The sequence below is a fragment of the Oncorhynchus mykiss genome, chromosome 13 (assembly GCF_057628025.1).
Source record: "Oncorhynchus mykiss isolate SJ-2025 chromosome 13, ASM5762802v1, whole genome shotgun sequence".
Taxonomy (NCBI): Eukaryota; Metazoa; Chordata; class Actinopteri; order Salmoniformes; family Salmonidae; genus Oncorhynchus; species Oncorhynchus mykiss.
The window spans coordinates 43,007,844-43,152,022 of NC_143034.1; positions in this window are offsets into that span (position 1 = coordinate 43,007,844).

Sequence of the window (144,179 nt, forward strand, 5' to 3'; positions counted from 1 at the left end):
CCAAGAATTCCTTTTCCCTTTGTCTACATCTTCTACCGTGTTGATATTCCTATTATCTTCATCGTTCCCCCCTCTCCCCCGTTCGAGCTCCTCTCTCTCGCTCTCTCACACACACATTTACAAAGAGGAGGCTGCAGAGAGAGCGAGAGAGAGGGCTTTCTCTCTCTTTTTCAACAGGAAGTGTGGGCTCTGACCTCTGTGTGAACCCTGGTGGTGAGGTGAAACAGAAGGCAGCAGGGGCCCCCAGGGGCCGAGGAGGAGGGGAGGGGGCTGAGCTGTGGGAGACAGAGAGTGAGTGTGGCTGCCATGGCTGCCGCCCGCCACTGCTGCTCATTAGGGGACATAAGATCCGCCTGATGGGGCCCCCGGCCTGCACACTACACCCCCCCCCCCCCCCCCTGCTACACTGACACATTTCTCCTCATTACGGCAATGTGGAGACTACTGTCACACACACACACACAGCACTGCACAACACAGAGAGGAAGAGGAGTAAGAAAGGGAGAGAGTGATCAAATGATGGAGAGTGTTAGAGGGAGAGGGAGAGAAAAAGGAGTGGGAGTATAGAGAAAAGTGAGTAAATGAGGGGAGTCAGACATAGGGAGAGGGAGCACAGAAGAAAAACAGCATGAAGGTGGGTATGGATAAAGAAAGAGGGAGAATGAGAAAATGAGCAAAAAGAGAGGTAGGCGGGGTTAAAGCAATGCACAAATGTAGATGTATTAGTTTGCAAGAGAAACAGAGGGCCGATCGATCCCTACTCCTGCCTCTCCATCCCTCCCACTCCTCCATCCATTCCTACCAGTCTTCCCTGTAAGTTGATTGTGTTTTAATGGAGGAAGAGAGATGGCCAAACCTAGTGGCGGGCACATGGCCCCAGGGCTAACTGAAGGGAGAGAGTAAGGCTACATCCTAATACTATAGGGCTCTCTGCTCTGTTACTGTACTTCTTAGCGCCATGATGCCAGCTACACAGTAAAATCACCCGTGTTAAATTCACTATGTCTAAAAAAATAAGATTTATTTTTAGCAACTGGCAGTGCCAAATGACCCCGAGCGTCAGTGCTGTTAACTGGTGTTAATTGCTAAGGTGGAACATCTTACTCTGTTAGTGTAGACTTTTACTCAGTAAGTGTAAACATCACCACAACTCCGCCCATAAATTCAGTTTCGGTGTTCAAATGTCCTCTTTTCCCGGCGCCATTGTCGGATCAACAAAATCCTAATTTGTCCCACACAAAGGTGAGTTTTAAACAATTATTTCACTGATATTATTTAGCTGTTTTAATTTAAATTCTTGATACATGGTTGTCAGACTGCAGTATAACATAAAGTCTTACAGTTTTGATTGTGTGTGTGTGTGTGTGTGTGTGCAGCTAATGTTTCACTTTTTGCAAGTCTTTGCTAGATAACTAGCCTTCTAGCACACCCCTGTCCTGTGCAGTTAGTCTGCTCCACGTGGTGGTTCCATGGGCGCGTGTCTCATTTCAGCACCAAGCTTTTTTTTTGCCACATGCTAATTTGTTCTCTTTATTTCAGCTGCTTACTATATATTGAATGCTCATCTGATTTAAGGTGAGTTGTTTATTTAGCCAAATTATAACTGCATTTTCGACATGTGCGTGATGCTTATAAATATTGTGGCCATTGCATCGGCAGCTAGCTAGTCTAGCTAACTGCGTTTCACACTCGCTTCATAACCAGTTCAGTTTTTTCAGATGTTAAAGGTATGTGCTGGTTTTCAAGTCTTGGTTACTTCTGGCATCACTTTCAATATAACCATACATTTTACATGCCTGTACTGTCATCTTTGAAAATTTCAGAATCTTCCCTGATGAGCCATGTCTCTGCCAGTTCTATGATGGGTGGTTCAGACCATGAGTCGGTTGATACAATCATTTTGAGCGAGGATGGAAGCCCCTCACGAAAGCGTCAAAGATCTGATGACAAAGCAAAAAAATGTAGGTTTGTAATTCATTCTTCAATTCTCTTGGCATAAAATTGATTTTTCAATGCTGTTTTTTTGTTTGTTGTTACAGCTAATAGAGAGCATACTGAAGAAAAAGCCACGTGGAGAGGTTGTCATCAAGGAGTACTCCAAAACTAACAGCCTGACTGTACCAGATGAAAGACGATCAACATTCTTGTTTTGTCGATGACAGAGACTCATGGGTAAGTTTAAGGGAAAGATTCATAATGACAATTGTTGAGCGTTACTTGCTCCCATATCTGCTGAATGTTAAAAATGACTTCTGTATCAGTATCTCAGTCACATAATTGGTTGGGCTACTGCTGACCGTCCACTGCTATTGGTAGAAGATTTCTCTTGTATCAAACTCGATGGGCATGATACTGATTCAAAAATCACTCCTGATATTTAGCTGACTGGGGACCAACGCTGCTTGTGGAGATTCTGATTGCCGCCGAAACATAACATTATATTCTTGACAGGACATCGCCACCGTGCAGTGTGAGAGAAACTTTTTCACAAGGCATCGTCTCCTTGTTCCCATACCTGAAGGATCCCTACACACTGCAAATGGATATGTAAGTATACATTACAACTGATAAAGGGCATCTGTGTTTAATTAGTCTGGTATGGTATCTAAGCAAATGGGACTTGGTTATTTGTTTTTTCTTTCAAGATTAGTAACCATGTTCATTTTCTTAAGGAACATTATTACGACCCTAGTAGTGGAGAAGGGTACCTCTCGTATAGAATCAAAACCATTCGGAGGAATTTCGCTTCATCAGAGAAACAGCCCACACAACTATACTCTGGAGGGCCAACTGCTGAGAGGGAGTCCAGTCCATCCACTTTGGCTACCCTGAGGGAAGACCAGTGCCGTGAGGCCATTCCTCTTATGAAGCATTCTTCTGATGAAGAAACAGTCAAACAAGATGAGATTGACCTTTGAGTACAGGAAGGAGATGACCCACAATCCGAGTAAATGCTCCACCATCCTAATCAAATTTCCACACTTTCTGGATGTGAAGGGCTTGGTAAGGCATTTTTTTAAGCGTTTTAAGTTGTATAAATTGCATTTAATCTCTAGATGCCAATTCAGGTTGGCCAGTAATAGTAGTTCAATTAATGTGTAGGCTGGTGAATCTGCAGTTGATGAGAGAGCTGACACGAATGCTGACGGTTAGATGATCATAATTTATCATTTATATTTCAAATAACTCTGAAATGTTAAATGTTAATGTCACTGATGATGGATTTTCCCATTTTAGTCAGGATCTCTTTGTTTAGAATGGGACGGTGATCTTTACTCCATCCTTCTCCTGCTCCATTTGATTCTGTAACGATCGTTGTCCTCCTCGGATGAGGAAAAGGAAGGATCAGACCAAAATGCAGCGTGGTAAGTGTCCATGTTAATTTTAATAAATTAACTGAACACTGCAATAACCACTAAAACAACAAATAATCCCCCAAAGGTACGGACTCCGGCCGCAAAACCTGAACCTATAGGGGTGGGTATGGGTGGGCATTTCACCGCGGTGGCGGCTCTGGTGCGGGACGTAGACCCCACTCCACCTTAGTCTTGGCCCACTTATGTGGCGCCTCTGGAGTGGCGACCCTCGCCACCGACCTCGGACTGGGGACCCTTACCGCAGGCCCCGAATAGGAGGGAGACTCTGGCGGCGCCGGACAGACGGGAGACTCTGGCAGCGCCGGACAGGCGGGAGACTATGGCGGCGCCGGACAGGCGGGAGACTCTGGCGGCTCCGGAGTGAAGGGCGGCTCTGGCGCCTCTGGACTGGCGGGCGGCTCTGATGCCTCTGGACTGACGGGCGGCTCTGGCAACTCCGGACTGACGGGCGGCTCTGGCAGCTGCCGACTGACGGGCGGCTCTGGCAGCTCCGGACAGACGGGCGGCTCTGGCAGCTCCGGACAGACGGGCGGCTCTGGCAGCTCCGGAAAGACGGGCGGCTCTGGCAGTTCTGGACAGGCGGGCGGCTCTGGCAGCGCCGGACAGGCAGGAGGCTCTGGCAGCCCCGGACAGGCGGGAGAACCTGGAGGGAGGAGATAGCCTGGTGCGTAGGGCTGCCACAGGAACCACCAGGCTGGGGAAACCTACAGGAGGCCTGGTGCGTGGAGGAGGCACCGGATGGACCGGGCTGTGGAGGAGCACTGGAGCGCAGCCTTGGCACCACTCCTCCAGGCTGGATGACCACTTTAGCCCGGACCCTCCAGAGTGCAGGCACAGGTTGAACCGAGCTGTGGGGGAGCACTGGAGATCTGGTGCATACCACTCGCACCTCTCCCTTAAGCTCAATGCCCACATTCACCCGGCACGGGTGGCTACACAGAGAGGAGGAATCGTCCACCTGCACTCAAATTGGATGATGGGAGCAATGATTTGTGTCTAAATGCTATTAAGTGTTGGTGTCACCATAATTTGACATTGATATTTGGTGACCTGGTACAGAAAGATGGTAAATACTGGCAGCTGCTTCTGTTACTTCTACGAATTTTAAATATTGTGTTTTCTCTTATAGAGGGCATGACTATCTATCTGAAGCACTTAATTGCTGAACATCATAGCCTTTTCAAGTATTTGTTTCCTGATAGAAATCCGTTACTGAAACACCACTTTATGATACATTATCCTCGTTGTATAAGGAATATTGGGCCCATTCTTCAGTCGTGGTGTACGAGGCAAAACAATGTCTTTAAAAAGCAACTGAAGAGTTTTAAGAATGTAAGTGAGTAAGTATTTCACTGTAAGGTCTACTAGACCTGTTGTATTCGGCGCACGTGACAAATAAACGTTGATTTTGATTTGATCAAGATGATATTCTGTACCATGGTGCTTTACCCATTTAACTGACAAAACATTTGTGCGCCTGAGACATTCCACTTGGCAGCAATCTCATGGCTTTCTTTCAGGTCATTGAGCCTTGACATCTTTCCTGGACCTATAGCTAGTCTATCCTGGCTGAAAGTTCCCCAATTATATTCCATGCCATTTTGGTGTTTCCTGGCTAAGGTCATTGTGACCTAACCAACAGTGCCATTTCTAAAAAATAAAATAAAAAGTTATTAGGTGAACAATAGGTAAGTAAAGAAATAAAAACGACAGTGAGGTAGTATGTACAGTGCCTTGCGAAAGTATTCGGCCCCCTTGAACTTTGCGACCTTTTGCCACATTTCAGGCTTCAAACATAAAGATATAAAACTGTATTTTTTTTTGAAGAATCAACAACAAGTGGGACACAATCATGAAGTGGAACGACATTTATTGGATATTTCAAACTTTTTTAACAAATCAAAAACTGAAAAATTGGGCGTGCAAAATTATTCAGCCCCTTTACTTTCAGTGCATCAAACTCTCTCCAGAAGTTCAGTGAGGATCTCTGAATGATCCAATGTTGACCTAAATGACTAATGATGATAAATACACTCCACCTGTGTGTAATCAAGTCTCCGTATAAATGCAACTGCACTGTGATAGTCTCAGAGGTCCGTTAAAAGCGCAGAGAGCATCATGAAGAACAAGGAACACACCAGGCAGGTCCGAGATACTGTTGTGAAGAAGTTTAAAGCCGGATTTGGATACAAAAAGATTTCCCAAGCTTTAAACATCCCAAGGAGCACTGTGCAAGCGATAATATTGAAATGGAAGGAGTATCAGACCACTGCAAATCTACCAAGACCTGGCTGTCCCTCTAAACGTTCAGCTCATACAAGGAGAAGACTGATCCGAGATGCAGCCAAGAGGCCCATGATCACTCTGGATGAACTGCAGAGATCTACAGCTGAGGTGGGAGACTCTGTCCATAGGACAACAATCAGTTGTATATTGCACAAATCTGGCCTTTATGGAAGAGTGGCAAGAAGAAAGCCATTTCTTAAAGATATCCATAAAAAGTGTCGTTTAAAGTTTGCCACAAGCCACCTGTGAGACACACCAAACATGTGGAAGAAGGTGCTCTGGTCAGATGAAACCAAAATTTAACTTTTTGGCAACAATGCAAAATGTTATGTTTGGTGTAAAAGCAACACAGCTCATCACCCTGAACACACCATCCCCACTGTCAAACATGGTGGTGGCAGCATTATGGTTTGGGCCTGCTTTTCTTCAGCAGGGACAGGGAAGATGGTTAAAATTGATGGGAAGATGGATGGAGCCAAATATAGGACCATTCTGGAAGAAAACCTGATGGAGTCTGCAAAAGACCTGAGACTGGGACGGAGATTTGTCTTCCAACAAGACAATGATCCAAAACATCCACTTCATGATTGTGTCCCACTTGTTGTTGATTCTTCACAAAAAAATACAGTTTTATGTCTTTATGTTTGAAGCCTGAAATGTGGCAAAAGGTCGCAAAGTTCAAGGGGGCCGGATACTTTCGCAAGGCACTGTACATGTAGATATGGTTAAAGTGACTATGCATATATGATAAACAGAGAGTAGCAGTAGCGTAAAAGAGGGGTTGGTGGGTGATGGGACACAATGCAGATAGCTCGGTTAGCCAATGTGTGGGGGCACTGGTTGGTTGGGCTAATTGAGGTAGTATGTACATGAATGTATAGTTAAAGTGACTATGCATATATGATAAACAGAGAGTAGCAGCAGTGTAAAAGAGGGGTTGGGGGTGGGGGCACAATGCAAATAGTCCATGTAGCCATTTGATGAGCTTTTCAGGAGTCTTATGGCTGGGGGTAAAAACTGTTGAGAAGCCTTTTTGTCCTAGACTTGGCACTCTGGTACAGCTTGCCATGCGGTAGTAGAGAGAACAATCTATGACTAGGGTGGCTGGAGTCTTAGACAATTTTTAGGGCCTTCCTCTGACACCGCCTGGGATAGAGGTCCTGGATGGCAGGCAGCTAAGTCCCAGTGATGTACTGGGCCATAAGCACTACCCTCTGTAGTGCCTTGCGGTCGGAGGCCAAGCAGTTGCCATACCAGGCAGTGATGCAACCAGTCTCGATGTTTAAGCTGTAGAATCTTTTGAGGACCCATGCCAAATCTTTTCAGTTTCCTTAGGGGGAATAGGCTTTGTCGTGCCCTCTTCACGACTTTCTTGGTGTGTTTGGACCATTCTAGTTTGTTGGTGATGTGGACACCAAGGAACTTGAAGCTCTCATCCTGCTCCACTACAGCCCCGTCGATGAGAATGGGGGAGTGCTCGGTCCTCCTTTTCCTGTAGTCCACAATCATCTCCTTAGTCTTGGTTATGTTGAGGGATAGGTTGTTATTCTAGCACCACCTGGCCAGGTCTCTGACCTCCTCCTTATAGGCTGTCTTGTCATTTTTCGGGATCAGGCCTACCACTGTTGTGTGGTCTGCAAACGTAATGATGGTATTGGAGTCGTGCCTGACCATGCAGTCGTGGGTTAACAGGGAGTACAGGAGGGGACTGAGCATGCACCCCTGAGGGGTTCCAGTGTTGAGGATCAGCGTGGCAGATGTGTTGCTACCTACCCTCACCACCTGGGTGTGGCCCATCAGGAAGTCCAGGATCCAGTTGCGGAGAGAGGTGTTCAGTCCCAAGATCTTTAGCTTAGTGATGAGCTTAGAGGTTACTATGGTGTTGAACGCTGAGTTGTAGTCAATGAATAGCATTCTCATGTAGGTGTTCCTTTTGTCCAGGTGGGAAAGGGCAGTGTGGAGTGCAATAGAGATTGCATCATCTGTGGATCTGTTTGAGTGGTATGCAAATTGGAGTGGGTCTAGGGTTTCTGGGATAATGGTTTTGATGTGAGACATTACCAGCCTTTCAAAGCACTTCATGGCTATGGACGTGAGTGCTACGGGTCTGTAGTCATTTAGGCAGGTTGCCTTGGTGTTCTTGGGCACAGGGACTATGGTGGTCTGCTTGAAACATGTTGGTATTGCAGACTCAATCAGGGACATGTTGAAAATGTCAGTGAAGACACCTGCCAGTTGGTCAGCACATGCCCAGAGCACACCTCCGGGTAATCCGTCTGGCCCTGCAGCCTTGTGAATGTTGACCTGCTTAAAGGTCTTACTCACGTCGGCTACGGAGAGCGCGATCACACAGTCGCCCGGAACAGCTGATGCTCTCATGCATGCCTGAGTGTTGCTTGCCTCGAAGCGAGCATAGAAGTGATTTAGCTCGTCTGGTAGGCTCGTGTCACTGGGAAGCTCGCAACTGTGCTTCCCTTTGTAGTCTGTAATAGATGATGACTTGGTCATAAGTGGTGAAGTGGTCATTGAAATGCCAGTATTTTACCAAATTAAGGCTATTGTTCTGAAAGAGGAAAATGTTTTTTTTGGTTGGGTCAGCTCTTGAAACATATGTTTTGATGATCATGCATTCAAAGTTGTTTTGAAGCAAAGTCTACCATGCAAGGTATTTCATGTAAATGTCAGCATTTTCCAACAAACCTACTGATTTGCTCATGACATATGGAGCAAGGGATTTCTTTGACTACATTCTACTGTCACTTGATAACAGTTTAAGCCAGGGCTGAGAGTTATGGTTTGGTCATAATAAACATATTTGAATGTTGAAACAGCTTTGCTTGAGTTTATTGTGAAATTCCAAGTGCTTTTACAAAATATAATTTCCATGTACATGGTGGAAGAGTAAATTAATACTGAATAGAGTAAACAAATTTTTACTCTAATAGGAGTCCCCCTAGATCAACTATCACTATAACACTCAAAGTGTTGATTACCTCTTAGTGTTCAATTTTATCAACACCGGCCAGTGTATTGCAGTGTTAACTTTTTGCACTCCTCAGTGTTAAATCAACACTAGAAATGTAACACTCAGTGTACTTTTTTACTCTGTGTAGAGTCGGACCATATGTACTCACTGACAGTGTTAAATTTAACACTTAAAGTGTCGATTTAACACTTTTAAATTTACTCTGCAGGCAAAACACTACACTCAGTCTATGAACATGTTTCATGACAGTGTAACAAAGTACACTAACCAGCCTCTATGGATTTACACCTTTAGCTAAAAGAGACAATACATGCTGTAATAATTGAAAACATATAGGAGATAAGTATTTTCTTTCAGGGTACTTCCTGCTCATACGACCACATTTGACAAATTAGTGTCTGCATACGACTCAGGGTAATTTGGGGCTGCAGGAAGCAGAATTGAATTTATGAGGAAACCAAGAGAGAGAGAGAGAAGTTCAGAGAGAGAGAAGTTGGTGTGTTGGTTTAAATTAACCAACCTCAGATTGATACAGTAAGGAACTATAGGGCGCTAGCTAGTACACAAAGCTATAGAGTTCCGTAGAGGTGGAGCTATAGTGCACTATTTAGGGGAAAGGGTGCAATTTGGGATGCAAACAGAGTGAGCTATTAAGATTAAAGTGACTCCTGTAATGTGAGTGAGAGTGTGATTGACATGGCAATATTATGAGGTTAGTTTCATTATATAATCACGCAGTGCAATGGAGTGTAAAAGAAAGTGGCAAGGGGCAATAGTAGACTATATGAGAGAGAGAGAGAGAGAGAGTGAGAGTGAGAGAGATGTAGAGAGCATCACACCGCAGAGAGCAATAGACAGCTACAGTGGAGGCTAAAGCTGTCTCTAATGCTCTTCTACAGCATAATGTGATTATTATTACCTGTGATGACATGGAGGTGTTATTTTGTCTCTTTCTTGTTAGTGACTGTTTTTTTTTTACGTCTGCATCCTCACTGTATTCACATTTTAACACAGGCGTTTCATTCAATTGTATTTTTTGATACAATACATTTTTTTTCTCCAACATTTCTCCCGAGTGGCACAGCGGTCTAAGGCACTGCATCTCAGTGCTAGAGGCGTCACTACAGACCCTGGTTTGATTCCGGGCTGTATAACAACCGGCTGTGATCGAGGGTCCCATAGGGCAGCGCACAATTTGTTCTTAACTGTCTTGCTCAGTTAAATAATTCCAAACTATTTTCTTATATCTTTCTACTAACATGTTATACAGTGCATTTCATGTGCAGGCATTGCATTGGGGGAAAAAATCTTAACAGGAGTGACAAACACTTTCTCTGAGATTTGTGTGTGAAAAACAGTGAGAGAAATAGCCCGAGAGAGAGCGAGAGAGAGAAAGATATAGACCCAAGCAGCCCAGCCAGTTCTCTGAGAGGGAGGGAAGCCTTGATTCCTTTGATCCAGGGCCCAGCCGGGGAGGAATTTACAGCCTGTCATTGCCCTGCGCTGAAGAGAAAAGGCTCCCCTCAGACAGCACTAGGCACTGTCTGGAGCTCCCTAAATCTCCCAAGTGGATTTACAGCAGCCCATTCACATGTGTAACTACGCACACAATCACTGTGGCACAGTAGAGCACAGCCGCCCCACATCTATAAGATGGGCCAGATGACACAGAGCTCCTCTCAGCTGAATCAACAAAAAAAAAGAGATTTAAGAAGAAGCGACTCCTTGGGGGGGGCTGGAAGAGACAATAGAAAAGAGAGGAAAAAATAAGTAGAAAAACGGTTTACAGTACAGAAAAAGCTGAGAAAGAGCATAAATGCGCTAAACACATTGGCTTTATCATGACAAAATATCAGGGAAGAGGCTGGAAGGCCAGAACAAATGGACAGATGGAGACAGCTCAATAACCCTCCCTTCACAGGTGTGTTTTCTGTCAGTGAAGATTGGCCTGCTGTATCTCTGGTGTGACAGAGTCGCAGCACAGTACCCCCTCCAGAGCCCAGACGACCCCATGAGAGGTCAAAGGTCAGAAGCTCCACTTCCTCTGTGACCTCCTCCCCCCTTCCACAGCTACCCATCATCCAATCCAATATGTGGAAACTGAAAGACCACAGTCCCCTGCTGGTTAGGGGGGAAGGAGAGGGTAGAATTGTGTGTGTGTGTGGGGGGGGGGGGGTTCCTTTCTCCACTCCAGCCTCCATATCCTTCCCCTCCACCCTGTTACCTCCTGCTGTGTTCCCTGCTATAAAACTCGGCCCAGCGTATCCATGGTAAACACCCGACTGGGGCCTGGGGCCTGGGGCCTGCTCCTCCAGGCTGAGCTCGAAAACAGGGTGTCGAACAGGGTGTCGTAAACAACGTCCAACCGCCAACTGCTCTGCTCGCCATCAACCAACCTCCCCCTACTCACTCACCCACCCACTCACTCCACTCTACTCCACTCTCCATCCCAATGTCCTCTCCTTTCCTGAGATCTGTTCGCTCGTAAATTCCTCTCAATCTGGTCAGTTAGCTCTTTTGCTCGGTTGCTGTCCTCCTGTCCTGCTGGGCTGCTGTCAAAGCACAAAAAGGTTCAAATGGAAAGAAGGAGAAGAGGAGGGAAGAAAGCAATGGCTTCAGCATTTTTCCTTTTAGAGGGTCTTTTCGCTCATTTTGCTCAGGAGGGAGATAAAGGTGTCGCTCGGCAGCTGCGGCGCTGCTGCGCTTCTGTGACTTTGTTTCCCGTCTTCCAAAGAATGCCCATGTGGGAGGAGGAACAAAAACGCAGGGGCCCTTCGGCGAGAGTGTGCTTTGAAGGGAAGGGTGTAAATCTGTCCCCCTAAAGGGTATACATCTGGGTGTAAATATGTCTCGCCCAGAGGTGTTCTGATGCTTCATAGACATTGATGGGGATGGGGGATTGTGGGGCTGCCAACAACCCTCACCACCTTTCACGAGATTACCCCTCTGGTGTAGTGAGAGGACACAACCTCGCCCTGCCCCCTCCCCTCCTAGGCCCAATGCCACACACACACACTCTTTCATTCTTTTGTTCATGCACGATATCCTCCTCCCCAAAGTCACGCAACTCCTGAGCGTGCGATTCTCCAACCCACCCCTGTACCTGACCTGACTGTCCACTCCCAGTACACAGCTGGCAGTGAATGATACCCTCAGCTGCCATCTAAACTGTTGTTATATAAAAAATAACAGCCACACTAATGCAGTAGCTATACAGTAGCTATACTGCTCGTATACCGCGTCTCTTGTTGATGGGACACCATCTGAGATCAAGAGCTGAGAACGTGTCTTCCATCTGGATACAGTATATTAGAGTACACCGTAGATACACAATGTGGCATCCATTTTACTTTACAGGTACATCTAATTTCCCCTATGCTGTAGGGATACCCTTTTTTTAGAGGAAATTCAAGAACTGACGATTTTACAAGATGACAGATATGTAACTACCGCTGTACTACATTCACTGTTGACGAGCATCATTCATGACTCTGAAATGAAAACGTGTTTGTCTTCTAGGTATGTTTCCTTTCTGTGACAATTTCTACAGGCTTTCAAATCAATTCAAATCCTTCATGGCTGTGTTTCACAGTATTTTCAGTGTGTGTGTGTGTGTGTGTGTGTGTGTGTGTGTGTGTGTGTGTGTTTGATGGGGAGCCGAGAGTAGTGTTAAACTGCCTGCGATTTATAACCTTCCTATTTCACTGTACTGTTCCAAATTCTGACTACTGTAATCCTATGTTTAGATGATTTTAAATGCTGTGCTAACATCCATGATAGGATACATTGACTCACAGGAACAGTAAATTGAGATCGATCTTAATGGGAGAGACTACATTTTATGCATAGTAATGAATCACATGATTCTTCTGAAGGCGTCCTATTTTACTCCTTCAAGGTTTAAAAAGCAAGTCTTTGTTAATAGCAAGGCACTGTTAAATTACTCAAGTGGGAAAAAGTCAGTTTTCCAGAGCAAAATAAACACACAAAAATCTACCTCAGACTAAATCACGGTCGGGGAGAGTCATTTTTAGAGAGAAAACCTGGCAGAGGGACGGTATAATGACACGAGTGGAAACTTCTTTGAGCGCTAGCTAGAGAACCATAACCATAATTAGTGGACCAAACCCTCTCAGACACAAACATGATCTCACACTCTCTTTCTCCATACAGTCACACATGCATAGATACTCGACAAAGAAAAACACACAGACAAACTATACACGTGTCGGTCTCATACACAGAGACTCATTCAGATTCACACAGTAGAAACTAGCACATAGTTACTTAATAGCATAATACCAACTCGGTTCTTGGTATGTGACACTATGGAAATATGAAAAATAAATCACATCATCACACACGTGTGTGTGTGCACGCGCATGTATGCGAGCGTGTATGTGTTCTGGGGGGCACAGTAAGTGCGAGCTGTGAGCTATGTCAGCCGTGTGTCTGTGTTTTACTTGGCTCAGAGAGTGGCACCCATCTGAGCAGGCTGCAGCAGAGAGAGAGGAAGAGAGAGAGACCTGCAGACATGTCTGTTATTGCATTCGTCTGCTCTGGGTGAGCCTGGGGTGAGGCGGATGTCGCTAAAGGTGAATCAATTCTGACTGACTGAATGCCATTGTGGAGGAGTTTAGGGATGATGTGTAAGAAGGAGTAGCATTGGTGTGTGTGAGAGAAAAAAAATAGGGACTGTGAAGAGTGAGAGTCTCAGGTTTAATAGGTTTACTCATATCTTACAGTGCATCCATTGGAGGCCCCCTTCAGTTCTGGAATTGCTGGTCTGAACTAGATGAATGTGTGTCACACCTTCAACAAAAGCACTCATCCGGATACACTTCCAGTCTTACACTCTCCCCCCGAAAACACACTTTCTTCCTGTTACCACTGTGACTGTACTCCCATACCTATTGGGGACAGGGATGAATCATCTCCATGATTTGTTAGTATTTCAGTGAAGTGAGAAAGGCACGAAAAAGCTAAATCTCATAGAATCCCCCACTTCTCACAAGGACAGGATCCAAACCAATACCTGATTAGAAAGTGCTGAAAGATACTGTATAAGCTACAACAAAAGTAAAACGTTTAAAAAGGGAAAAAAGAGAAAAAAAAATGTGAAGCCAGAACGATGGCGAGGGCTCAAAAACAAAAGCTTGTAAATGTCGGTGTGTGCACGACCGTAAAGTGGCAAGATGTCGAGGTTCTTGGCGAGGCAGTAACTCACCCTGTCCCTGGCCCAGACTGCACAGATGTTGACCTTTCCATCATTGGCGGCTAATTAAGCCCAAATCACCGGCTCTCAGGTGGGAGTGCGCCAGAGCAGGAGAGGGGGAACTCTGGATCTCATCGCTCTCTCTTTTATTCTCTCTATCTATCTTTCTCTCTCACTATCGCTCCCCCTCTGTCTCGTACTATACGTCTCTCTATCTCCCTCTCTTTTCCTCTCTCTCCAGTTCTCTGTTTTATTTAGTTATATTGGAAATGTGGTGCTTGCTCATTTTTTTCTCTCTCCTTTTTTCAGATTAGTATTGGTGTGTATGGAGTGCTGTTAAAAAGACAAGATGACTGCATTCATGGCTGACCCTAAAAATCAAAGAGCCTCTTTAAAATTATATTGCATGGGAAAGTGAGTGGTTGTACAGGTTGAGAGAGATGAATTTTATTGGTTTTAATTTCCTGGATTTTCCTGGATTTTGAGGAACCCTGTCAGAGCTGGTTTTAGTCCAAAAGGATTTAGATTAATTTTCACATACATACACGCGCGCGCACACACACACACACACACACACACACACATACACACACGCGTGCACACACACACACACACACACACACACACACACACACACACACACAAACACACACTATTATACAGAGAGAAAGTTTTTTTCTTCAACTATTTTTTAAAAGACAACTGTGAAATGAACACGCCCAATAAACAATGACGTAAGTAGGCATATGAATACAAAGCTCCCTTATTAGCAGCCTTTGACCTATGCATGCTTGTAAAACTCAAAATGTAACAGATTCAAGTACAGCCCTAAAGTGTATACTATAGAGGAGTACCCATAGGAGAACCTACAGTACATAATGGGTCAACAAGTAGTGCAGTACAGCGGGTGTGTTCAGTAGTAACACATATTAGTCTAGTCCAGCAGCACAGGGTTTCTGAAACTAGAACAAAAGAGAGCCAGTACAGTACATAATAAGTGCAAGGCTATTTTAGAGTCCCTCAGATATCCCCATACAAATGTTAAAAACGTATGAAGGTGAAATTGCCTGAAATAAATGAGGTGGCTGCATACTCTCATTTCTCTCTGAAACATTGTGGAAGCTATTTCTGGACGTTTACAATAACATGTATTCTTAGCTAAGTATTTTAATATTTAACATAAAACATTGCATACACTTATAAAAGTAAGCCTGATGACAAATATCTGAATTTCAATCTATTCTTGTCTTGATTCAGTAACTAGTACAACTATTTTTCTATTACTGACAAAAGGCATAAGGCTTGATTAAATCTTGCTTTTATCTCAGTCTGAATAAGCACTATTGGCAATCTTATGGGCCTAGTTTATTCTCCATGTAATGTTGATGGAGAGGAAAAGAAGACTCAAACTAATTGTACCATCAACATCGATTCTACATTTTGCTCTTATCACAGCCGCTGCTATAAGATAAATTCAAGCCTGGTCAGGCCCATGGGTCCATACTTGTCTATAATGTTGTTGAATACCTCTGTATTATATCTATGTTATCTATGTTATTGAATACCTCTGTTTGGGACTTTAAACTCAAAATGTTCATCAAAATCAAGGTTATTCCATGGTAGCAACAAAACCCCAAAACAAGAAAAAATTCAATAAAATCGCAATTCAGATTGCCAATGGATGGATGATTGCACTGAAATGTAAGTAAAATCATGACTTCAATTACTTTGTTTCTCATTTAACCATGTTGGCTAATCAAATTTGAATGACATTTTTGTTTATTTTTCTTTCAAATGTATATCTTATAGTCTAATAACAACTGGAATGTTGTTTTGGAACCATAATCAACCATTACATTTTAACATTTAGGATTTAAACACTGTGGATATTACTTTTAAGTTCAACAGCTTTTTAACAATAATAATGTGATAATTTCAGTTATCTGCCTTAGGAAACATTAAAATAAAACATAAAAAACTAATTTGGCAAGGTCTCTTATTTAAACTTCAAAAAGACTGGAGCAGTGGACACAGCAGTAACAACTGAAAGTGAAATTACAACAATAAAAAAATGCACGATACATCAAACACCTTTTTAGTGCTTATTATTTGTTGAACAAAAACGAGAAAAAATTCTAAGGAGTACAATTCTAAACGGCTGAAATGAATGTCCAAATTAAAAGACAGAAATGTTTTTGTGGCCAGGTTATCTGGCCCTGTGTGTTTAGTAACGAATAACAAGCACTTTTTAAATATTTTAAGATTCTCCAAAAACGAATATAGGCTATAGTATGGCACTAAATACCAACATAACCAAAAATAACCACATAAGCTATAAAAACCCTCTCTTCTGCTTGACAATTTTGCTTGATCACATCTTATACTGTGGCATATAGTTGCCAAACTCTAAAGACACACACAAAAAAAACTTACCAAACAAAAGCACTTAACTTTTTACCGAAATATGACCCCTGGAATACGACCTGAGAAAGCAGGGCATGACTTTCGCTTAGCCTATTCGTTTTCAGCTGAGGTAACCAAGAGGTCACGCGCGACCTGTAGCCAGCGCCTTGGCAAGAGACAACATTGGGCACGAGCTACTTACTGACTGCCAACGGCGGGGAGAGTGAGTAGCGGTGTGGCTTTGCTATCCCTGCCGGTCCTAAAAGCGCCTGTTTACTGGGATACCTTGACCCTCCACCCGCGGTCATTCAGCGACTTGAACAAATCTGTCGTTCTGCCTTTGAACAAGGCACTGTCCCTAGGCCGTCATTGAAAATAAGAATTTGTTCTTAACTGACTTGCCTAGCTAAATAAAGGTTCAATTTTAAAAAATAGACAGACACTTTATTAACAACTGTTTTTTTCCCCCATTTTTTTCCTTTATTATAATAATTGTGAACATTTCGATATTATGAGGTCTATTGCGTTAGATTCTCATGTGACCAATGCTTGGCTAAAGTTCGTGTCAATGTAGCCGATGCTTATCCTTTTCGAAATGTTGGCTTGAAAAAAATCGAATGGCTGCCATTTACGGAGTTATAATACGCATAGAATCAGTAAACCTGTAAAGTACTGTAGGTGACATTGGCTTTCCGCCTAATTATTTTACACGACCAGTTTTATTAAAATCACACATTTACATAGTAAAGCCCAATAAATCGTTAAGCTTGTTTCCCATTTCAATTTAGGCCTACATTCATGAATCGAAAAATGGAGCAAATTGTCGTCCACAGGAAGTGCTCTTCAAGCTAAATTGTGGTTAAGTTATTCATTTTAAACACGTACCTGACACAATGTCATTCATGCCCGTCTACAATACGATCCCCAGAAATATCACTGCAATTTCAGTTTCTGATAATTGTCATTGTTTTCTGTAGGCATATATGTCCCAGTAGTAATGATCAAGGGTATAGGTTATTTGCATTTATGACAACTTAGGGGTTCGTGCTTGCATGAGAATTCAAAGACATCGTGAAACTGTGTGAACATTATCACATATGTACAGCAGCAACATCAACAACGAATCCCAACCTAGATTGTGTAACATTGTAATATTTACTTCCGCAATTGTAAGATTACTGCGTCCGCAATAAAGATGTTTACGCAATAAAGATGTTTATTTTAGCGAAGCAATTTTTTTATGAACATTTTGAATGATTTGTTATAGTGACAAAATCAAACAAAAAATCATTACGGGAGTCATTTTCTCAAAGAACGACTTAAGTGTGGCATTGGCATTTTGCTAGACAATAATTGCATTACATTCGTTTAATTACTATGTTGTAACTCTGCATTTTTCAGACATTACTTAGGCCTATAGGCTACAGTCTCACATAAAAAAATACACATTTTAGAGAAAAGGTAGTATGCAATATACTGGAGATATGATTAACAACTAGCTATTGTGAATATTAAGAAATTATAGCCTAATAGGTTATATTATCAGCTAAAAATCAATCAAAAAGCATAACATAATTGAATTGAGGGCCGAGAACCATTTTTGCCATGTGGAGGGAGGGCATTTTGGGCTATTGTCTCTAAATACTGAGAACTAAAGTCTTTCACACGTAAACACCCAATAACATGATTTCAGGTGTATATTTTTTTTAATCATTTTGAGGTCACTCATTGGTGTTCTAATCATTCCTAAATTAAAACAACCGGAGGGTGAAATCAAGGAAGCAGCAGCTAGGTGGCACTCATGGTTCCTGTATCAACTTTTTCCTTAAAGTAGCTTACTCCACCCCCTAAAATGGAGCGATTGTTCCAAATAAATTATTTGCATATTCAAATAACAATTGCACGTGAAGAATTGTAGCCTAATATTTTCTAGGCCTAAACAAATATATTAAGATCATCAATAATGAAAAAACATCCGTGTGTAGGCTTGTGTGTGTGTGTGTGTGTGTGTGTGTGTGTGTGTGTTTGTGTGTGAATGAAGAATATATTTATATATTTGAAAATACAAATAATACCATAAGCCTATAGGCATAAATATTACACACGCTGTATCGTAACATCGTTCCTAAAATGCCCATATTGAACTACTTTAACAATAACGAACAGTCATAAACACCACTGATACCTCCAAACTGATATATATATAAAAATATCACACCCATACATGAGTAATGCAAACCGCACATAAATTAACCTATATATAGGCCTTTCCGTTAACACGGATTTGTGGGGAAATTCGGCAGCAGTCTCTCTTGCACTTATTCACGAAGTGAGACCATTTCACGTGCAATTGGTTGAACAAACAGACAGTAGTGGCTTACTGTAATTCATAAAGATGCCTATTTATGGCCTCGTAAATCAACGAGGAAAGTGTTCCGGACATGTGTGGTTTGACCGAAAATATACATCTCAGTCACTTTGAAGAGATAATTAAGGGATATTAAAAAGAAGGACTTGGAGTGGCCGGAGATTCCTGATGAATTGACATACCAGATCTCTAAGAATCCGATGAGTTTGAAATATTTATGGCTTTGTAATGCATCCGCGGGGTAAATAATGTTTTGGAGAGTGTCATAGTTACACAGCAACTTTGATAATAATGGGGCTGGGAAAAGTTTGGATTGTGTTTCAAGGGCTGGGATACAGGCATTCGCTTATCTTAAATCAGTGATGTGGTTTATGGACGAGTTTCACATACCTCATGTTAAAAATGTGGTTCATTATTGGTGAGCCTAAAATAAAAATGACAGGGGAATATTTCGCCCACAAAACGGCAGGTGGCGCTAAACTGGGTTTTGGATATGCATCTTGAGTCGAGGCCATGTGCTTGGAGATTTGACAGAATTCAGATGCGTCTGCAGTAAAGAGCTTATTGTACATTCATTGCCGTTTGAGTCTTTATTGTAAACGTGCATGGGTGAAGTGAAATTGTCATTTGTCTAGAGTCATGTCTAACAAAGGTGCTTATCGCAATGATGGAGTTCAATATGAATATAGCCTACTCTGGACGACAATGATGATTAAAATATCCAGATATGAATAATCATACAATACCCCCTAAAATAGGCTACGGAATTTACAGCAGTGCAGTACATTGACCACGAAATGAGCATGAGCAAATATGAATTTCAGATATCTAGGCTAATTTCAGTTAATATGACAACTTCTGATATCTCTGAACTCAAATGAAGTTAGGCTAAATATTGTGGTAGAATTGTAATATAAGACTGCTATCGAGGATCATCTTTTTAGACTCTTAGAAATGTAAAATTAGGCCTAACATGTCTAATCAAGTGTCAGAAGGAAACGAATGTGTCTATAGCCTGGAGTAAACTACCAGCTGTCATCCGAAGACAAAAAAAAAGAAATAAAAAATTGAACAAAAGACAAGACCTCATTTGACAAGAAATATCTGTTTTGATCTTCATCAAATTATCAATAGACTTTGAACAAGCGTGAGAAAAAAAAGGCTGCGTAAAACTATAGGCATACATACTGTGTATTCGCAAGTCCACCATCACAGGGCATGCAATAGGCCTACAAACGTGTCAAAATTAAACGTAGGAATAGGCCTAATACATATTTTTACAAATCTATTATTTATAATTATAATTCATTATTTTACTATTAAATATACATGTATTATGGTTATTTACAATCATTCATTCACACATATGTGAAATCTACCATCAATTGAATGTTTTCAGAGTAATTATTGACAAATGGAATTATTCGGAAAAGCTCAGCCGAAATAGGAAGAGGTAAAAGTTAAGTTTAAAAAAATGAAATATTACAGTATTTATATACCAATTTTGAGTTTTATATTTTCCATATCATTTCAATGTGTGTTTTAAATCTACTTCACTTTATTGATGTTTATTTTCTTCCATACGTTTAGAAAATAGATATATCAGAATAATTTGTCCCTTAGCTACAACACACACACATGATTACCTCCAGTGGCCTGGTCTTCTCCTGGGCCACTCTGTCTGCTTTTTCATGGTTATCTGATTCAGATACATTTCTCTTCGCCCACTGATTGTTCCAGTTAATTGGTTAAGTGCAGTGCTTCAGCACAGAATACAGCAGCCCACTAATGCCTATGGCTCTCCTCTTCCTCTTCCTCCACCTCCCTCATCTTCCTCATTCACTCTCAATTCCCTCCTCCTCTCCCTCATCGTCCTCCTCCTCTCTCTTCCCTCCCCCTCTCCCTACTCCCAGGAAACCGTAAGACAGTGGAAGAAGTTGCCCCTAACCACTGATACAGAGTCAGATACTTTTTCACCCACCTAATGGTCCAGATTAGTATTGGGATGTAAAGTAATCTGATCCCAGTTCTGTTGCTACGAGCGACTTCTTCCTCATGTAAACGAGTGGGGAAGGAGCCTATGTGTGGCACACTGAAATTAACCAGAAAGAGAGAGGGATCGGCTGGCACTAAGTATGGAACGCTGTGTGTGTGACATGGAGAAGACATAGGCTCCTGTTTGTCTGGAATCAGAGCCGTCTACAGGGTGTGTTTGATCCGGATGGGTTAGCCTAGTGGGTGCTTCTCAACCTGTTCAACACACACACACACACACACACACACACACACACACACACACACACACACACACACACACACACACACACACACACACACACACACACACACACACACACACACACACACACACACACACACACACACACACACACACACACACACACACGTGTGCATTCTTACACATATCTAAACACATGTGAGCGCATGTACATTCACACTCGATCAAATACTTAATGCCTGTATGTCCACACTCACAGACGGAGTGAGACCTCTTACCCCAGGAGGAGTATGTAAGAGGTCTACATGGAAATGCCAAAAAAACGTTATTTGTACAGTGAAGCACATACAGTAGGTGCTTGGAGACACACACCTGACCAAATAAAACCTGACAGTTTGCTTTAGAGCCCCAGGTTTGCGTAACCTGGTCCTCTGGTCCAGCCTTCACATGTCTTTTGGACCACAGCAAGGCTGATTGATTTTAGTGTATGTACAATATGTTGGTTAGAATCGTCTGACTGCATGAGTATGGGGGTGGTCTATCCGCGTGGGTACTTATTTGTTTCTATCAATCCTGGAGAACTACATGTGTACTGTATGTGTGTACAGATGTGTTTGGGTGCGCGAGTGTACAGTATTTGAGACCCTGTATGTGTGTTTGAAGTGTGTGTGTGTGTGTGGATGTATATATCAAATGAAATTGAATCGAATTGTATTGGTCACATACACATATTTAGAAGATGTTATTGCGGGTGTAGCGAAATGCTTGTGTTCCTAGTTCCAACAGTGCAGTAGTATCTAATCTGTATACATCTGCGTGTGTAAGTGATAGATGCCCCAGTGCACGTTTTCCCGGTACAGGCCTAGAGAGCAGCGCAGAATAACAAACAGCCAGTTGAGTGATGATGAGGACGGTGGAGCCTACACTCCAGACCACGTCGTCCTCCTTCCTCTCCTCCTTTTCTCCCTCCATCTCTGGGCTTTACTGCCTACCATTTAGATTCCAGATAGGGCTGGATACTGTATATCGATAAACAGAAAGAGAGATACAAAGAGAAATACAAAGAAGCAAGCACACACACACACACACACACACACAGACACACACACACACACACACGAAAGCCATCTATTACAGCCCCGGAGTAGGAGACAGGGAGGAGTAAACACAATCAGAGGAGCCCGTACTGGACTCTCTCCCTCTCTGTTTCGCTCCCTCTCCCCTCTCTCTCTCTTTCCGCTTCAAAGCCCTCCAGACATAGTCTCCTGGCTCTCATGTTATATTATATGACCCCCTCCAGCCTAGAGACTACTTAAGGCCGTCATTGATAGGAATGACACGATGCTACAAACTGTCGTAGCAAAACTCAGTTTTCAAAGGTAAAAAAGGATCTATTACTTTCAATTACTTTTTTCAATTAAATTCCCATTCACTTCATGAATTGACTGAATTGAAATTAATGGACCCCAATTTGCTTCTATTACAGACAAAAGTACAGATGTTTTATTTGGCAAGACGACATCAACCTCTGATTTGTGGACTACAAGAGAGGAGGAAGGAGGGAGGGAAGGAGGGAGAGAGGGAGAAAAGCCGGACACAGGTCAAAAGGATGGCCTCATTTTTTATCCATTTGGGCGCGGGGTGAGATTATGGGTCGTGTCGAGGCCCCTGGAGGACAGTGGGAGCCTTCTGGTGGGTGCCATCCTGAGCGAGAGAAGGAGTAGAGGAGAGGAGGAGGAGAAAAGGGCGAGGCTTTGTGCATTCATGGGGGCTAGAGAGCCAAAGAAACAGCCATTGTGTGTTTTTACAGAGACCTGGGGGCACCCAACTGTATCGGTGAACAGGCAGGAGTCAACACAAACACAAATACACACACTGTGGTATTCACTCCTTTGCTGCCTCAAACTAAAAATAGCCCCCAGCCAGTTTTGTGTTTGAGGGAAGGGTGTGTGTGTGTGTGTGTGTGTGTGTCTGTGTGTGTGTGTGTGTGTGTGTGTGTGTGTGTATGTGTGTGTGTGTGTGTGCCTATGCCTGTGTAGAGGAAACAGAGTAGTGGAGAGGAGGAACGCAGGGGTCACTAGAGAGAGGCACAGGGGTGAGAAGGGTTTTGGATTTGACCGTTGGCTGACCTCCCTTGGGCGCCCCTTCACCTCCCCTTCACCTCCTTCCTCATCCTTCACCCTCTCCCCACCCCTCCATCCAGAACAGACGGATGGGCCTCCTCTACACACCCCAACATTCTTCTGCTAGAGACCAACACACATTCACTCCCACATGTTCCCTATACAGTACACAAACACAAAAACACACTTACAAAAAATGTTGAAGATTGTATGCAAACAGACACACAATATGAATATACAGGTTTACACAAACATGTTCACACCAGAAATATTATACACATGCATTAGTATTCATTTTACAGGGACATAACACACACACATACACACACCACAACCTCTGACCACTCACTGACCCCCTTAACCCAGCCGTGACCCTGCCTCAGTGCGGCTGGAATGCTACAGGAGGTTGAGTGACGGGAGGTTGAGTGAGCAGACTGCCCCGTTTCAGGGTACAGGCAGACCCCCCCACACCCAATATTATACAGACAAGAGAGGAACTGTATGCTGAGGGAAACTATCAGAGATTTTCTTGTCTTATAGGCACCTAATAAAGTGTATCACAAAAGCACATAGACACAAGCTCTAATAAAATCTAAGGAGATGAGATAACTACCAGTGATACCAGCTGCATGGTACAAGTATATCGTAGATCCTGTGTTTGTTATGTAGCTTACTGTACATCTTTTGTGAACCATAATGTGAGTGGTTATCTGGTTTTTATGCGTAGGCCTACTGTACGGCCATCTTCCATCTTCTTGCGTTCCCCTTCTAATAAACTGTAACCATAAAAAAGAGAGCAGGGTCTCACCATCCTGTCAGCATGTTGTCTTCAGTGGAATTCCAGCCGAAGTCCTGGCATATTTCTGGAGATGTATAGTTGTGTAGCGTGCGCCGGGGGGGTTAGGGGGAGAGCACACAGACACCATGAGGAGGCCATCTATTGGTTCTGTCTGTCGCACTCAACACTCATCTTACCTTCGTACACACACACACGCACGCACGCACACACGCACACACACACACACACACACAACATACAAGCGCACACACAAGCGCACACACATGCACACACTAACATACACACACAAACGCACACAAACACACACACAGGCACACAAACACACACAAAGCGAACCCCAATCCGTTCAGATTGTGGTGTGTCAGTCCCTTTCTTTCGTGTAGAAGAGGTATATAATATATGGGGGGATAATCAAAAGCAAGACTTCAGGTTTTTCCTCCTTTGGTATGCGCCAAACGGACGGTCTAATGAATATGAATCGGCCCTCGCCAGAGATCCTGGCCTACACGCCACTGTTTATGTAGTGCAGATGTGTAAGAGGAAATTGGATGACTTCAGCTGCAAAAATAGCCATTTGTCTCCTGTAGTTATCCCTGGTAAGAGGTTGCATATACTGGATGTATTTGTTTTCCCTTTCAGTTTCTTTGTTAAGCAAACTGTCTGCGGTGGTGGTGTCTTCCAGGTTATTTCCTATGCTGCTGGGTGAATTTGTGTAGGAGATACATTACAGTAGATAACGGGGCAATCTGCATGTGTAGTTGGACACAAGGAGGAGGGTCGTTTCAGCAAGCCTTGACACCCTCCATCTCAGATTGCTCTGAAATCATTTATGTAGTTAGAAACAGATAAGATTAGCATTCCTGCAACATTGTTTTGTTGAAAAATTATTTGATCTCCGAGAAATTAAAAACATCTTCAGGCTAGGGTCTATTTTTCTCCACTTCCTGTCTGACTGACGTGCCCAAAGTAAACTGCCTGTTACAGAAGCCAGGATATGCATATTTTTTGAGAGAGCCCATGCTCTTACAATGAATGCATACGGGCATATGCAATTCCAGCTCCCAGATTGCAATTCCTATGGCTTCCACTAGATGTCAACAGTTTTTGTTCAAGGTTTCAGGCTTGTTTCTTCCCAAACGAGGAAGAATTCAGAGTTTTAGTACTTGGAGTCAGAGTTGGAAATCAGTCAGTTGGAAATCAGTCTTTTAACACATGAAAAACTTTCACATGTGAAATTTGAATTTGCTCTTTCACATATGAAACCATTTTACGTGAAAATCTAACTCTCTCATGTGGAATTGCATTTTCACATGTGAAAAGATTTCACATGTGGAAATTGAATTTGCACTTTCACATACGAAACCCTTTCCCATGAAAATCTAACTCTCACATGTGGAATTGCATTTTCACATGTGAAAATGTTCCCATGTGAAAATCTAATTTGCACGTTCACATATTTGACCCATTTCAATAAGCTAGGCATATGTCACCCCTCACCACTTCACAGGAGAGGCATTTGAATTCATTAAAAAAAAATCTAAAGGTGTTTTTTGGCAGAAATGCCTTCTGGAACATATGAACTTTCATGTGCCTTAATAACAAACTTGTATTCCATCTGTAATTCTGAATAAAATTGTTAAACGATGAGCCTAGGTGGTTTAGCCACAGAAAAGGACAGGAACATTCCTGCTAGCCATGATTGGCCGAGATAATGGGTGGGCTGGACAGGCCGGGAGATGAGTGTGGATTGGTCTGCCATGTAGCATGCTTCTGTCTGTAACATGAGCTGCTCAGTATGTGTTGATATTCCTTTCTACTGCAGCTTTTTTGAAAGATATAACAGTAGCCACCGAGAACTACAAAAGTTTTGCTACTTTTCTCAACAACATTGATGCTCTGAATGTAGCAGGCGCTATCGACAGATCTGTTCGAAAAAGTTGTGTTGGGCTACTTTCTTCACACACCACAGTCAGTGACTTGACATAACGCTGCCCAAACAATATGTAGCTACAAACAAAACTGAGTTAAATGGTTCCAGTCTGCCATGAAGCATTTATCCATGTATACAGGTAAGAGTCTAGCTACATTTTCAGATATGATAAGTTTTATATTTTGTCAGAAAGTCATTTTCATTGTTAAGTTAAAGCGTACTGTTAGCTAGCTGTCGAGCGTTAGCTTGCTGGCTCGCTAACTAACGTTACTTGTATGATCTGTGTAGTAATATTATTTGAATCAGAAATCCATTTGCATTGCTAGCTATAGCCTAAGGTTAGCAAGCTAGCTAACATTGAACCCAGTTGGTTAGCTTAGCTACCTTTATATTTATACTACAGCTATGACAATCAGTTTGTATTGGTAGTAGTATGAGTTGAGATTATGCCGGTTCATTGTTTAGCTAGCTATTTAGCTAGCTGCATGTCTAAACAAAAGACTCCACTTCACCAGATGATTACATGACCCATCAAGTTAGCCAGGTGTGTCTGGGGGGTGATTTCGGCCATCTATTGTATTTCATGAACATGTGTACATGTCTAGACAATAGTGACCCATCCACTTAGACCATGTGTCTGTTGGGTGGTGGTAGCATCTCTTTCACATGACCCATCAGTTTAGACAAGTGTGTCTAGGTAAACATAATCTAATAATTATCTGGACACTTTGTTATTTATACTGCTACTATGCAAATATGCATGTAACCATTTCACTGTACTGTTTACATCTTCTGTGTCCTGTGCATGTGACAATTTTATTTGTTTACCAGAGACGGTAATGTGAAGAACAACATGACCTGCACCAAAGTCAGATTAGGATATAGGCCAAGGACTAGATAAAGTATATTTTTACCTGGAGTTTTTCCTTGTTGTAGGCTAGTACTTTTACCACTTTTAGTCTTGAAGCCATTGGTTGTTTCCTACACTACTCACTCTGTTTAGCAAATGGCCTCACATGAGAATCCTTAAAGAGGTGGGTGGGGCTAAGGCTTAAGAGGCTGTGAACGATGCTAAATGGGTGTAGGCAAAGAAGAGCTCTCCAGTAGGTGTGTCATTTAGGCGGGACATTTTCTCAAAAGTGGGGTAACAAGTTTATTAACTTTCAAAGCAGAATTACTTTCCCATTGTTCCTCAACTAAAGTGTATTATATAACATTTTCTAGCTCTGAGTCTCTACTTTTATCCAATGTAAAAAAACATAATTTCAAATTTTGTTACATGGGACCGAATCCAGGTGGAAAAACTTTCACGTGAAAATCTAACTCTCACATGTGGAATTCTATTTTCACATGTGAAAAACATTCACTTTGTCACGTGATACCATGAAACTACACATGTTGAAATTTTACATCCCCATGTTGTCACATTTATTTCACCAGATCATCTTTTCATATGTGGCCAAATGTTTTCACATGTAGTTTCATGCTGTCACATTAACTTCACGTATGACCACATAACTTTACATACGTGTTTTTCCTATAAGGATGAGAATGAGTATAAAGTATCAGTTGAAATCAAATCTGTCACATTTTTAACCTTCGTTTAACTAGGCCAATCATTTAAGAACAAACTCTTATTTACAATGACAGACTACCGGGGAACAGTGGGTTAACTGCCTGTGTTGACCTTACAGTGAATTGCTTACTTACAAAGCCCTTAACCAACAATGCAGTTTTAGGAAAAAACAAGTGTTAAGTAAAAAATAAACATAAATGTAACAAATAATTAAAGAAGCAGCAGTAAAATAACAATAGCGAGGCTATAAACAAGGGGTACCGGTACATAGTCATGTCTCTATGGAGCTGCAGCAAGGAATGTTGTTTATAATGTATTCTCAGTGAATGTAGTGATGTTTTTTTTTCTTTTTAAGATAGTTGTTATGTTTATGTACCATCTTACATCCTGATATTACCAGGTTCTGACCACTAGATGGTGCTAATTGACAAAGTGCAAGAAGGAAACGTACATATTACAAATATTCCAAAACATGCATTCTGTTTGCAAACACGCAATGAAGTAATATTGCAAAAAATGTGGCAAAGCAATTCACTTTTTGTCCTGAATACAAAGTGTTATGTTTGGAGCAAATCCAATACAACACATTACTGAGTACCAGTCTCTGTATTTTTAATCACAGTGGTGGATGTTATGGGTATGCTTGTAAACATTAAGGACTGTGGAGCTTTTCAGGATAAAAAATACATGGAATGGAGCTAAGCACAGGCAAAATCCTGGAGGAAAACCTGGTTCAGTCTGCTTTCCACCAGACACTGGAAGATGAATTCAACTTCCAGCCGGACAATAACCTAAAACACAAGGCCAAATTTACATTGGAGTTGCTTACCAAGAAGACAGTGAATGTTCCTGAGTGGCCGAGTTACAGTTTTGACTTACATCTGCTTGAAAATCTATGGCAAGACTTGAAAATGTTTGTTTAGCAATGATCAACAACCAATTTGACAGAGCTTGAAGAGTTTTGAAAATAATAATTGGCAAATATTGCACAGTCCAGGTGTGCAACGCTCTTGAGACTTACCCAGAAAGACTCGCAGCTGTGATTAATGTCAAAGGTGATTGATGTATTGACTCAGGGGTGTGGATACTAAATTAGATATTTCTGTAGTTTATTTTCACTAAATGTGCAAACATTTCTAAAAACATATTTTTACTTTGTCATTGTGGGGTATTGTGTGTAGACGGATGAGAAATGTTTTTTTAATCAATGTAAAACATTTAGTTTTCAGGCTGTAACACAACAAAATGTGGAATAAACTAGTTCAATGTCGCTCACGATTATAAAGCCGACAGAATGATAATAAAAACAACATATTATTGACCTAAAAGGTTAGATGTGTTGACCCAGTCGCTAGCTTATCTAGGGTCAATGATACGTAGAGCAACCATGTACTGTCTATCTATGGGAACAACTGATATAATTTTGCCAGCAGCATTGCTAAAATGAATTCAATAAAATTAACCTCATAAAATGTCACCTGTAATGCTCGTCTCCTGTAGCCTAAATGTTACCTGTAATGCTCATCTCCTGTAGCCTAAAAGTTACCTGTAATGCTCATCTCCTGTAGCCTAAATGTTACCTGTATTGCTCATCTCCAGTAGCCTAAATGTTACCTGTAATGCTAATCTCATGTAGCCTAAATGTTACCTGTAATGCTAATCTCATGTAGCCTAAATGTTACCTGTAATGCTAATCTCATGTAGCCTAAATATTACCTGTAATGCTCATCTTAAAGTGAGAACATATAGCTCAACATGTAAACAATGTGTGAGTTTAGCTATCCTCCGCTTTAGATGACAGATGTGCATGAGGCCAGTAATGCCATCATACTGTGGGCCTATGGCTGAATTGGCAATGCCTGCCATATGATAAGTTTCCAAATGGATTCACATAGCTGATATACTGAAAGAGAGTGACAATCAAATAAAACAGATTAGAGATCTTAAACCTAAACACATGAAATGTCCATTTGAGAGTACAACACATAAACACAGACACAGAGACAGAACACATTCCTCTAATTATTGCAGGATTGTTATATGTGACTAATCAACATTAACACTTGTTCATTTTGAATAATAGTTGACCAATTGAAACAAGTTTAAACACTTCAATGAATCAACACTTCGTCACTTCAAAAGGTAGAAATAATGTAGCTCATATGTAAAGATGAGACGTTTTAGTCTGAACAACAATACATAATTGAGAAGTATCAAGTATACTATTATCACTAAAGCATCATTTCAGGTGAACAGATAAAACTCCATACCAGCCTTGCTTCACTAATCCCTGATCAAGTGGGTGAGCAGACTTTTATTCCAGCCCAGCAATGGCACACTTTATTAACAACTTATTAGATTTGATCAGTAGAATCAGGTGTGTTATTGCTGGGCTGAAACAGAACCCTGCACATCTAGCAGACCTCCAGCATGGTGTTCCTGTTCCAATTGTATTAGGTTCATACATTGTGTGTGAGGTTTAACTGTATTTTTGGGTAAAACATTTGCTAACATAGGTACAGTATGCCTACACATACAGTATAACCCATGGCATATAGGATATAACCTTAGTCTCTTGGGATATTCATTGGGACCTCTCTCTTCATCTTCAATCAGGCTTTCACAGCTTTCCATATCTGAAGACCAAAAACATCACAAAGAAACCAGCTTCATTATACTCAAATATCAGGCAGCACTGAATATTTTGTTGCTATTATCTCTCTGTCCTCAAAGTTTTTCTCTATAGGGACTGGAACTGGAAAATATTTTCCTCCCACAAAATGACCTGCCTTATCCAGTAGATACTTCAGCCTAGGCAGCCGAGTGTGCCGATTGGCTGCCTCGGCTATCCAGAACACTCTCTCTTTACTGACAGCTGGAGCTGCAATTTCACCCTAGTAAATTTTCACCCGCTGTTATCTATGCATTTGTAGACTGTGGTTTTAAATTTAAATTTACAATGATTACATCAAGTTAGCAAGCTAATAGTAAGTTCGCTAGCTTGCAAGTGACAATTCACTTAGATAGACAGTGTGTAAAGTTAGCTAAGGTAAACTCACCCCATTCCGTACAAATGTGCGCAACCGCAACATTCAAACGAGGCTACAAAGAAAACAAATGGGACTGTAGTGACTGTGTTGACTTCAAAATCTGGGGTGTGAACTAGGTTTCTATTCAAGCGTTGATCAACATGGTAATGGCTCTATAGTATTGTAGAAAAGTTGAAAAAAACTGACCCTACGTTACAATGTGACGTGTCATGCCGTAACGTACAGCACGCATAAAGAAACTATTTCTGTCTTACAATCTCTCTGCACCAGGTGTGGCAGTTCTCTCATCCTTTAAAAACAAGAAATGGACAGTGACGGGGGTAAGGGGGGATACCTAGTCATTTTTTGCATCCTCATTGCATGAGATCATCATTCTCAAAGCGCTGTTTTCTTCTAAGATCACTTTAGCACCCCCCTAAAACCCGATTCAAATTCGACACAAACCTTCAAATAGGTATGTAATCACACATTATATATTCTCTTTATAGTGTTTTATTTACATTTTAGAGGCGATAAGGTGATAAGTTGGACAGATCGAGTGAAAATAAGCAATTTTCCCACACCCACTATCACGCATTACTTTCGCTTCCCCACCCGCCATTTTTAAAAAGACCAGACGGGGCTCATTGCCTTCTTGAATCATGCAGAAACGGGCAGCGTGGGGGTCATGTAATTGATTCTGTTGGAAAGGGGAGAAATTGTGCTTTACAATGGGATTGACATTACAGTTGATCTGGAAGTATTATGTTTTTGGGGCGCTAAAATAAGGTCAATTGCACGGACCAAGGCGATGTACAAAAGTGAGTGAGTTTACGTTAGCTAGATAATTAAGCAGCTCAGTTGAGATAGCCTACAAGGTGACCTACTGTAATTATACATTCTTTTTTAACATTAGAACAAGTATTTACTTACTTGAATATGTTCTCCCATTGCCTCAGTTTTTTGAGGCTCTTACAAAAACAAAAGAAATGGACAATCGTCACAATGTTTTTGGTGGTAGCAAAGCGCAGCCAGTAGGATGAATGGAGACAAGGAAAAAAGTGTGTTTGTCACCAGAGAAGTGTTGTGTTGTGAAGTTTGACTCTAGCAGCGTAATCCACTTTCAAGTTCAATTTCAATAAATCGCAGACCGTTGGCCACACTTGATAACTAGCCCTCGAAACTAGCATAGGCAACCATCTGGATGGAAAACAGTGACGCACATAACACCCAGCAACCGTTCTACGGGTGTGTGTGTGTGTGTGTGGGGGGGGGGAGTTATTAAAATTGAACATCCAATCAAATATTGCCGCTAGGAGCCATTTAAACCGTTTTTATTTTGCAATACAAATAATCTCCAGACCTCCAAGCGGACGTGACTACAGCGTGATTTTTGATGTATGGCAACGTGAGACTAGAGGAATGCTAATCTTATCTGTTTCTGACACAATTTCATAATAACCTGATATGGTGGGTGTGGAAATCCATCTTTCTGTTGCTTTTCGAGGTGGAACGACCTAGGAGTAACATTCGGTATGTGCTGGGCACACATCTATTGTATTCTTTCTCCATCCCCACTTACTAGAGTAGGAGGCAGTTGCTCCCAACAACTGCTACAAGGTCAGCTATTTCTTCATTAACATCAGTATTGGTGGTAACATCATCTAGTTCTAGATCAGTAGTTAAGAACAACCTACACTGCTCCTTTGCCAGGGGTCATGTGCAGGATAAAGGGTAGGTAGAGGTTACCACTGACACCAATAGAGGGTTAATGAGCCCCAACCCCTACCCATTCTGTCCCCCCTGTCCCCCCTGTCCCCCAGTCCCCCACACTGGGTAGGAGCTGTCACAGTGCCAACAGCACAGTATGCTCTCCATTGTCCCCCTTACTGTCTTCATGTCCAGAAGGGACACAAAGGAGCTTCCTGGAATACAGGGGGTTTGACTGGCTGGCTGGCTGTAACTGTAACCCACCTAAAGACCCCCATTTGGGAATGGCTGGGTTAACGCATGGTGCCAACTATGAGTCCCACTTTAAATAATACAAATGATTTCCAACAACCTAATATCAAGTACTACAGTCAATATACAGAACTTACTACAAAGTTTTGTTTTGCCAGTTACACAATTATTCCTCGATTCTATCAAAGACGTTCCCCCCACATACAGTCACAAAGCATTCCTAACTGCAGCACCAATGAGCTGTCAGAGGAATGGTTCAGTACACCTGTCCCTCTCCTCCTCATCTTAGTGAAGCTCCTACCCTCTTCCTCTTAGCACCGCTCCTCTTCTTCGCCTCTTAGTGAACCTCCTATCCTCCTCCTCTTAGCGAAGCTCCTATCCTCTTCTTAGTGAACCTCCTATCCTCCTCCTCTTAGCGAAGCTCGTTTCCTCCTCCTCTTAGTGAACCTCCTATCTTCCTCCTCTTAGCGAAGCTCCTGTCCTCCTCTTAGTGAACCTCCTATCTTCCTCCTCTTAGTGAAGCTCCTGTCCTCCTCTTAGTGAACCTCCTATCCTCCTCCTCTTAGTGAAGCACCTATTCCTCTGAGCCTTGTAGGAACCTATGGCCAACACACAGAACAGCATAACCTCTAGCTCATTCTGCATGTTTCCATGGAAACATTAGCACTCCTCTTGGTGAAGCGCCTATCCTCCTCCTCCTATTAGTGAACCTCCTATCCTCCTCCTCTTAGTGAACCTCCTATCCTCCTCCTCTTAGTGAAACTCCTGTCCTCCTCTTAGTGAACCTCCTATCTTCCTCCTCTTAGTGAAGCTCCTGTCCTCCTCTTAGTGAACCTCCTATCCTCCTCCCCTTAGTGAACCTCCTATCCTCCTCCTCTTAGTGAAGCACCAATCTCCCTCCTCTTGGTGAAGCGCCTATCCTCCTCCTCTTAGTGAAGCTCCTATCCTCCTCCTCTTAGTGAAGATCCTATCCTCCTCCTCTTAGTGAAGATCCTATCCTCCTCCTCTTAGTGAAGATCCTATCCTCCTCTTAGTGAAACGCCTATCCTCCTCTTAGTGAAGTGCCTATCCTCCTCTTAGTGAAGTACCTATCCTCCTCTTAGTGAAGCGCCTAGCCTCCTCCTCTTAGTGAAACTCCTGTCCTCCTCTTAGCGAAGCGCCTATCCTCCTCCTCTTAGTGAAGCTCCTATCCTCCTCCTCTTAGTGAAGATCCTATCCTCCTCCTCTTAGTGAAGATCCTATCCTCCTCTTAGTGAAACGCCTATCCTCCTCTTAGTGAAGTGCCTATCCTCCTCTTAGTGAAGTACCTATCCTCCTCTTAGTGAAGCGCCTAGCCTCCTCCTCTTAGTGAAACTCCTGTCCTCCTCTTAGCGAAGCGCCTATCCTCCTCCTCTTAGTGAAACGCCTATCCTCCTCTTAGTGAAGTACCTATCCTCCTCTTAGTGAAGCGCCTAGCCTCCTCCTCTTAGTGAAACTCCTGTCCTCCTCTTAGCGAAGCGCCTATCCGCCTCCTCTTAGTGAAACGCCTATCCTCCTCTTAGTGAAGTGCCTATCCTCCTCTTAGTGAAGTACCTATCCTCCTCTTAGTGAAGCGCCTAGCCTCCTCCTCTTAGTGAAACTCCTGTCCTCCTCTTAGTGAAGCACCTATCCTCTTAGTGAAGATCCTCCTCTCAGTGAAGATCCTATCCTCCTCTTAGTGAAGCACCTATCCTCCTCTTAGTGAAAATCCTATTATTCTCCTCTTAGTGAAACACATATCCCCCTCCTCTTAGTGAATCTCCTATCTCCCTCCTCTTAGTGAAGCTCCAATTCACAGCATAACCTCTAGCTCATTCTGCATGTTTCCATGGAAACATTAGCACTCCTCTTGGTGAAGCGCCTATCCTCCTCCTCCTATTAGTGAACCTCCTATCCTCCTCCTCTTAGTGAACCTCCTATCCTCCTCCTCTTAGTGAAACTCCTGTCCTCCTCTTAGTGAACCTCCTATCTTCCTCCTCTTAGTGAAGCTCCTGTCCTCCTCTTAGTGAACCTCCTATCCTCCTCCCCTTAGTGAACCTCCTATCCTCCTCCTCTTAGTGAAGCACCAATCTCCCTCCTCTTGGTGAAGCGCCTATCCTCCTCCTCTTAGTGAAGCTCCTATCCTCCTCCTCTTAGTGAAGATCCTATCCTCCTCCTCTTAGTGAAGATCCTATCCTCCTCCTCTTAGTGAAGATCCTATCCTCCTCTTAGTGAAACGCCTACCCTCCTCTTAGTGAAGTGCCTATCCTCCTCTTAGTGAAGTACCTATCCTCCTCTTAGTGAAGCGCCTAGCCTCCTCCTCTTAGTGAAACTCCTGTCCTCCTCTTAGCGAAGCGCCTATCCTCCTCCTCTTAGTGAAGCTCCTATCCTCCTCCTCTTAGTGAAGATCCTATCCTCCTCCTCTTAGTGAAGATCCTATCCTCCTCTTAGTGAAACGCCTATCCTCCTCAGTGAAGTGCCTATCCTCCTCTTAGTGAAGTACCTATCCTCCTCTTAGTGAAGCGCCTAGCCTCCTCCTCTTAGTGAAACTCCTGTCCTCCTCTTAGCGAAGCGCCTATCCTCCTCCTCTTAGTGAAACGCCTATCCTCCTCTTAGTGAAGTACCTATCCTCCTCTTAGTGAAGCGCCTAGCCTCCTCCTCTTAGTGAAACTCCTGTCCTCCTCTTAGCGAAGCGCCTATCCGCCTCCTCTTAGTGAAACGCCTATCCTCCTCTTAGTGAAGTGCCTATCCTCCTCTTAGTGAAGTACCTATCCTCCTCTTAGTGAAGCGCCTAGCCTCCTCCTCTTAGTGAAACTCCTGTCCTCCTCTTAGTGAAGCACCTATCCTCTTAGTGAAGATCCTCCTCTCAGTGAAGATCCTATCCTCCTCTTAGTGAAGCACCTATCCTCTTAGTGAAGATCCTCCTCTCAGTGAAGATCCTATCCTCCTCTTAGTGAAGCACCTATCCTCCTCTTAGTGAAAATCCTATTATTCTCCTCTTAGTGAAACACATATCCCCCTCCTCTTAGTGAATCTCCTATCTCCCTCCTCTTAGTGAAGCTCCAATTCTCCTCCTCTTAGCGAAGCTCCTATCCTCCTCCTCTTAGTGAAGCTCCTATCCCCCTCCTCTTAGTGAAGCTCCAATCCTCCTCCTCTTAGTGAAGCTCCAATCCTCCTCCTCTTAGCGAAGCTACCATTCCTCCTCCTCTTAGTGAATCTCCTATCCCCATCCTCTAAGTGAAGCTCCAATCCTCCTCCTCTTAGCGAAGCTCCTATCCTCCTCCCCTTAGTGAAGCTCCAATCCTCCTCCTCTTAGTGAAGCTCCTATCCTCCTCCTCTTAGTGAAGGTGAACGGAGATAAGAATGACTTTTAGTCATCCAGGTTAAAGGGCCAAGGGTGGTTAGTTTAACACTGGCCGTGTGAGAACACACTCTCCACTCCATGTGCAATGTCAAAATAGGGGGTTGGGGAGACTAGACTCATTTTTACATGTATCTCTTTTTTTCACTTCTTTTCCTCTTCCCTCTCTGTTTGATTTATGTCCAGGCCCACAGATGCAGCCTGGCGGCGGTGCTGCTTTTGAACCCCAGCCAAAGTCCAGAAGAGAGTGTGTGTGTGTTTGCGTGCGAGTGCGTGCGAGTGCGTGCGTGCGTGCGTGAGATATGGTGAGAATAGATGAGAATGAATAGAGCTTACACATACATACAGGCACAGTGTTCAGTCTGTTCTGGAGATGAGAGGAGTTCATCTGGTCCACAGATGATGCGACATGCATACACAATTGCCTCATCCACTTTGTACCATGAAGTAATAATAATAATAATAATAACTTTAGGGCCTCCCGAGTGGCACAGTGGTCTGAGACACTGCATCGTAGTGCTAGCTGTGCCACCAAAGAACCTGGCTCTGTCGCAGCCGGCCGCGACCGGGAGATCAAATGGGGCGATGCACAATTGGACCAGCGTTGTCCGGGTTAGGGGAGGGTTTGGCCGGCAGGGATGTTCCTGTCCCATCACACACTAGCGACTCCTGTGGCTGGCCGGGCGCAACGCACGCTGACACGTTCGCCAGATGTACAGTGTTTCCTCTGACACATTGGTGCGTCTGGCTTCCGTGTTAAGGGGACGTTGTATCAAGAAGCAGTGTGGCTTGGCTGGGTTGTGTTTCAGAGGTTCTCGACCTTCGTCTCTCTTCTGAGTCCGTACGGGAGTTGCAGCGATGGGACAGGACTGTAACTACCAATTGGGGAGAAAAAGGGGTAAAAAATAATACAATAATTATTTGTATACCCCCATATATTTGTGGGGTATATTTGTATACCCATATAAAGCACTTTTCATACATTGCACTCGAAGTCCTAAATGACCATTTTATAAAAAAAGTTGCTAAGTTTACATGCGTGAATGTGAATGCTACAACAGAAGTTTTATTAAATCGAGTCCTTTGGTTACAAAAATGACAGTGTCACTAATAGACACACTCCCTCCCTCACACTCTTAAACACACTTTGCAGCAGACCTGACGGGCAACTTTGAATAGTGAAAGGTGTTCCATTGCGTTCTCATCAGTGTTGCGATTTAGGGGAGGCGCTGGTGTTCAGTCATCGCTTGTCAGCATGCAGCGCCCTGATTGGCTGATTCAGGGTTTGTCTGTTCCCATGCCAAAGGGGCAGGTTTCACACAGATTTGGGAATGGAGAAGAGGAGAGAAGTGTTACCCCCCCTCCGCCTCCCTTCATCCGTTCCTCCCTCTCCTCTCCATATGCTTTCCAAGCCCATTGAAGCCCATTGAGTGCCCCATATGGATCCTCTACAATGAGAAAAGGGCTGTGAGGATGGCAAGCCCATCAAAGGGGTGCGGATGTTGGAAACATGCACTCGTACACAGATGCGCTCTCTTACAGTCCCTTAATATACAGTGTACTCGCTGAGACGTACACACACATACACAAACGCTTTTGCTCCATATGCAAACATGCTAGAGGTCATGCACAAAGCTCAAAGATGTACAATGCAATATATACTTTCACAAGCAAGCACACACACACACACACACACACACACACACACACACACACACACACACACACACACGCACACACACACACACACACTCCACCCGTCTTTGCTCATACACTTGTATACCGCGACTATATGTAAATAAGGAAACACACACAAACACACTCCACTTTGTCATTTATCTCTGTATTGTATGGGTGCCATCCACTCTCCCTGGCTGATGGTAGCTGGGTTAATTAGATGTGAGTGATATTAAGGTCCTGGTGAAGGTGCTCCAGCAGCCAAATGAATTAATAAAGATCTATATTATTCAGCATGGGCCTAACCACTGACTCCAGATCAGCCAGGGGGAGGGGTCTACATACATTGGCATGGGACTCCATCTGGCACAAACTGACTCCAGTACTGGGATACAATGAGGGCACACCATTGGGGGTTTTAATGTCCCAAATTACCTATTTAAAACCATTCCCTCTGTAATGGAGCAGCAAAAGTGGGAGGGAGAGGCAGAGAGGGAGAGGAAGAGAGGGAGAGGGAGAGAAGGAGAGATATATAGGAAAGCTGGGGAGGGGTTCAAAACAATGATTCACCCATTCTTTTCACACTGCTATCGCTGGCGCACTCCGGCTGTCAAACAGTCCGATTAGGAAGAGAAAGAGAGACAGAGACAGAGACGAAGAAAGAAAAAGTGTGAGTAGAAATGACAAATCCCTCTTTATCTCCACTGTGTGTCCGAACAGGAGCTGAACTAGTAAGGACCCAGCTCAAAAGGGCGAGGCCTCTGCCCCTGGTTATATACACACACACATCTCAGACTGAGATAGCATTGAGTGGAGGTTATAAATATATATATATTAGAATTGGGTCCCCGACTGGGCCACATTCTATCAGTTCTCCCTCACGACACTGATGATATGCAAAACCTGTTTCATTACAGTACTGTAGAGTAAATCGTTTGGGATGAATCGTTGGGAAGATCTTGATTTATGCGAGACTGTGGACGTCCTGGAAACACAGCTGGATTTGTGTATTCGTTCAGGTATTCAGGATATTTTCATTTGTATACTGGAATTAAGTGACCCACAGGGCAATGGGATATAAATAAACAGGTGTCTGTCACAATAGTGTTCACTCTCTTGTTTTTTAGATACAATTTCAAATGATAGACTAAAGTTGAAGCAAGTTAATATTTGTTTTCCATTCTAATTACATACCGGTACTTGTTGTTTGTCTTTTGACGCGTATTTCAAAAAAATAAATCAAATGATTATATTCAAAGATCTCATTTTGTTTGTTTTACTTATTGGTACTAAGAAAATACCGTCTCCGTGTTCATTTGTATAAATCATAAAAGGAAAGATATCAAATCGGTAAATAAACAACAATGGAACAGTAAAATACTTTTAAGTGCCCTCTTATCTATAAATTGCCGTTAACGACGCAGGGATCATCTTTGTACTCCAAGCATACTTGAACTTTCCGACCCCAGGAATTTGGTGGCATTTTCCCCTTGCATATTTCCATTCCCACAGTGGTGCTGACAGCAGTGAATGGGAGCTAAGGTAGAGACGACCACATTTAAGCCGTTTTCACAAATCGGGTGAACAATCTCCATCAGGAGAGGTCAATACAAATATCATCTAAATATATGTATTCCTTACATGAACACAGGGAAAGTGATTGGTTGTTTTTCCAGTATGCACTGTACAACTCAATACAGTACTGCAGCAATTGTCATGTTCTCCGTTGGTTATTAGCAAAGCATTGTGAAAAACTAATAATGTAAAATGATAAAAAACTATTATTTGGTTAAAAAAAAATATATGGATCATTATGTATTGTATAATTTGCGCAAACATTTATTATGGTATTATTTGCTTTTCAAAATACATGGAAAGAACACAGAGAAAAAACACAATTGCATGAAAAATATTTTTCAATGGAATCTATTCATGTTAAACGATCTGTCATGTTTTAACTATTCAGGTACCAAATATTTAATTTACAGCTCAAATGTACATTTTAATTGATGACCGCAATTTAAAAAATAGGAAGTTATTATTTGGCTTAACATTCTTATTATAATAAAAAATGTAATAGAAAATAATAGACCACTATGATTAGTTTTATTTCATTCAATCCAGTAGTCAATATGTACCTCTAGCTACATACTGTAGATCACATTCAAAATGGATTTATTAGCTAATAAAATCTAGTTTAGAGCATTTAGTCCATTACTTCAGTAAGTACAATTAACTACTAAGCAAATTCTAGTCATGGAAATGAAGTGCTGTCATAATTTAGTAGTACAAATCTATTGAAAACAAATGTAATGAGAGTATTTTGTAAAACTATACACATTTGTATGCATGCAAATATGTGTGTTCCCGAGGTCAGTTTGGACCAGAAGCACACAGTGGTTGCCAGGACAACCAAACAGTTGAAGAAAGCCAAAATAGTTATAATGACCTTGGAAATACCATGTATATATATTTTTTTAAATCTTTTCAACAATTCTCAAGTTAAATAAATCAAATACAGGATGGTTGTGCTGTATCTCTAACACATGACATGTATTTCCCAGGTGATAGGGATGATTTGTTCATGGTAAAGGCACACTGACAAAGTATACTGCATGAATCTGTATGGCAATAAATCTGTACTGTACGTATGCAACTGCATGCATTTCACTTGTTAATGAGAACAGGAGCACAGTCATGAAAGCTGTACAAGGTTACACATGTGCAGCATGTACACGTTCGTGTACGAGTGTGCTTTTGCACGTTTATGAACATAAGTCACTCGTGAGTATAGGCACAGGCTCACGAGCTGGCCGAGAAAACAAATGTATCCCTCCACCTCCCCCGCACTGCATTCATGCTCACCCTGTGATACCGTGACCAGCCCTTTACCTCAATGGCCCCTTCCACATTCTTTCTCCCTCTCTCCTTTACTCTCTTCTATCTTTCTACCTCCGTCTCTTTCCCCTCATCAACTCCTCCTCTCAGTCAGCATCTCCATCTTCCTCTCTCCTCATGTCGCCCATCTTCTCTCTCTCTCTCTCTCTCTCTCTCTCTCATGTGATGCAGAGCACATCTGTGGGAGCCATGTTTGAATAAGAAGGGCATAGGCAGGGCATGACCGGGTCAGAGGAGAAAGAACCATCCCTCACTCTCAGCTCTTAAACCTGAACCTGGCCGGGTAGGCACAGCACCAGACCAGTGTGGTGGGATTGGGATTGACGGAGAGGGAACGGAAAACAGGAGAAACACACACACATACATTACATCTGGTACACCCATGCAAAAATACACACACACGCACACAGACACGTAGATGTCTGTGTCTCTTCTCTGTATCCCCCATTGTCCCGCCTGCTCTTGTGTGCGTGGCTCTCTCTCTCTCTAAGCCACTTCCTGCTGTTTGCGAGCCGGGACAGGAAGTCAATTTTTCACCAGGTTGACAGTCTGAAGCCATCCCCATTGTTAGTGAGAGAGAGGGGGAGATCCCATACCTCCAACACCCTCCCTAACCCCCACCCCAACCACCTCCCTCCCAGCCCTCCGCCCTAACCTCCCCCTCTTTGTGAACTTCCCTGTTGGGCTGAGACACGACAGGCTACACACATATCCTGATTCTAGCATCCTGGCCATTCAGAGGCAACATTATGTATAGAACAGGCGATATATTTGAAGTTTGACCATAGTGAACGATGACTCAACATCCAGATTGATGCAGACAACAGTACACTGTGTACTGTAGGATTTTAATTTGCGTTACTGTACAGAATGGATGTTAGACTTCAAGTACATATTTTTATTTTATTTGACTAGGCAAGTCAGTTAAGAGCAAATTCTTATTTTTCAATGACGGCCTAGGAACAGTGAGTTAACTGCCTTGTTCAGGGGCAGAACAACATATTTTTTCCTTGCCAGCTCGGAGATTCGATCTTGCAACTTTTCAGTTACTAGTCCAGTGCTCTAACCACTAGGCTACCTGCCGCCCAGGCCTATGAATGCCTGTTGCTTGAAACAGGATATGATTGATTCCTTTGCTTTCTTTTCTTTCACCTTTTTCTTTATTATCCTCCCCTCGGCTCTCCTCCCTGCCCCTCTCTCCCTCTCTTCTCAGAGCAGACGTGTAAGCCGTGTACCTCTCACATTTTTATACTCCAATAATAGGTTCGTAAAATAGTAATTGCTGTAATAAAGTGCAGCCCCAAATGGGCAGCAAACCACACAAAGGGACGAGTACAGTAACTTTAGCACCTGTGTGTGTGTGTGTGTGTGTGTGTGTGTGTGTGTGTGTGTGTGTGTGTGTGTGTGTGTGTGTGTGTGTGTGTGTGTGTGTGTGTGTGTGTGTGTGTGTGTGTGTGTGTGTGTGTCCAGAAAACCGGGAACATTCCCAGAACATTAGCTAAGATTCCCATTAAGTTCTACTTGTGGTTTAATCTAAAAGTAGGATGATAACATCCCAAAAGCTTTCAAAGAATGTTTTTGATAACAAAATATTTTTCTTTAAAATGTTTTTTTATTTGATTAAATACCATTGGAATGTTCTCCTAACATTCCCCAAAATCTGTAACAACCTCCACAGAACATTCCCCCGAAAGTTGTCATTAGGATTCCAGATAATATAGTAACACAATGTACCAGTAATGTTTACCCAGCAAATCATCTTCATTTAACCAGGTAGGCCAGTTGAGAACAAGTTCTCATTTACAACTGCGACCTGGCCAAGATAAGGCAAAGCAGTGCGACACAAACAACAACACAGAGTTACACATGGAATAAACAAACGTACAGTCAATAACACAATAGAAAAAGTCTATATACAGTGTGTGCAAATGGCGTGAGGAAGTAAGGCAATAAATAGGCCACAGTAGCAAATAATTATAATTTAGCAAATTAACACTGGAGTGATAGATGTGGAGATGATGATGAGCAAGTAGAAATACTGGTGTGCAAAAGAACAAAAAAGTAAATAAAAACAATATGGGGATGAGGTAGGTAGATTGAATGGGCTATTTACAGATGGGCTGTTTACAGCTGCAGCGATCAGTAAGCTGCTCAGATAGCTAATGCTTAAAGTTAGTGAAGGAGATATAAGTCTCCAACTTCAGCAATTTTTGCAATTCGTTCCAGTCATTGGCAGCAGAGAACTGGAAGGAAAGGAAACCAAAGGAGATGTTGGCTTTGGGGATGACCAGTGAGATATACCTGCTGGAGCGCGTACTACAGGTGGGTGTTGTTATGGTGACCAGCGAGCTGAGATAAGGTGGAGCTTTACCTAGCAAAGGCCAGCCGCCGAGAGCATACAGGTTGCAGTGGTGGGTGGTATATGAGGCTTTGGTGACAAAACAGATGACACTGTGATAGACTACATCCAGCTTGCTGAGTAGAGTGTTGGAGGCTATTTTGTAAATGACATCGCCAAAGTAGAGGATCGGTAGGATTGTCAGTTTTACGAGGGTATGTTTGGCAGCGTGAATGAAGGAGGCTTTGTTGCGAAATAGGAAGCCGATTCTAGATTTACTTTTGGATTGGAGATGTTTAATATGAGTCTGGAAGGAGAGTTTACAGTCTAGCCAGACACCTAGGTATTTGTAGTTGTCCTCATATTCTAAGTCAGAACTGTCCAGAGTAGTGATGCTAGTCGGGCAGGCGGGTGCAGGCAGCCATCGGTTGAGGAGCATGCACTTAGTTTTAGTAGCGTTTAAAAGCAGTTGGTGGCAACGGAAGGAGTGTTGTATGGCATTGACGCTTGTTTGGAGGTTTGTTAACACAGTGTCCAAAGAAGGGCCAGATGTATACAGAATGGTGTCATGTGCGTAGAGGTGGATCAGGGAATCACCCGCAGCAAGAGCGACATCGTTGATATATACAGAGAAAAGAGTGGGCCCGAGAATTGAACCCTGTGGTACCCCCATAGAGACTGCCAGAAGTCCGGACAACAGGCCATCCGATTTGACACAATGAACTCAATCTGAGAAGTAGTTGGTGAACCAGGTGAGGCAGTCATTTGAGAAACCAAGGCTGTCGAGTCTGCCAATAAGAAGGCGGTGATTGACAGATTCGAAAGCCTTGGCCAGGTCGATGAAGACGGGTGCACAGTACTGTCTTTTATTGATGGCGGTTATGATATCGTTTAGTACCTTGAGCGTGGCTGAGGTGCACCCGTGACCAGTTCGGAAACCGGATTGCAAAGCGGAGAAGGTACGGTGGGATTCGAAATGGTCAGTGATCTGTTTGTTAACTTGGCTTTTGAAGACTTTAGAAAGGCAGGGCAGGATGGATATAGGTCTGTAACAGTTTGGGTCTAGAGTGTCACCCCCTTTGAAGAGGGGGATGACCGCTGCAGCTTTCCATTCTTTAGGGATCTCAGGCCATTCAAAAGAGAGGTTGAACAGACTGGTAATAGGGGTTGCAACAATGGCGGCAGATAATTTTAGAAAGAGAGGGTCCAGATTGTCTAGCCCAGCTGATTTGTACGGGTCCATGTTTTGCAGCTCTTTCCGAACATTTGCTATCTGGATTTGGGTGAAGGAGAAGCTGGGGAGGCTTGGGAAAGTAGCTGCGGGGGTTGCTGAGCTGTTTGCCGGGGTTGGGGTAGCCAGGAGGAAAGCATGGCCAGCAGTAGAGAAATTCTTATCGAAATTCTCCATTATCGTGGATTTATCGTGGTGACAGTGTTTCCTAGCCTCAGTGCAGTGGGCAGATGGGAGGAGGTGTTCTTATTCTCCATGGACTTTACAGTGTCCCAGAACTTTTGGGAGTTTGTGGTACAGGATGCAAATTTCTGTTTGAAAAAGCTAGCCTTTGCTTTCCTAACTGCTTGTGTGTATTGGTTCCTGACTTCCCTGAAAAGTTGCATATTGCAGGGACTATTCGATGCTAGTGAAGTCCGCCACGGAATGTTGTTGTGCTGGTTGAGGGCAGACAGGTCTGGAGTGAACCAAGGGCTATATCTGTTCTTAGTTCTACATTTTTTGAAAGGGGCATGCTTATTTAAGATGGTGAGGAAATGGCTTTTAAAGAACGACCAGATATCCTCTACTGACGGTATGAGGTCAATATCCTTCCAGGATACCCGGGCCAGGTTAATTAGAAAGGCCTGCTCGCAGAAGTGTTTTAGGGAGCATTTGACAGTGATGAGGGGTGGTCGTTTGACCGCACACCCATAGCGGATGTAGGCAATGAGGCAGTGATCGCTGAGATCCTGATTGAAAACAGCAGAGGTGTATTTGGAGGGCAAGTTGGTCAGGATAATATCTATGAGGGTGCCCATGTTTACAGATTTAGGGTTATACCTGGTGGGTTCCTTGATAATTTGTGTGAGATTGACGGCATCTAGTGTTAAGCATATCCCAGTTCAGGCCAGCGAACAACGAACTCTGATAGATGGGATAGACGGGGGACAATCTCTGCAGTAGATTGCAACTTGTCCTATCTTGACGGAAAATGTTGTAGTTGGGGTTGGAAATCTCAGAATTTTTGGTGGCCCTCCTAAGTCACGATTCAGACACGGCAAGGACATCAGGGTTGGCAGAGTGTGCTAAAGCAGTGAGTAAAACAAACTTAGGGAGGAGGCTTCTGATGTTAACATGCATGAAACCAAGGCTTTTATGGTTACAGAAGTCAACAAATGAGAGCGCCTGGGGACACGCAGGGCTTGTGTTAACCTCCACATCACCCGAGGAACAGAGGAGGAGTAGGATGAGGGTACGGGTAAAGGCTATCAACTGGTGGTCTAGTGCGTTGGGGACAGAGAATAAAAGGAGCAGATTTCTGGGCATGCTAGGATAGATTCAGGACATAATGCACAAACAGGGGTATTTTAAGGTGCGGGTACAGTGGAGGTAAACCTAGGCATTGAGTGATAAGAGAGGTTCCAACTCTGGACGCACTAGTTATGCTGGGTGAGGTCACCGCATGTGTAGGAGGTGGGACAAAAGAGGCATCTGAGGCATGTTGAGTGGGACTAGGGGCTCCGCCGTGAACTAAAACAATGATAACTATCCCAAACAACAGTATACAAGGCATATTGACATTAGAGAGAGACATAAAGCGAGGCCTAAAGCAATCACAGGTGTTGATTGGGAGAGCTAGCTAAGTCAACAACAGGTAAGAAACCTACAGCTAATCAGCTAAGACAACAACAACAGGTAAAATGGCGATGAATGGGCAGAGAGGGTCAGTTAACTACACACAGGGCCTGAGTTCGATGCTGGGGCCGACAGATAAACAAAATAAACAAAATGGAGTACTGTGATTAATGAACATTGTGGGGACATCATAAAAGACATGTTCCCAAAACATGAAAAACTGTTCAGTTGTACGGATGTTTATACAATGTTCATACAATGTGGTGTGGTCTGCACAAGCCATCACCGGGGACAAACTACCTGCCCGCCAGGACTCCTACAGCACCCGATGTCACAGTACGGCCAAAAAGATCATCAAGGACAACAACCACGAGAGCCACCGCCTGTTCACCCCTCTGCCATCCAGAAGGCGAGGTCAGTACAGGTGCATTAAAGCTGGGACCGAGAGACTGAAAAACAGCTTCTATCTCAAGACCATCAGACTGTTAAACAGCCATCACTAACACAGAGAGGCTGCTGCCTACACACAGACTTGAAGTCATTGGCCACTTTAATATATGGATCACTAGTCACTTTAATAATGCCACTTTAATAATGTTTACATATCTTGCATTACTCATCTCAATTGTATATACTGTATTTTATACCATCCATTGCATCTTGCCTCTGCCAGTGCTCATCCATGTATTTATATGTACATATTCTTATTCCATTCCTTTACTTAGATTTATGTGTATTAGGTAGTTGTTGTGGAATTGTTTGAATACATGTTAGATATTGCTGCACTGTTGGAACTAGAAGCACAAGCATTTCGCTACACTCGCAATAACATCTGCTAGCCATGCGTATGTGACCAATACAATTTGATTTGATTTGATTTTGTTTATTTTAGGATGCAAAAAAAAAAATCATCTGATGTTACAAGAAAATACCCCGAACACATTTTGTCGGTTATTTAAACCTTCGCAGAATGTTTCTTTAGGTTGTGGGAACATTGTTGACAAGAGATAAAGTAGGTTCCCTAAACACTAAAACTGTCCAGCTGTGCTGACATTCAGATAATGGTTGTATTAGGGTGCAAATCATTTGTTCTAGGAACCCATTTTGGTTCGCTGGTTGTGTGTCTGTCTGTATTTGCATTTCAGAGGGTCCTACTAATTTCCTATTTAATTAACCACTTGGGGCTCGGATGAAATAAAGTTCCATTTTTTTTAAAGCCAATATAACAGGACCACAATATTATTATTTGCGTATTTTTGCTCACGTTTTTCCACTACAAAAAGACAGCAAAACGAAATACAAAGACATTTCATGTCCAATAAAACAGACATTTATTTCCCTCTTTCTGTCTCCTGTCTTTACTCCCTCATGTTAAACTGCCAATGGCAATGTAGCCCTTGAGGACTTGAGTAGTGCAGCCCTGGTGTACAGTATGACCAAACTGATTAGAGAATGTGAGCTATCTGTACTGTTCTTTATTAGCAGAACCGATGGTACTTTAATACAGTACCCGGGAGATGACTGTGTGTTTCTGACATGCGCTGTACACTTCTCGTAGCTCTACAGTGTATGAACACACATGTGAATGATCACAAGTGTGACTGTTTCTTTTGTATGTGCATGTACATGCAAGTGTGTGTGTGTGTGTGTGTGTGTGTGTGTGTGTGTGTGTGTGTGTGTGTGTGTGTGTGTGCCTGCCTACCAGCCTGGGTGGGGTTATTAGATCAGCGCGGGATAGAGGCCACTTCCACAGATACTGTAAATCATTTATAATTAAGAAAAATCCCATTGATTCTGCCCTCCCCACCCCTTTTTACACAGACACACACATAATGCACACACACTTTACACACACCAGCGCACTCAAACTGGAGGAGAAGGGAGGAAAACGAAAGAGGGAAAAAGAATCAATGTGGTTAGAGTCCCTTTTCTCTGGCAGGGCCGAGATGTATACACCTTCCCTGGCTGTCTGTGCGCAGGCTGTCATGCCTATGGAAGCACCATTTATTCCCCCAGCAAAGCAGCAGGGGCACCTGGCCGAGCATCGACATTTCATAAATCTCAAATGGGGAGAAAAATCTCATTCTCATTTGCAAAGGGAGGCAGGAGGGAGGGAGGAGGACTGGTGTGTTTGTGTGTGCGTGGGGGACGGACGGTTGAACTCTGTGTGTGTGACTGTGTGTATGTGTGTGTGTGTGTGTGTGCGTGCGTGCGTGCATATACTGAGAGCAGGAGATACCTGGGAAGGATGACCTCCTGGTGAACCGGCCTCCGTACACTGTTTCTCCATCCATCTGAGGAGCAGACAGCCAGCAGCCAGATTGGAAACCGCTGGGCTGATATTTTTTACCCTGCCTTCACACACTGCAGATGGAGCTTTCGGTGTGTGTGTGTGTGTGTGTGTGTGTGTGTGTGTGTGTGTGTGTGTGTGTGTGTGTGACTGAGTTTGTGCGTGTGTGTGTGTGTGTGTGACTGAGTTTGTGCGTGTGTGTGTGTGTGTGTGTGTGTGTGTGTGACTGAGTTTGTGTGCGTGTGTGTGCGTGTGTGCGTGCGCGTGTGCGTGCGTGCGCGTGTGTGTGTGTGTGTGTGTGTGTGTCTGGACTCTCTCTCTCTCCCTTTTTCTATTTTTTTCCATTTGTTCCCTTTCCCCCTCCCTGAACAGAGGGTCTTCTGGTTTCTTCTGCTCTTTCACAAAGTCCAGAAGGCTGCATGCATGTTAAGTGTTTTTCCTCCTTCTGTTCAGGCAGAAAAGACAGCTAACTAGGACCTGGCATGTCTGCTCATTATCTACCCAGAGGGAGAATTCAAACAAACTTTATTAATTACACACCTGCTAAAACTAAACTAACTAGCTAAAACTAACAAACACGAAATAGGTCAGGCTCTTCCCTCCATACTCTAAGTGGATGCCACTTTGATAAATGTTGTATAGAATAAGAATAGTTAGGTTAAGATTATTTTACCTTTAGGTATGCATCTCATACTGTCAGTTGATGGAATCCACAGCATGTTTCACCCCAAGGTATATTTTTGCTTTTCCTTGGTCCTCAAGCAATACTCATGAACACATATTCTGATGCCGTTATCATTGAAATGTGAACAGAAATATACAACTGAACAGAAATATAAAAGCAACATGCAACAATTTCATTGATTTTACTGACTGAGCCAATTTTACGCTCCCTCTTAACGTGAGACATCTGTGGCATTGTGTTGTGTGACAAAACTGCACATTTTAGTGTGGCCTTGTGTTGTCCCCAGCACCAGGTACACCTGTGTAATGACCTTGCTGTTTAATCAGCTTCTTGATATGCCACACCTGTCAGGTGGATGGATTATCTTGGCAAAGGAGAAATGCTCACTAACAGGGATTTGAGATAAATATGCTTTTTGTGCATATGGAACATTTTCGGGATATTTTATTGCAGAAACATGGGACCAACACTTTACATGTTGTGTTTATATTTCTGTTCAGTATATTTTATATAAATATATGCAGGGTAAGCTACAATATAGGAGCTTTCATAATCATTAAGCAACATCAATAAGCGTCAATAAGCAAATCCAATCTAGAATGAATCTATTTTCAAATTCCAGTTCCAAACAAAATGGCTTATCGTAGTGTTTTATTTTGTTTCCACTCACTACAGTGTCGGTGAAACCCCTACACAGAGGTTTGGCATATGTGAGAAACGGACCAAATTCTGTATTGATTCGGTAAGCATGTTTCGTCGAGGCATGCAGCTAAAACCCTTGTTCCTGAAGCTTGCTCAACATCAACAGTGGATAAATAATAACCCATGCAGCCCTGGGTAATTCCTCCACTCTGTCACGCCGGAGTAAAAAAGCACACACACTCACACCTTTCTGGCTGCTGCTCTGGGGTCAAGGGGTTCTACTTAGAACCCGATAGGATCCTACTGAATTGAAAAAGGACATCTCCTGTCTTGGAGGGCAGCTGTGGAGGGTTTTGTTACAGCCCAGCTTTGATACACCTGTTTCAAGTTCAACCATGGGCAGATTGGCTGTCTGGAAATTCGGGCAAATGCCAGAAGGGCCGAACCATCTTTTATTAGGGTGGGCGGTTCAAAATTGCAAAAAAAAAATTGGGCCCATGTCCCTGTTTTTTAATGACTTAATGATTTCTCTCTTGTTATAATTGTCAATATTAAGCATTTGGCTGACCAGTGGGCAACGGCCGGCCCCCTTTCCAAGAAAGGCCGGCACGGTTATCTGATGCTCATCGTCAAAAGGAGTGAGACCCACTCTGACTCCGTCAGTCACTCAGTCAAAACAGAAAAATGGAAGGGTGGTTCCGACAAAGTTAGAGACCAAAAAAGGGCTTGAAGCCGACGCTGCTAAATGTGTGAAATGAACCAACTTATTTGCTAAAAGTTCTGGTTCTGCTGGTCTGAGTGCTGTGTATGTGTCTGTACGAAATGACAGATCAGCTGATGTGGTGCAGTCGAGGTAGGAAGAAAACAGAGAAAGACACACTCACGCACACTAACCAAGCTCATGTAGCAAAACTGCTGACAGTTAGGCCTAATATTTTGGTTGTATATTGTCTGGAATATATTTCATACCTACTATAGTAGGCTAATTAGGGAAGGGGGAGTCCGGGGGAACATTTAGACACTAGACTACTTAGAATATAAACTAACAAATTGTTAGATTGGCTTTTATAACACATAGGTAAGGCAACAGTCATCTACTAGAAATGTATACAGGGCTTTTTACTTATCGCAAGTCATCATGTATTACAATAAAAGGTAAATGCGAGGACTGTCTGTGTATTTGAAATTGTTTTATCAATGTTTATTCGCTTCTGAATCTCAGTCTCTTCAGCCCAGCGAGTGAGTTTATAAACTGTAGTAACACGTGATTCTGGTGTCGGATTACGTTACAAAGCCCCCTGCACTGAAGGCTGAAAAGTCCCGCCTTTCTCCCGCTTTTTTCATTCGCTGAAAGGCCTGTCAATTCTTGGCCGAAAGATACGTGTACGAGCGCGGCACTATCAAACGAAGCACAGCGCTAGAAATAAACTAGTCCCGGCATCGTTCTTTTACAGACACAGAAGGTTGCATATTGAATTTAGTATTCAGAATTCAGAGAGAGAGAGAGAGAGAGAGAGAGAGAGAACACCATTGGCTACAGCCAAAACATTAAGGAACTGGCAGTCGCTCTGTCTCCTTTTCTCTATGTTTCCTTCAATTGAATTATATGTAGCGTAACATTTAAACACTAAAGTGGGCAGGGAGCAACACTTGAAATACACTCATTTGAAATACGTCGTTGGGCTGCTATAATGTATTATATAAGCAGATGGTCATCTATAAGAGTCTGTGATAAACCATTTATAAGGCATGATGTGGGCTGGTGTGGCTGAAATGCCAAGGCAGAAATTCTGTCCCAGTCCGCCCCTGAGTTCAACCAATCTTTATTTGAATCATGATATTATTTGGTGCTTGGCCAGAGTAAAAGCCTGAATATATACAGTCTTCTGTATATATTCAGTCTTAGACCAAGTAGGATGCTGCTTAACTGGAAAAGGCCTTATCACAATGACTATACTAATCCATTCTGAAACAACCAGAGACCATAGCAGTGAGAGAAAGCATTATCGGGGCTTCATGGCTGTGGGGTGGGTCTGCATTTGTGGGCTGAAGGGACTTGGGTGACTTTGTGGTCAGGGCTTTGTGATGGCCACTACAATACTTTGACTTTATTGTCCTTAAGCCATTTTGCCACAACTTTGGAAATATGATTGGTGTCATTGTCCATTTGGAAGACACATTTACGACCAAGCTTTAACTGATGTCTTGAGATGTTGCTTCAATATATCCACATCATTTTCCTTGCCATCTATTTTGTGAAGTGCACCAGACCCTCCTACAGCAAAGCACCCCCACAACATGACACTGCCACCCCTGTGCTTCACGGTGTTCTTTGGCTGGCAAGCCTCCCCCTTTTTCCTCCAAACATAACGATGGTCATTATGGCCAAACAGTTGAATTAATGTTTCCTCAGACCAGAGGACATTTCTCCAAAAAGTACGATCTTTGTCCCCATGTGCAGTTGCAAACCGTAATCCGGCTTTTTTATGGCGGTTTTGGAGCCGTGGTGTCTTCCTTGCTGAGTGGCCTTTCAGGTTATGTCGATATAGGACTCGTTTTACTGTGGATATAGATACTTCTGTACCTGTTTCCTCCAGCATCTTCACAAGGTCCTTTGCTGTTGTTTTGGGACTGATTTGCGCTTTTTGCAACAAAGTACGTTCATCTCTAGGAGACAGAACACATCTCCTTCCTGAGCGGTATGGCGACTGCATGGTCCCATGGTGTTTATACTTGCGTACTATTGCCTGTACAGATGAACGTGGTACCTTCAGGCCTTTGGAAATTGCTCCCAAGGATGAACCAGACTTGTGGAGGTCTACAATTTCTTTCTGAGGTCCTTTTGATTTCCCCATATATATATATTCCCTGAAGAAGGTTCGTGGAGATATGTAAGTGCCTTTGCATGAAATATGTAAGTGTCTGTGCATGAGAGTTCATACACTGAGTGTACAAAACATTAAGAACACCATCCTTATATTGAGTTGCCCCCCCTTGCCCTCAGAATAGCCTCAATTTGTTGGGGCATGGACTCTGCAAGGTGTCAAAAGCGTTCCACAAGAATGCTGGCCCATTCTGACTCCAATGCGTCCCACTGTTGGCTGGATGTCCTTTGGGTGGTGGACCATTTTTGATACAACCGGTCATGAAAACCCCAGCACAAACCGGTGCACCTCGCACCTACTTCCATACCCCTTTTCAAAGGCACTTCAATATTTTGTCTTACCCATTCACCCTCTGAATGGCACACATACACAATCTATGTCTCACTTGTCTCAAGACTTAAATATCCTTCATCTTTAACCTGTCTCATCTACACTGATTGAAGTGGATTTAACAAGTGACATCCATAAGGGATCATTGCTTTCACCTGGTCAGTCTACGTTATGGAAAGTGCAGGTGGTCATAATGTTTTGTACACTCAGTGTGTGTGTATATATATATATATATATATATATATATATATATATATATATATATATATGTATATATATATACAGTGCCTTGCGAAAGTATTCGGCCCCCTTGAACTTTGCGACCTTTTGACACATTTCAAGCTTCAAACATATAGATATAAAACTGTATTTTTTTGGGAAGAATCAACAACAAGTGGGACACAATCATGTAGTGGAACGACATTTATTGGATATTTCAAACTTTTTTAACAAATCAAAAACTGAAAAATTGGGCGTGCAAAATTATTCAGCCCCCTTAAGTTAATACTTTGTAGCGCCACCTTTTGCTGCGATTACAGCTGTAAGTCGCTTGGGGTATGTCTCTATCAGTTTTGCACATCGAGAGACTGAAATTTTTTCCCATTCCTCCTTGCAAAACAGCTCGAGCTCAGTGAGGTTGGATGGAGAGCATTTGTGAACAGCAGTTTTCAGTTCTTTCCACAGATTCTCGATTGGATTCAGGTCTGGACTTTGACTTGGCCATTCTAACACCTGGATATGTTTATTTTTGAACCATTCCATTGTAGATTTTGCTTTATGTTTTGGATCATTGTCTTGTTGGAAGACAAATCTCCGTCCCAGTCTCAGGTCTTTTGCAGACTCCATCAGGTTTTCTTCCAGAATGGTCCTGTATTTGGCTCCATCCATCTTCCCATCAATTTTAACCATCTTCCCTGTCCCTGCTGAAGAAAAGCAGGCCCAAACCATGATGCTGCCACCACCATGTTTGACAGTGGGGATGGTGTGTTCAGCTGTGTTGCTTTTACGCCAAACATAACGTTTTGCATTGTTGCCAAAAAGTTCAATTTTGGTTTCATCTGACCAGAGCACCTTCTTCCACATGTTTGGTGTGTCTCCCAGGTGGCTTGTGGCAAACTTTAAACAACACTTTTTATGGATATCTTTAAGAAATGGCTTTCTTCTTGCCACTCTTCCATAGAGGCCAGATTTGTGCAATATACTTGTGGACAGAGTCTCCCACCTCAGCTGTAGATCTCTGCAGTTCATCCAGAGTGATCATGGGCCTCTTGGCTGCATCTCTGATCAGTCTTCTCCTTGTATGAGCTGAAAGTTTAGAGGGACGGCCAGGTCTTGGTAGATTTGCAGTGGTCTGATACTCCTTCCATTTCAATATTATCGCTTGCACAGTGCTCCTTGGGATGTTTAAAGCTTGGGAAATATTTTTGTATCCAAATCCGGCTTTAAACTTCTTCACAACAGTATCTCGGACCTGCCTGGTGTGTTCCTTGTTCTTCATGATGCTCTCTGTGCTTTTAACGGACCTCTGAGACTATCACAGTGCAGGTGCATTTATACGGAGACTTGATTACACACAGGTAGATTGTATATGTCATCATTAGTCATTTAGGTCAACATTGGATCATTCAGAGATCCTCACTGAACTTATGGAGAGAGTTTGCTGCACTGAAAGTAAAGGGGCTGAATAATTTTGCACGCCCAATTTTTCAGTTTTTGATTTGTTAAAAAAGTTTGAAATATCCAATAAATGTTGTTCCACTTCATGATTGTGTCCCACTTGTTGTTGATTCTTCACAAAAAAATGCAGTTTTATATCTTCATGTTTAAAGCCTGAAATGTGGCAAAAGGTCGCAAAGTTCAAGGGGGCCGAATACTTTCGCAAGGCACTGTATACTGTATATATATATATATATGTATGTATATATTCACGTATATTCACGTAAGGAAAGACTTTGTCCCAATAAATCTCCAACAGACAGACCACACAGGATACTGTAGTCCCTGAGTGAATACACTATTGACAATCGTGCCCTGGCAAGCCTGAACTGTGACTGCATGGGCCTCATAGACTGGGCCTATGTATGCGGAAAGGAGAGGGTTTGAGAGTGCCCAGCTAAGGGATTGGCAGAAAGGCAGAGAGGGGAACCATAAAGCCACATAAAGTATCCAGACTATCTATCTAGCTATCAGGGCTAATCTGAAGATCCAGCCATGCCACCCACTCATGGATTTAACCTGACTGGGAATCGGGCCATTGAATAGAGCACATAAGCATACGTAAGTAACATAAGTAAGGGTGCACTTGAACACTAAGTAGTGGCTTAGACTTTCTGGATCCAGCCAGAGAGGCTGTGATCGTAGGCTACATTCAGTAGAGTTCCACCCGGAACCTCGAGAAGAGGCTAGCCCAAACAAAGACTTTGTAGGGAGAGACTGGGTGAGCTCTGGAGAGCTGGTGGAGGGCCGAAGTAGCTTGAAGCGGCATGAGGAGAGAGGGAGTTGGACAACATTTGTTTGAAGGTGTGCAAAGGTTGGTGTGTGAATGCATGTGTCCTATTGGTGTGTGTGCATGCGGGGGTGTGCAATCATGTGTCTTAACGACTTTTGTGAGTACGTTCTGTGTTTATGAGTTCGGGTTTCAAAATGTCTGCTGTGGAGGATGTGTGTGTGTGTGTGTGTGTGTGTGTGTGTGTGTGTGTGTGTGTGTGTGTGTGTGTGACTCTCCACAAACAGAGTGGAGCTTAGAGAAATGGAGGTGTCAGTAACAGCAGAGGCTGTCGAGGCTCCCCTGCCTGCGGGGAAAAGGGCTGAACTTTTGAACCTGCTCCCGGGCGGAGTGGGGCCGCGCTGCACGAGTCCCTTCTCCCTCTCTAATAAGGGCTCTTTTTCAATTCATTAAGACTGGAGGGCGGGGGGCGGAGGGAGGGAGAGGGAGGTGGGGGGCGTCGTCATCAAAGCACAAGCCATTTACCACTCTCTGTGCGCACCGCAAATGGATCATACCTACGGATGCTTATTGGATCTATGCACGAACGCTCCCCTGGAATATTAATCTTGGGCGCCCCGCTATCCACTGATAGGGTCCTGCCTGTACGCAGAGCCAGGAGTTAAACAAATACAGGAATGCGTCAATGAGGGAATGAATAAATAAACCAACGAAGACCGGGAGAGACGTGATATAAGAGAAGTCAGAGGAATCTGAAAGTCAGAGAGATGGTTGACCATTTCTTTAGGGGTTATTTATTTTAAGGTTTTGGACTGCTGCTGATAATGTGGTTGTGTTCAGTACAGAACAGGATAATATGCATCCTAAACACATGACACAATGCTCTGCCCACATAACTGGGTATATACCATTGAACAGGCCATCTTCTTACGTATCTCAAAAAACAAGAGTAGACAATGGTTATTATTTCCTCTAAAGTTGAATAACTTGACAAACCTACAGGAAATAGAAATGTACCAAAAATGTTCATTATTACTAAAGAAGGGGAGATGTGTAACTAGCATTGTCAAGTTAAATTAATTATCTTCTCCTCAACAAACAGCTGGCTTGTCTACAATTATCTGCCGTGATTGATGTCGGCTTGGACACATTTCTTGAAACATATCATCTTAGACTTCAATTTCCTTTTTGTCCCGTGAAGCCGTAAGCAGTAAATTACAGTCCTACAGATGGTCTCTGAGGTTTTCTACATTTTGGTTTCCTTAATTACGGAAGGGCCGTGTCCCGCACACAATGGAAATGACTAGCTCATTAATTTAAGGAGAAATATGTTTTTTTAAACCCGTGGCGCACAAGAAGGACTTTCCAAGCTTTGCCTATTGCACTGCAACCAAGTTTGGTGTCGATTCGTGTGTGTAGCCGAGCTAACGTCTTAGGTTTTTTTCAGACATCCGTTGCCACACGTGGTTTTGTTTAATTCTTCAAAGCAATGGACGTGTTGGGTTGTGGGCTGTCTGGGGGCCAGAGGTTCTGTGTGTCTGTCTGTCTGGGGGGTGTTGGTGACACCTTAGCTCTGGGAGGGAGGGGCTGTGTGGCCAGCCAGACACTAACTGAGACAGATAGACAGAGACAAACAGACAGGGATATAATGCAGGTGTCGGCAGAAGCATTTTAACTTCCTGTTCAACTGATCCCTCTTCCCATTACACAGTAAATCAAGGAGAGTTAAAAAATCTGTGTTATGAAATGTGGGGTTAAATTGACACTATTGCGAGTTATCTTAACCCTCAAAAGAGTGGTACGCTCCCTGGAGTTAGTGTTGATAACTGGAGTTCATGGGATTGGGTAATTTTAACTCTGGTAAGAGTAAGTAGAGACAGGGAGTTAAATCTATGGAGTTATCCACAGATGTGGGAGGGGCCTCATTGTCATATTTCCCAGCAGGCTCTGTTGCAGGTTGATTTTTAAAATCGTTTGTTTCAATATCTGTGTTTTCACATGTGCATTGATTGTTTTTGATGTTATGCTACACAAAGATAAGAAACACACTTTTTAAAACTAATCCAATGTGTAAGTGGTTTGGTTTATAGCAACAGCTAGTGAGATAGTTATTCAGGTGTACTGCACATGGCGTATGCAGTCTCCATTGACTGTGTTTTCTCGCTGTGCTGTCAGGCACTCTAAATGCAAGTTGTGGGTGATACAAAAGTGCTGGATATCTTCCTGCGAGTTGGATTCCAATAGAGATGAGACGTCACATTGCAAACCACCATAATGTGACACATAAGAAATAGTCAAATAAGGTGTGACACGTCATAACTCAAAGGAAGTAAACTGAAAGAGAAATGTACTGCGCTGGAATTGATGGTTAATCCAGAACAATGCAGGAAAGTGTAAAATGGCAAGGGTGTTGATTAAAAAACCACACTGAAAAGAGTAAAAAGTTCAATTAAAGCAACTCTCTGAGAGTTGGATATTTACTCTATTTCGTGCCATTTTAATAAAATAAAAAAAAGATCAACACCATGACCATAAGTAGTTTTAAGACTAAATGGGGGTCGGGACTATATAAACCCCAAAATAGTGTTATATTTGATTCCATAGGAGTTGGATTCATTCTTTACTGTGTATTATGTCACACAAAGCTTTTGATTTCACTTAGTATTGTGATCGTGACACTAAGTATTGTGACAACATTACTGGTCTTCCTGACTCCTTTAAATTGATATGACCCCTGCATGGACAGCAGCTCACATCACAACAATCAATTCCTGATAAATGTATATGATCTGTTGTATGTGTACAGTACATTAGGATTTAAGCACACTCGACATTAATATATCTTCCATCATATTATGCACAGTCAAATATGATTTGAGCACACTGGACATAGATGTATGTGGAGTTAATGCAGTGCCTTCGGAAAGTATTCAGACCCCTTGACTTTTCCCCCATTTTGAACCCTCAGTAAAAGGCACATGACAGCCCGCTTGGAGTTTGCCAAAAGGCACCTAAAACACTCAGACCATGAGAAACAAGATTCCCTGGTCTGATGAAACCAAGATTGAACTCTTTGGCCTGAATGCCAAAGAGTCTGGAGGAAACCTGGCACCATCCCTACGGTGAAGCATGGTGATGGCAGCATTATGCTGTGGGGATGTTTTTCAGCGGCACGGACTGGGAGACTAGTCAGGATAGAGGCAAAGATGAGAGATCCTTGATGAAAACCTGATCCAGGGCGCTCAGGACCTTAGACTGGGGTGAAGGTTCAGCTTCCAACAGGACAAAGACCCGCAGCACACAGTCAAAACAATGCAGGAGTGGCTTTGGGACAAGTCTCTGAATGTCCTTGAGTGGCCCATCCATCTCTAGAGAGACCTGAAAATATCTGTGCAGCAATACTTCCCATCCAACCTACCTAACCTACTCCCCAAATACAGTGGTACCAAGCTTGTAGCGGCAGGGTAGCCTAGTGGTTAGAGAGTTGGACTAGTAACTGAAAGGTTACTAATCTGTTGTTCTGCCCCTGAACAGGCAGTTAACCCACTGTTCCTAGGTCGTCATTGAAAACAAGAATCTGTTCTTAACTGACTTGCCTGGTTAAATAAAGGTAAAATAAAAAATACCCCAAAAAGACTTCAGGCTGTAATTGCTGCTGAAGGTGTTACAACAAAGTACTGATTAAAGGCTCTGAATACTTATGTTAATGTGATATTTCAGTTTTGTTTTTTAAATAAATTAGCAAAAATGTATTAAAAAAAACGTTTTTGCTTTGTCATTATGGGCTATTGTGTGTAGATTGATGAGGAGGAAAAAACGATGTAATCTATTTTAGAATATGGCTGTAACGTAACAAAATGTGGAAAAAGCCAAGGGGTCTGAAACTTTCAGAAGGCACTGTATGTGCTGCAATACATCTATACATGTACTGTATAGATGTAGGATCTTAATTTGATCACCCGGTTGCAGGGGAACTTTGAGAACTTTTATATGAGGTTTTAAAAGACTTCTGAAGTTGTAATTTCTACTTTGAAATGTCAGACTTGATTTTCCCTTATGGAAAATGTATCAACCCCTACAAAAATTGTATTAATTATAATCCACATAATTATTCACATTCCCTGTTGCTGAGGGATAATTTTTCCAAATGAAGATCCTATGTATGTTGCGTGCTATTTAAAAAATGTATTCATTTATCCAGGAATAATTATTCTTTACAATGGCGGCCTACACCGGCCAAACCCGGAAGACGCTGGGCCAATTGTGCACCACCCTATGGGTCTCAATCACAGCTGGTTATGATACAGCTTGGATTCGAACCAGGGTGTCTGTAGTGACGCCTCTAGCACTGAGATACAGTGCCTTAGACCGCTGCGCCACTCAGGAGCCTGTTATACATATATCTGCCCCCCCCCCCCCCCTCAGAAGAGGTCGATGTGTCCCCCTCCCAATAATTTCTTTAATAATTTTGAAGTCCCCGAAATAAGCAGTCGCAAAATGTGTCGAATTACAGGAAATTCACTTTAAAGCCTCAGTAGTTGAGGGATGGGTCTGGAGAAATGTAACCACTCTCAAATTCATAGATAGAGCTACAGTATGGATGCAAAAGACTGACCATCCCATTATATAAAAATTATAGGCTATAGTGTTTGTTTACATTTACTGTGTTTACAAACATTGCCGTCAAACAAGTTTATATTTTGGGTTCTGATGGGGTACGACAGTTGAACTAAGCTCCCGAGGCAATTGTAAGTTGTATTCTTGAAGAATCGATGGGTATCATTGTAGTAAGTGCAGATTTCCCCACTTTGTTCATGAAAAATGGTCCAACTCCTCTATCTCAAAAACTGTGGTAAAAACGAGGTGTGCCTTTGGTGGTTCATCGATGTGTCCTTCTGGTCATGCATGACGCAACCGACATAGCTAGTCCATTAGCTAAGCTAGACACTTTTAGTAGCCAGTAACTCCTCAATTATGTGTTCACGTCATCACAAGGTTTGTTTTTGGATGGAAACTGAAGAGATTGGCCCTTCTGTAGCCAAATATATTATTCATACTTTTGGTATGGTGGGGTTTAAACATTAAATGACCTGGTATGATGGTGGATTGATCAGTTACACAGTTGAAAGACCTTATTTTTGTCCAAAGTAAGTGTCCAGTGTTTCCATATTTCTATTAAAGATGACCTATAATTAATTACAATATGAGTGAAATCATTTTCCTTCCCCCAAAAAAAGTTGAGATACAAATTTGTGGTGGGGTTTTTGAAGTGTTTCTTTCTCCAATTTATCTATAGTTAGCTGCAGGAAGTTAGCTGTCACCCCCCGCCCCCACTTATATTGTGTTTTCAAAAATACCCCTCAAGAGAGGCATAATTAGTCATGTCAAAACTGTGTAGAATTGCAGGACAGAATCTTGTCCCCCCCCCCCTGCCACTCCCAATTTCTACACCACAATTTTGCCCTTGGTTTGTACACACGAGTGCTTTGGACATAGGGCTGTAGGCATATTTTATAGTCATATATCAGCCCTGGCATGACTGACATGTGAAACTATAAATCCAATCCTCCGAGGGGGTTGCGGTGTCTGGTGCTCCGAATTTGACTTGCACCACCACCAAAGAAGACTGCCGTCAGAACGTTATGAAACCCCACTAAAAACATCTGTCAAATCAGAATTTATAACAATAACACAGCCTGAGACGTAAATAAACAGATGCCCCCTCGGTCTACTCTAAACACACATGCACGCACGCACCCACATGGGCAGACACACACACACAGAGTCCCGAGTATAGAAAAAACATACACACCACAAATAATGACTTGGTCTGAATGTACAATACAGACCCTGATTACTCTAGCAGAATATAGTATTACTTCATATGATAGCACATACAGTACAATATTAAACACACACACACTTCATATCCATTCACACCTCAGAAGTGTGAGAAATGTCTCAAAACACACAAAGTATCCCCTAACGCCAAGTCCCTGATTCATAGGACTTGTGTTTCCCATCGCCTAATGGCCTGTTTTGCTTAGACAAGGGACTCCAGTTACAAATGGGCACACTGGACAGCATCCAACAGAAGCCAAATAAATAAAAGCTTGAATCCAAGAGGACACTCGAGCGCTCCATTCGAAAGCGATTAAATTGAGGATCCCAGACATCACCATTTTTCCTCAATCAAAACCCTCTCCATCTTTCACTCTCTCTCTCACTCGCCATCACTTTCTCTCCATGTCTCTCTTTCTCTCCTTCTCTCTCCCGAATCCTGGCAGTCACGGCAGTCTCCACATTGTCTGTTTGGGTGGACGCCCTGAGAAAGATGAGGGGAGAAGCGTCTATTCCACTGCGGATGTGATGAAATTGAATGCCCCCCCAGAGTAAAATAACAAGTTAAGTTCTTCCAATATTTACACTGGGTCCTGCGTCAGTAATGGACCCTACTATTCATCACAGCATTGTTGGGAGCTCAGGGAGAGGCAGGTTGAAACCATTAAAAACAATCAGACAACCAGAGCCCCATCAGTGGCCATCTGAAAATGAACAATACCATAATAATTGCACTTATTATTATGATTGTTTACTACTAGGTTGAATAGCACCGCCGACAACGCCAATAAGGTTAACAATGATGGAGGACCTGGGAGGGGCGGGTTGGAGGGTTGCGGAGTAAGGCTTCTTGGATAATGGATATGTGAGGGTGTCTGCGTGTTGTGTGTGGTGACTGTGGAATCAGTTGCTAGGCCAGATACTGTCAAGTCAAGTTGATGTCAGTTATTGTACGGCAGTATTGCCAAAGCCATGACAGAGACCACGCAACATATGTTCATTCTGGGTAGAGACAGCCTGAAATGCAAATATGGGATCATAGCCATCATACCGTAAGCTGCTAAATTACATTAATTAGCAATTAGTTGGCTTTTCAAACTAGTGTGAAGAGAGAAGAGCTAGCTGTGATTGATCGCCAGGATCTTCCATTTCATTTTCCAGCCATAACACCCAGGGCCCCAGAGAGAGCGAGTTCATCAGACATCCATTTCCTTAATGAACCAGCCCTTCATTTCATTGATTCGGTCTGATTTTCGCAGAACCACAGTCATGTGTGCACGTGCGGGCGTGCAATAATAAAGAGTGACTGTATATAGAGAGAGGAGTCTTAAACATCTCTCTTACACGTCTCTATCGAGTCTGCATGAATTGCAATAAGCCTGTAAGTTCACATTTGTGTGCTTGTTTGTGTTAGTCCTCAGGCCTCAACAAATCACACATGGACAGACAGACTGACAGACATATGGAGGGTGGGCCCATATCAGACATCCCATAACTCCGCAGCGCCAAAACAACACCCTCAACACCCTCAATACTGACTCCTGTCAGACAGCGGCCATTAGCTTAAGCCTGAGCCACTGACAGAGACACTACATGTGTTTTCACCATGTCTGTGTTTCTAGCATGTCTGTTGTCACCAGTCAGTGGGGGTCCCGGGGGTCAAGCCCTCTCAGGGTCCTCCCTCAGAGAGAGAGGGCAGAGAGTCTGGGTATTTCTTAAATGAGACTTGATGGGTACGAGGAGAGTCAAATGGCCTCACCTTTGATTTCTGCCGTTCTTAAGACCAGGGCCACCGAGGAGGCATTGCCTTGGGAAACGGTTCGCTGAGGAGGCATTGCCATGGGAAACGGTTCGCTGAGGAGGCATTGCCATGGGAAACGGTTCGCTGAGGAGGCATTGCCATGGGAAACGGTTCGCTGAGGAGGCATTGCCATGGGAAACGGTTCGCTGAGGAGGCATTGCCATGGGAAACGGTTCGCTGAGGAGGCATTGTCATGGGAAACGGTTCGCTGAAGAGGCATTGCCATGGGAAACGGTTCGCTGAAGAGGCATTGCCATGGGAAACGGTTCGCTGAAGAGGCATTGCCATGGGAAACGGTTCGCTGAAGAGGCATTGCCATGGGAAACGGTTCGCTGAAGAGGCATTGCCATGGGAAACGGTTCGCTGAAGAGGCATTGCCATGGGAAACGGTTCGCTGAAGAGGCATTGCCATGGGAAACGGTTCGCTGAAGAGGCATTGCCATGGGAAACGGTTCGCTGAAGAGGCATTGCCATGGGAAATGGTTGCCGGGGAGATGACAGATACTGTAGGTGATGCTGGCCTGATGCCAGTGACAGGAGATGGATGGAATACTGTTCTATGTACTGTTGTATGGACATCTAGCACTCTTTGTGTAACAGAGAAAATATTGTGTTGTTTTGTCTTTACATTATAACAGTTCAATACATTTCTATTTAACATTAACAACGTTATAGCTACCATTAGGAAGTAAATTCTGTGATGATGCGAAAGCATGTCGAACCCTTGATATAAAAATGAGATTTCTGCTATTACTTTAAAATCAACAGAACTTGTGCCAATTACTTCGTATGAGCTAGTCTGCCTGACGTTCCATTCATGATCCCCATCTCCAGGAGTTCTTATTAGACTCCAAACCTCCCAGAAGAGGAAGAAAGAAAGAGAAAAAACAATAACACAAGACATTTTAAGCCCCCAAACTCACCCTCCTTTTCCTCTCAGTGACCCCAGCAGTCACCATGGCAGCAAGGTCACAAGGTCAGCCCTGCAGACCGAGGCCACACCAGTCAGGGTTCAGACAGGTCACAGAGTGACCGGGTCAAAAGTTCACCGCCCAGTGTTCAACAGCCAAAAAATCCCTTCCTCTCCGTGGGAGTTTTTTGTTGTTTGTTGCTGGCACAGAGAGAGAGAATACATATAGGCAAACACATGTTCATGATACATTTCCATCACCTTCAAGCTCTGGTAAATGCTCACATTATGTTGGATATAGTTTTGCCAGCGGCTACATTCTACTTAGGATAGGCAGATGTTGATGGAGAACTGATGATATGCTTTACACACACACACACACACACACACACACACACACACACACACACACACACACACACACACACACACACACACACACACAGAGAGAGAGAGATCAGACAAGGTGCAAGTGTAGTCTCCTGTCTGTTTACTCCTCCTTTCACTTAGGGACACAACTCTCCTTCTTCTTCATCCATTTTAATCTAAGGTTTTTAAGGGACTTAGAATATCCAAATAAGTATTCATCAACCGTGTCCAACAGTTTGAGATTAGTTTTTAATGTCACAAAGACATGTGTGAAACATCTAATAAACACAGTACAATAAAATGTCAGGTCAATGCATTTTTTTAATGAATGTCGTAACGCATCAGAAGAACTGAGTTGGACAATGGACATTGGATATGCAATGTTTAAAAGGTCAGGGTTTTAACAGTACACTCAACAGGGTCACTGGTGTCATCATTGGACAAGCAATCACAATGCGTAGGACAAACGTTCACCGTGAATGGAACAATTACAAAGCGCCATAAGCGTCAATCTGTAGGACCTATGAACTATTTGGAAAATAGATCTAGTAGTGAAAAATGGATTTGATTGTATATTTTTTTTAACCTTTTTTAACAATTCAAGGGGATTTTTGTTTTGTGTCAGACTCAAAAACGTGACATATAAAAAAACGCTTGCCCCAAAGATTGATGTATTATTTTCGCCGACGATGCTCCGTTCTCCTCATTCGCCATTGAACTCAAACCAACCTACAAAATCACTGCGAAAGGTTTTTGTTGTGTTGCAATTCATTCTTGCTATTTCCCCTTCCACTGCAGGTATTTTAACAGTCCTTTTTAACTTTGTTATGGTACCTGACTATAATTAGCACGAATGGAGTCAAGTGCTTATACTCAATAAAACTATGAATATATACAGGAGTGGGTAAAATAAGGGAATGGTTTCACGTGAAAATAAAATATGTTCAACATTTAAAACGTTTTGTTTTTTTTGGCCATAGACACAGGTTAGCCTATTTATGTCTGCGCGCTACTAACATCAAGTGTTTGGTAGATAAATAAAAGCAACATTTCCCCCAAATACACTTATTTAGAAAAAAATGTGTTGCCTCTCTCTACGTGCAATACTATCTTGATCATTTTTGTATCAGCATAAGTACACGAAACAGAATTGAACAACTTTCCATTTCTTTTCAATATTTGATATTGTTCATGGTATCTATTTTATTTTCTTTCCCCCAACATTTTCAGATATGATCGTTCTTTAACGTAGGACTGGAGTTATCCTGCAATTAAAGTATCCTGCAATCTTATATTACAAACAAAATGAACCTTCATCAGCTATATTTAGACTGCAATATTCCTAAGAAATATTACCCATCAAACACTAGTGTTGCTCCTAAAATTGGTTTAATACACCTTGAAATATCCAACTGCTATATATTGAAATATGGATATTTGCTTGTAAAAAAAAAGGTTTTTATTTTGTTTCACATTATGGCTTTTATGACTTCATGGCTGGCATCCGTACACTAAAACACCATTGAATTGCATTTAAACGTATTTACTTGAACAACTATATAACTATCAGTTAAAAATAGGACTATCGTTTGCGCAAAATACATGTCAAGCGTACATAAATAATCAGAGTTCCAATTTGACTGTGTGTCAGCTGTCGTCAGTGGGTGCAGAGTGGGGGGGGGTTGACATGGCTACAGTAGGTGATAGAAGTCCCTATTGTTACGTGAATCAGAAACACTCTTCCCGATCCTGAACCGCACCACCACTTCCTGTGCATCCATCCCTATGCTGTATCTTGTAATGGCAGTGGCACGACACACTCAAAGAGAGCAAGAGCACCAATTTGAGCCAGAGACAAAGTAAAGTGTCCACGAGGGCAGGGTCATGCCCGGATTTAAAATGCTTTTCCCTCGGGAAATGACGGGGCAATTTTGTCCACAGCATTCCACGGACACTTGAGCGGCAGCTATACATACTGGCAAAGAGTCCTTTCAAATCACTTGAGACCGCCGTTATAATATTCCCTCTTTAGTCAGCCCTGTGCAAGTTTACAATCTACAATTGCAATGACTGACTTCAAGCTTGCATCAAAGTCCACATCCAGGTAAAGGGATAATACAGTTTCAACCTGTTGTGATTTATTCAAAGGGTTTGCAAAAATCACAAAACAACCAGGTAAGCCTACCCCTTGACATTATTTGACTATAATAATTAATGCATTCATTAAGCAAACAACAACAACAAAAACATTGAGCCTCTGCAGTAAGGGCCATGTTTTCCATGTCCTCGGGCAAAGGAAGTCAGCCGTGCCAGAATAATGAGGCTCAGTGGTAATATGGAAATACATTGCACTTGTGATACAGGAGACATTTTAACAAGCATTGACCTTACCCCTGCCTCTCACTCCATGCCCTCTGTCCTACTCTCTCCCTCTGTTCCCCAGTGTGTGGCAGTACTGCTTTGTCACCACTGGGCGGAGAGATACACGCGAGACCACTACTGCATGCATGTCAGGGGCTGAGGTTTCCAGAAGCTTCCCACACAAAAAAACACAGGGTCAAAAACGTGCCATGTTAGAGTGACCCCCGAGGTTTCTGCCAAGGCTGAGCTTCTTCTTCTTCTTAAAAAAAAAAAACTCTGAGAAAACCCCCTTCCCCTCCAAACCATAAACCCCCACCCCTCCCCTCTCTTTACCCCCTTCCGCCACTCGCAAAACAAACACCATTTCTCTCCCTTGGAGACAGATTGTAAACTTGCCCTGCCTCTGAAACTATGGAGGAGCGATGGCCCTCCATCCAACATCTCTACTACAGCAACCCTCCCTAAGTGCACTCCCACCTTCACCCCAAAACTCAAACAACCCCCACCTCTCACCCCACTGCTCCAAATCTAACTGCCCTCATCCCTCTCTTGTGACGCCTCCCGTTCCCCCTACAGTCCTCGCGCAAGCCCCTTTTTCCTAACTCCCTGGAGGTGTGGGATGGGATATGGGAAGGAAGAGAGTCAGGGTAGGGTAAGGGAGAGAATGTTGTCATCCAGTCTAGGTTTTTGTGGGATGGTGGGGGGGGGGGATAAAGTGGCGTACAAGGTCAGGTCACCAGTTCCGTTTGCGGGTGAAACACAGTTCACATTACCATACGGGCAGGCGGGGGGCTGGGGGGCAATGGGAAGGGGGCTGAGGGGGTAGGAGGGGTGGGGTGCCACAATGGCGGCTCCATCTGTTCCTGTCGCCGATTACAAATCTGGTGTCACCCACCTCAGTGGAGACGACAAGCCGCACCATTAGAAGAATAAAGCACGCGGGCGCCACCGTCGACCCCGCGCTGGCACCCAGGTTAGAGCCCGGCCAGAGACACAGCCAATTCCCCCAGTTAAATCCCTGATAAGTGTGGTGTGGGGCTTGGGGATGGTTGAAGGTATGTGCTGCTTCGTCGTCGTTGTCGCCGTGGGTCGTCACTAGGTGAACCGCGTTTGAACACCTTGAACTGTGTCTGCCCTTTCTCACTCTCAGCTAGTCTGTCGTCGTCCTCTGAAAGCATGAGCTGTTTTCCATTCTTTTGCCCCGGCTACTCATTCTCTCTCTTCCTGATTCCAACGGGTCATTTGTTTTTGTTTTTTGGCTCCCTTTCTTTTCTCTTTCTCCGGGAAACAAAGTGGTTTTGGCGTGAGGATAATGGGGGAATGCAGTGACCTCCACCTGGGCATGGCTTGGTGCCAATGGATACGTTTAGGTCAATAATAAGGGAAATGGGATTTACTGAGATATGGCCAATTTTAATATCCCCTATGATAGCTCCGATTGTGGAACCGCGGAACTTTTACAAACACAGACCACAGTCTAGAGAGAGTATCGGTGGATATCTAAAGAGATCTAATTCATGTGTTCTTTTCTGGGAGAGAAATAAACAAACAAAAAGCAGTGTGGCCGATTAGATTAATAAGAAACAGATTGATATTATTTCTATTGAAATGTGGAATTCAAAGTCATACACGGTACTGGAGACAGGACTATCTTTGACGTGTATGTGTCAGGCTAAGAATTCAGTTGCCGCGTTGCAGGTCAAGACTATAATGCAGCGCAACAAAACAGCGAAAATGTCGACCGAATATAAAACCTCGCCCGCAGATAGTTGCTCTGCATATAGATGCTGCATTGGCTCCCCTGTGCAGTGCTTCTGGTTCCCATCCAAACAGGATGAACACGAGCTGAACCCATGAACTGAACTTGAACCATCCTGGTTGTCAGTATCATTGTCGTAGGAAGAGGACAGGACACGCATGGGCCTTTCTCTTTACGCCCCCAGTAGACATATTTCATTTTCACAAAGGTCCCCAGCTCGAAAGCACAAGAGGAAAGGTTGTTAACCCTGCAACCTCTGTGCCATGTTTCCAGATTGTGGGGGGGGAAAGGCTGGGTGGGTGGGGGGCTAGGGAGCAGTGAAGGGACATGGGGGGGGGGATTTGCTACTGGTTAGTTTAGTTGCAATTGAATTGATCCATAAGGGTAACGAGGCATGGGATCACTGGTCTATTTTTCTCTCTGATTTAGGTATTTTCCCTAACTCGATTTCTTTTCTTCCTCTGAAATGAAACACCTTCAATTTGAGGTTAAATATAAAGGGATCTGTAATTTGGTGAGGGTGGTGAACAGGGGCTGAACTCTGAACTCTATTTACCCTCTCTCAGAGGGCGGGGGGAGGGCATGGTGGCGGGGGGGGGGGGGGGTTGCTGTCGGGGTGGAGGGTGTATCGTAATGACTCCATCTTCCCTGCATCTTTTTACCGATGTTATTTGCTTTGATGGCAAGAGAAAAAGCATTGGGAAGGGAAGGAGACGGCGTCACTTAGCCGGGAGGTGGCAGTGTTTGGAAGGTTTGGTTGTTATTCTAGCAGCTAGTGAGCGTCCACGTCATCAATAAATTGGGAGGGGGTGGGCTGTGGGGGGGGACAGGGTGAGGGGCGCAGAGCCTCGTCCCCACCTCTGCAACCGACGTCAGCAGTGACGAAGGAGCGGCGGGATTGGGCAGCCGCTTGCGTCATGTGGCGCATTTTTTTGATGAGGGGTGGAGCAGTGCGTGATGCGCCACTGGCAGCCATGGGCAACAACTAATCCTCTTCGACTGCCCCTCCCTTCAAACTAACACACACAAACACTCGCAAACACACACACACAAACACACAGACAGACACACATACGCATAAATGCAAACACAGCATATAGACAAACAGCGTGGTACAAAGGTGCCTTTGTGAGGGGACCGGCGAGGCAGCCACTGCTCAAACACTCCCGGGGAGCTGTGTACAGAGGTGTGTGATCCACAGGCTTTTGTTGGCTGGCATGTCGGCTGCATTAGAACAGAGAGGCTGGAAGGGCCTTCAGCTGCTCGCTGTGCGTAAGTGAGGGTAAACCTACTTGAACCGTACATGCACCTGCTTTACAAAGCCACAACCCCAAAACTATATACCAAGTATACATAATGAGACCTGCCGTTCATCTATGAGCCATGCAGTCCACACACAACTTCAAAGCAGCTCTAAGAATGATGATGATCATAGTGCTATTTCCATCATGAAGGTAATATAAAAGGTATATTATACACTACATCGTAACGGTAACAATATGTGCTGCTATTGTTTTACAATATTGCCGTCTCAGCCAGTAGAATGAGGTAATTTAGCAGGAAATCAATCAGGATCATTTAGTGGAAGAATGTGAATGGCAATATTCCTCATCCTCATCCAGTCCTCGTCCCTGAGAAACGTTGGGGTTGGGCCCAAACATCTTACAATCACATTCAGTCACTCATTACAACGTAGATCCAGCACAACTGATCACAAGGAGGTCAAAAGGTCACGACCCTAAGCCGACCTCAGCGGCCATTGATCCGCCCAGGCAGGAAACTCACTTGGGTTCATAAGACAGGCCAGCAGGTGCATCATATACAGTCAGACACAAGTGATGTCATCATTCCGAGACAGTCATCTTGCTGTATATATCCAGGTGGGGCAGCAAGCGGTAATTCTCATCTCTCTGGACCAACCACAGTAGGAGATCCATGCAGTATTCCTGTGTCCATAGTGGTCCTACTAGCTAACAGAAGGTGTAATAAAACTGTAATGTCCCCTCCTAAACCACCAACCCCTCCTCTCCACTAACACTAAAGAGCCCTCCTGCTTCTCTCCCTGAGGGCTGGTGTCTGTCTGGACTGGACACCTGGATGGTCTCCGCTTTGAAACGGTAGATAGGTAACCAACCCCCCCCCCAGCCTGGAGGGGTGTCACACGACTTGTTAGAAGGTTCAAAGGGCTCCTTCAGCCACCTTCGCCCCACAGGGCCGGGTGTCAGAGGTCAAGGGAGTTCCCATGATATAATATCCCCTAATAAGGATAAGGATCTTGGCTGTGTGTGTGTGTGTGTGTGTGTGTGTGTGTGTGTGTGTGTGTGTGTGTGTGTGTGTGTGTGTGTGTGTGTGTGTGTGTGTGTGTGTGTGTGTGTGTGTGTGTGTGTGTGTGTGTGTGTGTGTGTGTGGTGGAGTAGGAGGAGGGGGTCAAGGGGAGGCACGGCGGTGGAAGGGGAGAGGGTGGAGGTGGGGTTGAGGGTGGAAGAGTGCAGGTGCTCCTGTTAGCCTCAGCACTGCCAGCAAAGAGAGTGGCATTCACATTGGTGCCAGCGAGGGGGCAGCTGGGAGTAGAATTTATCACCGGGCAACATGCCTCCCCCACCAGCCCCCACAACTCCAGTCACTATGCCCGTGCTACACATACCCTCTGGAGCAAGCTGTGCCAGTTTCCATTTGATGAGCTTTGGATCTGATAGATGACTGAATCCCACCAAACTGCAATGCTCCATTCCCTCCCCCTCTCTCTCCATTTTCTCTCCTCTCTTTGAACAGTCTGCCTCTCACCCCTTTGCTTTTCTGCCAACATGAATAAAACTGAACCGAATCTAATTTATTTAAAAATGCCTTTAACACTCTCTCAATACATTACATTTAAACAATGATATGGACATAAGCAGGAAACACTGCGATTACGACCGTGAGGCAGACTGACTGATGAGGGATGAGGATGAGGGATGAGGTAATCCAGTGGTTTGGAGTCACAGGGGGGTTAGGATGTAGAGGAGAAACTCGGTTTCCTGTCTAAGGTCACAGGGAGTTCTAAAGGCCATCAGCTCTGGAGAGGAGAACCTTGAGACTGACAGGCCGATCACTGCATATTCCATCATGGTGCTCCGCCACACCTCGGGTTACACGCCACCACACACCTTCACAAGTACAGCAAGCACGCACACAGACAGGCACGCACACATACAGGCACGCACACATACAGGCACGCACACATACAGGCACGCACACATACAGGCAGGCACACATACAGGCACGCACACATACACAGGGATTGTTCTGCCATTGAAATCCTTGGGCGTGTTTTTTGGGGGGTAGGAGGGGGTCGCCGAACTCCAAACTGTGTATAAAAATGTGTAAACTTAATTTTCAGGATGGCTTTCAGTGTAGAGTTAAACGACTTAAATCAGATGCAAAGTATGAAAGATAATGGAACTATATATATTGTTTTATAATATCATCTTTGAGAACTAACAATCACCAAAATAAAAGCTCGACAGTCATTCCAAAAACAATGATTTTGATATCGTTTGATCAAAAGAACACAGCATTAGCTAAAATGCATAGAAATTAGCTTTAAAACTGCTAAGTATTCTGTCAGCTCCATGCAGAATGTGTAGAGCTGCAGGAAGACTTTCTCTCAGATGCATGGCAAAATGTGTATAATTTCAGGGAATTAGCTTTAAAACTGCAAAAATGTCTCTACACCTCCAAGATGTGTGCCTCTACAATGTTCTCTAAAATTTGGCCACTCTGAGGGGCTGACCACACCCCCTGCCATGCCCATGCCACACCCCCGCCACACCCCCTGCCACACCCACAACCCCCTTTTTGAAGAAAATAAAAATGAAAAAAAAAACGGAATAAACAAATACACACAACTTTTTAGGCCAAAACTGATTTGCTACTGAAATAATATTAGAGCTCACATGTGTGACACGTGGTAGCCCCATCCATCAGTGGCTTAGTGGACTGGAGGGCACAGTGTCGGTATCTGTCCTGGCCGTTAGGTGCATCACGCATCGCAAAGGATTGAGGGGTACAAGCTTGAAGGGAATGTATGTGTTATTCTGAACATTTCGTAATTGCTTGCTTTTCTAAAGTCAATCAACCTTTCCAGCAGGCATGCCGGCTAAGACAGTTAGATAAGCTAGTCACTCTAATGTCGTTGATAGCCTGAAATGGTTTCTTGGCAGCTAGTTATGAGGTTGGGAGATTGGGAATGTATCTGGGCTAGTTAAAGCCAACTTCATAAAATTGCTAGGTGGCTAGAATAATACATACATTTTTAAACAGAACAAATCTAAGGGGGCACGTGCCCCTGTACCCCTTATGGGCATGACGCCTCTGCTGGCCATGCCACTGGACCCAGCGCAGACATGGAGAGGGAGTCAAGGCTTCGGAGGCGTGGGACACACACACAAACACACATACTCACATACACACACCTGCCTTTATATATCAGGTAGTCAGGTGTGAGACAGCGGGCGCTATACACAAAACTGATTTATGACCGAGGGCCCCCCTCCCTCTTCTCTTCTCCACTCAACTCCACTCTCTGACAAGGACAAGTTCCTCTCACGTGAGGGACAGGCAGGAGGGACGTGGATGGGATGGGGGTGGGGTGGGTGCGTAGAAGAGGGGCAGAAGCCCTTCAGCAGGTACTGGTTAAGAAATACTTCAAGCACCTGCATATAGTCCATTCACTGAATTTGTGTTTATTTAATTGAGAGTTAGAGCACAGAGTTTGTCATTTTGTAAGTTTGCTTTCTGTGTCAGGAAATGTGTCTACATGCTACTTGTTGGCATGCTGTGTGAGGTCTGTATGTCTCTGTGTGTACAGCAGAAGCAGTGTTTCAGGTTGCAGTGAGCTTTGCGTCTCTGTGTGTACAGCAGAAGCAGTGTTTCAGGTTGCAGTGAGCTGTGCGTCTCTGTGTGTACAGCAGAAGCAGTGTTTCAGGTTGCAGTGAGCTGTGCGTCTCTGTGTGTACAGCAGAAGCAGTGTTTCAGGTTGCAGTGAGCTGTGCGTCTCTGTGTGTACAGCAGAAGCAGTGTTTCAGGTTGCAGTGAGCTTTGCGTCTCTGTGTGTACAGCAGAAGCAGTGTTTCAGGGTGCAGTGAGCTGTGCGTCTGTGTGTACAGCAGAAGCAGTGTTTCAGGTTGCAGTGAGCTGTGCGTCTCTGTGTGTACAGCAGAAGCAGTGTTTCAGGTTGCAGTGAGCTGTGCGTCTCGTCTCCTCAGTGTAACCATGCATGTTTAAATCCTGACTGTAATGAAGTAGAGGGAGAAGCCCCTTAGGACATGGTTACATTGGAAACACTCATCTTGTCTTTCTTCCCTTCTAGTGCCCCTCTGCCTCTCTGGGTCCACATGATTCATCACAGAGAGAGGGACAGAGGGGAAACCGGCTCGGGCCCTTACATTTGCCTTAGCATTAACGTCAGAGTGATGTTTGCATTAGAGCTAACAGGCAGATTGGACCATGTAAAAGATGGGCCAACGCTGTTGGCTGGTTCAGGTCGGGTAGCCATCTTGGATGAGTGCCATAGGACTGAAGAGAGTGAAGAGAGCCTAGGTGGGGAGAGAGGGATGAGGTGCAGATAAGTGGGCTGTCACTGGGATAGTGAGGGCTGTAGAGGTTGATGGAGTGAGAGATACTTCTTGTCTCCTTTTCTAATGTCTCCTGGATGCATATGTTTGATTATATAATCAAAGACTGCAGACCAACATGCAGTACCACTGTTTCCTCTTTTAACAAAGCCAACAGACGAGAACTAAGACACATAAATATTCTGTTGATTCCCGTTGGAGAAAATCCAATTCACATTTCAAATGGGGAAATTCTCATTTCTCATACCTGCGCAGTCTTTTCAGATTTCTGAGAGAGAGAGTCAACAAGAGCCTGGGGGTGTGTTCAAAGAAAGGAGGAACCCAAACCCTGCTCTTGATAGTATCAGTTATTTAGTTCAAGCTTGACAAAATAAGTGATGCTAGCAAGAGCAGTGGGAGCGGTTTTCTATTTTCTTTCAAGTTATCACGTTGTTCCCATGTACATACAACAGGATAACTCAGATGTGTGAGTGATTTTATTTTATTTTGAAGAGTCTAGGGAAGGGATGGATCAAATTCCCCCCAACAACAAAATGACAAACAGTATCAGTCAAAAGTTCGGACACACCTACTCATTCAAGGGTTTTTCTTTATTTTTACTATTTTCTGCATTGGAGAGTAATAGTGAAGACATCAAAACTATGAAATATCATATGGAATCATGTAGTAACCACAAAAGTGTTCAACAACTACAAATATATTTTGGATTTTAGATTCTTAGTAGCCACCCTTTGCCTTAATGCCATGAGTGTGCAAAGCTGTCATCATCTCAACCAGCTTCACCTGGAATGCTTTTCCAACAGTCTTGAAGGAGTTCCCACATATGCTGATCACTTCTTGGCTGATTTTCCTTCACTCTGCAGTCAAACTCATCCCAAACCATCTCAATGGGTTGGGGTCAGGTGATTGTGGAGACCAGGTCAACTGAAGCAGTACTCCATCACTCTCCTTTTTGGTCAAACAGCCCTTACACAACCTGGAGGTGTGTTGGGTTATTGGCCTGTTGAAAAACAAATGATAGTCCAACTAAGCCAAAACCAGATGGGATGGCGTATCACTGCAGAATATTGTGATAGTCATGCTGGTTAAGTTTGCCTTGAATTTTTAAAAAAAATCACAGAAAAATCACAGACAGCGTCACCGGCAAAGCACCCACACACCATCATACCTCCTCCTCCATGCTTCACGGTGGGAACCACACATGTGGAGATCATCTGTTCACCTGCTCTGCGTCTCAAAAAGACACAGAGGTTGGAACCAAAAATCTCAAGGACAGATTTCCACCAGTCTAATGTCCATTGCTCGTGTTTCTTGTCCCAAGCAAATCTCTTCTTATTGGTGTCCTTTAGTAGTGGCTTCTTTGCAGCAATTCAACCATGAAGGCCTGATTCACTCAGTCTCCTCTGAACAGTTGATGTTGAGATGTGTCTGTAACTCTGTGAAGCATTTATTTGGGCTGCAATTTCTGAGACTGGTACTGTAACTCTAATGAACTTATCCTCTGCAGCAGTGGTAACTCTGAGTCTTCCATTCTGTGGCGGTCCTCATGAGAGACAGTTTCATCATAGCACTTGATTGTTTTTGCGACTGCACTTGAAGAAACTTTCAAAGTTCTTGAAATGTTCCAGATTTACTGACCTTCATGTCTTAAAGTAATGATGGACTGTCATTTCTCTTTGCTCATTCGAGATGTTCTTGCCGTAATATGGACTTGGTCTTTTACCAAATAGGGCCACCGTGTCACAACACAACTAATTGGCACAAACACATTTAAAAGGAAAGAAATTCCACAAATTAACTTTTAAACAAACGTGTTAACACCTGTTAATTCAAATGCATTCTAGGTGACTACCGCATTAAGCTGGTTGAGAGAAAGCCAAGAGTGTACAAAACTGTCATCGAGGCAAAGGGTGGCTACTTTGAAGAATCTCAAATATAAAATATATGTTGGTTTGTTTAACACTTTTGTGGTTACTACATGATTCCATATGTGTTATTTCATAGTTGTGATGTCTTCAAAATTATTCTACAATGTAGAAAATAGTCAAATTCAAGAAAACTCTGGAATGAGAAGGTGTGTCCAAACTGTGTTTTGCTCACCCGGTGGGGGGGTCAAAAAAGCTAGGGACGACTTTGACTGTGTGTGTGGGCATGGATGCTGGTACGCAGACCCGCAGCCACTGCTGCCCCCCAATTTTGTGGCCGCCAACCCCCATCAAAAGGTTTGGAATTGGGCCACACAAACTATCCTTAATGAGTCATTTTTTCCCCCAGTTCTCATGATTAATTTGACCACAAGAGCTACAATACTATACGAAACATATTACTGATTGATAGCACACAGCAATGGTAGGCTGGATGAGTTTTCAGGAGGATCTTAATCGACATGTACATGAGCTATACAACATGTCCCTCACATACTGCAATGGCATGATGTCAAATTATACATGTAAACTTCAATGAGGCGAAGCAAGAAACATATCCTCCCAAAAGTGACAGATCCTATATTACTCATAACACTATGTTTGAACTACAGTACATATTTTATATGGGGCCCTGTAAAGAGGCATGTCATCTACCTAAGAAAATGCATTAATAATTACCGCTAGGGGTGTGAGAGAGAACCCTCTCTCTGTGCCACTCCCTTTCCCAGCATGCCATGTAGTCAGCAGGTATTTGGCTCTGATTTGACACAGAGCCATCCCTGATCAGATCAGATTTGACCAGACCGCAATTAGACCTAATCGTCAGCTCGGATGGCGTCAGGGTTTTGTGACGCCGTGTGCTGAGACACCTGATACAGGTTGGCGTCGGCTAGAGGCACAACCCACACCAAGGAGCCAGGGGGAAGGGGTGCCAGGGAGGGGGAGGATGGGCAGTCCCATGCCAAATATGGCCATCTAAATGGTGACCCATTGCAGAGTACGTCATGACCAGTATGAAGACACTGTGTCTTAGTTGCTGGTCTGTTGTTTCAACACTTCAGTGTGTCTGTAGAGACAGATGATTGTCTGGTCTCTTTCTGCTCATTTCTGGATTTACAATAACGTTCTGCTAATTTTCTGGTTTCATATCTGTCTTGTTGCTTTGACTAATGTTCTGACACGCGCGTAAGGTGCCAATCCGCAGTGCTGACAATAAAGCGTCACCCCCACCACTGTTTTGGGAAACAGCTGAGGGATTGGGCTTGAGAAATATAATTGCACTCGAACTCAGAGACAGAGCTATGGACTGCAAGGACTGACCCTCCACGAAACCAACATGATAGTTTAACACAATTTTGAAGTTACATATGGTTTGTTTACAAACATTGGAATAAAAAAAACAAGCCTATATATTTTCGGTATGACAGTTTCACTATGCCCATGAGGCATATATATATACGTTATATTCTTCAAGAATCTATTGCTATATATATATATATATATATATATATATACAGTATATATATGTATATATATATCATTCATTTAACAAGCGGTTGTCTCTTCAATGCTATTGTTTGTTTACTAAAATAATGATCCAGCGGTTTTCTCACAGTATGAATCAAGACAATACATCAACACAAAAATAGCTCAAGACACAAGTACTTTCAGTTCGTATAAAATAAAATAAAATAACTACAGGTGATTTTCCTCCTCAGATCATGGTAAGAGCCATATGATATATTACTACAAATTATTGTATGTCAAATGAATGATGTTTCCAGACTGAAAGGGTATGTAAGAGCTCTACTCCTACATTGAATTCAGATTTCACACAAGCCTCACGTATGTACAGTATCAAATATGCAAGAGTAGCCCGTGGAAACCATGAAAAAGACATATCTCTGGGCATATTTCAGTCACATTAAAATTCTGCTACATTACATTATTACCACATGATTTAACAGACGGGAAGTTCATGGATAGAACTATCAGGCCTTCCACATGACTCCATTCTTTCCCAGTAAAATATATCATAGAATTCCCCAATCGAATTCAATTTTCACAGAAACTAAAACACAACAAAATTCTTTGGAACTCACTGTCATTCACAATAGATACCGGTGTCTTGAACTTTACTACACTACACAGAATCAGCCGTCAACAATCGCAGAACATGGCATTGAGACTAAGAGGGACTTCATTAACAGGTCACCTTCTCATACCGCTAGAGAGAGAGGGCTCTACAGCACATTGGACTGAGTATTCAACTCAAGTTTATTTTCACATCATCATCTCACCTGAAATTTCCCCAAACACCTCTTTCTGCAGCTGCATGCGCACACACACACACGCACGGTGCCTCCTCAGGGCCCTGCAGGCCGGTGGTCAGGGCAGCCATCAGTCAGGCCGCTGAGGAGGGTAAGTGTGAGGATCAGGAAGACAGACGATGGCACAGACGCATCCATAACCCTGACAGACGACTCACAGTTAAAGCAGAGAATCGGAGACGTACAGGTGGAGGTGAGGGAGCATCTGGGCTCTCGTGTTTTGTTTGTGTGCGTGTGTGTGTGTGTGTGTGTGTGTGTGTGTGTGTGTGTGTGTGTGTGTGTGTGTGTGTGTGTGTGTGTGTGTGTGTGTGTGTGTGTGTGTGTGTGTGTGTGTGTGTGTAAGTTACTTGAAACGGTTGATAGATGGGTCAGGCCAGGGGCACTAGCAGGTGTGTGAGGAGATGCAGTAGAGTAAAGAGTAGGGTGGGGTTAGAGTGGCTTTGAGGATGGAGCCGACCTCCAGCTGGAAATACAAGAGATGATCTATGTCCAGCTGGAAATACAAGAGATGATCTATGTCCAGCTGGAAATACAATAGATGATCTATGTCCAGCTGGAAATACAATAGATGATCTATGTCCAGCTGGAAATACAAGAGATTATCTATGTCCAGCTGGAAATACAATAGATTATCTATGTCCAGCTGGAAATACAAGAGAGGATCTATGTCCAGCTGGTGTGACCTGTAGGAGCATTATTGGGGATCAATATTTAAAAATCTAAATGAAAAGTACTTTTATTTGTCTTTGGTGTTTGTGTACAAATATATAATAGCCTACAATTAAATGACCTACATAATCACATCTTTATTTAGTACAGAGAAGAAAAACGCTCCATTTGAGTTGTCTTAGTGATGGATTTAACAACAACAACACAAATCCCCCAAAACGCCCACATGTCCATACATTAACAATCGGCCACCATTTTAACGCCACATAAAACACAGTGCCTTGCCCTTCAGTCTGACACCTAGGCGCCACAGAGGCATGTAATAGCAGCAGGCTGCTGCTTCCGGACGCCTCTCACCTCCTCTCTGCCTTTGTTCCTAGCTGTTGGGTAGCCCATTGGTGGAGCTTCGGACAATATTTTTGTTACGTCTCGCACGTCGCTTCCATGCTCTGGGAAGTCGAGTTCTGGAGTGTCAACTGCCGTTTCCTAGGAGGGCGGACACCTCCTTGATTGGATGACATCGGTAAGGTTCGCTGGCGCTCCCTGATTTCAGTTAAACTGTAAAAAAAAAAAGGGGGGAGGGGACAACACGGAGGCACTGTACAGATACCCGGAAACGACATGCGAGACGTCAAACCTATAATACAGTCCGGACCTCCGGCAATGGGCTTCTGAGCAGTCAGGAACAAAGTAAAAGCAACACTAGCCAACTTGAAAATAAGCAGGTAAAGGGTGAAAGGAGATTGGAAGGCTTGAGCATGGTTCAAAGAGAACATGGTGCCATGTGAGCCCATGCATCTATGAAAAAACATCCCATGAGACACTGTGTTGGCAAAGCACATGGTCAGAGAGAGAGGGAGAGAGAGAGAGAGAGAGAGAGAGAGAGAGAGAGAGAGAGAGAGAGAGAGAGAGAGAGAGAGAGAGGGGGGAGAAAGGAGAAATAAGTGGGGCAGAGACAGAGTACTAGAGAGCATGCTAAATATGGCAAAGAAAAGCCTCATTTGACAAAATGACCAAGCCCTAAAAAAGCAGCAGTGTCTGATAGAAAGACAACGTAGACACAGACCCCCGTCGTCAGTGGACCCACCGCCTGCGATGGTGGAGAGAGCGGAACAACCTTTGGCTGCATTCTCCATGCAGTGCTGACTACTCCAGCGAGCACGTAAATGCCAGAGCCTTTCACTCCATTCCACTCCACTGGCCGGCCAACTGCTCAGGCCGAGTGGCCCGCTCAGCTCTGTGCAGGCCTGGGCTGTGTGATTCTGTCATTGCCGGACGGACCATTGCCAGCCAAGCCTGACGTTGTTTAAAGGCACCAGGTGGTCAGGCGGAGGAGAGGACAGAAGAAGGAGAGGACGCATGCCTGGAGGAAGTGTTGGAGCTGGAAATAAACTGGGTTTCTATTTTAGGATGGAGTTTAACTGAGGGGCCAATTGGCTGTGTTTCAGCATCCAACTCAAAGGAGTTGACTCACTTTTCCAATAGTTTAGTTCTGAACTGAACCATATTTTATTTCTTTACTTCACTGTTCAAACCTGCAAAATAAAGTTCTGAATCTGTCCGAGCCCCCCAAAAAGTACTGATTTATATTGTTCCTTTCTGTTCCTCTTTAAACCTCTGAAAAATATATACAGTATTTGATACAGTGCCGATTTTGCGGGTTTTCCTACTTACAAAGCATGTAGAGGTCTGTCATTTGTATCATAGATCCACTTCAACTGTGAGAGACGGAATCTAAAACAAAACAAAAAATCACATTGTATGATTTTTAAGTAATTTATTTGCATTTTATTGCATGCAATTAGTATTTGATCACCTACTAACCAGTAAGAATTCTGAGTGCACACCAGTAGCTTCACGTTTCGTTTATGCTTTATTGTTTTGTTTTGGTAAGTTACGGTTTATTAAAAATATGTGGAACTTCTACTCACGTTGCGCCTTGGTCTACTCATGTCAACGAACGTGACACAGTGAAGGTTAGAGCAGCTTGCTACGGAGCAGGAAAATTGTTTACATGTGCGATGGACAGACAAGTGTAGGGTGTGAGATGTGACTGACATTTTGCAGGTGGGTAAAGAGCGAGAGAGAGGGTGGAAGGAGGCTTGGCTTGAAGAGCTGGGCGTCTTGTTATGACATGTATGATCTGAATTAGGCCCAACAGAATTATACCTACGGAGGTGCGGCTTCTACGGAGGAACTTTGAACGGCTTTGAACTTCCGAAAGATAGTTTGGACCAGAGCTAGTTAGCTAGCTAGCTAACACGCTTGTGTGTGCAGAGCGGCACCTGAACAAAAACCACGTCTCACCTTTTGTAGTCAATAAATCTAATGTGAAACGTGATAACTATAGTGTCCGTAACTAGCATTGAAAAAGTGAATCCATTCTTCTCTAATAAAAAAATGCTCCCTGATTTCTGAATCACGCTTGTAACGTCAATAGGCTTCAGAGACGGAGGGGCAGGTTGCACACACACTGGCAAAGATTTTCAGTTGGTAGGCAGACACTGGAATACGTATCTGAGTGAGAGAGTCAGGGCTTTGCATTGGCGCCTTGTTGCATTTTCTGTGGGACTTAAATTTCCCGGAATGAAAAGGGACGTTATTAACCGGTTCCCATGCCTTTAAAATAACAGTATAATTAAGTTATTTTCTGGTTTTCTCTTCTGTTCCCTGAACCTGTTCCAACCCCTTGTCACTGGATGTAGTATTCTATATATTCTAGTATTTTTGGATATGTTGAATATACAAGGTATTGCAGTGGCGAACCGTGCCTATAGGACATTCAGAGGGACCTAAAATCTTCCGATACGTTGTATCGAACTCAAAAATCACGACAATAAACAGAAAACATAGCATCAGTTAACGCTCCCGACATAATATCTCCTGTAGTCGGACCATTTTAGTTCTAGTGAAGGAGGAGTAATGCTTTTTGGTGACATTACGAATGAATCAACCAGCGCTTCGGTCTGAGCACACGCAGAGACATAACCGGCATGGACACGACATGTGACACACAGCATAAAATAATGCGACCAGCGAAACAACAAAAAAAAACACACTGTTTACACAACCTATGGTAGCCTAACACCACTATCAACAACAACAGTGTCACAACACGATAACAATGTTAAAGAGTAAGAAGCCCATTCACTCCAGCAGGCCCCATGAAGTCAGAACCATGCAAAAAGCACAACCATCCCATTTCCAAAATTAAATGAACAAGCCAGCCATTACTTCCCATTGCAAATACATGTTATCACGCTCATCGCACTAAACAGTGATCTAAAGTTTAAACGCAACAACCGTTCACAGTCTTTGTTTTCAAAGAGACAGCTCACAGCAGGCGAGCTGCACCAAAAAAGAAATAGTGCCACTCACCCCCCCCCCCCCCCCCCCCAGTATTAACACAAACTGAAGAGATGAAATCAGAATATCGTTAACATTATTGTAAAGATGAAATATAAGTTAAAACATTTAAAAATCTATATTTTGTATGAATCCTTAAGCCTTCTCTGGAGGCCCTCATGGTTCACCACTGCAGTATAGCATGAATACCCAGGAGGCTGCTGAGGGGAAACCGGCTCATAATAATGGCAGAAACGGAATACATGGAATGGCATCAAACATCTGGAAACCACGTGTTTGATGTATTTCACACCATTCCACTCATTCCGCTCCAGTCATTAACACGAGCCCGTCCTCCCCAGTTAAAGAGCCACCAACCTCCTGTGCATGACCAGCTCATTTAATCAAAATACATTGTAGAGTAAAATCACATATTCTGCCTAGCCTGTGATGTGATGCCGCCGACCAGTCAAGGAAACGTATTCAAATGCTCAGTTGTCAATCACAGTGTAGGTTCCCGTGACCAAAGATCTCTGACAAGCCGTCAAGGCATGTACGTGTTAACGTGCGTAAGCCATGTATGTTTAGGTCTGTGAATGTTTTGTCTGTAACCTCCCACGCTCCATGCCAGGCTAACGGGCCGAGCAGGGTGGATTTAAGTCTGGAGTAAAGGAGGCAGAAAGAACACACGCCCCCAAGTGGCACCGTATTACATATATACAGTAACCCGAATGGGGCTCAGTCAAAAATAGAGCACTATAAAGGGAATAGAGTTCCATGTGGGACATGGCCAGAGAGACTCCCACTTTAGACATGACCCACGGGACTTGAATCCCACCGTGCACAGCCAGCCAACGTGACATGATATAGGGCCGGGTATGGGAGCGGAGTGGCGGGGGTGAATGTCTGGCAGTGATTCTATTGCCCAAGAGAAATGTCAGCTCATAAACACAGGGGTAGTAAAACACCACTGAGAGCAGGGGGGGGAGGAGGGATGGGAGGGTTACTTGAGAATCAGGTTCATGTGATGTCTCTTACAGTAGTACACTCTTAGAAAATAATTAGTATCTAGAACTATAAAAGGTTATTTCGGCTATCCCCAGAGGAGGGTTCCAAAAAAAACCTTTTGGGTTCCATGGAGAAACCTTTCCACAGAAGGTTCTACACGGAACCTAATTAGAGCTCAACCTGGAACCGAAAACGGTTCTCCCTTTTGGAAGCCTTTTTTCTAAGAGCGTAGGTCCTCCAAACAGTAGACTATATTCATGGTCACACAATGGAAGTGTACGGATGAGTTTTCTTTCTAACTACATGAATGCCCACTGTGAATATGCCCACTGTGAATATGCCCACTGTGAATATGCCCACTGTGAATATGCCCACTGTGAAGCTGCTTCACTTTGTATGTGCATGACTGCTCTTTTCACAGGATCTGACATGTTCTGAATGAGATTAGATATATTTTAAGGAAATGCTGTATGCCCATTTTGTATTATAATGACGGAACTACTCCATATTGGACTATGATGATGTCTCCTCTCACTTTTTTTCTCCCCGAGGAATGTGTTTTTCATAATTGTCTTTTTCTATTTCTTATGCTCTCCCGCCTTTGATTTACATCATTGTATCAATAATTCCTTATTGCCTACTTTGTATTGCTTGCTGTTCTTTGCGAGGCAGGGCTCCCGTGCAGAATACACGTTGGTCTCAATGGGACTTTCTTGCATAAATAAAGGTTCCATAAAAAAATCGGAATTGAAATATATGTAAATATGTGGTGTTTCCAGATGGGGGGGAGGTAGAATTTGCAGTGTCAGGCAGGAACCTCTGGGGGGCGCTCCACACTGAAGAGGAGCACAAACGATGGCCCCCATCATTCAGAGAAAGACAAAAAAAACAGGACAGGAGGATTCCTTGAGCAATATGGCCGCCCCGTGCGAGCTTTTGGGCAGAGGCCACTGTGTCTGAAAGGACGAGAGAGAGCGGGGGAGGGAAGGAGAGAGAGAAAGAGAGAGAGAGCGGGAGGAACAAGAGGACAGAAAGAGGTAGGAGAAATACGGACGGACGGCAGGACAAGGCACACGTGTTTCAGCTTAATCCTGATGTTACAGTGTTTTCTTTATTATTTTTGGAGTAAGATATCAAGGGAAGGGGGAGCTGAGGTGGAAGGGGAGCAGTATTTGGCAGGGTGCTGAACGCCTCGCCACACACCCCTAACTCCTATTATCCCCGAGTGGCAGGGCTCGAGATTCAGTCGGCAGTTTTCAGCACGCTCGTTATCGCTTCAGATTTGCCACCATTTGCACCTCACTTAGCCATACAGTAAACAGTATTAAAAGACGCAATTAAATTAATCTGCAGGGTCAACAAGCCCTTCTGTCACAATAAGGCCGGGACAAGCAGAACCATGAGGCACGGACAAGCAGTCGTTACACACCACTCCACGCTCAATGAGATCATTCACGAGCTATGTCCTCAGGGAGCCCCAATGTTGTTTTTAAAAGAAACAGGAGTTAATTCATACGTATATAAAAAAAAGAAGACTTCCAACTCATAAAGTTCACCCCAAACTTTATGAATGCGTTTGAAAATTGCAGAAATGGCGGGGATGGAGAGAGGAGGAGGGGGAACTCCTCCTCTCTCTTCCTCAAAGAGGAATGAATGCCTGTTTTTATCCGGGGCTTTTTCACTCGTTGGCTCTGTTTTTTCAAGTTAGGGATTATTTACCGTCCGTAACCATGAACATGACACGGCTCGGGGAAGCAAAAAAAATAAATGTTTACACGCTGTGATTATTCGGTTAAGAAATTGCCAAGACAACGCCAGCGTTTGCGCTCCACTGGGCTAGATCTCATTTTATTTTCATTTATAAGATTTAAGGGCGTCATTACTCACCTATGAGCCAGTTTGTATACGTGCACAGCTCCGAAGGCCCGGCTGAATGGTGAATGTCTACATTATGCTCTCCTCGCTGAACATCAGCAAGCAGCTACTGTACAGAATGTACTGTAATGTACACACGATTATGAGTTGTCTGCGCAACGTCTCTAAATAAGATCATCAGACTCGTTTCTCTGGCATGGTGATTTGGGTGGTATTTGAAGAAAGAAAAAACGACGTGGCACTATTGTCACAAATGTGTGAGACGAAGCAGAGGTCCAATAACACAGTTAAACTGGAAAACACAAATATCACAGAATTAGTTCTCAAGGAAAACACTCACAGAAAACACCGAAGGCACTAATTTGACAAGTTGCGGTGTTTTCGGAGTAACAGATCAAACCTGTTCAAGGGTACCTCTCTCTAGCTGGTGTGGCTGTGACTATGAGTACGGGAGTGTTGGGGTCATGGCCATTGTGTGTGTGTGTGTGTGTGTGTGTGTGTGTGTGTGTGTGTGTGTGTGTGTGTGTGTGTGTGTGTGTGTGTGTGTGTGTGTGTGTGTGTGTGTGTGTGCGTGTGCGTGTGTGTGCGTGTCCGTGTGTGTGTGTGTGTGTGTGTGTACGTGTGTACGTGTGTGAGTGGAGCTCAGAGAATGGAGGTATATGGACAGGGCAAACACAGTGCTGACACAGGAGAGGTGGAGTGGGGGAGTACACCTACCTGGGGCACCATTCAACTGTCACTCACACACAGCGTGGTGGTTAGGGCAAAGTCACCCCGCCCGATTCCAGAGCCATGAGTCACCACGCTTTATACAACTCCCTCACCTGACCAAAACCATTCTCCAGGGAGTGCAGCTTTCACAGAGCAGCTTGTAGTGTTCACACTTACACTCACTCACACACACACACACACACACACACACACACACACGCACACACACACACACGCACACACGCACACACGCACACACTACACACGCACACGCTACACTACACTATATTTGTTTTGTGTAGATGCAAAGTTGCAATTGGTATGTATAAATGTCAAAACTACGTATAGTATTCCCATAAATTCATGCATTAGCCCACTGAACATAAATGTACAGGCATGTGCATAGAGGCCTACCACAAACACGTTTGATACATGTGTTTGAATAGGCCTATACTGTAGTTGATCATTCTATTATAACCAACTATTATAACCAATTATAACCAATTCTACACAGATTTCTTGGCTAGCTCATCAATGGACGCGTTCTCACTTGTGAATGGTCGCTAGAGGGATCATGGCCCTATCTGATGGGAGCTGATGACAGCTGCAATTTCCTGTCAGCTGCAGTTCAAACAGCTGTCCAGTGGGGAGCACTGCAGTGTGCAAGACTGCTTCTGGATGTTTACAAAAGAGGGGCTTAACTGTTTCCCTGCCAGGGAGAGAGCAATATCTGAGAGACTAGGTCAGAAAACTACGAGAAAGGACTCTAAAAACGATAAAATAACAAGATAATGGACTCCGAACTTAGAAACGAATGAGGTGAAAAGTCAAGACAGACTCGAGGGGACTGAGGTAAAAGAGCGAAAGACAACATGCAATCCACTAAAAGTGACCTGTGCTTATGCACATTGTCCAAGCACCTCCTAACATAACATGCAAGGCTTTTAAAGTAGCAGACTACATGGGAGGAAGATGTGTTTGACCAGGTTTGAAGTCTTTTGCGACAACATGAGCGCGCCACTTGACCAAGAGGATTCGAGACTGTCCCCGTTTTAATCGCGAGGTCACTGTGGGACTGTGGCGCGATTGTCCGGCTCGAATCTTCCTGCTTATACAGAGAAGCCGCATAAACCGTCTTCGCGCCTTTACCGCATCCCACCTGAAGTATGACTCTGACAGAAGACTAGTTTAATAATTAATCAGGTGCTTCAAGCAACCACTCACCACTCCCCCACCACTATCACCACCACCCACAAACACACACACGCACCACAGCCGCGGGCGCTCAATTGGGCCAAGCCCGCAGTGCTACTAATAAGCTCTTTCTTCCTATAGAAACCAATCGCACACTGTGAGGTGTAATGACCACCATCAATTAGCACCCTCATGTATAAATACCTTTTTATCTTTAGTGGGGCTGCCTGCCAGGGTCCTGGGGGGCACGTGGAATTATAATAGGACTCGTGCTGCTTGTTGTGCTGTGAGACGCATCGTTGTTTCGCTGGGGAAGTGTGTGTGTGTGTGTGTGTGTGTGTGTGTGTGAGGGAGGGAGGGAGGGAGGGAGGGAGGGAGGGAGGGAGGGAGGGAGGGAGGGAGGGAGGGAGGGAGGGAGGGAGGGAGGGAGGGAGGGGGGAGGGAGGGAGGGAGGAAAATGGTGGTGGGGGCGGAATTGTGCTATCGCTCTCTGGCAGAAATTCATTTCAAAAGGTGAGAGCGAGACTAATTTGTTTGAGCTGAGTTCCTTGAAAGGAAGATGCATCGTCTAGGAAGACGCTTGAGCTCTACTGGTGAGTTTGTTACAGTGTGCCGTGGAGGGTCCTAATGGTGGCCCTCTCCCTCCCTTCCTGCCCTTCCTGCATACTTTGTGCTCCACTGGGGGCCACCATGTTTGCATCGATGCCCTGTTCCCAAAGTAGAGGCCCGGGATTAACAGCACCAGAGCTGACCCCATTGGTCCCTTCATGACAGCACACAAAGGATAGCCACTGAGGAACACTGTCGATACCAAACAGCTCGGGGATGTACTGGATGGAGTTGAAAGTAAAAAGCCAATAAGACCAAACGGGGGAGTAAACATGGGGAGAGGATAGTTGGTTGCTACTACCACAAGTACACAGGATGTTTGTGCCTGTGGGATGCTCTGTGTGGGATGCTCTGTGTGGGATGCTCTCTCTGTGTGTGTGGGATGCTCTCTGTGTGTGTGTGTGTGTGTGTGTGTGTGTGTGTGTGTGTGTGTGTGTGTGTGTGTGTGTGTGTGTGTGTGTGTGTGTGTGTGTGTGTGTGTGTGTGTGTGTGTGTGTGTGTGTGTGAGATATAAATGCTTGTTAAGCCATCACGACACCTTCCTTGGGTGTCCGTCTTTAAGGCGCCAGGTGGCGTTCAGTTGTATTTACTTGGCATGTGTTTCGACTGCTACTGCAAAACTGATACAAGCGCCCCAGCGTTCTCCATTCGTCTTTTTTTTCTCCCCCCTTCTCTCCTCTAAATAGCTTAAGCAAACAGCTTTGAGATACGATCAGTATTTTCGCTCCATTATTCAACCATTATCTGCCTGTTGATTAGCCGAGAAATGAATTATGTCCGACTGGATAAACAAATGTCCCCAAAGAACCCTGACTTACAATTTGTCTCGTTGGCTGAGACGTGTTACCCGGAAAGGGCCCTGGGCTTTGCAAACTTGTCCAAACAGAGCAGGGGGGCTGCCACCACCGCTCCACAGTCTGCCTCCGAGCGAAGAGAATTGACCCACACAAACCGTTTAAAACACACGTGTGCGTGCTCTGCTTCTACATTCACATAGGCACTGATTATCAAATTGTGGAGGTAGACTCCATGTTGGTGCCAAAAAGGTCAGTAGACATTCTGGGAATGTGGCTTTACATCCATTTGGGCTGCGACTGCCCCATACAGCCAGAGGCCAGGCCTTGGGAGAGGGAGGACTAACTGAAGCAGGGAAGAGGAAGGGACACAGGCGTTCCCCCTGCCCTCTGCCTGTAGGGGCAGTATGGCCAGGGTCAGCAGCAGGACAGCTGGATAGTATTTAGGATGGGCACCTTTAGGGGTTCCTCATATTGAAACACAGGCGGAGCCCCTAAAGGTGCCTCCAATAACCTTTTTCCTGAGGAACCTTTTGAAAAGGTATAACGTCTTTGTAAGTGGTTTCCAATTTGAGTAATTTGTCTTTTACAACGGACCTCGTGTTGCTTCACGCTCTGGTCTCACCTGTCCCTCTCCGCAGAAAACAACGTCTGTGAGTCTGTGTGTGTCTTTCCTGTTGGTGGAGGTTGATACATTTCTCCATCACAGCTCCCAAACTCTCCACCATTTAACTGGAAAGGGCAGGATAAGATAGAGCAGGGTTCCCTAACTGGCGGCCCATGGATCGAATTTGGCCCGCGGGTGGTTTTATTTGGCCCCCCAAGTTTTCTGAGCAATATATACAGTTGAAGTCGGAAGTTAACATACACCTAGGTTGGAGTCATTAAAACTTGTTTTTCAACCACTCCACAAATTTCTTGTTAACAAACTATAGTTTTGATAAGTTGGTTAGGACATCTACTTTCTGCATGACACAAGTAATTTTTCCAACAATTCTTTACATACAGATTATTTCACTTAGAATTTTATGTATCACAATTCCAGTGGGTCAAAAGTTCACATACACTAAGTTGACTGTGCCTTCAAACAGCTTTGAAAATTCTGGAAAATTATGTCATGGCTTTAGAAGCTTCTGATAGAATAATTCACATAATTTGAGTCAATTGGAGGTGTACCTGTGGATGTATTTCAAGCCTACCTTCAAACTCAGTGCCTCTTTGATTGACATCATGGGATGGCAGGGTAGCTGGTTAGAGCGTTGGACTAGTAACCGGAAGGTTGCAAGTTCAAACCCCCAAGCTGACAAGGTGCAAATCTGTCGTTCTGCCCCTGAACAGGAAGTTAACCCACTGTTCCTAGGCCGTCATTGAAAATAAGAATTTGTTCTTAACTGACTTGCCTGGTTAAATAAAGGTAAAATAAAAAATATCAAAAGAAATCAGCCAAGACCTCAGAAAACAATTTGTAGACCTCCACAAGTCGGGTTCATCCTTGGGAGCAATTTCCTAATGACTGAAGGTACCACGTTCATCTGTACAAACAATAGTGCGGAAGTATAAACACCATGGGACCACGCAGCCGTCATACCGCTCAGGAAGGAGATGTGTTCTGTCTCCTAGAGATGAAAGTACTTTGGTGCGAAAAGTATAAATCAATCCCAGAACAACAGCAAAGGACCTTGTGAAGATGCTGGAGGAAACAGGTACAAAAGTATCTATATCCACAGTAAAACGAGTCCTATATCGACATAACCTGAAAGGCTGCTCAGCAAGGAAGAAGCCACGGGTCCAAAACTTCCATAAAAAAGCCAGACTACGGTTTGCAACTGCACATGGGGACAAAGATCGTACTTTTTGGAGAAATGTCCTCTGGTCTGATGAAACAAAAATAGAACTTGGCTTAAGGACAACAAAGTCAAGGTATTGGAGTGGTCATCACAAAGCCCTGACCTCAATCCCATAGAAAATTTGTGGGCAGAACAGAAAAAGCATGTACAAGTAAGGAGGCCTACGAACCTGACTCAGTTACACCAACCCAATTTATTGTGAGATGCTTGTGGAAGACTACCTGAAACGTTTGACCCAAGTTAAACAATTTTAAAGCAATGCTACTAAATACTAATTGAGTGTATGTAAAACTTATGTAAAACTTAAAATCTGTCATTAATTTTAACGTTTTTGCAGAGGAGATCTTTGTCTCTGAATTTTACATCTAACTAAGATGTTTGGTGCAGTATTTGTCAATTTAAAAAGTGTGCATGAAACAAAGGCTTAATTGAAGGCCTCAAGAAAAAAAAGTATGTACCCAACACCCGAAAAAACCCTTACCCACGTACAAAACGAACAAAAACGTCAAAATGTCATCATAATATATGCACTAACTCTCTAACTTACTGTACAGCCTAACTCAACAGGGGTAGGATAAGACAGGGACTAAAGTCTGAAAGGAAGGAGGATGGAAGAATATGGTGAGAAAGTGTATCATGGGTTTAAATGAGGACTAGCATTTCTCAATATTGAATTTAGCTAGCTGAAGTTAGATAGCGTTACAGTAACTTTAACTTGCTAGCTAGCTAACGTTAGCTAAAACGTACCAGCAATTATACATCAATTACCAGCTAACATTACAGTCTATGTAGCTGAGGAAAAACAAAGAGTACATTACATATTGTTTAGAAGTTTTTTGATAGTAGTTTGATTAACTGTTGTCTTAGCTAGCAAATAGCTAACGTTTAAGAATACAATGGTTAAAAAAACAAACTGATTGCTAAGAATGGGTTCATAAATTAAACTTCGGATAATATACGGTTAAAAAGGATCCTGCACTTAATTTTGAAACCTTAAATTATCCTGAAGGATCCTCCAGGAAGCTTTCCTTTTTAGACTGTACAACATACTGAACATTGCAGATATAAACATGCTAAGAATAGAAGTGACATTATTTACCTACTCTACATGTCAGGGAGGCATGTCTGTTCTACACAGTGTATTTCTATCTGAAAGTTCCACAACACTATGCCCTAGTAAATGTGGAACCCTGGATCGGGGTGCAGTCGTGGGGCATGAAGGGGGAGAATGAGCGTGAGGGAGGGCAGAAGACTGCACATCTCCAAAGCCAGGCAGCACACAAATCTGTCAGCCGAGGCCTGGAGGACTTATGGTCTCACAGTAACATTAAAAACATGAAGAAGATGGATGTCAAAAGAGAGCCGAGAGAGAGAGAGAGAGAGACAACAAAAAAATCCAGACAGTGGTTATATTTAGCTCAGGGATAGAGAGGCAGACTTTCCCACGTCTTCACAGAACAAGGCTCATGTTTGTACCATGCATTCAGGGAACCCACGGGAAGGCCCCAATCTAGTCACCTTTCCTTTCCTGGGGACTTAGAATGGGACTACTGAATTCGTTGTAATAGGATAAGTACATTTAGGTGCTAATGATTAACGGTTCTGACCATGCTTTTCAGACAGCCTCTTCCCTAGGGTGGGATTGAAGAGGGAAATGTTTTCCACATTTCAGCCAAAAAGTGCTGATGTACTCATCCTAGGGGATATTAAAAGACGAGAGAGAATTGAGACAGAATGTTGTAATTATTCTACAGTCAAATGTTGGGTGGTCTGGGAGAGACATATCTGTGGGAGACCATTTTGAAGGCAGCCATTTTGGAATCTGGGGGGGATATTTCAAAGTGATAAAAAAAAAAAACACAGGACACAAAGTCTGACGGACAAAATGTGGAAACATTCCATAAAGTAATAACCTAGTGAATGTCATGTAAGGGCATTTGACAAGGTGATAGATTGACGATCCCTATGGCATATAGCCCATAATTCATCTCTCAGCCTTGTGCTGCGTGATGTGTTAAGCTTTTGCCTCCTCCAGGCCCCAGCGTCATTATGTATGAGCGATATTCAAGTTGCGAGTCACATGACGACACCTCACTGTGCCAGTGACCGTACATCCTTTACTAGGCACTCTCCACGTTGACACTAACCACACAGACCCGGGAGGTTGACTGTCATACCCATAAATATGACATACAATTTCCACAAATACACACTAGATGTATCCTACACACAACATTTCATACTTTGAAATAATAAAACCATTCAAAAATAACATATAGGTGTGAACAGACCCTGCTCTATTTGCACGTGTACAAATCTCCTATGAGTAACTTCAGATCAACCCTGCAGGTATAGGCCCGTGCAGTTCCTTTGTAGTCCATGCAGCGAAAGCCAACAGTAGCTGTGGATCACAATCGCTCACATTCATAATTATGATGACTAATCCTTATCAAATGGAGCAGCTTTGGCTTGCACCATCCAGTACTGTCCAAGCCAACTCCCGTGACCACCAAGACAGACTGGTGTATGTAAACGAAACGTCTCCAGTTATTTTACCCACACCAACACCGTAAATCATCTTTCTCCAGTGCCCTTATACACAACGTAAAGCAGGCTGTGGTTGTAATTATTCACCTGTCTAATAAGAGACGGGGAAAACGGCCTCTTGAATGGTGTTTGCGTAGCTAATACAATACACCATGCCTTGAGCCAATCATCATAGATTCATTGTAATTGCTTTTTCATTTTCTGTGGTTTTTTCAGAGTTTGAAGTCATTCAAAGGGAGGTCAATGAGCACTTGTACCCCCCTCATTATCCCAGAGTTGAAAGACACGCTTACAGAGACATAGAAATGGCAGGCACCGCAGAACGAAACGCCTTGGTTACACACACAGACATTTGCAGGGACCATGACAGAGTCAACACGACTCCAACAGGTAGGGAACGGGGGACAAAAAAAAAACAGTTTGTTTGTACATTTGGCAGCCAGAGACTCGCCAGGGCAAGCCATAGCGGAATAAGAAAATAAGTCATTGGTTTTACAGGCTTTCAAAAGTGTTCACGCCTATTTTCGTGGGGGGACAGGTTTTGAGGGGTGTGCGTGTGCATGTGTGTGTGTGCGTGCGCGGACGTGCGTGCGTGCGTGCGCGTGTGTGTGTGTGTGTGTGTGTGTGTGTGTGTGTGTGTGTGTGTGCGTGCGTGTGTGTGGTAGAAAGACATGCCAGCGTTTACACGTCAAGCCCTTGTTGACAGAAAGTTTCATTAGTGGCAGGATGGCAATAGTCTCCGAACTGCAACTGCCACTGTGAGGTCTAACAGGGAAATCCAAAATATGCAGCACAGTGAATGAACGTGCAACACTACAACAACAATACAGTCCTCCAAAAGGCCGCGCATTTACTGTAAATACGCTAGTTAGTAAACGTGAGAGGTTATGCTCAATTTCAAAGGCTATGGATATGGCCATGCCTCTCCATTTGACGATAACTGTCGTTTGATCCATTTCAGCGTTTCATAACACCTCCATTGGCAGTTTCCTGTCTGTTTGTGACGCGGAGGGCTTGTTGGGGCCGTGCACTGACATGCACTTTCCATTTGCTCTCTCTCTCCCTTCCTCAACCCACTTGCTGCTTACTGTACTCACTCGACCCAGCGTTTCGCATGTCGAGGAGAAATACTGTATGACGGATAAGTGGCGTGAGGCCGCTAAATAGATATAAAAATCCCAAAATGTCACACTCGTGGATGGTAGTAGTCTTGGGGGGTCTGGAGATATTTGGCTTGATATAAAAACCCAACCTCCGATTTCCCTTCTTCCAGCTCAACTCTAGAACCCCCAGTGAACTCCATCTGAAGAGTAATGTGGTGCACTCTCTGACCCCCAACACGCGCTCCAAGCTTCTTTCAATGAGCCCACTTATGGAAAGCTCTGCCTGGTGGATTACTATGCTGCCACAGCTGCATCGTCCAAATAATGTAAAGGAGAGACAAGCTAACTGTCATGACGTTCCGTTTCCTAATGGTGAGCAATGGAGAGCAATCAAGCCGCTGTGACACCGCACGGATGAAAGATGGAAGCTCTATGCGCTTCTAAGACGGGGAAGTTGCTTCTTACTCGTGTGACATGTCCTTGCAGATGTATGTGTGTATGTATGAGTTTCTTGGTCTGCGTGTGTGTGTGTGTGTGTGTGTGTGTGTGTGTGTGTGTGTGTGTGTGTGTGTGTGTGTGTGTGTGTGTGTGTGTGTGTGTGTGTGTGTGTGTGTGTGTGTGTGTGTGTGTGTGGGTGTGTTCGCATGCGCGCGTGCGTGCGTCTGCACGTGTGTGCCTGTGTGGCTCCACCACAGCCAATAGGGAGCCCCTGCTCAGGCTGGGAGAAGATGAGAGGATAGCGGGGGAGGGGCAGAGTAACCTGCTGTTACCTCTCAGGGCCATCGGGGGGCAGTGCAGTGTGTAAGGTTTCTTTAAATGGCTGTCTTTGTGTGTGTGTGTGTGTGTGTGTGTGTGTGTGTGTGTGTGTGTGTGTGTGTGCGCAGTGTGTGTAGGGAATGCCTGATGGTGGGAGGGTGGAATGTGGCGAGGCAGATTTACAACAGTCATGAGTACGACAGCTCGTCTGCTCCATCACTGATGAAGTGGAGGTTTCAAACAAAACCACATCATGCATACATATACACACACCACATACATACACACTTTATGGTTATTTCCATGAGAAATGATACACATTGTTAAGAGAATCCATGATAAAACTAGGATTAAACACTGAATGAGACCCAAACCACCAGGGCTTGAGGCCCATCCTACTTACACAGTCAATATAAAAACAACCAACGTTGAAGTGGAGAACAAATCTACACCGAAAATGTGCAATTTCCAATCCATAAACCCCTAATCCCCGGCCCTGGTAACAAGCATTCTGAACCACTAGAGGCAGTTTAACTGAGGTGTTTTGGCCCAGTGCATGGGAATGGGTCAACTATACTGAACAAGAATATAAAGATAACGTGTAAAGTGTTGGTCCCATGTTTCATGAGCTGACATAAAAGATCCCAAAATTTGTCCACACACACAAAAAGTTTATTTCTCTCAAATGTTGTGCATAAATTTGTTTAAATCCCTGTTTGTCAATATTTATATTTCGCCAAGATAATCAGCATGGTCATTACATAGGTGCACCTTGTGCTGGGGGACAATAAAAGGCCACTCTAAAATGTGCAGTTTTGTCACACAACACAATGACACAATGTCTCAAGTTGAGGGAGCATGCAATTGGCATCCTGACGGCAGGAATGTCTACCAGAGCTGTTGCCAGAGAATTGAATGTTCATTTCTCTACCATAAGCCACCTCCAATGTCATTATAGAAAATTTGGCATTATGTCCAACCGACCTCACAACTGCAGACCACGTGTAACCAAGCCATCCCAGGAACTCCACATCCATCTTTTTCACCTGTAGGATCATCTGAGACAGCCACCCAGACAGCTGATTTAACTGAGGAGTATTTGTGTCTGTAATGAAGCCCTTTTGTGGGGAAAATCTCATTCTGATTGGCTGGGCCTGGCTCCCAAGTGGGTGGGCCTATGGCCTCCCAGGCCCACCCATAGCTGTGCCCCTTCATTAGGGCCTAATGAATTTATTGAAATTGATTGATTTCCTTAAATGAACTGTAACTCGGTAAAATCGTTGAAATTGTTACATTTTGAGTTTATATTTTTGCTCAGTGTATGTACCTCTCCTCCCCCTCAGCTGTCCCCCTACCTCCCCACACCCCACCAGAAGCCCTTGATTGACATTGCATCCCATAAAGCTGCACTACACAACATAACATCTGCTCTGTGGCAAAATCTATCTCCGTGGCTCCCAGAGCACAGGACCGAAAATAGATGCTAGGCATGGGAGCATTAAACCTCAAACTTCTTCATTCATCTCGTGGTAAGGACAAATCTCGATACAAAAAGTGTTTTATATATATATTTTTTTTACGGAATGAACATCTGGGGTTGTGGTGAATGGGTGGTGTACTACACGGCTTGCTTTGACTCAGAACAAAACAACAACAAAAAACAACCGCGGTTGAGGACGTAAATATTAGCATGATTAATTAATAAGATAAGCTCGTTGCTCAAACGTAATTTGGCAGACACCGTGATACTGTGTTGCGCTCAGTGTAATGATGCATCTTGATAATTCACGACCCTAGCATCATGGCGAGCGTCTGGTAGGATGTGTCGTGATTTAGTGATGCGCCATCACTCACGGCCGACGCTGTGCCGTACATACATTTCTGTCAGTCATGTGGAGGGTTTTGGTTTTGGAAGGCATTCTCTCTCTCTCTCCCTCCTTTACATCTCTCTACCTCTCTCTCACCAATCTTTCATCTTTCTTTATATCTGCAATGGAGCAGGACACGGTCTGGTTGAGGGGAACTGGGCCTCAGTCCCACCGACCCACTAATTTTCCCTACAGGGAGTTTGGCTGTAAAGAGCTGCTTAATATACAGTGCCTTCAGAAAGTATTCACACCCCTTGACTTTTTGCACATTTTGTTGTGTTAGAGCCTGAATTGAAAATGGATTCAATTGAGATTTGGTGTCACTGATCTACACACAATACCACATAATGTAAAAGTGGAACTATGTTTTTTGAACAAAACACATGCATCATGTTATGGGTATGCTTGTCATCGGCAAGGACTAAGGAATTTTTCAGGATAAAAATAAACAATAGAGTTAAGCACAGAAAATTCTAGAGGAAACCCTGGTTGTCTGCTTGCCAACTGACACTGGGAGACAAATTCACATTTCAGCAGGACAATCACCTAAAACACAAGGGCAAATATACACAGGAATGTCTTACCAAGACAACATTGAATGGTCCTGAGTGGCCTAGTCACAGTTTTGACTTATATAGTCTTCCAAATCTATGTCAAGACTTGAAAATGAATGTCTAGAAATGATCAACAGCCAACTTAACAGTTTTAAGAATAAATAACAAAATAATGTGCAAATATTGTACAATCCAGGTGTGCAAAGCTCTTAGCGATTAACCCAGAAAGAATCACCACCAAAGGTGGTCAAAATATTGACTCAGGGGTGTGAATACTTATGTCAAATAGATATTTTCGTATTTCATTTTCAATAAATGTTCAATAAATGTCTAAAAACATGTTTTCACTTCATCATTATGGGAAATTGTGTGTAGTTGGGTGAGAGCGAGAAACCCATTATGAATTCAGGCTGCAACACAACAAAATGTGAAACAAATCAAGGGGTATGAAGGCCCTAAAGTATGGTCCTACACAAGCACACACCTCTATTCCTACATGTACAGTTGGGATGCATGGACCCACATCCGAGCATCCCTCTTTCAACATCTCAATATCTTGTCAGTCTAGGAGAACAGAGATATCTAAATCCAAAGACATCTTTTGCTTATTGGCTACAAACCCAACCCAATCTAACAACGACAGTTTAAACAAATATGTTTTTTGTTTTTTTTGGCATCCCCATTAGCTACTGCTAAAGCAGCAGCTACTCTTCCTGGGGCCCACACAAAACATAAAACGTGACAAAGTACATCACATGAACAGACAAGTACATCATCAGTTTAAACAAAGATGGTATCATTCTTATAACAACCGTAACTCCTATTCTAATGCACCCCCAGTTGTACAGAGGTGGCGCTGGAGGGTCATATAATCTAGATTGGAGGTAATATAATCTAGATTAAGATAAACCCTCTATTGCCTTTGGCTGTAAAATAAGGTATTCTCAGACCCTGGAGAGTAGAGAGGAACATATGGCCTGCTGTACTTGATGGCTGTAAACCTGTCACTGAGGCACTTCTCCATTTGTTTTAGGACGGAGACAGTCCATGAGGGAGATTATTGGGTGGTGGGGACAGTGGTGGCGTGGGGCTTGGCTAGGTGAAGTAAGTCTGTGTGGTAAAGTAGAAAGCTGTGCTTCAATTTTTAGGAATTAAGAGCATTGCTCAAGGGAACAACAGCAGGAGATGGCATCTGATACCTACTTTTTTTTCATTTTACCTTTATTTAACTAGGCAAGTCAGTTAAGAACCGATTCTTATTATCAATGACGGCCTAGGAACAGTGGGTTAACTGCCTTGCTCAAGGGCAGAACGACATATTTGTACCTTGCCAGCTCGGGGATTCAAACTTGCAACCTTTCAGTTACTAGTCCAACGCTCTAACCACTAGGCTGCCGTGCCGCCCCTGCCTACCTAGAATCCCACTCAATTTGTTTCCCATCAGACTTGCGATTTAAACCAGCGACGCTCTGTTCCGCTCGTTGTACTGTTCTAACACACAAATACTGCTTGACTGCAAGGGGTGGGTGAGATGCTAGAGAGGGTGATGGATCACTGAGCTGCAGATCCCTGTGAAAGAGACGGAATTAAAGAGTGTTTTACAAGTTAGGCCTAATGTTTAAGATCCAAAATGGATCGAGGGTGAATGAGAATGAGGAAGGGGGAAATAAATGATAGAAGAAAAATAGATGGATAAAATAAGGAAATTAAGGGATAAACAGACAGAGACAAAGAGAGAGATAGTGGGAGACCGAGAGAGAGCGAGAGAGAGAGAGAGAGAGAGAGAGCAAGCGAGAGAACGGTTGGGCATTGTTAGTAAAGGAGGTAGATAGAATGAGGGCAACCCTGTAGGATTTAAATACTGTCATGTTACTAGCTCACTAAGGGCCTTGAACTGACTGAGGGAAACATATTGAACACAAACATTCTCTGCAGACGACTAATTAGAAAACACATATTTTACCCTAGAAAGCTGTGTGTGTGCCCCGTGTGTGAGCCATGTGTGTGTGTCTGTGTGTGTGTCTGTGTGAGAGAAGGGGGTGGGGGAGATGACTTCACCGACCTACTTGGGTTAAAATTAGCCTGATCTAAACCAGAACTCACATGGATGTGACTACTGTCTTTGCCAACTGCAACAAAATACCAGACGAGCGCACTATAGCTACATTATTTCCAGAGGAGGATAATACACATGCTCCTTCAGCAACTCATTCTCTAGAGCCGCCTTCTATTGGCGCTGATAACTCCATTTAATGTCGCTCGCTCAAGCAAGAGTATGAGTGGTAGCAAAAGGCTGGAACGGACAGCACGACCAAAATACTTGTTTATGTTTTATAACACAGTTTTGATGTGCCCACTACTATTATAGCAATGTACAAAATAGTGCAAATTAAGAAGAACCCTGGAATGAGTAGGTGTGTCCAAACTTTTGACTGGTACTGTATGTGTGAATAGAGAAAGTCCTAATCTCTGCATTGATGTTACCCACCTCACCGCCCTGCCAATTCAGCCAACCAGCCAGCCTCTAGTTTACCCAGGGGTGAAAGTTGAATTTTTTTCTTCCCAGTACGGGACCACTCAAGCATGTGCTTGCACCAAAACATTTTATGACCTTAATTACAGAATTACACATAGAATCCTTATTAATTCAATAGGATCTCTGTGGGCCTAGTCGTAAAGATTTGTCATTTAACTTTTAAAATGTGTTCCCTTTTATTGTGGCATAAACACAACCAGTCATGATGTTTCCATCTGATTGTCAAATAATCACTTCAAAGGTCTCCTTTACTCGGCTCCCAAGCGCACGGTCATCCACTCTCAACATATTACCAGCCTCCAAACAGTGGAGAATGGAAAGAGACATCTGTAATGGAGTTTGACGATTGTCATTAGGCCACAATGTATGTGCCTGCGTGCGTCTCAGTGTCGGCCACTCATCTCTGCCTTGGCAAAATGTCAGTGTTCTTGTCGAACCACATTGCATTTCGTAGGCTATGCCATTGTTTTCAAGTCCATCCGCTCATTTTCCATGGCTCTGACATGCAGTAATGATAGAAAGTGGTGTAATAGCCTGTGGTTTTCTTGACATTTAGTTTGATTTGTTGTGATAGGCTCGTGATTTACCTATCGGTGTAGCATACCGTATAGCATATGGAAGTGGTGTTGGAGGGCCAGTAGGAGGCACTCTTTCCTCTGGTCTAAAAAAATATCCCAATGCCCCAGGGCAGGGATTGGGGACACTACCCTGTGTAGAGGGCCGTCTTTTCGGATATGACGTTAAACGGGTGTCCTGACTCTCTGAGGTCCTTAAAGATCCCTTGGCACTTATTGTAAGAGTAGAGGTGTTAACCCCGGTGTCCTGCCTAAATTCACAATCTGGCCCTCAAACCATCATGGTCACCTAATAATCCCCAGTGTCACGTTCTGACCTTAGTTCCTTTGTTTTGTCTTTTGTTTTAGTATGGTCAGGGCGTGAGTTGGGTGGGTTGTCTATGTTAGTTTGTCTATGATTTTCTATTTCTGTGTTTGGCCTGGTATGGTTCTCAATCAGAGGCAGCTGTCAATCGTTGTCCCTGATTGAGAACCATATTTAGGTAGCCTGTTTTCCATTGTGTTTTGGTGGGTGGTTGTTTCCTGTTCAGTGTTTTTGTTTCACCTTTCAGGACTGTTTGTTTGTCGTGTTTGTTGTTTTGTCTAGTGTTGCATATTTCTTTAAATAATATGAACACTTACCACGCTGCACCTTGGTCCTCCTCTCCTTCCCTAGACGACAAGCGTTACACCCAGTTTACAATTGGCTCATTCATCCCCCCCTCCTCTCCCCTCTAACTATTTCCTTAGGTCGTTACTGTAAATGAGAACGTGTTCTCAGTCAACTTACCTGGTAAAATAACGAATAAATAAAATGTAAATAAATAAAAAATATTTTTTTAAATACCCCCAACTATTTATTTTGCAGAGACGCCGTACCGGACCGTACCGCCTTACTTTCACCCCTGAGCTGACCTGAAAAACGGACTAAACACTTCATGGTTAGCTTACCTTACCTTAACAACTGTTTGTGTCATACAGTAAAGTCAGTTGTCATAAGATGGCTTCCCATACGACAGATGTGTCATCCGTTTGACAGAGATGCGTTTTGACCTGGTTAAACGTAGAGGGCGAACAAGGTTCAACAGCGGGTGAAATTCCAGACCCGGGGAGCCACATAGGGTGAGGTGTGAAGGGTGTAAGTGTGAGAGAGGACACAGCTGATAAAGCTAAGAGGCCGGGCAGGCTGCCTGTCTGCCTGATGCTGCCCTCTCTCTCTTTCTCACATGTACGGAGTTTCCTGGCCTTAACGGGGCCTTAGTATCCTATGCATGTCATTTGAGGACATGCAGTCACCAGGAGGTATCAAATGACGCCAGAGCGACAAGTAATACACTGCCTGCGTCAAACACCAAGCTGTACCCTCATTGAGGTACATGGCAACCATACACTTCAATTGACCACATATATTTGGACTGCTGCTGGAACCAGGACTGTAAAGAATGAGGGATTTCACATTCCAAGAAAGACATTGAGAAACTCCAGTGACAGAGGAAGAGGATTTTTTAAACATTGATAAAGGCCTTATATAATAGGGGCTTTCCAATTCCAATTACCAAGCACTTTCTGGTGAGACACCGAACTGGTGTTGCATACCTGGCTGGAGTCACTCCCGCTCAAGTGGTTGCGGTTACATCTGACACCCCTTAAAGTGTCTTGACTCTGAGCCTAAAGTCATCTCATAATAGCAGGAACATACGGTGTGCAGAATAGCAGAAATAATGGCCATTGTTCAATCTCATTCTAATCTAAACCGTAGAGCGCTTCGAAGCCATTCTAAAGCCAAGGTGAAGGTTCCAAGTGTAAATCTACTGTCTGTTCTCTTCGGTCTGGAGTCTATCAAGCTGTCATTGCAATGAATATGTAATGATATGTATAATAATGTACACGCATTTATCCAAAGCGCTACACAGCCACGCGTGCATACATTTTTACGTTCCGGGTGGCCCCTGGAATCAAACCCAAAACCGTGGCAGTGCAAGCGCAATGCTCTACCAACTGAGACATTCAGGAATCACATTCACAGGAATGAATAATTGCCATACAGGAATGATCTCTTCCCCAGACAAGCAACTCCCAACATGCACCACTGCCTTCCTTTGGTTTCCTTTCCTCCTTTCCTACGGGGACCTCCTTTCCTATGGGGACAGCCGAGGAACCAGACAGCAAGTGTGTAGGAAGAAACTCAAGACAGTGTGTCAAATTGCGACAAATATCACTGAGCAGTGATAGAAATCTATGCTTTGAACAGCGAGACCTGACACGAGAGACGGAGAGGGCTATTCTCACTGAACAATGTCGAAATGTCAAATGCCATAAACTAGCATCTTGGTTGAACAAAATGTCAGGGCTGTCGTTACATTAGGGCAGTTTTGGCACCGTGCCGTATACCAAGGACCTGTAGGACTGGTTTCCCTTTCACAGTTCAACAACAGATAACGAAGCTCTAGGGACTATGGATGGGCTGTACAGACCCAGTCACTGATGCACATTCTAGCTGACGATCTACCAATCCAACCCATCACGATAGATCATCGTTGCATCTCTGAAACAACATGACTCTGCCGTATTCGACAAATCTGAGATATGGATTTTGTTTTGGAGAAAAGGACAAGGTGTACTGTAAGTGTAGCAACGATATAGACTAGACTAGAGAATCCCCTCTGTGTGATATGGCAGTGGCAACAGCAGTGGGATGACAGGGGCCACCATCTGCCATATCACTGCCACTCGGCTTGAGTTACAATTTAAAAAAGTAATTAAACTTCAACAGTTTTACATTGCTGTTGATATTTCTTTTTATTGAGGAGTAAAAAGGTTAGTATTCATCATTTGTTTAAGGGCCTGACGGTTCCCGGTGGATTTAGAGGAGCTCCCGTCTAATTCTTCATTAAAGGTCGTTCTTCTTCTTCCCGCTTAGCTCCCGTGGACGGACAGGTTGGGAAAAAAAAGGAGGGATGGAAGGTAGAGCCGGCTACTTTTAATGGATCATAATTCAGAAGTCAGAATGAATGTGATGATTCATCGCCCAAGGTGAGCGGTAAACGTGTGACTTCATGTAGCTCAGTTCATACACCACGGCGCGTGTAACGCCAGGGTAGTGGGTTTGATTCCTGTGGACCGCCCATACAAAATGATTCACGGAGGACTGCAAATGGCTTCGGATGAAAGCGTCTACTAAATGGTGTATACACTCCGGGCACTTTTATTTCACAGCCGTTCAGATCGGTCCAGGAATAACCCAATCGTCATGACTCAACGTTGTGTTGAGGACCTGGAAAGTCAAATACCTCAACTCCTCCTGGTTTGATCGATATCTAATATTGACGGCCCCGTTGGAGTATTCTCAGTGCTACCAGCTAGATGCAATCATTCGTTTATAGAGCAGTTGAGCATTGTCTATCATGACTAAAAAGATAGAATGTGATCATGTGAGATATGCAACAAACAAACAAAAAACACATTTCCATTTCACCACACGCTTGTACATGTGTGAAATAGGGACAAATATAAGCAGCCCCTATTTGACCTTTGATATAACACCTACAGTAAAAACAATTAATCCAAGCTCACATTAAATGCACCACTTCCTGGTATGGTCAAACACAGCAACTGATTTGCCTGTTTACATTGCCTCTACGAAGAGTAACAAACATGGAACGAATTTGGACAACGGTACTTGTCCTGGCTCACGAGGTGGGTGGGTGCTAGCCTAACTCAGAGAAGTCACGACATTGACAACACCATGCTTTGATGTCAGCAATCACACCTCCACTCTTTCATCCGTTGTCTGCACGATTTGCATCAGCAGCCGCTATCTATCGCAGCGCACCCTGCAGCCATTGAGACCACGTTTCGGGCCTCATCCACTTGCCCCGTAATGGCCGCCCACTCCAGATAGAGAGTTGTGGGAGGATTGACAGTGCGGTCCCTGACCGTCTCCTTAACGCTCCTATAAACTTTGAGCGTGTCTCTGCCCTACGGTGTTGGCATAACGTTGGACACGAGGAGGACAGAGAGGAGAGGAAAGAGGAGAGTGCCTGCTTTTTGATGGATGATCTCTGCAAAACAGCTGAGGACCTCCCGTCAGACGACTTAATAACTTCCACACATCCCCCCCCCCCCCCCCCCCCCCCCCATTACTATGCCTCTCCCGACGCTGCCGTTGCCGAGCGCGGCAGACAGCTCCGCCTGTCGATTAATGTAAAGGAAACGGTGTGGTGTACGCACGCCCACTCGGGGTGAATTAGGACCACCGGGAGGGCCGGCCCGGCTAAACAGTGATGGGGAAACCCCGCGCCGACACACATCTACCCACCGTCTGCTTTCCCATTATTGTCCTCCTCTCAGGCGAGTGGCGGTCATCCAGATTGTGCATGGCGTCCATCTTTAGGAGCCTCTGAGGTCCTCTTCTACCACGTGGACCACAAATCAACTCATCGTCAAGCCCACCAACCTGGGCTGGGACTAAAGCCTGCACACTGTGGCTCTCCAAGACCAGAACTGAAAAATACTTATTTAGACCAAGGGAGAGGGGTTGACAATCCCTATTAATTATTTGCTACAATATTAGTCTATATCAGCAGGTCAAAGCGTATAGGTAGACGGTGACAATTCAATGACACCACCAATATGCTAGGTCGACCTACCCCTCTGCCTACGGTGTAGAACTAGCACTCGGTACAGTACAGTCCTCCCCTAGAGCTGATTAGTGCGGCTCCCTCTGCATCATGTCCCCCTGACTGACTGACCGACTGTCTTATAATTGGTGTGGCACCGTGACCAATCCACCGTCCAACCGATCCATATGCTATAGGGATGAAGCCTTCTGCCGTCCCAGTGGACCAGAGCTGCACCGGCTCCCGAATTGTTCAAGTGAACTGAGTGATGATCAACTACCCAATCGCAAGGAGTCTGGCACGTGCTGTGTTCAAATCCCCATGTGTGCCATCTGCCTTTACCAAGGCAAATGAAGATCAAGCAATTCAATGAGAGCTAGTCCTGTGTGGCTTCTTAGGTCCTTATTTTTTTATTTGAAGAGTAAACAAGGTTACAATGTACCGTGATACGTCTGCTGTGTGGGTTCGACACGGCCTGCTGTACCGCCGAGAGCTTCCTCAACACCAAAAAGGCTGGGAATAGATCATGCTAATACTGTTGCACTGGTGGGCCGAAAGTGCTGAGAATACCATATACCCGTGTTATTCACCCGTGTTATTCACCCGTGTTATTCACCCGTGTTATTCACCCGTGTTATTCACCCGTGTTATTCACCAGCCCAGAAGGGTTGTTGTATTGTGTCAGCTTTTGTCCCCGTCTAACATTAACACATCTTATTTAACCAATCATCAAGAGATGATGGCCAAGAGTGAAGAAAACTCTTTGCTTATACTCACCCGATATTTTGCTGACATGAATTCATTGCCTGCGTCCACGTCCAGTTACATTTCAACGTCCACCTGCAAATTAAGACACATGAAACATCTCAAATGACTAACATTAACATCTACAGCTGTGGTAAAACAACACTTGTGGGCGAGAGGGTCAGTTTTGTTGCGGTGACCCTTTCATTGAAAGCTGATGGCATGAGCTGTAATGGGGATCAGATCTGCCTCTTTCCCCAGCGCAGCGGTTTTGAGCTGTGTTATTGGCGTCACGCCAGACAGGCTTCGACGAGGCTGTTCAGCAAACTCATTTTGCAGGCTACATGTATAGTGTGATCATCAGTCACTAGAAGGTTTGGGAGCCACCCCCACCAGGCAGCGCCTGCCTAGTGTTGCCTTCTCTCTTCCATCCCTCTCTCTCTCTCTCTCTCTCTCTCTCTCTCTCTCTCTCTCTCTCTCTCTCTCTCTCTCTCTCTCTCTCTCCCTCCCCTCACACTCTGTGTGAACCCAGCATCAGGCTCACACTCACTCCATCACTGTGCTGCCATGACAATGGGGCCCCGCTGTCTTACCATTGTGGTGTAACGTGGTGGAAAGATCATTTTGCAAAGTTATTCTCGTTCCCTGGTCAAAAATGGCTTGAGATGTATTTTCTTTAATATGGCATTGATTTCTTATTTGTTTAAGATGTAGGCCAAAAGCCACATAAGCTACAGATAGGAATTCTCACACAGTTCTAGGCCTATTACATATATCGACTACTGAATTTCATGGAAAGAGAACATATTCACAATCATTTGGATAATGGAGCCTTCAGTGGGCCTAGCCTATAAGAAGAACCATTTGGCTTATTTGGCCACAGCTATTACTAGGACAGTTTAGCCTGTTGACGCAGTCCATGTAGCATATACAAAATGTTTTCTCGAAAACAAAATACATATAGGCCTACTTCTCAAGTCTGGTCAAATATTATGTATTGACAAGACTAACTTGTTTTTAAGCTGTTCACCGTAGCTAAAATGTTTGAAAATCGATAGTAGCTAGTGGTTGGACAGGTAGATTTGAGGCAAATAGCACAAGGAGTTTTACCCCTCAAAACGGCTTTATTACAGACATAAGTACTCCTCAATTTCATTAGCTTTCAGGGTGGCTGGTCTCAGACAGTCCCGCAGGTGAAGAAGCCGGATGTGGAGGTCCTGGGCTGGCGTGGTACACATGGTATGCTGTTGTGAGGCCGGTTGGGTACACTGCCAAATTCTCAAAAATGACGTTGGAGGCGGCTTATGGTAGAGAAATGAACATTGCATTTTCTGGCAACAGCTATGATGGACATTCCTGCAGTCAGCATGTCAATTGCACGCTCCCTCAATACTTGAGACATCTGTGGCATTGTATTGTGTGACAAAACTGCACATTTTAGATTGGCCTTTTATTGTCCCCAGCGCAAGGTGCACCTGTGTAATGATCATGCTGTTTAATCAGCTTCTTGATATGCCACAGGTGGATGTCAGGTTGTTGGATTATCTTGGCAAAGGAGAAATGCTCACTAACAGGGATGTAAACAAATTTCTGCACAAAATTTGAGAGAAATAACCTTTTTGTGCGCATGGAAAGTTTCTGGGATCTTTTATTTCAACTCATAGAGCATGGTACCAACACTTTATATTTTTGCTTTGTCTGGTCTATTTATGGTTGATTATTTAGTATCGTTAATCGGATGTTGTCTATCTAGCAATACGGCACCTTTCATTATTTATTATTTTTTAAATAACTGAAGATTGGATGCTAAGAACATGAGGTTGTCCCAGGTCAGGTCCAATGGTCAGGAAAATACCATGAACACAGATGGCTAGGGTGACCTACAACTCGGCCTGCCGGTGAAATAGAACTACAAATGGGTGGACTACAACTAGGCCTACAGGTGAACTAGAACGACAACTGGGTGGACTACAACTAGGCCTGCAGGTGAACTAGAACAACAACTGGGTGGACTACAACTAGGCCTACAGGTGAACTAGAACGACAACTGGGTGAACTACAACTAGGCCTACAGGTGAACTAGAACGACAACTGGGTGGACTACAACTAGGCCTGCAGGTGAACTAGAACAACAACTGGGTGGACTACAACTAGGCCTACAGGTGAACTAGAACGACAACTGGGTGAACTACAACTAGGCCTACAGGTGAACTAGAATGACAACTGGGTGGCCTACAACTAGGCCTACAGGTGAACTAGAACGACAACTGGGTGGACTACAACTAGGCCTACAGGTGAACTAGAACGACAACTGGGTGGACTACAACTAGGCCTACAGGTGAACTAGAACGACAACTGGGTGGACTACAACTAGGCCTACAGGTGAACTAGAACGACAACTGGGTGGACTACAACTAGGCCTACAGGTGAACTAGAACGACAACTGGGTGGACTACAACTAGGCCTGCAGGTGAACTAGAACAACAACTGGGTGGACTACAACTAGGCCTACAGATGAACTAGAACGACAACTGGGTGAACTACAACTAGGCCTACAGGTGAACTAGAATGACAACTGGGTGGCCTACAACTAGGCCTACAGGTGAACTAGAACGACAACTGGGTGGACTACAACTAGGCCTACAGGTGAACTAGAACGACAACTGGGTGGACTACAACTAGGCCTACAGGTGAACTAAAACGACAACTGGGTGGACTACAACTAGGCCTACAGGTGAACTAGAACGACAACTGGGTGGACTACAACTAGGCCTACAGGTAAACTAGAACGACTACTGGGTGGACTACAACTAGGCCTACAGGTGAACTAGAACGACAACTGGGTGGACTACAACTAGGCCTACAGGTGAACTAGAACGACAACTGGGTGGACTACAACTAGGCCTACAGGTGAACTAGAACGACAACTGGGTGGACTACAACTAGGCCTACAGGTAAACTAGAACGACTACTGGGTGGACTACAACTAGGCCTACAGGTGAACTAGAACTACAACTGGGTGGACTGCAACTACAACTGTAAAATACTGTATAGTGATCATAAACATGGATGGCTAGAGTGACCGACAACTACAGGTGCAACTCCAGGCTTAAAAGAAAACAACCCTGTTGCGATCACATTAGCCTGTCTGAGCTAGATCAAGAGCATGCATGGCCTGAGGTTAAGACAACGCTCTAATGACCAGGAGCTGAGGGAAACCTGTTGACATCTGAACCGTTCACCCAGACACCTAAACCAAGACCAGACACACACACACACACTCACGGTGCAGTGCACTCTGTGCTCGGTGTCTGAGAAGCCCGTTGACACCGTGCGCCATGACATGTTGGACACAATGACAGAGACACCTTAAGAGTCTCCCTCAGGCTCAGTGTACGCTCTCTGCCACTAAACCTGGTCTGGCTTAAGTGCTTGACCTTGCAATGTTCCTTTCACGTGCACAAATTGCAAATTAGTCTTGTGGTCAAACGGCTTTTTATCCTTTTTTACAAGAATGTGCTAAGTTAGTGTCCTAGATGGGTTTCATAGGCTACCTATTGTGACTTGATATTACTATCTTTGATTTTACTCTGCAACATCTACAGGTAGCTTTAAAAATAAAATAAAAACAGTGTCCGAATTCTTAAACCGACAGGACCATTAGGTTTTTGCGACACAACACTGAGTCGCAGCACCATTTTATTAAGCATGACGTGACTGTGGGTTCCCAATTGTCCGTTCTTCATCTCCTCTCTAACCCCCGTAGACCCTGCACTGACGCCCTCCTGGGCGCTAACACCAACCGGCAGCCATTTCCTTTCTCCCTGAGGGACATTGGCCCAGGGATCACACCACTGCTGTGGCAGACACTGTCTGGGGCTAACCGCCAAGTATCTGCCACTCAGCGCTGGAGATAAAGCAGCGAGGGACGTGACGTTGATTTGACACCTGATGACGGACAGAAAGGAGAAAGAGAAAAATCAGGTGCTGTTTTTTTGTTGTTTTTTCCCCCCCTCTGTTCTTTCTCCTGTCAGACAGATACACCAACAGGACCCTCCTCTTCTCATTCCCTTCAGGGCACAGGGCGTGGCAGACAGATACACCAACAGGAGCCTCCTCTTCTCATTCCCTTCAGGGCACAGGGCGTGTCAGACAGATACACCAACAGGAGCCTCCTCTTCTCATTTCCTTCAGAGCACAGGGCGTGGCAGACAGATACACCAACAGGAGCCTCCTCTTCTCATTCCCTTCAGGGCACAGGGCGTGGCAGACAGATACACCAACAGGAGCCTCCTCTTCTCATTCCCTTCAGGGCACAGGGCGTGGCAGACAGATACACCAACAGGAGCCTCCTCTTCTCATTCCCTTCAGGGCACAGGGCGTGGCAGACAGATACACCAACAGGAGCCTCCTCTTCTCATTCCCTTCAGGGCACAGGGCGTGGCAGACAAGGCTTTTTTCAGCGTAAACATTGGCACAGGGAGTTGTTTCCCAGTAGCGGGTTAGCAAAAACGAACGTCCTTTTAGCCGCTTGAGGCGAAGCTGCGTGAATTAGTCTTCACTCGACTCAACACTCTTGGCGGCTGTGTGTCTGACCGGCAGACACACCGATAGAAACTGAGAACAAAGGGCGACTATGGTGCGAATGAATCATTGTGTAGTCACTGCAGATGGAGAGTTCACGTTGTGCTCCCCCTTTCTGGCAGATCGAACAGCCGATACTCATTTGCATGTCACTTAACCAATGTTTTTTTTGGGGGGGTGTGTGGTGTTGTCACATGTTAAACGGTTTGAGTCTGTAGTGGTTGACTAGAACTGCGGCAATACCTGTGGTGCTTATTTATAGGTTAGGCCCATTTGGGTGGCAACACCATGCCTAATCAGTATCCTTGTCACCGAACAGGAACCTGTGTGAACCTTTAACAAGTGTGGTGAACCTGTGAACCCTGTCTAACTTCCGTATTGTCAATCGGTAGCTGATCAGTGAGGAGTAATAGCTTTGCTCTTGATAACGTAAGCTTTGCAGAGGGATAAGCTTTTCCCACCGTGTCTGTTGTGTCAACGATGCAGCACGCAGATAAAGAGGTGGGTTTAATACAATGTAAACTGACCTATCTGACCGCAGACGCCATATTCCAGCCCTGATTACCGCTTAATGATTGTTTGCGTTGTTTAGCTGATGCAGTAGGGGACTGCTGCGCTCTGAATGGGAAGATGTATTTTGTATGACAGTGCAGTGGTTGGACCAATTGATTATTGTAATGAGGCTGAGCCCGAGGCCATTTTCAATTCAGCATATTCAGCCGTTCTGTGACTTGACACGATTGGTAGTTAGTTGGTAATTCCACAGCACTCACAATGTCTTGAGCACTTTTGTGCCAGCTCCACTGTTCCCTAGTTGACCCAGATTCCACTGACCCATATTCCCCACCTGACCAATCTGCTCAGTCAGAGCTGTGCCCTCACAGTGCACCATTCCACCTCAGCCATTTCAGAGGAAGCACTCGGTTTCACGACCTCCACCTCTCTTGGCTGCTTGCCCTGTTTATATTTTTTCATTATCGGTGAAGGCCTCGTTTTCAGGTTGGAGCTGAGAGGGTTTGAAAGGCTGCCGTTAGTGCCCAGTGATAACGTCATGGTCTCCACGGCAACTGGCCATGACGGCGTGGGTGGCCTCGGCGAGAGGTTGAGGGTCTAGGAAGAGAGGGGGAGGTTCTGTAACAAGGTAAGAGCCATAACCCTTTGGCTCTCTTTGTGGGCTGTCGCCGAGTGCCCGGCTTTGCACCTACGATGCAGAGGCCTTGTCAGAATCAGAAGAGGCTGGATGAGGGGTGGTTAAATAGAGTTAAGGAGGGAGGGTAGGGGGGCACTAACTGATATGGCCCAGATATCATATCTGCGTTACGAGGGGGCAGAAGAGGCCTGAGGGAGATAAAATGCTGCCTAACCTGCTTGGGTCTCCAAAACAGCCAGATAAAGGAGTGGTATATCCCCACCAAGCCATAAACACTCACACACTCCCCCTCTCTCACACACTGATACAGACCCTGAAAGAGGCCTTTCGTTTATTTCTCTGTGTGTGGGACAACTTCAAGACCTCTCTGTAACAGAGTCAAAGTGACGTTGTTTTATATCGGAGTGAAAAGCAGTGTCACTTTGAAAACGTTTTTTTTTTTTGTCATGAATTCAAATGTGAAAATGAACCAACTACAGTATGTAGTCTTTACCCCTTCCTACATGTACAAAACAACTTGACTAACCTGCACGTTGACTCAGTACCGGTACTCCCTGTACATAGCCTCGTTATTGGTTTTTTTTATGGGTACTTTTTATTTGACCATTTTTACTTTATTTAGTAAATATTTTCTTAACTCTTTCTTGAACTGCACTGTTGGTTAAGGGCTTGTAGGTAAGCGTTTCAGGGTGAAGCATTTCACACCTGTTGTATTCGGAGAACGTGCCTAAAAATAACATTTTGATTTAATAATGAAGTCATCGAAATTCCTTAAGGATATTAGCAATTAAGGATTTTCCATTTGATGTTCTCATTCCGGCGGGCCATTCTTTTTAGTATTGGAGAGTTTTAGAGACAATAGTTTTCTAAGGTAGAGTAATAGATAGAGGTCAACAGCCAAGGCTGGGATCTCACTGGCCCATTGTTTTCTATTCGACTCCAGTTCCTCTCTGCTTCAGTCTGTGCTGGCTGAGCCAATCCTGCCCCAACAGATTTAGTCCACAGCATCTTGGAGTGCCATGTCTTAGCCACTAGGGGGCGAGCTTCACTGTCTGTGGCCTGGGTCCTGTCTGTGAGCCTAATAATGGGAGGGTAACAGACTTGAGAGAAGCAGAGGGCTGGAGAGATTTAAAGGGGAAGTAGCCTAGCAGTAATACAGCTAACCACCACTGGGGCCCTTGTGTCACTACTAGACAATAAACATCCTTACACTTTACACAGGATGGGTTTGTTACTTGACTACTATAATTATACAATGTGTGGTGGCCTTTTCACACTGAAGTTGAGGCCTCTGAAAGAGAGACAATGAACTGTCTTACAATATTTTGTCAACTCTCTTTTGAACACTGTCTTTGTCATCTTTGCCTGTGACCCTAAGATTGTACAATCACAAATACATATTTGCATGGGGTGTGGGATGGGGGTATTTTATACAGGTATTTCTTGTGACATCCTTGCAGGTGTGTGTGTGTGTGTGTGTGTGTGTGTGTGTGTGTGTGTGTGTGTGTGTGTGTGTGTGTGTGTGTGTGTGTGTGTGTGTGTGTGTGTGTGTGTGTGTGAGAGAGAGATTGAGGGAGAGATATCGTATTCAATTTAAATGTATCCAGACCTTCCTGGAGTGAGGTAAAACATCTTTCTCCCTGTCCGTGTATCTGTAATGTCTCGTGCATATTTGTTTCACACAGTAAACATCTTATTTGCTTCACAAGTTAATCCGTTGTAACACAAAACAAATAACATTGATAAGCTTTACAGTATATCCAGCACTTCCGGTAACCAATTTGGTTTGAACAGCATCCTTTGGTATGATCTTACTGTTTTAGTCAGTGGTCTATTACCATACCAGATCCAAATGCATGGTAATAAGAGTGTGGGGTCTGGAGGGAAATGGAAGCAAAATCACATTTAAGAGCCCAGTCTCCGACACTCTCGCTCTCATTAGAATTCCCCCCTCATATCCTTTCTTCCATTCTCTTTCTTTTTACCCGGCAATCTTAAAAGAAAATTAAGACTTAAGTGGTTGCCTGTCAATTAGCGTCCCTCTGTGCGACAGAGCGGTGAGAATTCGATTGCGAGAAGACGAGAGCCATTACAGTGCTGCTCTCTTCTCCCTCTCTCTGTCTTTTTCCCTCTCTTTCTCCGTCTCTCTTCCTGTCCTTCTCTCTCCCGCCCACGCTCGCTCCCCTATCCGCTCTTCTGTCTGCTCCCTCTATTTCTCATTGCCCTAAAATCACTTTCTCTCTCATCCCCCTACCCCTTCTCTTCCTCTGACTCCATATTCTCTCGCTCCCCTCACTTTCCCCTCCCCTCAATCTTCCTGCTCTCTCTCCTCCACTCTCTCTCTCCCTGCTGTCTCTACCTGACAGAACTGTCCCATGGTAGATAGGCAGTAGTGCACAGAGCCCAGACTCCCTGCAGCAGTAGGGGAGAGCGATTGGACGCAAGGGGTGACCTGTCTGTCCCTGACCAGTATACCCTAACATGGGAATGACAATCACACTCCTAACTGCTCACTGACCACTACACCAGCAAAGGCTGTGGCTGTATCCCAAATGGCACCCAGTGAGACCAGCCCATAGGGCTCTGGTCAAAAGTAGTGCACTACTGGGCCCATAGGGCTCTGGTCAAAACTAGTGCACTACTGGGCCCATAGGGCTTTGGTCAAAAGCAGATGCATGACCGTATAATAGATTGGACAGGGAGAGGAAGTTACTGTAAGCCTGAATCGTAGACCTGCTAAGAGGTTTGAATGGGCTTATTGACTGGTGGGTGAGACAGGGTTGACATAGATGAGGGTGGAGCCTAGTGCAAAGGTAAGAGGGCTTGAGCCACACAGGTGTGTATCCACTTTGCGTACCTTCACAGGTGTGTATGTGTATGCATGTTTGTGTACCTTCACAGGTGTGTATGTTTGTGTGCAATGTGTTTATGTGCATTCACAATCTCTCTACGGTAGCCTCATAGAAGGAGGCAATTAAATAGCAGGGGGAAATATATCAGAGCAGTATTGTTACCAGTTATGACACCAAATTTCACACAGGCTCCAATTTGCTATGTGTGAGTCTCCAGTGACCTGCTGCTCTGGCCTCTACCTTCAGATTTATATCTGCGGCTCTCTTATCAGGGCTAGCCGAGGAGACTGGTATTCACTATGTGACCTCGCCAACCCTCTGCCACAGATAGGAAAGGAAGGAGGCAAAGGGGTGTGTGTGTGTGTGTGTGTGTGTGTGTGTGTGTGTGTGTGTGTGTGTGTGTGTGTGTGTGTGTGTGTGTGTGTGTGTGTGTGTGTGTGTGTGTGTGTGTGTGTGTGTGTGTGTGTGTGTGTGTGTGTGTGTGTGTGTGTGTGTGTCTGTGTGTGCGCGCTCGCGTGTGTCTGCTTTTATCTATCATTTGGAGTTGTCAAAGCGAGGGAGGTCGGGAGTCAAGAACATTGAGATGAAGGCAGCGAAGGACCCACAGGGATGAGAGGAAAAGAGTCAAATGCTAAGAGAGAAATGGCCATGGAGAGAAGGATAAGGCCTATAGAAATTGGTGGATGAACTGAAACAACCCAAAATAGGAACATCGATTCGTTGACCAAAGCTGTCCTGCAGAAGTGTATGAAGATACAGTCGGAGTGAAGAGAAAGGATGACGACGCGACCGAGAGACAAAGAAGAAATAGGACACAAGACAGGCGCCGAAAGGAGCGAAGGGGAGAAAGAGAGTGATAGGCCAGGGTTGTTTGGAATTGTGCTCGTCTCTCAACGTTACACGGGGGTTGCCGTGGCGACGGATGCGGCAGGGTCCCGACCTCGACGGGTTCTGCCTGCAAATGAGGACTGTAGCTCTGTAATGGTGTCGTCCTCCTCCGGCGCTCTGCACCAAGACAACCTGGCAACCCACGGCCAGCCTCCCTAAGCAGGTGCCTGCTGCCAAAACGCCCCCACAGAGAGCATGCATTAGGACTAATGCACCACCAACACTTTACATTGCAGCAACCTATCAGGACCCTGTGCATGTTTGTGTGTGGGGAGATGGAGGTGGTTCCCGTGCCCCTGGAGGCCAGGAAAAAAAAATTCTGTGACAAGCTCAAAGCACACCTCAAGAAATGTCACGTGAATCCGAATAACTGAAAAAAATCCATGCCCTTGACAAATCTTCATGGAGGTCATCATCAACGGAATTCAACTCTTTGAGGCCGAGAGAAGAGAACTAACAGCCGGAAAGCGAGCATGCCTTGAAGCACAGTAGCGTCAAGCCAGAGGACGAATCATCCCTGCCCCCGCTGTGACAAGATCTACAAGTCACGGAGCAGCCTGTTCAGCTATCGCCAGACCCATGGCCAGCCAGACCCACACAACAATCCTGACCCTATAATACTTGGAGGGAAATCATACTGGACTACGAGGGATCCCAAACGAAGGAGGAAGGTGCGTGTGTCTGTGTGTGTGTGTGTGTGCCTGTGTGTGTGTGTGTCTGTGTGTGTGTGTGTGTGTGTCTGTGTGTGTGTGTGTGTGTGTCTGTGTGTGTGTGTGTGTGTGTGTGTGTGTAGGAGGGCGGGTCTGGCTGGCCATGGGTCTGAGATCCGATCCAGTTTTTGGTGCATGTGTGACAGGAGACTTTGGCCATCAGGCAGGAGGGTTGGTCCTGCAATGGAGAGACAGTATTGCGACCACAGTGTTAGACAGAGGGACAGACATTACAACTGACACCCACACACATACACCCATATACACACTAAGTCACATACGACACACACGTATTCAGGCTAAACCCCTATGTTTAACATCGGGGTTTGAATGACTAGCATTCAAACACATGACCTGTGTCAGACTGAACAAAAGGCACACAGGCTCATTCAAAGGTCAAGTAAAGATTGGATCTCTGCAATGATCTTTCAGGCAAAGAAGACTTTTAGGGATGTATCCTTAAGATTCATCCTTAACAGTCCATCTTTCAGTATATTGTCAGGCCTCCCTCCCCTCTCTCTCTTTTCTCTCTCCCTTTAAGACCATCACTAGAGCTGTGGTCAGCTCGGCAGAAAGACTCCTCCAGAGATTCCCTACTGATGAAAAGGAAAGATAATCAACATCCATGTTGGGAAGAAGAATGTCCAAGTGAAGTCCAAATCAAAACTCTTGTCTCGCTCCATCAATACCCATCCTGATCAATAGATGACTGAGCAGTAATGGAGTGCTTGAATTCCCAAGATGGACGCCTGCTGTGGGAGAATATCTGCTCTGTCTTATTGTCTTTTCCTGTGGTGATGCTGACTGTATCGGTCTTGGTCTATTGAGGGAGTACCCTAATGACCTATTGACCTGGACACTTGTGCCTTTTTGTCCCCAAAGACATGGATAACAGAGGGTGGCCATTTTGTTTTGGTATGAAAAGGGTTCCAGTGACCTTCAACCTACAGTAAAGGGGCCAACGTGAGATTTGAAGACCTTGTTCAGACCAGAGATACAGGTAACTGCCAAAATAAAGGAAACACCAACACCAAGTGTCTTAAATAGGGCCACCACAAGGCACCAGAACAGCTTCAATGCGCCTTGGCAATGATTCTACAAGTGTCTGGAACTATATTGAAGTGATATGAAACCATTAAGAAATTCCATAAATTCTCAGGCGCTGCTCCAGAATCTCCCATAATTGTTCTATTGGGTTGAGATCTGGTGACTGAGACACACACACACACACACACACACACACACACACACACACACACACACACACACACACACACACACACACACACACACACACACACACACACACACACACACACACACACACACACACACACACACACACACACACACACACCCCCACCCTTTAAAGCCCCTATGCTCCTTTGAGACTCCTCTTTCAAAGTCACTAACATGGTAGCCAAAATAATGTCAACTGGGCATTTTATACATGACACTAAGCATGATGGGATGTTAATTGCTTAATTAACTCAGGAACCACACCTGTGTGGAAGCACCTGCATTCAATATACTTTGTATCCCTCATTTACTCAAGTGTTTCCTTTATTTTGGCAGTTACCTGTACATCTGTTTTTCTCTCTCTCTCCCCATTTCTCTGTCTCTCGCTATCTCTCTATCACAAAACATATACACACACACACACACATACACGCCCTCACACTAAACCAGCAAATACCGGTTCAGTCTTGCCGATGCGTAACATAATCAAGTATTGACAGCTGTAAGACAATAAATCACTTCATTTCTACATGACTGATGATGCCAGTTGGATCCATTGAAACCCCACTAGGTGTTGTGCACGACTGCATGCGACAACAGAAAGCTAGTGGACCGAAGTGTTAAGTATTTCCAACTAAAATGTGCAAATCTGTGCACTTTGCCTCAGCGTGTTATACACATTTATACACACTTTAAACTACACATGCTTGCAAACACGTACATGCAAACAATGTGCACGCTGTATACTTACAGTAAAAACACACACTACACAACCGCACACACTACACACCCACACACTAAACACGCACACCTACCTTTATATGTATAAATCCCAACCAATCCAAATACACACACTGTCAAACCCCAATTTCATGAACACCTCTCTGGCCTCTTTTTTCGTCTTCTCTCCATATCTCTTGGTTGGTTGGGCTTGGCAGAGCGGAGCGTTGATAGCGGAGTGTGTTGACGCTGTCTTTCTCTGATGTGTGTGTGTGTGTGTCATCTCCCCTGGCCGCCATGGCTCGTCTCTCCATTGATCCAGACCAAAACAGTCATCCACAGGCTATCACACAATTAGCATGCAAATTAGGGCCCATTCAACCGCACGCCGCCATCTATCGTCTCTCATTTACCCAAGTGTCAATCGAGCCGCTGGGCCGCGCTCGTGTCCCCAAACCGGGCTGAGGTGCCAACACACACACACACACACACACACACACACACGTCTCTGTCAGTCGTGTGTCGCTCTCCTGTTTAATGAACCCCCAGAGTCTCTGTGTGCACACATGAAAGTGTGTCACGTGAAATGCCATGGCTGGTCTGTGATGCACTGTGTGTGATGCACTGTGTGTGATGCACTGTGTGTGATGCACTGTGTCGTGATCTCTTGCATTGTCCTAGATATTCAGGTCCTACGTGGCTCAGTTGGTAGAGCATGGTGAGTGCAACGCCAGGGTTGTTGGTTTGATTCCCACAGGGGACCAGTATGAAAATGCATGCACTCACTACTGTAAGTTGCTATGGATAAGTGCATCTGCTAAATGATTGATGTTTTTTTAATTTTTTTATTAAAAAGCGGTATAATAGCAACACCATACTTAATATCTCTGTCATAAGACTGACATAACATATGCCTTGACTGCTGAACCTTGATCGATCCGTTCTCCTGTTGTCCGTCACTGTTCCTCTTGGACGTTCCGCCTTGGCCATTCTCTATAGCTATTCCCCCTTAGCTGTTCCCTGTTGGCTGATCCACTTGTCTTTTCACTGTCACTAGTCACTGCTCTGCCGCTGCTGCTCCTCCTGTATGCCTGTTCCTGCCTGACATGCTGCTGGGCCGGCTCACTCCCCCCTCCTCCCTCCCTCCCTCCCTCCCCCCTCCCTCCCCCTGTTCCCAGTGCCTTCTCTTCTGCCGTCGCTGCCACCACCACACAGTCCACCAGGGAGCCGAGGAGTGAGACCGACAAAAACCTTCACCGGCGAAAATGAACTGTCACCTCCCATTTTTCAGCGTGGCGGCAGCGCTGAATTGCCGCTCTGAACCCATGTGACCCAGCCCTGATTGAGTTCCGCCGTCCTCCCACCTCCCACTGCACATCTAACCCATTCCTTTCCTCCTCCCCTCCTCCTTCCTCCCCCGTTTATCCTTTCCACCCGACGCCTCTGAGCCAGTTCATCTCAAGCTGATGTACCGCTGCTCGTCAATTCAGCTGTGTGTGTGTGTGTGTGTGTGTGTGTGTGTGTGTGTGTGTGTGTGTGTGTGTGTGTGTGTGTGTGTGTGTGTGTGTGTGCGTGCGGGCGTGCGGGCGTGCGGGCGTGCGTGCGTGCGTGTACACATACTTACCCGTGCATGCTACTGTATTGTCACATTGGAAACGTCTCACAATGCAAATTAAGTCACACACACAGACCTAATACGCACAATTGACTCATAACCGCAAACACACTCACATCCACCTCAATATATGCATGTAAACTGACCTACATGTTACAAATATTAATCTTGGCCTCTACTATTCAGATTCATAGACATCATGCCCATCAAAGACATTCATATGAATTGGATATCTCTTGCTCACACACACACACACAAACGGAATAGAGACTTTTAGGTGATTGGACCTCCAGGCTGTGAAAAACAATTCCCTTCCCGTTGAGCGCTCCCTAGCACACAGTTAATGTCAACTTGACAGTGTGGCCTTTTGCACTGGAAACGGTGTCTCTAAAATGTGGCGTTCATTTGACATTTCAGTGTCGTAACTTCCGTATACTGTAGGTTGATGAGTTTAGCGACGCGTTTAGAAGTTTGCTTGTGTAGTAGCGTCGGTACAGTAGCTATAACTCACAAAGCTTTAGTAGAACAGCATGGCCTCCACAGTATCAGTCCAGGCATCGTTTGAAGTCTCCAGTGTGGGCCACGTTCTAACGACCTGTGGGCGTAACTTACATTTTAACATACAGTAAATAATGTATTGATGCCAAAGGGGGATTTAAAATGGTGTTTCTAGTTACACGTCACAGATATCAAGTTGTAAATCAGAGCATGTTATATAGTGGCTTCAGCTGCAATTTATAGCCATGTTGGGGTGTGTGCTTAGTCCCCTCCTGTACTTCCAGTTCACCACGACTGCCTGGCCGCGCACGACTGCAACGCCATCAGCTGTTGGCCTGATCACCGATGACGATGAGACAACCTCTCCCTCGTGGACTACAGGTGAAGGAGGGGCGAGTTCACCCCCGTCCATATCGACAGGGTTGTAGTGGAACGGGTCGAGAGCTTCAAGTTCCTTGGTGTCCACATCACTAAGGAATTGAAATGGTCCACACACACCAACACAGTCGTGAAGAAGGCACGACAACTCCTCTTCCCCCTCAGGAGGCAAAAAAAGATTTGGCATGTGCCCTCAGATCCTCCAAAAGATCTATAGCTGCACCATTGAGAGCATCTTGACTGGGTCGGTGGCAACTGGTTGGCATCCGACTGCAAGGCGCTACATAGGGTAATCCGGCCCAGTACATCCCCGGGGCCAAGCACCCTGCCATCCAGTACCTCTAGACCAGGCGGTGTCAGAGGAAGGCCCTAAAAATCTCAAGTCTCCAGCCCCCCAAGTCATAGACTGTTCTCTCTGCTAACGCACGACAAGCGGTAATGATGCATCAAGTCTGGAACCAACAGGACCCTGAACAGCAAGCCATAAGACTATTAACAAGTTAGCTACATAGACTGTCTGCACATGATCCTTTTTGCTCTAATTCTTTAGACTCATCAAATACACTGCTGCTACTGTCTATTATCTATCCCGTTGCCTAGTAATTTTACCTCTAACCTACAGAGCCTTTGCAAAAGCATCCAGACCCCTTGGATTTGTTGACATTTTATTATGTTACACGGTGGGATTAACAGTTATCACATTTTTGGTTTTTGTCAACAATCTAGACAAAAAAAATTGAATGTCAAAGTGGAAGAAATCAGCATATGTGGGACCACCTTCTAGACTGTTAGAAAAGCATTCCAGGTGAAGGTGGTTGAGAGAATGCCAAGAGTGTGCAAAGTTGTCATCAAGGCAAAAGGTGGCTACTTTGAAGAATCTCAAAAATGAAAGATATTTTGATTTAACACTTTTTGTAACTGCATTATTCCATATGTGTTATTTCATAGTTTTGATGTCTTTACAGTTATTCTGCAACATATAAAATAGTACAAATAAAGAAATTCCCTGGAATGCCCAAACTTCTGACTGGTACTGTATATGTTTTTTTTTAAAGATGAATAGAAATTAACTAAAATATAGCCATTGTATAAGTATTCAACTCCCTTAGTCAATAGATATTAGAAACACCTTTGGCATTGATTACAGCTGTGAGTCTACTTGGGTAAGTCTGTAAGAGTTTTGCACACCTGGATCGTGCAATATTTTCCCATTATTCTTTTTAGAATTCTTCAAGCTCTGTCGAGATCATGGCTAGAAAGCATTTTCAAGTCTTTCCATAGATTTTCAAGCAGATTTAAATCAAAACTGTAACTTGGCCAGTCAGGAACATTCCCTGTCTTCTTGGTAAGCAACTAAAGTGTAGATTTGGCCTTGTGTTGTATGTCATTGTCCTGCTGAAAGGTGAATTCCTCTCCCAGTCTCTGGGGTAAAGCAGACTGAACCCGGTTTTTGCCTATAATAACTACATCCCATTTCTTTTTATGCTGAAGAACTCATACCTTGATGCAGCCACTTGAAAATATTAAAGCAGTTACTCAGTGATGTGTTGTATTGTATTCCCTTTTTGCTGTTTTTTTTGCAGTATTACTTTAGGGCTTTGTTGCATACAAGATGCAATATTGTATGTATATGTATAGGTGTGTATGTGTATTTGTATGTACAGTATGTAAACTGCCGACTTCAACTGTACATATGCACTCACGACTTTTCCATAGAATTTTTTTATTTTTTTAAATTTCATTTCACCAATTTGGACTATTTTGTATATGTCGGGTTACATGAAATCCAAATGAAAATCTATTTAAATTACAGGTTGTAATGCAACAAAATAGGAATAACGGCACGGGGGATGAATACTTTTGCAAGGCACTGTATGTATATGTTTGTATGTGTGTGTGTGTGTATATATATTTTTATTTTCACTCATTTTGGTCATTATTGTGGAGTCACTACAATGTTTTAGTGAGACATTGGACACTGTAAGCTGTTTTAATTTCATCAATGGACTTGTTGGTGACAGCTTCATTCCTGTCCTGCAGCTCAGTTCAGAATGATGACTGTGTCTTTGATCTGTCTGGGTGGTTTAATACACTGAGTGTACAACACTTTAGGGACACCTTCCTAATATAGAGTTGCACTCCCTTTTGCCCTCAGAACATCCACAATGCGGACTCTAGAAGGTGTCGAAAGCATTCCACAGGGATTGCTGGCCCATGTTGACTCCAATGCTTCCCACAGTTGTGCCATGTTGGCTGGAGGTCCTTTGGGTGGTGGACCATTCTTGATACACAAGGGAAACTGTTGAGCCTGAAAAACCCAGCAGTGTTGCAGTTCTTGACACACTCAAACTTAAATATTTTGTCTTGCCCCAGTCACCTTCTGAATTGCACCCTTAATGGTGTTTCTAAATATATATTATATGTCTGATTTGTTATGGTTACCCATCTACCAATCCCTGCCCTTCTTTATGAGGCTTTCTAAAAGTTCCCTCGTCATTGTAGTTGAATCTGTGCTTGAAATGCAATACTTGATTGAGGGGCCATACATATGTATTATGTATAGGGGACAAAATCATGTCAAGGCACCGTATATGTACATATCCACGTCAATTACCTCGTACCCCAGCACATCACCTCGTGTACTAGTACCCTGTGTATGTATAGCCAAGTTATTGTTATTCCTTGTGTATTTATTCCTCGTGTTATTCATTTTCTATATTTTTCTCTCTGCATTGTTGGGAAGGGCTTGTAAGTAAGCATTTCACCTGTTGTTTACAAAGCATGCGAAAAGTAACATTTAATTTGAGTTGATTTTGTGTTTATCGCAGTGTGATGTTACTGGTAACCTACCAGTGTATCATTGGAATACTAGCACTATATGAGACCGTGGCTACTGTACCAAGCTTTTGGAGTTGCAGTTGTAGCTTGTGTAGCTAGCTCGTGACATTGCTAGCATTCACCTTGATCGCATTGCACGCACCTTCAGCTGTCCTCCCCGTCAATCACTTTCTTTTTCAACCACCTTTGTCTTTGAGTTTGGAGCCTGCAGTACGTTGGGGAATGCTAGAGAGGGTTTGTTTGGCATGAAAGAGGCCTTGGTACGCACAAAGATAAACGTCCCCCAGGCCCCCTCCCCACTTAGCTTTCATCTAGCTATTTTGAAGCGTTTCCCCTATGGAGTGACAGAGCGCTACTGTGGGGCTAGCACAAGCCCAGGAAGTGACAAGGCCTGGGACTTGATGTGTAAAAGAGCCCGGTGACAAACTGCCCTCAGCATGGGGGGCCGCATTGTGATCCTTGCATCCTCGCAGGTTTTCCAACCTGTCCTGTCTATCTGCCTGGATGCTCTGCAATGTAAATGAAGAATCCATAGACTCTAACCACTTCTGGGGAAATTGGAAAACACTTATCAAACAACAACACGAAGAGTTATCTATCCAAAATGGAGATGTATGGGTATACCACCTCTCCCATCTTTTTGGCCCTTGTCGTGTCTTTGGCTATACCGGATTAAGTGTTATGACATGCTATTCTATCAAATAATTTCTCCGTAATTAATATTACCTGATTGAGCTAATCATGTAAATGTAATTAACTAGAGTCGGGCACCACAAAATAATATTTATAGAGCTGTTATCTTCCGAATAAACTCTTAAAGACCTAGTAATATTTTACATCAATAGCAGTCAATATTAATCGTCATCTTAATTCAGTCTCATCTGAAAGTTGTAAATTCTTAGTTATCTGCACCAACCCTGGCGAACAACTTGAATCAGCAATACAAAATTGGGTTTAATTATTTATTTACTAAATACTTAACTAATCACACAGAATTACACATACACGTAATTAAATCATAACTTGATTACAAATTACGTCATAAAGGAAAACGTCCCTAGCGGGCGGAACAGATATGACAGCTTGTTACACAAAAGAAAAGGGGCTGGGTGAAAGTGAAAGAGCAGGAAGACTGAGGATCAAAGGGCGAAGCTGTGCTATCGTAAATACAGTATCTTATGGATTCTAAATTAGCGCCCATTTGGAAAACGCAATAAATATTTACTCTGAGCTGCGCTTCAGTAGGTTGGTGGTAGATGAAAGGCCGTGTTGCCCAACCGAGTCCTTTGTCCCTTGAAGAATGTCTCTGCTGGTAAATTGAATACGTTGTAGTAACGTCGTTGTGTGGTAGACGGGATACTCTGTCTGTTCCTTCCTAACCCTCGTTTGCAGCGGCTGTTGCTAACTCAACGGCTAGGAGGTATCACTTCTGTAGTGAATAAGAGTTCAAAGTTCATACCATTCGCAACCAAAGCTCACGCTGATGTTGGCTTCGTTCTGTAGTTATTATCTGAACCATTCTGATATCGGACCGTCGTCCTCACGTCCTCTGAACAGGAGGTTATATTGTCGTCAAGGGCTTATATAGGAAGGGAGAGGAGGGCGTGTTTGAAAAGTTTTATAGCCCATGTCCCTTCACAGGGGCGGGCTACTGATTGAGCAGAGCCCTATCTTATGAAAACCCAAATCTCACATTTTAGAAGCTAAAATCATATTTCATCCCATCATGAATAATTTCATATTCAATCATTTACATGGAACAACAATTCCATGTGAATCCGATAACTCTGATGTGTAGACTTTCCACTGTAGAGTTTATGTCATCTTATCATTGATGAGAATGTCTCAGATGGCAACCGAACTGACATCATATTCATTAAGTACCACTGCAGATGTTCAGTTGGTCGGATTACCAGAATATAGTTAATTTCCAGCCACCTTCTGATGTTCCCAGAATCTCTATGTTAACCAATGGTTTTACAAATGTAACATCAGTAGGGTAGAGAGAGGAAAAAGGGGGGAAGAGGTATTTATGACTGTCATAAACCTACCCCCCAGGCCAACGTCATGACACCCTATAACAAAGAACAAACAGCAAAAACATATACATGATCAAATACAAATCTTAGAATCAACTATTAAAGACTACCAGACCCCACTGGATTATCCAATTGCATTGAATGAACTACAGGACAAAATACAAACCCTCTAACCCAAAAAAGCCTGTGGTGATGATGGTATCCTCAATTAAATTAAATATACAGACAACAAATTCCAATTGGCTATACTTAAACTCTTTAACATCATCCTCAGCCCTGGCATATTCCCCAATATTTGGAACCATGGACTGCTCACCCCACTCCACAAAAGTGGAGATAAATTTGACCAAAACCTTGAAAATCCTCTGCATTGTCATTAACAGCAGACTCGTACATTTCCTCAATGAAAGAAATGTACTGAGCAAATGTAAAATTGGATTTTTACAAAATTGCCATACTACAGACCACATATTCACCCTGCACACCCTAATTGTCAAACAAACCAAAACAAAGGCAAAGCCTTCTCGTGCTTTGTTGATATCAAAAAAGCCTTTGACTCAATTTGGCATGAGGGTCTGCTACACAAATTGATGGAAAATGGTGTTGGGGGAAAACATACAACATTATAAAATCCATGTACACCAACAACAAGTGTGCCGTTAAAATTGGCAAAAAAATAATTTATTTCCACAGGGCCGTGGGGTGAAACAGGGATGCAGCTTAAACCCCACCCTCTTCAACATATATATCAACGAGGGCACTAAAACAGTCTGCAGTCCCCGGCCTGACCCTAATTGAATCTGAAGTAAAATGTCTACTATTCTGGTGCTTCTGTCACCAACCAAGAAGGGCCTACAGCAGCACCTATGTATTCTGCACAGATTCTGCCCGCCCTGGGCCCTGGAAAGAATGAATACCTGACCACTGTGACTGACCCAAACTTAAGGAAAGCTTTGACTATGTACAGACTCAGTGAGCATAGCCTTGTAATTGAGAAAGGCCGCCGTAGGCAGACCTGACTCTCAAGAGAAGACTGCCCACAAAATGAGGTGGAAACTGAGCTGCACTTCCTAACCTCCTGCCAAATGTATGACCATATTAGAGACACATATTTCCCTCAGATTTCACAGATCCACCAATAATTCGAAAACAAACCCAATTTGGATAAACTCCCATATCTACTGGGTGGAATGGCACAGTGTGCCATCACAGCAGCAAGATTTGTGACCTGCTGCCACAAGAAAAGGGCAAACAGTGAAGAACAAACACCATTGTAAATACAACCCATATTTATGTTTATTTATTTTCCCTAATGTACTTAAACTATGTTTCCCATGCCAATAATTCCCTTGGAGGGAGGGGGAGAGGGAGAGAGAGAGAGAGATTAACTTGATGAGATAACATAGCAGTTGTGGTGAATTCACTAGACTGTATAAAGGAGAGCCTTGGGAAACAAGTGCAGTTCAGCTCATCGTTGTGGTCTGATACAGTTTGGAGCTGTTTAACGCCTTTTGTGGTTGTGTGATAGACTACTGAGAACTTGTGAGAACTTGACTCCTATAAATGTATCGGTTGGACAGTTTGGTCTCCCGTTGTCTTTTAACGAGTCGCTGCAGAGCAGCCGGATGGAGAGCGATATGGGTTGAGCTAATTAGCAAAAGCGAAAGAATTACAGCTCCAATCCAAATGTCTCTCCAGCTGGATGTGCCGTCTCCACAATGAAAAACCAACTGATCCAGAGGAGCAAAGCCTCAAACCAAACCCAACGACATAAAAGACCCGTTGCGACAGCGCTTCGCTCCACGCCTCCTGCAACCGCGCTCTTATAAAGCTGTCTTCCTTCCCGCAGTTTACGGAGGAGCAGCAACAGTACAGTAAAAGTCTGATTTATTCCGATTTATTTGTCCTCTTTTATACACCGCAAGAGAGAATGAAAATGAAGACAGACGGAATCAACGCGGACGGAGCACAGAAAGGCCAAAAGAGAATCCCCAGCTCGATCCGGAGGGGCTCGTAAAATAGATTTGTGAGTGTGTGTGTGTGTGGGGGGGGGGGGGGGGGGGGGGGGGGTCTGAAATCAAGTCTCCTTTAATCTCTCTCCCATCTGCATCAGCCCTGCGGTTTGGACTAAAACGGCCTCATTGTCTCCACTCAGTTACAGTAGCGTTCTGGCTGAATGATTCGCCAGAAGAGAGAGAGAGAGTACATTTCCTGCCGACAAAAGAGAAACGTTTCCCATGGAGCGTTAACGGCCGAGGAGGAGGCAGATAGAGGGAGGAGAGGGAGCTGCATATTTCAATGCTTTGAATAAATCTGTTTTTAATAACCGGCCTCGCGAGGAATTTCCACCTTAAAAAAAAAAACTGTAGATTACACAACCTTGCGCCGGGGTCGTAAATATTAAACAATTACGACCTGCCTGGCGGCGTGGACTCATGGAGAAGCTCTCCTTGCACCCTCCTTTCCACTAGCTTTAAATCACAGGCACACATCTGTTCACAGGCCTACACCATTTCATTTCAAAACGGTAATGAATTATCCGCATGGGAGATTAATTGCAGGAACCGAAAGCGTCTCTCGGATCAGGGGATGGATCAACAGCAGTGACAGGAGACATCCGCACATGCACAGTAGTATACACACAGTCAAATACACCTTGTACCATTACTCTGGCATCTAAATAAATACACCTTGTACCATTACTCTGGCATCTAAATAAATACACCTTGTACCATTACTCTGGCATCTAAATAAATACACCTTGTACCATTACTCTGGCATCTAAATAAATACACCTGAGTAGGTCCTTCAAAGCTCATAAGTTCTTGAAAGCTAATTGATTTGTCATAAATGTTTGTCATAAGTGCACTTGTGATTTGTCATGTATACGGCTGGATCAGTGGGTCAGTAGAACCGTAAGTGTTACGGCACGGTTCTCCACTTTGTTTGATGACAGACGCTTGAGCACGTTGGCCCTTAGACTTGTGGAATAATATTTTGAGTGTGCCACTTGAAAAGGGCGTCCAATTGAGGTTTGCACGACCAAAGTCATGATCAATGTGTGTCAACCCGAGTAACGCAGCCACCAACAGCAGCCGTCCAAGCTGATGTTTCCCCAAATGCGCTGTGTTTCACAATAGTGCAGTATACTGATGCATTGCTTCTGAACCCTCTGTAACCGATTGAGACACCAGGCCAAAGACCACTGCCGGAGAGGGAAATACTTTTCTGGCCGTATATCATCATAGAAACTTTCACTGACGAGTTAACCAATAAATTATGGGAGTCTTTATTCAGATCCAAGGCCATTCCCATAAAACAGAGATATGGCCCATGTTACCCGTGTGAAGAATCACTGAAGACACCCAGGGTTTGCTTTGAGGTCTTCATCACGGAAAAAATAGTATTTTGATAAGATCGCGCAATGGGGCTTGTGTTAAAAAGGTGGTCTTCTCTAAGTGGTGATGGGTTGTATCCTTCATACTTAACAAGAGCAGAAACATGCTGGTATGTGAGGGAGTACCAAACGGAGAATGATCCCCCCCCTGATGTTCTCTGAGGAATTTTAGCCTCAACATCACCTAGCCTCAATGTAGCATCTCCCTCTCTTCTTCATGCAGTTAAAAGAGAAGAACAGGGAAGGAAGACACTGGGAGGAGAAGAGGAGGAAAGGAAGACACTTGGAGAAGAGGGAGGGGTTGTGGGAAAGAGAAAAAAAAAAGGAAAAGCAACCAGAAGCGCTAGCCAGGAACTCGTGCCAGTAAACTCAGAGACAATGAACCTCCGCCAGATGTTGCGCCATTTGGCCTTGTGCGCTCCGGCAAAGAGATGCGAGCCGACTAACCATTTTTCACTGTCAGCCAGAACAACGGGGCCTTGCGGAGGGAAATTAAGACATGAGCGACGTGCGACGGTGGTGGCACCCTGCTTCGACGTTGGCTGCCGAAATTACCGGCTGTGGAGAGGAGAGGTATAGAGGTGGTGACTGTGACGGTCGGGGCTGGCAAAGGAGAAAAAAGCCCAAACACACCACCTGGCCGCTGACAGCTCTGTCAGAACGCATCGGGTCTCCTGCGGCACAGCGAAGGGGTTCTGATCCGGTGCGCCGTCTCTCAGGGGCAGGGATAATTGTCATCAGCGTCAACAGAGCCATCGTCATGGCAGCACGTCTGCCTGTATATCATTGTGGCCTAACTGTATCTGTGCAGACTCCTTTCCTCCGTGGAGGGAACATCACTGAACTGAAAATGGAACTGGGACGACAACTGCTGATGAATATACAAAAATAGCTTAAAACAAGATGAATATCTTAAATGCATTAAAATGGGATTCAGTTTGTTGAAATGTCGGGCGAAACAACTGAAATGGGCGTTGTGAAATGTTCATCTGAAAACCCCTTTGTCGAGTGAGACTTTGTCCAATCCCCTTTCTTTGGTAGCTGGGGAAAATCTGTCGCTTCTCTCCCGTTGTCTTTAATGAACACTGACACCCTTGTCAGCACCAGAAAATAAACCGATTTCATTCGGGGGGGGGGGGGGGGGGGTTGACCCCCCTCAAACCCCCCCCAGACCTTAGTTGCTGGACAGTCTTCTCCCAGCTGTTTCTTATTCATCTAGGGTGGAGGGGGTGTCGCTGTCTGTCCCTGTAGTGGGGGTTTGGGGCCTGGGGACCCTCCTGTCCCAGTGGTCCATTGCCTTGCTGTCCCATCAATAACGGCCAGGGTGACAGGGCTGAAGGGGGCACAGTGCAGACCCCTGGCCTGAGGCCTGTCCTCCTGATCAGCCAACAATGCCCACAGCTTGGGCCCTGCCCGGCCTGGCAGCCCCCCAAACGTCACACACACACACAGCTCATCCAAAACAGCTCTCTCTTCCCAATCTCTTGCTTAGTTTCTCAAACAAAGCCACAATTGCACTCTCTTGTCCTTCCTCTGTTTTAACAATCTGCCACTTTAGCGCAAGAGATACATCCACAGCATGGGAAAGAGGGAGGCATGGTATCTATCCATCCATCCATCCATCCATCCCTCCCTCTCTCTCTCTCTCTCTCTCTCTCTCTCTCTCTCTCTCTCTCTCTCTCTCTCTCTCTCACTCTCTCTCTCTCTCTCTCTCTCTCATTCTCTCTCTCCCTCTCTCTCATTCTCTCGCTTGCTCTCTCTCTTTCTCGTTCCGTCTGTGCAGCTACAGGTCTCTATAGTATGTTACGTACCGGCCGGTATCATTCCCTCCAGGTCTCCCCCCACCTAGAGGAGAGTTGCCAGGTCTCGTTCATCTCTGCCTGCCTGCCAGACAGCCATGTCTCTCTCACCACGCCACATCTGGCCTAAAATCCGCACCTCCCCCTCCTCCTCCCTCCTCCTCTACCTCTCCCTCTCCCTTGAGCAGACCCTGCAGCCCTGCATCACATCAATTACATCTCTGACTTGGTAAATATCCCGGCAAACAGCAATACACAAACTCAATGGAACACACTCGCATACGTCCATACAAAGTCACATACAGTGGCAAGAAAAGGTATATGAACCCTTTGGAATTACCTGTACTTCTGCATAAATTGGTCATCGAATTTGATCTGATCTTCATCTAAGTCACAACAATAGACAAACACAGTGTGCGTAAACTAATAGCACACAAGTTATTGTGTTTTTCTTGTCTATATAGAATGCATCATTTAAACATTCACAGGTTGGAAAAATGACGTGAACCCCTAGGCTAATGACTTCTCCAAAAGCTAATTGGAGTCAGGAGTCAGCTAACCTGGAGTCCAATCAATGAGACAAGATTGGAGATGTTGGTTAGAACTGCCTTGCCCTTTAAAAAACACTCAAAAAATGTAAGTTTGCTATTCACAAGGACCATTCCCTGATGTGAACCACGCCTCGAACAAAAGAGATCTCAGAAGACCTAAGATTAAGAATTGTTGACTTGCATAAAGCTGGAAAGGTTTACAAAAGTATCTTTAAAAGCCTTGATGTTCATCAGTCCACGGTAAGACAAATTGTCTATAAATGTAGAAAGTTCAGCACTGGTGTTACTCTCCCTAGGAGTGGCCGTCCTGCAAAGATGACTGCAATAGCACAGTGCAGAATGATCAATGAGGTTAAGAAGAATCCTACAGTGTCAGCTAAAGACTTACAGAAATCTCTGGAACATGCTAACATCTCTGTTGACGAGTCTATGATACGTAAAACACTAAACAAGAATGTTGTTCATGGGAGGACACCACGGAGAAGCCACTGCTGTCCAAAAAAAACATTGCTGAACGTCTGAAGTTTGCAAAAGTCCACCTGGATGTTCCACAGCGATACTGGCTAAATATTCTGTGGACAGATGAAACTGCAGTTGAGTTGTTTGGAAGGAACACACAACACTATTTGTGGAGAAAAAAGGCACAGCACACCAACATCAAAACCTCATCCCAACTGTAAAGTATGGTGGAGGGAGCATCATGGTTTGGGGCTGCTTTGCTGTCTCGGGGGCTGGACAGCTTGCTATCATCGACGGAAAAATGAATTTCCAAGTTTATCAAGACATTTTGGAGAAGAATGTTAGGCTATCTGTCCGCCAATTGAAGCTCAGCAGAAGTTAGGTCATGCAACAGGACAATGACCCAAAACACATAAGTAAATCAACAACAGAATGGCTTCAACAAAAGAAAATACGCCATCTGGAATGGCCCAGTCAGAGTCCTGACCTCAACCCGATTGAGATGCTGTGGCATGACCTCAAGAGAGCAGTTCACACCAGACATCCCAAGAATATTGCTGAACTGAGACAGTTTTGTGAAGAGGAATGGACCAAAATTCTTCCTGACAGTTGTGCAGGTCTGATCCGCAACTACAGAAAACGTTTGGTTGAGGTTTTTGTGCCAAAGGAGGGTCAACCAGTTACTAAATCCAAGGGTTCACATACTTTTCCCACCCTGCACTGTGAATGTTTACACACTGTGTTCAATAAATACATGAACATTTATAAATTGTTTGTGTTACAAGTTTAAGCAGACTGTGTTTGTCTATTGTTGTGACCTAGATGAAGATCAGATCAAATTGTATGACCAATTTGTGCAAAAATTCAGGTATTTGCAAAGGGTTCACATACTTTTTCTTGCCACTCTACAGTACATACTTCACCCGAAAACCATAACTTTCACTTCGTACCTAAAAGAACACAAACACCCACACACAAATGCTCACCCCAGCACACAAACACACTGTGGAATAGCAGGATTATGAGTACAACCAGAGGTGGTAGCATCCATTTGCACGCACCCCACCACATAAAATGCAAAGACAATGCCTTTAATCAAGTCAAAGAATTCCACCGCCAGGTTGGCTTTACCGAAGAAATCCAACAAATTGTTAATACCCTCAGTCTTCCAGCATTTATGTATTCTAAATAGTAGTAGAAAGACTAACGTCAGAGCATCTGGTCCTTCCTTTGTGGATTAGCCAATAAACTCAGATCAGGAAGTCCCGGGTGATTCCAGCAATGCCCATTGGTGGACTGATTAGAGTCAGAGATCTGTGTAATTAAAGCAGCGTGACAACTGGTAATGAACCTTTGAACAGGAAACACACAGCGGCCTATTTGAAAGAGAAGCCGCTTCATCCTTCCATCCATCTCTGACGGAGGAAAGGAGCGGAGGAGAAGGAGGAGTGCAAGGAGAACAACGCGCGAGCATGTCAGAGGACATCAAACAATGAACAAGTCTGAAATCTATGATCTCCAGCTGCTCCAGCTGTTGCTGGGACTCAGAGCCGAGAGAGATAGAGGAAAACACGAACAAATAGGAAAGCAGCGGCATCAGATTGTACACGGATGGAAGTGCATGGCGTTGCAAACACAGATTTTGTCGGTTGGTGGTGTGGGATCAGGTCTGGTGAAAGTGGCTGGGCTGCTGGTGTAGTGAAGACAGTATTGAGACTTATATACAGGTGTGACTGAGTACAGGGGAAAAGCAGGCATGGACATCAGTAAGAGGGTTTTAGCTAGACTCAAGGAAGATTTACTGTAGATAGTGCTGAATCTATGCGCTAGGGCTGGATTGGATGGACTTCCTGTAAACTAGCCTACACTGTTTATGTGGTTGTTCAAGTACATGTACTGAACTGAATTTATGCATAAATTATTGGTTTTGGTCATCAACATTTCCTTTTTTTAGATATCAAGTAAAGTACTGCTTTAAAATGATGTAAACTAAAGTGAACCTACTGTAAAACAAAGTCTGCTATGCCTTCTCAGTGAGCTCACCCCAGGGCCAGTAGGCTGCTGGGTCGTAGGCGTCAGAGAGCAGTGCAAGCCGCCCAGGCGTTCAGCAGGAATGTGTCGTCTGGGTGATGAATGGCGGAGAGGCCTGAGCCCAGAGGCAGAGCTGCACCGTAGGGCTCACCTGGTCAAGTTGTGTGGGTTGGACACTGCTGGGTTTGGGCTGCTAGGGAGGTAGAGGCAGGGACTGACCCTGTGGCTACCAGGGGAGAGGTGTGTGTGTGTGTGTGTGTGTGTGTGTGTGTGTGTGTGTGTGTGTGTGTGTGTGTGTGTGTGTGTGTGTGTGTGTGTGTGTGTGTGTGTGTGTAGGGTTAGTCGTAGGGTCGTTACTATCACTGCGGCTACAACTACATCTAGCTCCTCGGATCTTATTTAACTGGAGAAAGGGTTTTGTTAGATGGGCAATAATGATTGCTTAAAATAAACATTTCAAATACTGAGCTATGTTGTATCCTAAAAACATTCGGAAACTATATTATTTTATACTTATACAATTTCCAAACCCCTAAATATTCTTATAAATGAAATAGTCAACAGTTTAGTATTTGGTCCCGTATTCCTAGCACAGCAATGACTACATCAACCTTGTTACAGGCTTTGGTTTTTCCATTTATGTTTTGAGGTTGGACTTTAGCACGTATAGCTTGCTAGCACACAGGGCGCACCGATTGGTGTCACCTCATTAGTCAGTATGTGTTCCACCTGTGCTATTTACCATCTTGTTAGTGAGAAGGTGTTTCACCTGTGCTGGCCCAGGTGCTATTTAAGAGTGGCTGACCAGTGCTCCAGTTGTCTTGATTGACGCAGAGGGTCAACACCTTTAGTAGCCTCGCCCTGTTTTGATTTCTAGACAATCCTTTATGTGATTTTGTTTTGCTGCAACTTTTTGGTTTGCTTCCTGTCAGTACGTTTGGTGTGGAATTTATTTTGTTGCCTCTTAGTGGGCAAATAAGTGGACGCTCATGGTGGCTGCCTTTTAGGTTCCAGTAGTTGTTGCTTGTCAACTTTCATTGGACACTTCTTTCAGAACCCCTCCTAAAACCCAGCCTGTTTCGTTTTGTTTGCTGGCCAGTGACTCTTTGTTAATTTCCTCATCTGTATCAGTGACTTTTTTCTCTCTTTCTTGCTGGGGAACGTAACGGACTTTACAATCTTGTTGGATGCATTTTCAGTTTGTTTTGATTGTGTTTCTGATTTTGTGCCCAATAAAAATGAATGGTAAATAATGTATTGTGTAATTTTGTAGTCACTGTTATTGCAATTATAAATATAATGTTTCTAAACACTTGCTACCGTGGTTATGGATAATCCTGAATTGAATGATAAGTAAGAAAATTAGAGGGTCAAAGAACATACCCCCAAGACATGCTAACCTCCCCTGTTATTGGTAATGGTGAGAGGTTAGCATGCCTTTTTGGGGTATGACCCTTACGTAAAAACCTCATGAAAACCACATCTTGATCATGGGATTTTACGGGAAGTTTACGGGAAGTTAATCTGATAACATGTGACGTGAATAAACATGTGACAACATGAAACTACATGTGACTACAAACTACAACATGGGGATGCAAAATGTAAATGTGAAATCGTGAGAATATATGTGTTTTTGGAACACTTCCCATGTGACGGGGATTCTGTTATCTGGCACAGGTTACCCCAGTGGGAGGAGTTTGCATTGTGTGAAAGGCGATTGAATTGATTTTGGAGCCCACAGTGAAGCAGGCTCAAAACAAAAGTGACATAAATTAACCACATGGACTCATGAGTAGGATTCTTTTTACAACATACACTGAGTGTACAAAACAATAGATTGACCAGGTGAATCCAGGTGAAAGTTGTGATCTTTTATCGTCACCTATTAAATCCACTTCAATCAGTATAGATGAAGGGCAGGAGACAGGTTAAAGAATCATTTTCAAGCTTTGAGACATATATTCTGTATGTGTGCCATTCAGAGGGTGAATGGGCAAGACAAAATATGTAAGTGCCTTTAAATGGGGTATGGTATCATTTAGAAGGCTAAAATCACATTGCTATCTTCACAAAAGTATTCTCATATTTAATCATATCATTTTTACAATATTTAGATGTAAACCTGATATACACAGTGTACAAGCTCTTAAAGTTACAATGTTTCCATGTAAACTCAGCAAAAAAAAGAAACGTCCCTTTTTCAGGACCCTGTCTTTCAAAGATAAATCGTAAAAATCTAAATAACTTCACAGATCTTCATTGTAAAGGGTTTAAACACTGATTCCCATGCTTGTCCAATGAACCATAAACAATTAATGAACATGCACCTGTGGAACAGTCAACTTCTTAGGTCTAGGCGTCCTGCCAGCGGGACAACTTCCGGTGAAACTGGAGGGCGTGCAATTCAAATAAATAATCATAAACATTATGGATATTAAACATTTAGGTACATACAAGTGTCTTATAAAGGGTTGAAAGCTTAAACTCTTGTTAATCTAACTGCACTGTCTGATTTACAGTAGCTATTACAGCGAAAGCATGCCATGCGATTGTTTGAGGACGGCGCCCAACATCAAAATATTTTTCCACATGCACAGATTTCATAAATTCAGGGGGGCTGAGCTAGCATGTTGGAGTGAACGGCTGTGCGTGAGAGGCTCCTGCAACTTTTTTGCGAAATAATCTAATTTAACCTACTTTATGGCACTTTTTACAACAAACGTTTCTTTCTAATACAAGATTGTAACTTTTTATATGAAAATGCCGAGTAATAAGCGACCAAAGGACAATAAATCCACAGCGGAGGCCTACTCCCCACTAAACAACGAGACAGACATGGCGGGAGGCACATGCAACAACGTGACACTTACAGAACTTACCCGGGCTTTGGGGGAGCTACGTGTTGCTATAGCTGAGGATCTTAAGGCCACTATTGCTGAACTGGACACCAAAATCGAGAGCATCATTGGAACGGTCGCTTCGCATGGCCAGAGTATTGTGGACCTTGAGAAAGCTTCTGAATTCAACGCTGGTAGGATCGACGAGTTAGAGAAGCTATGCACGTCATTGCAGGATAGTGTGCAGAGGCTTTCTGTGAAAGTGGTGGACCTGGAGGGCCGATCCAGACGTAATAACCTTTGCGTTGTTGGTCTGGCAGAGGGGGTAGAGGTGGGCTCTCGCCCGACAGACTTCTTCGCCAAGCTACTGAAGGATGCAATGGGATCGGATGTTTTGGATTCGGATCCCCAGCTGGACCGCGCACATCGCTCCCTTGTCCCAGTGCCTGGACCGGGCCAACGTCCTCGCCCAGTAATCATCTGTTTTCACAGTTTCAAGACCAAGGATCTTATCCTGCGTGAAGCTCGAATGAGCGGCAACTTGTCACATAAAGGGCATCCATTCCGTGTATATGAGGATTATGCGCCCGATGTGGCAAAGCATCGCGCCGACTACAGAGATGTCATGACCAAACTCTACAAACTCCATCTTCGCCCAGCCTTACTCTTCCCTGCAAGACTAAGAATTACCCCGCCTTCCGGTGAGAACATTTGGCTCTCCCCGGTTTTGGACGCAGGGAAGTTTATCCGGGGATATACACCAATCCCTCGTACAGGTTAGAGTGCCTTGTTATTGCGTGTTAGGGTCTGCTCATGGACTCGAATCCATACTAAACCATATTGGGTGAAAACGTATTAAACGGGCTCAACAAGGGCTACCGAACATGTAAGACGCTGAGCAGACCAATGGATGGCGGTCAGAGCTCTCATTTAACGTTAAATTCACTTTCAGCCCGGCTGTGCTCAGAGCGATGCATATTTTTTACTTCCAGGTTTGATCACTGACACCTTCGGACGGATATACTTATATTCCCCCACTTTTGTTTTGTTTCGTTATTTATTTTACAATCCTTACATTATTCTGTCATGTATTGTCATGTTGTGTCCTGTTCCTGTTCTTTCTCTTCACCCTGTCTCCCTCTGCTGGTCGTATTAGGTTACCTTTTCTACCCCGCTTTCCCCCAGCTGTTCCTTGTCTCCTCCTAACTACCTCGTCACCCCTTTTCCCACCTGTTCCCTTTTTCCCTCTGATTAGTCCTCTATATCTCTCTCTGTTTTTGTTCCTGTCCTTGTCGGATTCTTGTTTGTGTGTCTCATGCCTGAACCAGACTATCATCGTGTTTGCTGCAACCTTGTCCTGTCCTGTCGGAATCTACCTGTCCATCTGAGCCCACGTGTGTTCATCATTAAAGAAACTCTGTTTGTTAATTCGCTTTTGGGTCCTCATTCACGCACCTGACAGAAGAATCCGACCAAGAATGGACCCAGTGACTTCGGATCCTCTCCACTCAGCCGTCGAGATCCAGGGAGCGATGCTAGGCAGACACGAGCAGGAATTGTCTGCTGCTCGACATGCCGTTGAGACCCTGGCCACCCAAGTCTCCAACCTCACAGAACAGGTTCACCATCTCCGCCTCGATCCACCGGCCACTTCCAGGGCTTTCGAATCTCCGGAGCCCAGAATCAATAACCCGCCGTGTTACTCTGGGGAGCCCACTGAATGCCGCTCGTTCCTCACCCAGTGTGATATTGTGTTTTCTCTCCAGCCCAACACTTACGCCAGGAGCACTGCTCGTGTCGCCTACGTCATATCTCTCCTTACTGGACGGGCTCGTGAGTGGGGCACGGCAATCTGGGAGGCAAGGGCTGAGTGTACTAACCAGTATCAGGATTTTAAGGAGGAGATGATACGGGTTTTTGATCGATCTGTTTTTGGGGAGGAGGCTTCCAGGGCCCTGTCTTCCCTATGTCAAGGTAATCGATCCATAACAGACTACTCTATTGAGTTTCGCACTCTTGCTGCCTCCAGTGGCTGGAACGAGCCGGCTTTGCTCGCTCGTTTTCTGGAGGGTCTCCGCGCAGAGGTAAAGGATGAGATTCTCTCCCGGGAGGTTCCTTCCAGCGTGGATTCCTTGATTGAACTCGCCATTCGCATTGAGCGACGGGTTGATCTTCGTCACCGAGCTCGTGGAAAGGAGCTCGCGTTCTCCGTTGCCCCCCTCTCCGCATCACTACCATCTTCCTCTGCCGGCTCGGGAGCTGAGCCTATGCAGCTGGGAGGTATCCGCATCTCGACTAAGGAGAGGGAACGGAGAATCACCAACCGCCTCTGTCTCTATTGCGGTTCTGCTGGTCATTTTGTCACTTCATGTCCAGTAAAAGCCAGAGCTCATCAGTAAGCGGAGGGCTACTGGTGAGCGCTACTACTCCTGTCTCTCCTTCAAGATCCTGCACTACCTTGTCGGTCCATCTACGCTGGACCGGTTCGTCAGCTTCCTGCAGTGCCTTAATAGACTCTGGGGCGGAGGGCTGTTTTATGGACGAGACCTGGGCTCGGGAACATGACATTCCTCTCAGACAGTTAAGGGAGCCCACGGCCTTGTTCGCCCTGGATGGTAGTCCTCTCCCCAGGATTCAGCGTGAGACGCTACCTTTAACCCTCACTGTTTCTGGTAATCATAGCGAAACCATTTCTTTTTTAATTTTTCGTTCACCTTTTACACCTGTTGTTTTGGGCCATCCCTGGCTAGTTTGTCATAATCCTTCCATTAATTGGTCTAGTAATTCTATCCTCTCCTGGAACGTCTCTTGTCATGTGAAATGTTTAATGTCTGCTATCCCTCCTGTTTCCTCTGTCTCTTCTTCACAGGAGGAGCCTGGTGATTTGACAGGGGTGCCGGAGGAATATCACGATCTGCGCACGGTGTTCAGTCGGTCCAGGGCCACCTCTCTTCCTCCACACCGGTCGTATGATTGTAGTATTGATCTCCTTCCGGGAACCACTCCTCCCCGGGGTAGACTATACTCTCTGTCGGCTCCCGAACGTAAGGCTCTCGAAGATTATTTGTCTGTAGCTCTTGACGCCGGTACCATAGTCCCCTCCTCCTCTCCCGCCGGAGCGGGGGTTTTTTTTGTCAAGAAGAAGGACGGGTCTCTGCGCCCCTGCATAGATTATCGAGGGCTGAATGACATAACAGTGAAGAATCGTTATCCGCTTCCTCTTATGTCTTCAGCCTTCGAGATCCTGCAGGGAGCCAGGTTTTTCACTAAGTTGGACCTTCGTAACGCTTACCATCTCGTGCGCAACAGGGAGGGGGACGAGTGGAAGACGGCGTTTAACACTCCGTTAGGGCACTTTGAATACCGGGTTCTTCCTTTCGGCCTCGCTAACGCTCCAGCTGTCTTTCAGGCATTAGTCAATGATGTCCTGAGAGACATGCTGAACATCTTTGTTTTCGTTTACCTTGACGATATCCTGATTTTTTCACCGTCACTCCAGATTCATGTTCAGCACGTTCGACGTGTCCTCCAGCGCCTTTTAGAGAATTGTCTTTTTGTGAAGGCTGAGAAGTGCACTTTTCATGCCTCCTCCGTCACATTTCTCGGTTCTGTTATTTCCGCTGAAGGCATTAAGATGGATCCCGCTAAGGTCCAAGCTGTCATTGATTGGCCCGTCCCTAAGTCACGCGTCGAGCTGCAGCGCTTTCTCGGCTTCGCGAACTTCTATCGTCGTTTCATCCGTAATTTCGGTCAGGTGGCAGCTCCTCTCACAGCCCTTACTTCTGTCAAGACGTGCTTTAAGTGGTCCGTTTCCGCCCAGGGAGCTTTTGATCTCCTCAAGAATCGTTTTACATCCGCTCCTATCCTTGTTACACCTGACGTCTCTAGACAGTTCGTTGTCGAGGTTGACGCGTCAGAGGTGGGCGTGGAAGCCATTCTTTCTCAGCGCTCCCTCTCTGACGACAAGGTCCACCCATGCGCGTATTTTTCTCATCGCCTGTCGCCGTCGGAACGTAACTATGATGTGGGAAACCGCGAACTGCTCGCCATCCGGTTAGCCCTAGGCGAATGGCGACAGTGGTTGGAGGGGGCGACCGTTCCTTTTGTCGTTTGGACTGACCATAGGAACCTTGAGTACATCCGTTCTGCCAAACGACTTAATGCGCGTCAGGCGCGTTGGGCGCTGTTTTTCGCTCGTTTCGAGTTCGTGATTTCTTATCGCCCGGGCTCTAAGAACACCAAGCCTGATGCTTTATCTCGTCTCTTCAGTTCTTCAGTAGCCTCCACTGACCCCGAGGGGATTCTCCCTGAGGGGCGTGTTGTCGGGTTGACTGTCTGGGGAATTGAGAGGCAGGTAAAGGAAGCGCTCACTCACACTCCGTCGCCGCGCGCTTGTCCTAGGAACCTTCTTTTCGTTCCCGTTCCTACTCGTCTGGCCGTTCTTCAGTGGGCTCACTCTGCCAAGTTAGCCGGCCACCCTGGCGTTCGGGGTACGGTTGCTTCCATTCGCCAGCGTTTTTGGTGGCCCACCCGGGAGCATGACACGCGTCGTTTCGTGGCTGCTTGTTCGGTCTGCGCGCAGACTAAGTCCGGTAACTCCCCTCCTGCCGGCCGTCTCAGGCCGCTTCCCATTCCCTCTCGACCGTGGTCTCACATCGCCTTAGATTTTGTCACCGGACTGCCTTCGTCAGCGGGGAAGACTGTTATTCTTACGGTTGTCGATAGGTTCTCTAAGGCGGCTCATTTCATTCCCCTTGCTAAGCTTCCTTCTGCTAAAGAGACGGCACAAATCATCATCGAGAATGTTTTCAGAATTCATGGCCTTCCGTCAGACGTCGTCTCGGACAGAGGTCCGCAATTCACGTCTCAATTTTGGAGGGAGTTTTGCCGTTTGATTGGGGCTTCCGTCAGTCTCTCTTCCGGCTTTCACCCCCAGTCTAACGGGCCAATCAGACTATTGGTCGCATCTTACGCAGTCTTTCTTTTCGCAACCCTGCGTCTTGGTCAGAACAGCTCCCCTGGGCAGAATACGCCCACAACTCGCTTCCTTCGTCTGCGACCGGGCTATCTCCTTTTCAGAGTAGCCTCGGGTACCAGCCTCCGCTGTTCTCATCTCAGTTCGCCGAGTCCAGCGTCCCCTCCGCTCAGGCTTTTGTCCAACGTTGCGAGCGCACCTGGAAGAGGGTCAGGTCTGCATTTTGCCGTTATAGGACGCAGACTGTGAGGGCTGCTAATAAGCGTAGAACTAAGAGTCCTAGATATTGTCGCGGTCAGAGAGTTTGGCTCTCCACTCAGAACCTTCCCCTTAAGACGGCTTCTCGCAAGTTGACCCCGCGGTTCATTGGTCCGTTCCGTATTTCTCGGGTCATTAATCCTGTCGCAGTTCGACTTCTTCTTCCGCGATACCTTCGTCGCGTCCACCCGGTCTTCCATGTCTCCTGTATCAAGCCCGTTCTTCGCGCCCCCGCTCGTCTTCCCCCCCATCCTTGTCGAGGGCGCACCCATCTACAGGGTCCGTAGGATTTTGGACATGCGTCCTCGGGGCCGTGGTCACCAGTACCTCGTAGATTGGGAGGGGTACGGTCCTGAGGAGAGGAGTTGGGTTCCCTCTCGGGACGTGCTGGACCGTGCGCTGATCGAGGATTTCCTCCGTTGCCGCCAGGTTTCCTCCTCGAGTGCGCCAGGAGGTGCTCGGTTAGTGGGGGGGTACTGTCATGTATTGTCATGTTGTGTCCTGTTCCTGTTCTTTCTCTTCACCCTGTCTCCCTCTGCTGGTCGTATTAGGTTACCTTTTCTCCCCCGCTTTCCCCCAGCTGTTCCTTGTCTCCTCCTAACTACCTCGTCACCCCTTTTCCCACCTGTTCCCTTTTTCCCTCTGATTAGTCCTCTATATCTCTCTCTGTTTTTGTTCCTGTCCTTGTCGGATTCTTGTTTGTGTGTCTCATGCCTGAACCAGACTATCATCGTGTTTGCTGCAACCTTGTCCTGTCCTGTCGGAATCTACCTGTCCATCTGAGCCCACGTGTGTTCATCATTAAAGAAACTCTGTTTGTTAATTCGCTTTTGGGTCCTCATTCACGCACCTGACATATTCTTACTACCATACCATTTATTTATTGCTTGCAGGGGACTGGGGGTGATGGTTGGGAGGGGGCAGACACCTGGTTAGCAGGTTGATGTTTTGTGCCGTTCTGCCTTTGTCTGGCCGTGGGCCTCTCTCCCGACTAGAGTCCCACCAGCCCTCTGTAGTGCTTATGTCTGTGTAGGTGTGCGTACATATAATTACTATTTGTACTTTATTACTATTTTCTCTTAGCATTTTAGTATTATGTATGTGTATATTTTAAATCAGTGTAGATTGTTATTCTGGGGTATGAATGTTTGTATGTGTATATGTGCATATGGATGTATATACATATTCTTTAAATATGTATGTTTATATATGATTTTTTTGTGTAGGTATGTATACATACATATGTATGTATGTATATGTGTGGGTGTGTGTGTATGTATGTGTGTATGCATGTGTGTATGTATGTGTGTATTTATGTGTATGTGTGTGTGTATGTGTATGTGTGCATGTATGTATGTATGTATATGTGTATATATATATATATATATGTATATGTATGTATGTGTGTATGTGTGTGTATGTATGTGTATATATATGTATGTATATATATATATATATATATATGTGTATGTGTGTGTATGTATGTATATATATATGTGTGTATATATTTGTATTTATTTTTTATTAAACTTTTTTTTTTAATGAGGGGAACGTTTAATTTAACAAATCCTTGTTCCGATCTCCTGACCCACAGTATGTAAAGGTACGGCTGACTATGTCGGTTGCGGATGGTTTATGTTTTGACCGGCAGTGCTTAGCAATATAATCTTGAGGCTATATCTTGCTTATCTCTGGGATTGACCCAGGATGACGCTTAAATGCGCAATATGTTTAAGTTGCAACTTATTCTGTTTAGGTTTATTAGATGCTAACTGAACACTTAACTCGCGGGAGCCTCCTCAGTTCAGATGTTAGTAGAAGTTCTAGGATAGTGAGAGGTGAACGTATAGTTGGGATTTTATTTTTGTTTTACCTCTTGTTCGAGGTCGCGCCATGCTTTTTTGGCATCGGCCAGACAACGTGTTTATTATTTTTATTTTTCCCTTTTTTCTCTCCTGTTTGTGCATGCCTGTTAATGTGGGTTGATGGGGGGGGGTAAGTGCTGGGGAAATTAGGGGAACAGGGTGGGAAGTAAAGGTGCTTGCAGGGGGGGAGGGGTGGGTTGGATACTGCTCGGGTGTAGGTGCTACATATGCTGATCGTGATGGTTTGGTGCGCTTTCTTACCTTTTTATCAAGTTACATGGTATGCAGGCCACCATAGGAACTACAAACGAGAGGAGGGCGGGGCTTACATTAACTTCCTGGAAAGTCAAGGGTTTAAACTAACCAATTAAGAGGGGCAAGGTCCTAGCCCACTTGAAAGCACTCTCGTCTGATATTATATTTTTGCAAGAAACCCATCTGAAGAATAACTCTCATAGCAGACTCAAGTGTAGGTGGGTGGGGCAAGTGTATCACTCTAACTTCTCTGCCAAAACGAGAGGCACAGCGATTCTGGTACGGAAAGGAATTCCCTTTCTACATAAAACCACTATTGCGGATAAAGAGGGTCGGTATGTGATCGAAATAGGAGAAATCCACTCTACCTCAGTAACTCTACTAAATATCTATGGGCCAAACATTGACAACCCCTCTTTTTTCAAAAGAGTCCTTGCCCTGATTCCAGATATCTCCCATACTAACCTGGTCATTGGAGGGGACCTTAACTGTGTGCTAGACCAATATTTGGATAGATCCTCTACCCGGCGAACCCCTACCTCCTATTCAAGCGAATTCTTGAATACCTACATAAAAAATTGGAACTTATTTGATACATGGAGGATCGCTAACCCTGCGGGTAGGGAATACTCCTTTTACTCTCATGTTCACAAGGTTTACACTCGAATTGACTACTTTTTGTTGGATGCTAGACTACTCCCCTATACCTGTAATGTGAGGTATCATGATATTATAATCTCGGACCACAGTCCACTCACCTTCTCCCTGAGATTGGGTGACATTGTACCAAACGAGAGGGTCTGGAGGTTGAATCCTCAGCTCCTCACAGAACCAACATTCTGTGAATATCTTAAAGACCAAATTAAATTTTTCTTTGATACCAACGACAACACAGAGACCTCCCCAGCATTATTGTGGGAAACACTGAAGGTTTATCTGAGAGGGTGTATCATCTCCTTTCAGGCTGCCAGGAGTAGGCAAAACAGAGGAAAACTGGAAGAACTGGAGGGACAAATTCACTTACTGGATAGGGAGAATGCTAGCCACCCATCTATGGAGAAACATACAAAAATTACCTCTTTAAAATTTTAATATAATCAGATTCTCTCAGCTAAAATTGCTAAATCTTTTCTCTATGCCAAGCAAAAATATTTTGAGTTTGGTGACAAACCACACAAATTACTCGCCAGACAACTTCGAAAAAATGTGAGTGACCGAATGATTCACAGGGTTAAATCTGCATCTGGGGAATTACTCTCTTCCCCCAAAGACATCAATGACAGATTCCGGCAGTTTTATGAGAC